The sequence below is a fragment of the Castor canadensis genome, chromosome 14 (assembly GCF_047511655.1).
Source record: "Castor canadensis chromosome 14, mCasCan1.hap1v2, whole genome shotgun sequence".
Classification (NCBI taxonomy): domain Eukaryota; kingdom Metazoa; phylum Chordata; class Mammalia; order Rodentia; family Castoridae; genus Castor; species Castor canadensis.
The window spans coordinates 2,911,150-3,055,328 of record NC_133399.1 but is presented as its reverse complement, the minus strand read 5'-3'; the positions used below and the strand labels follow the sequence as shown (position 1 = coordinate 3,055,328).

Below are 144,179 nucleotides of genomic sequence, written 5' to 3'. Positions count from 1 at the left end.
TGACAAAGGAGCTAAAAATATACGATGGAGAAATAGCCTCTTCAACAAAAACTGCTGGGAAAACTGGTTAGCAGTCTGCAAAAAACTGAAACTAGATCCATGTATATCACCCTATACCAAGATTAACTCAAAATGGATCAAGGATCTTAATATCAGACCCCAAACTCTTAAGTTGATACAAGAAAGAATAGGAAATACTCTGGAGTTAGTAGGTATAGGTAAGAACTTTCTCAATGAAACCCCAGCAGCACAGCAACTAAGTGATAGCATAGATAAATGGGACCTCATAAAACTAAAAAGCTTCTGTTCATCAAAAGAAATGGTCTCTAAACTGAAGAGAACACCCACAGAGTGGGAGAAAATATTTGCCAATTATACATCAGACAAAGGACTGATAACCAGAATATACAGGGAACTTAAAAAACTAAATTCTCCCAAAACTAATGAACCAATAAAGAAATGGGCAAGTGAACTAAACAGAACTTTCTCAAAAGAAGAAATTCAAATGGACAGAAAACACATGAAAAAATGCTCACCATCTCTAGCAATAAAGGAAATGCAAATTAAAACCACGCTAAGATTCCACCTCACCCCTGTTAGAATAGCCATCATCAGCAACACCACCAACAACAGTTGTTGGCGAGGATGCGGGGAAAAAGGAACCCTCTTACACTGTTGGTGGGAATGTAGACTAGTACAACCACTCTGGAAAAAAATTTGGAGGCTACTTAAAAAGCTGGACATCGATCTACCATTTGATCCAGCAATACCACTCTTGGGGATGTACCCAAAAGACTGTTACTCCAGAGGCACCTGCACATCCATGTTTATTGCGGCACTATTCACAATAGCCAAGTTATGGAAACAGCCAAGATGCCCCAACACAGACGAATGGATTAAGAAAATGTGGTATCTATACACAATGGAATTCTATGCAGCCATGAAGAAGAACGAAATGTTATCATTCACTGGTAAATGGATGGAACTGGAGAACATCATTCTGAGTGAGGTTAGCCTGGCCCAAAAGACCAAAAATCGTATGTTCTCCCTCATATGTGGACATTAGATCAAGGGCAAACACAACAAGGGGATTGGACTATGAGCACATGATAAACGCCAGAGCACACAAGGGAGGGGTGAGGATAGGTAAGACACCTAAAAAACTAGCTAGCATTTGTTGCCCTTAATGCAGAGAAACTAAAGCAGATACCTTAAAAGCAACTGAGGCCAATAGGAAAAGGGGAACAGGTACTAGAGAAAAGGTTAGATCAAAAAGAATTAACCTAGAAGGTAACACCCATGCACAGGAAATCAATGTGAGTCAATGCCCTGTATAGCTATCCTTATCTCAACCAGCAAAACCCCTTGTTCCTTCCTATTAATGCTTATACTGTCTCTACAACAAAATTAGAGATAAGGGGAAAATAGTTTCTGCTGGGTATTGAGGAGGGGAGCGGGAGGGGGTGGAATGGGTGGTAAGGGAGGGGGTGGGGGCAGGGGGGAGAAATGAACCAAGCCTTGTATGCACATATGAATTATAAAAGAAAAAAAAAACAATACAACTGAAAAATCTTTCTGCCTTTTCATTCTACTTCTGCATGTCCCCTTCCTCTCCTCCCCAAGTACCAACATCCATTTTTCTTGGAGATAATCTTACTCTTTTGCCATTATCCTTCCCATTGCATCCCATCCATTCATCCATCTATCCACACATCTTCCCATCCATCCATTTATCCATGCATATATTCTTTTCATGCTTTCATTTAACAAAATCTTACTGGGTATATATACATCAAAGTTCACCTAGGATGAAACTACCAAAGGACCCTATTAGACAGTTTATTTAAGAAATTATTGGGAAAATAAGAGGTTAAAATATTCTCCCAAGGGTATTCTAAAAGGTAATCAAATGAATAGTCAATCTTTTATTCAGTAATAGAATTCAACACTATTAATAAAATTCCTTAAATTAAGGAGAAAGGAAAATAATATCTCCAATAGAAATCAAGAAATATTTTCATCATATCTTTATAAACATATTGATCAAGTTAGAAATTTAAGAGTATGTTTTAATTCTAAATAGTATGCCCTCCAAGAGTAAAATGCTTAATATTTTATAGTGAATACATTGGGAATTCCAAGATGGCGGCTAGAGGGAGGAAGCAGAAAGCATGCCTCTTATAGTGAAATCTTGGAGAGATGCTGGAGACACACCTTGCAAGCAAAAACACCAAGAAGAGGCAAAACTTTGACCCCTCTACACCTCCAGCCGGCGCAGAGCATCTCCACTTCACATTAAACGGAGAAACCAGGAGGGCCCCCAGTCGTCTGTGCCCAGATGGCTTGGGAAGACACGGACAAGGTGAGCTAAGCAGTACACAGTACTTCTGCAGACAACCCTGGGCCAGATCAGCTAGCCCCCTGGGCAGACCGACCTCCACCTGGGGAAAAAAGAGAAACTGAGTAATAAGCAGTAAGAACAATAAAGATACATTGCAAAGAGGGTGGGGAGCCCTGAGTGCCAAAGGGGGGTGAGGGGAATCCTTCCCAGAGCTGTAAATAAACAAGCCAGGCCGGGCCAGAGAGGGCGGGAGCAGGGGCACGCACCCAGTAACCAGGAGTGGGAAAGCTTGTGAGAGTGGTGGAGGGAGGAAAACTCCACAGGAGAGGGGGAAGACCCACTTCCCATGTGAGCTGTAAACAAACACACAGGCCTGAGAAAGTGGGTGCAGTGTCACCTCCCCCGGTGCTTGGAGAGGGGAAAGCTTGTAGCAGCGGCTCACGCACAGGAGAAATCTGAGTAAACAAAGCCTGCGGGGCCAGGTGAGTGCTAAGCTCACTCCTGAGAACTGCATAAATAACGCCTCCAGCAACAGCAGGTTGACAGCAGCAGGTTGACAGCAGCAGGCAGGCAAGCCACAGCTGCAGAGAGCTATTCACAGACCTGTCTCCAGACTCTTTTTCTTTCTCCCTACCTTTGATGAGAAAACAACCAAACTACACCTGCATGCTGAAAAACTTATTGAAACTGTATTGCATTTGAACTTAGGACACTTTGTGGGTTTTGTGTGTGTGTGTGTGTGTGCAGTTTTGTTCTACTTTATGTGTCCCCCTTGATGAGACAAATACAGAACAACAACTGAGGCACCATCTCCAGGATTGGAGGCTGAGACAGACACCAAAATTATTAAGACTGAAACTTCATTGCATTTGAACTTGGAGGTTTTTTTTCTATTTTTCATTTTGTTTTATTTTATTTACATATATATTTTTTCTTTCATTTACTTATTTTTTATTTTTATTCTTATCTTTATTCTTTTTATTTTTTATTCTCAATCCTCTCTCTGTCTCTCTAATGCCTTTTCAGCTTATGGTCAATTAGTACACTGTCTCTCCCTGTTTATATCTTTGAAACTTCTTATGTTTGTTTGTTTGTTTTGTTTTGTTTGCTTTCTACTTGATTATTTGTTTTTCCCTTTTCCTTTAACTTCTTTGATTTCCATCCCCTCTCACCCTTCCATTCTAAATATCACTAGTGCTATTATTATAAGACAGAAAATACTTAACTGAACACAGTACAGGGGCAATAACAACACCAGGGGCAATAACAACACCAACAGCAATGACAGGAAGACAGAAAAAACAAAGAAACCAGTTTCCTCACAGCAAAAAAATTAGCACAGGAACCAGAGGGAAATGAAGAAAACAGATACTCAGATATAGTGAATACATTGATATCTTTTGCACTGAAAGCAGAAGTAATAGAAAGAAGCCCATGGTGGGATATGTAATAAAACATTAGCAAAGTAAACAGACAAAGAAAGAAGAGCAATGAACAACAGAAGAGAGAAGAAAGGCTACCATTATGAGATCTTATGCCCTCAAGACATGATGTTAACAAAAGTACAGGAACTAAGAAAGTAGTTTGATATGAGAAGTAAAATTTTCCTTATAAAACAGGGATGGTTTTAAAGTGTAACAGAAAAGAGCTTCATATTATTAAAAATGCAAAAATTATCCAGGGATAAATATAAGAAATGTTATTATAATTTTGCATATAAATTATACAAAGTACATCACAAAAGGGTGATGAAACAATAATAAATGAAAAATATATCTGACCATGATTAAGAAAACTGTTTTGCATCTACCAACTCTCATTGAATTCCATAAATTCAGTACATCACCATTCTCATTTGAAGAGCACTTTTATAGCATATATCAAGTTATTCTATAATTGTAAAGGCTAATGACAGAAAACTTGCAAAAATAGCCTTATAAATATAGCAAAGAGCAAATGTGTTACTAGGGATTCCAAAATAGCCAAAAAAAAACACATATAATAATCACCATATGAATTGCTGAGAATTTTTTCAAGGAAACAAATGTTAATGAAATGCTTGGGAGGAATCAGATAAAAGTGATGTACACACAATATACACAGGAAGCCAAGATGGAGAAGACCTCCACAGCCACCATGAGCATCCTCTTTGTGCTGTGATAGACTGTCAGGAACGTGTTCCAGACACTGCAGAACATCAGCATGCTGACTGTCAGGAACTTGACTTCATTGAATGTGTCAGACAGGTTCCCTTCTAAGAAAACCACAGTAAAACTTGTCAGGGTCAGGGAACCTAGGTATCCCAGAACACAGAAGAAGGCTGTGAGAGAAACTTGCTGCCCAGGATCATGATGTGGCCATGTTCAGAGTGCACATCAGTATCAGTAAATGGAGGAGAGGTTCTCAGCCAGATTCCATGGACAGTCAGTTGAATCAGGGTACATATGGGAACGACTAAGTTTGGTGCTTCTGATAGCATAATCTTGATCATCCTTCTCCCTGAAGAAGTGACTGTGAACTCCAGAACTATAGTAATAGTTCTGGTCAATACAGTGCAAACAGCCATAGTGAAAACAACTTCATATGTAGTCTGCTGGAGGATGCAGGTAGATGTGTTGGGGTGTCAAATGAATAGCAAGGAACAGAGCAAACATCAGGTAAGGGAGATGATTGAGACCTAGCAAGAGCCGTTTTTTGCCTTGACAACTGGAGTGTCTTGGTGCTTCACAAAGCCCCCAAGAACAATGCTGTGAATTCAGAAAAGAATGGGCCACACAGGCCAGAGTCATCCCTAGGGGTTGTCATAAGCAAGAAAGCTCAAAGCTTTTAGGAGGCAGTGGTTTTGCTCTGTTCTGTCATGCTGATGATCTAGTCACCTCACGCACTGGTCGGTATCTGTTGAGGAGTGGAAAATACCATTAGTGCTACTTTCAGTATTCCCATTTCTCTATAGCCCACTACTCCAATGCAGCTTGTTTTGGTAAATAACCAAAATTGTCCTCCCTTATTGCTTTTGACACAAAATAAAGTAATACTACATAGTGAGAAATTTCAAATAAATACAGTACATATTCTTTATGGTGACATAAACTAAGCTATCATGTCTCCTTATTTTTCTGGCCTATCATGATACCATTTTTCCAGTCTCCAAAATTCTAAAGTATATACATAACTCACTAAATTAAACATTTATATGCTATGCTCCTGAGTAGTTAGGATTACAAGCATGAGCTACCTGTACCCAGCTGAAACATATTTTAAATGTACACTCTGTGAAAATGTTGGTAAGTCTGCTCTTGTGATCAGGAATCAGAACATTGTCATTTCCAGAGGGAACCATGTCTGGTAGAAAAAAGGTGGATTCTGACAGATTGATCAGTACGACTGGTATGCTATCCGACACGGTACTCAGTGGTTTAATAGAACACCCACACTCTGAGTCTCCTAAGGGATATACTACTGCATTTATATATTTGACATACCATCAGGTGCACAACCTAGACTCATCTCAGCATACTGAACAGTGTGTCCCACACATCATGCTTAGTAAAGAGGGATTATTGTGGCTGACACATTAAACACACACACACACACACACACACACACACACACACGCACTGAGAGCTTGTAAAGATCATGGACACACACCATGCTGGGTCCAGATACTGTGGAAGTCTTATTGGCAAGAATGTTTGTGGAGATTTACTCATTCACTTCACCCTGATGTGCATGCAAAGTCCCTCCTGAGGAAATACATGCAGGACAACATATTTCTTTCACCAGATCAAGAGAGAAACTTCCATGTATCCTGCATATGGCACTAACTGCTTTGATGGTTTCAGGTAAGCTGAGAGGAATCAAAACAGGTGGCCAGATTTCTAGGTAAACTCCCTACCCAGATTTTCTAGACATGTCAGTAGACTATAAGTGTAGATTATTCTGTCACTCTTAGCCTCCAGTCTTTACACTGAACCTCACCTTGTAGAAGTACTTTCGTATGGTGGAGACAATAGAACATAGTTAAACATCGCATTTCATATCCTGCCATCACTATTCTCCATCTACATTACATGCACGAGACTCTAAAATCCTCATCATAAACATGGGAATCCTAGTATCGGCTATGAATGGAATTGTTGGATTCCAAGGTTCTTATGCTAAAGATCTACCATCAGTACCTCCGAATACAACTATATATGCATATCTTCACTCAAGAGGATTATTAACTTAATCAAGGCTCATAGGGTGTGCTAACTAGTGCTCTATCTGAGCAAATTTGGATACATAAAAGAGACATTAAGAATGCATGAATATGGAAGTTCCATTATGTAAAGAAGCCAAAAGATAAGTGGCTATCTGTAAACCAAGGAGAAAATGCTGAGCAGGACTTTCCCTTGGGTGTATCAGAGAAAATCAGCCAAGTATTGGACTTCCATGCTCCAACATTGTGAGAAAATTAATTTGTGTTGTTTAAGGTAAAACAGGTTAAAAGCAAAAAGCAAACAAAGGATTGAAGCAATGTCTGATTATTCACTTGATACCTGAAATATCTGAATATAACAAGACCCAGAAAGGAGACTCTTCAATCCAAGCTCCTTGGCTGGGAGGAATTTTGTCTATTGTGGTTTATTTTTGTTCTTTTGCCTTTCTTCTCTCTTTTTTATCCATTCATTCTATTTGGGGTTCTAAATGTCTCCTGTACTCATATGTCTGTATTTTTACCAAGATTTGGAAGATTTTCTGTAATAGTATCATTGAAAAAGTTTACAATTATTTTAGCTTGCATATCACTTTGGAGTACACCAAAAATCCTAGGTTTGTTTTCATGTCACAAATGTTGTGAAGGTTGTGATCATTTCTTTTTTTTCCTTTCTTCATATTTGAAGGTAGTAACCCCCCAAAATCTTGTCTATAATCCTATGTATTCTTTCTTTTGTTTGATCCAGTCCACTGTGATGGTTTCCATCAAGTTTTTATTTGATTTATTGAGATTTTAATTCCTAAGACTACCCTTTTGCATAATCTCTCTCTGGTGAATTTCTCACTCAAGCTGCTGAATATATACTCCAAGTCTTGAATTTATTTATTTACTCTAATCATATGTTTATTTGAATCTTTTTGATGTCATTAATCAGTTTAAAATTAGACTAGATTTCTTTATCTAGGATTTTAACAATTTCAATATCTTTTGTGAAGTTACTAAGGAGTTATGAAATGTGAAGGAATCAAGTCCCTCACCTTACATCTTGGGTGTTGTTTGGATGGAAATCACTTATAGTCTAACATGAACTCTTTCTAGTGGACAGCCTTATTTTGAGGGCTCAAGTACCAGTACTGCATAGGGAGGAGGAAAGAAACCATTGTAACAGTTACAACACCAAAACATATCCTATGTAGAAATACAATAAAGATTAGTTAAGAATAACTGTACCACAAATAACCATATAGAAGAAAAGGGGGCAATTATGCATAATAATTAATTAATGTGTAATAATGAATAAATGTAAAAATTACAATAAAATTAAAATACAAAGGAGCAGGAAAATGAAAAGTGAAGAGAAGCTATTTTAGAGACAATTAAGACGGGAAAAGGAAAAATGTGAGGAATATGAGGAGAAAAGAGCAAGCAATAATAAATAAAAGAAAAATATATAAATAAAATTATACAAAATTAAGGCAAGTAATAAAAATAAATATGTAAACTATTTTTTAAAATAAGATGAGAGCAAACTTAGAGCTGGGGGCTTGTGGCCTATGCTTGTAAGCATAGGGAGGCTCCAGGCAAGGAGTTCACAAGACCCTCCCATCAACCAAGAGCAGGACTCAGGGGCACATACATGTCTTTCCACTTTACATGGGAAGCTGAGATTGAGAGGCTCATGATTCCTTGCCAACCCAGGCAAAAAAAAGTTTGTAACCCCACCTCTTCTGAAAAAAAGCTGGGTGTGCTGGCATGTGAATGTCATCTTAGCTACTGAGGGAAACTTAAAATAGATTTGTGGTCTAGTGGCTGACCCTATTTCCAAAATCAACAAAAGAAAAATAGCTGGAGGTGTGGCTCAGGTGATAGATTACCTGCCTCCAAAGCACAAAGCCCTGAGTTTAGACCCCAGTATGTCCTCCTGCATTAAATACAATACTAAAAGAAATAGTAAAAAATTTTAAAACTGTAAAAAAATATAGATGCTTAATTCTTGAAGCTCTAACAATAGAATTCAACAGAATTAGTGAGTAGTATGTCACACCTAGAGTCTGCCATAGTTCTTCTACCTTCATAACATACTGGTGAATGCTGTATGCAGGCAGAAGGCTGTCAGTGACAGCAATGCAGCCACATTACAGGTTTGCCTTCTTTGCAAAGTTGGAGCTACTGCTGTCAGCAATGATCTTTGAATCCTATGGGCTAAAGTCCCAAAGCCTTCAGAAGCCTCATAGACTGTGCACCCAGGCGCCACAAATAGAAATTAATAATTTTAGGCTTTTCACCATCAAGGATTTCAGAGTCCCTAGCACTATTTTTCAAAGTGAGGTACTGTTATTGACCCTTGGTATGAAAAGGACTTTGCCTGTAAATCAGCTACATCACCAAACTTTAATCTAACTGACATTTCTTCCATAGAGAGACTGTTAAAGAAGGAAACAGTGTGTTGAATTACTTTTTCCTTATCTCCATGCAGAGTGTTGGAGCTCTTTTGAGTACTGGCCGATAGTCCATTTTGAGTGCATATTTCATGATGAAAAATCCATTTTTGTAGACTTATCTGAATGATGTGCTTATTGCTTGAATATGAAATGTTCTCCGTAGACTTATGTGTTGAATACTTGTTCCCCAGCTGGTGGCACTGTTTGGGGTGATTCTGGAAAATTCAGGATATGGGAACTAGCTTTTAGAAGTAGGTCATTGTTGCACGGACTGGGAAGGTGACAGATCCCTCCCTTTCTCTTTTTTCTGACCACAATGAGGGGAGGAACCTTTCCTCCACATCACATGATCCTGCTACCATGATGTTCTACCCAATACAGTGGGCCAAGCAACCATAAGAAACCGTCTGAAGCTGTGAGCAAAATAAATCCTTTCTCTCTTTAAGTAATTCTCTTAAGTTGATGCAAAAATAATTAATACAGGAGTGCTGACTTGAGAAGCTACACCCAGGTTCAGATGTAGAAAGTAATAAGATCAATTACTAAAGTCTGACATGGGTTTGGAAGGACAAAGAGGTAGCATGCTATGAAGAATCTGGTGATAGTAATTTTCTATATATCAGAGTCTTAACATAAGTTTCTTTTAGTCTGCTTCTACCTCGCTCCACCTTTTTGCCACCTGTCTGACTCAGATTTGTTTTGAACTGAATTCTTGTTGACTCACTCTGGTTTGGCCTTGAGAGGCTCATCTGTTACTTCTGTAGTAGCAGTGCTGTTCAGGGTAGTCTTCCTCTCTCATCTCTGCTCTTTCCACTGTCTCGGAGCATGGACCCACAATGATATCATGTTCACTTGAGTCATCTGTCTCTACACCATTAATTTTCATCAATTTTGGGTACTCCCCAAAAGGGGTGGAAGGAAGACATATCTTTACCCAGGGAAGCTACCTCCTGGATGTCTCACTACAATTACTGTCTCATTATTATGATTTGCTTGACATTACATAGTTTTGAACTAGAATCTCATGCTTGCTAGGCAAGTGCTCTACCATTTAAGCCAAACTGCTGGTCCATTGTCTCATTATTTAACTCAGTAGAAATATCTTGGCTATTTTACTTTTTTTCAGCATGGGTGTCAATTTATAGTAACGGATTTTTCTCACCAATTTCTTCTACTTAGATCCAAACAAAAGGACTTGGATATCTGCCATATCCAATTACCACATCAATGCTGCCTACATTTCTCATGGTTAATTGAGATATGAATAAACATTTTCCTCCACAAACCTCCAGGGACAATCTGAATGTCAAGGGCGCTAGACTTCCATTGCAACTAATTTTCTCCCAAGGGAAAGGGATACCCTGAGGATTCTGATACAACAGCTCCCCTTGGAGCCTCCAGCTGCAGATTATGATGTTATCTTTGCACATTTAGAAGTGGTATTGGTTAGGCCCATGGTGCTGAATTATAAGGAGGTTTTATTAGGGACTGTTATGGAATGAGTGTAGCTGATATGGTCATGGGGCATCGATAGTGGTCCCTCAATCTTTCTGCACACAGATCCTGGTGAGTGTGAGAGCTTGGGAAACAGTGGGGATTTTGGGGGTCTCTGAATGATTTAGAGACTAAAGGTTGTTTACCACAATCATGTTGGCTTTAGTCTATGTATTTTAATAAAGATGCAGATTGTTGTCTCTGGCTGACATTTAAGAGCCTAAAATCAGATGTTTGGTATTAGATTGATTTTTTGTGTATGCATATTTATCATATCTTCTGTGAACTCAAGAAGACCAGATCTACATACATTAGAAGGTGATCTGCATTGATCTTCCACACCAAAATGTGTTAGAAACAGTAAGGGTTGTGCCTCTGAACTTGGTCATGAATCTGGGAGTGTAAGAACCTGTCATTGGCTGGCTTCATCTTCAGTTGTCCATTAAGTAGTTATTCTTTTGGAGGAATTCTAACCTCAGAACTCTAGGGCAGATAATTTTAACATTAACTCCAAGGAAGAGGCTGTGTCCTGAGTAGAAGGAGCTCAGTTTTTGAAATCAACAGACAGTGGCTCAAATATCATCTCTCTTTATTAGTATCTGTGTGGCTTTAGGTAAGTCACCAATAAAATCTTAGACAATTTACCTGTAATAGTACTTCCAACAAAAATATCATTTCTCTTGGAGAATGTATTCACTCAGTAACTATTGATCAAAATCTGCTATGAATTCTTGAGCTCAGAAAATTGAATATGAGAATTGATAGCTATAATAGACAGGGTTCTGAAAACTGTCTTATCATAATTTAGTTACTAAGGTGACAAAGATTCCGGATCATGCTTGGTTATAGTGGAGAGATGTGACAGTTTTACTTACAACAGGAAGATATAAATGTAGCTACTTTACTCTAGTCATGCAGTCTCCACAAAGACTCAAATTTTGTCATTCCTGAAGGATATGGAAAAAGGGAGAGTTCAAAACAAAACACTAAAACTTAGCAAAGGGACTTCTCTTGAACCTAAGTGTTGACGGATTTAGGATACTTTGTGAAATGTTTCAGCCCAAATGAGGGTAAGTAACAGAATGCTTTTTCCAACTCTGCTTAATTTGATGATGGTGCAGCTGTTGGTAGGGTTAGATTGTGCAAACATTTTTCCCAAGGAGTTATTTGGTGGGGGGCTGGGAAGAATATGTGAAATGCTCAGGACACAAAGACATTACCACTGTATTAGAGAATTTTTTGACTGAATTATCCCAAAATTGAAGGTTCTTTTTGAACAAACATTGGAGACACTGGAACTATCTAGGCACCAGGAAAGATGTGTTTGAGGGGCACAGAGAACTTTCTCTCTATATATATATACCTTTCTGCCTCCTTCTCACCCCACCCTCATGTGTGTGTGTGTGTGTGTGTGTGTGTGTGTGTGTGTGTGTGTGTGTGTAGCAAACCTTGAATATTTGATGTTTGGGCATATGTGTAGAATATTGATGGAAAAAACAGGGACTTTGTATTTATTATCATTAATATATATTGGTTGTATAAGTGAATGGGTCTCACTGTGTGTGACATTTTTATATGTGCAGACATTGTGTCACGATCACCCTCTCATTTACCCTCTTTTGCCTTGTCCTCTTTACCTCCTCACACTGGTCCCTTTCTTATGCTCTAGTTGCCCCTATTTTTATTTTCAGTTCTTTTTTTTTAGTTTCCACATATGAGAAAAAATGTGATATTTATATTTCTGTGTTTTGCTTATTTCACTTAACATGCTTTCCTTCACATCCATTTTTCATGAAAATAACAATATTTCATTCCTCTTTATGGATGAATGATATCCCATTCAGTATAAAAACCATATTTTCTTTATTCATCTGTATATGGGCACCAAGGCCAATTCCATATCTTAGCTATTATGAATAATGCCGTAATTTACAAGGAGTATGCAAGTATACCTTATATACGCTTACTTCATTTACATTGGGTTTATACTGAGGGGTGGGATAGTTCTATTTTTTGGTTTTTGGGGAATATCCACACTGTTTTACACAGTGATGGTAATAATTTTCATTCTCACACACTGAGTATGATAGTTCCTTTTTCTCCACAACTTCACCATCATTTGTTATTTTTTGAAAAGCAGGGACTTTGGAATTAGATTCCTATTTTGTTATTCCTTGATGGGTGACCCGGGTCAAATCACTTTTCAAATATATGTCTTCTCATCCAAAAAAACTATAGATAAATAATAGTACTCACAGGTAGTATTTTAAGCTTCTGAGAAGATGTAAATAACAAATGTTAAAAAGTTTAAGTATACATTTCAAAGATATTAAGGATACCATTCATGTCCAGAACATGAAAAATAAAAACATTAAGCATGTAACACCATCAGATGTTTGTGACAAGGTCAGCAACCAATTATTGTTAACTCTTTTCAGGGTGAGTAGACATGGGTTGACAGAGGGAGATCTGATTTATTTGTGCACTGAAGCATCCCCTGATAGGGAACTGCAATAAAAACTATTTTATTGCCAGCTGACATATTTAGTGACAGGGGGCATGGTTTTGCTTTAATTTGGCAGCAGTTCGAATGATTTCTTCATGGAAGAAATGGAAATAGTGGAAGATGTGGAAACAGTGAAATGTTCCCAGGATACATCTTCAGTTTGAACTTAATATACTTTAAAAAAATCTCCTAGATGAATTGATGATCCAAAGGGGACCAGTAAAACCCATCTCTGCTAAAACTTTGTGACAGAAGTTCCCAATTTGGGGAAATTTTGCACACCAGGATCATAGGCAATGTCTATGATCTTTTCAGTTGTCATGACTTGGAAAGGGGTTGCTGTTGACATCTATTGGACAAAGGAGGTCAGGAATATTGTTAAAATTTCTGCAATACAAAAACCATTATTCCATGACATAGAATTATCCATTCACAAATTGTTTCCAGGTAGAAAAACCCTAAGCCACTGGACCTGGAAGAGGGAATGAATAGATGTTAAAAACTGTCAACAGATCTCAGAGGCCAGAGAAGAGGCAGGTAGGTTTTTACCCCGTAAGAATAAGGGCATCACAGAACATCAGTAATAGAAAGAACTGCACATTGTCAGGCTTGATCTTGCAAGGGGGAGTAATGTGGAATAATAATAATGGTCAACATGGACTGAGAGTGTCTTATGTACCTAATGTTAGGTATCCAGATAGCTATCATATATATGTTGACAGTACTGGGGTTTGTGTCAGGGCCTTGCATTTGCTGTACATTCACTCTGTCACACTCCAGCCCTTATTTTTATATTTGTATTTTATATATTCTATAATATGTTATTAAAATGTTATATATTATATAATTATATTTTACTTTTTATTGAGTATGACATATTTAGGGTACGGTGTGACATTTCAATACATGTATACAGTATTTGAGTAACAGACCAGGGTATTTGGCATATATATCACTTCAGATACACATCATTTCTTTGTGTTGGGATTATTCAAAATCCTCTCTGCTAGCTATTTTGAAATATTTAATTGTTGTTGAGTATAGTCATCCTACTGTGCTAAAAAAACTAACAGCTATTCCTTCTGTCCAACTTCACCCCATACCCATTACATCCTTGCTCCATCACTCTTTTTCCCATGTTCTTTCAATCCCAGGATATAGAAACCACCCTTATACCCTCTTTGAGGTCAACCTTTGGCTTCCATGTATGCCAGCATATGTGGTATTTACATTTTGTGCCCAACTTATTTTACTTAATATATCTTCTGGTTCAATCTATGTCATTGAAACGGATAAGATTTCATTCTTCTTAATGACTATACAATATTCAATTATATATATATATATGTCACATTTTCTTCAACTAGTTATCTATTAATGGATGCCTAGGTTGTTTTCATTTCTTGGCTATTGTGAATAGTACAACAATAAATATGGGGGTGCAAATATAGCTTTATCAAACTGATTTCAATTCCTTTGGATACATATCTAGTAGTGGAATTCATCAGCCAGTGATTTTAATTACTTTATATCTAGAAAATTAAAGATTTACAGTTTATTGTGCACTTAGCACATGGCAGACACTAAGCTCTTAATATCACCTTTTGATTTAACCTTCATGGTAGCAACTATGACTCAGATTATTGCTACCATCTTATGAATGAAGAACTGAATGTTTAGTTACTACTCAAAGTCATTTTGCTAAAAGTGGTTGAGGTGGAATTCAAGTCCATTTTACTTTTACTTATGGATATATTCTCTCTTTCTCTATTTTTGTGGGAGTTAAAGTTAGTGATTTCTGCTTGCAAAGCAGATGCTCTATTGCTAGAGTCACATCTCCAGTCCATTATTACAATCTGGTTATTTTGGAGATGGGTTTTCACAAAGTATTTGCCTGGGATGGTCTCAAACTGCTATCCTACTAATTTCAGCCTCCCTAGTAGTTAGGATGATAGGCATGAGCCATCAATGCCTGGTCTGGATATATTCTCTTAAGCACGAGTCCATAGAGTCCATGTGTTTTATTCATTTTGCCTGAAAAGACTTTCCTCATAAAAATTCCCTGCTTCATCTTCCAAGCTTGCCTATAATGCCTCTTTCTTTGTGTTTTCATTGTTGGGGTTGTGAATTTCTTTCCCAGAAAACATGTTTTCTGGGAGATTGGATATTACTGAAGAACTGTTATATCCTTTATTTAAGTGTGCAACTCCTCCTAGTTCTCAGTCATCTTTCTTGTACATCTCAGTCATCCAGTTAATACTTATTAGAGCTAAAATCTTTTACAGTCGGTGTTTCACAGTAGTCCTAGAAATTGAGTAAGACTTCCCAAAGGTCACCACTCTACCACCCAAATGCACCAAAGCCACCAACACTAGCTAAGCTTATTGATAACTATCACTTCATATCCTATAGCTATGAAACCCCAACCTATTGTCACCCTGTGGTCCTGGTGCATCTATTATTTGCACTCCTTAGATTTATAGCATCAGTTTGACTACAGTGATGGTTTATGATGGAATTATTTATGCTCCATGTTCTCATGTATTTGGACGGAGGCCCTTCTTTCTGTTTTCTTGCTTCGGTACTTATTTTACCTCCTAGTCTTTCTTGAATCTCACCTCTGTTTTGAACTCAGATTTCCTGGGATGAGGGGTATTGGGTCATTCCACAATGGCTATTCCACACTCTTTTTAACTTGAACCTCGAAATTTTGACTACAAAATCAGTAGGTAACGCTTTGCTTGAGTATGTCAATTTCATTAAGAGATGCCAGTTGCTTAATTTCCATCCAGTATCTTTGACAGATATTAACAATGGATCAAAATTCCTCTCCTCCCATCTAATCATTTCAGATGTGTCCTCGTATGTCTTCTCAAGCCAGCATCAGAAGAAGCCACCACCAATTGATGGAAGCTAGCCTGTGGGATAAAAATTACTTGCCCTTCCTACTCAGGCTTCCTGGAGCTATGTTGTTTAAAATATGAAGGATGTGAACCAATCAGCAGCATCAGGCTTTATCCTGGTGAGCCTCTTTAGTCACTCAGGGTCACCCCAGTTCCTCTTCTCCCATGTGGCTGTTATGTTTATCATTGGCCTTCTGGGAAACACCATTCTACTCTTCTTGATTTGCTTGGACTCCCGGCTCCATACACCCATGTACTTTCTGCTCAGTCAGCTCTCCCTTTTTGATATTGGCTTTCCCTTGGTTACCATCCCAAAAATGGCATCAGATTTCATGAAGGATGAAAGTTCCATCTCCTTTGGAGGTTGTGCAGCTCAAATATTCTTCCTGACACTGCTGGGTGTGGCGGAGGGCATCCTTTTGGCTCTCATGTCCTATGACCGTTATGTTGCTGTGTGCCATCCTCTGCAGTATCCTGTGCTCATGAGACACCAGGTGTGCCTGCTAATGATGGGTTTCTCCTGGCTGGCAGGTGTACTCAATGCCTGTATTCAGACCTCCATTACCCTGCACTTTCCCTACTGTGCCTCCCGCATGGTGGACCACTTCTTCTGTGAGGTGCCAGCCCTACTGAAGCTCTCCTGTACAGATACTTATGCCTATGAGTTGGCTCTGTCAGTCTCGGGGACATTGATCCTTGTGCTTCCACTTTCACTCATCATCACCTCCTATGGACATGTATTAGGAGCTGTTCTACATATGCACTCAGAGGATGCCCAGAAAAAGGCCTTCACCACTTGCTCCTCACACCTCACCATAGTGGGGCTCTTTTATGGTGCAGCAGTGTTCATGTACATGGTGCCTGGTGCCTATCACAGTCCATACCAGGATAATGTAGTTGCCCTCTTCTACACCCTTGTCACCCCCACACTCAACCCTCTTATCTACAGTCTGAGGAACCGGGAGGTGAGGATGGCTTTGGTCAAAATGCTCAGCAGATCTGGACTTCAGCCAGAGTGATGGCCACATGAGGAGCTGCTGGTGTGGCTCTAGTTGTCCTTCATCCCATCGTCCTTCCCAGAGTGTATTGTTATGGTACAATGCTAAGCCTCTGACTAGTTTTTCCAGGTCCCATAACTGGTTTAGGCTCATTTTTTCTCTCATAGACTGTGGAAAGCAATGGTAATAGTCTCCATCACTTTTAGCATATGCCATCTCTGACAATGTACAATGTCACAAATTGGTAGCCTTATTATGTAAAGTTGAGATAGTTGTTATTGAATTGATAATTATGCCCCTAATTGATTAATATTCATTGAGCATTAGGTCTACCAAGCCCAGGTTATTTCATGCTTACAACAGATTTAAAATGTAAGGCCTATTGCATTTTGTGTTTAAAAAAATTAAAAAGATTTGAAAGGAGAAAAGTTCACAAATGGTCACACTACAAGAAAGTGGAGAGCTGGGAGTTTAGCTCATAATTGTCTTATGCCAAAGACAGTACTTCCAGCCACTGTGATGTTTGACTGCTAAGTTGAGACCAAATGACTGCGGTAGGTTGTTGTGTGTGCCTGTGAATGTGTATTTGTGTGCGACCCTGCCTGCATGTGTATGTGTGTCTGCGTGTGTGTGTATGTTGGTGGTTGGACAAGGCCACATGTGGAAGACAACCAGATTCTTAGCAGTTCTGAAAGAATTGTTGAATTTAATTTCTTGTGAATAAATATCTAATAGGTTCAACTTTGAAAAACATCTCTTAACAGCTTTATGGACCTACAATAAACTCTATATATTTAAAGTATAAATTTTGATAAGCTTTGATACATCTGTGAATTTCACTATCAAGAGAGTGATTATGTCATTTCCAATAGTTTCCCTATACTGTTATGTCATTACTCCCATTCACCATCTTCACACAGGAACTGAAACCTTTTCTGCCACCATAGATTAGTTTCTATTTTCTAGTGTTTTGTACAAATAGAACCACCACAAGGTGTGTATTATTTTTTTTGACTTCTTTCACTCAGTGAAGTGCTTTGATGTATGTTGCATGTATACATAGTTTATTCTCTCTTATTGTTGAAGTGTGGCTTCCTACTTTGCATATATATGTCATATTTTCTCTTAAATCTATTTTTCTTTTATTTTACCTTTTATCCTTTCTCATTCCCTGTTTGTTATTTCAATGCCTCTATCCATTATGTCCCCAGTGTATCTTGTGGCTATATCTTTCATAGCATATACAGAGAACCATATTTTTTATCTGTATCTATCTTCTGTATTAGCATATATACCTTCTCCAAAGGAGGAGTTGCATATCATCAACACATAGAATAGTGCCTGGAATACTGGTTAAGTGTTTGAAAAAGGTTTGTTGAATGAATAAATTAAAGGATGAGTGAAATATTATAACTGCAATTGATATGTCACCATGATGACTAATTCCAAAAGGAATTATCATCTTTGCGGAACCCCCTTGCTACACTCAGCTATTCCACTTCCCAGGGGGAAATAACTAGAAAAATGTTGTAGTATAGGAAGAAGGGAAGGATAGGTTCCATTCTTTAGTTAAAAAATGAGAATTTAAACAGCAAAATTGACTTACATAAAAGAAAATCAAGTCTTAACCAGGTGTGGTGGCTACTCAGGAGGCAAAGATTGGGAGGATTGCAGTAAACAAATCTTTCATAAGACTCCATCTTAACCAATACAAGCCGGACATGGTGGTATGTGCCTGTCTTCCTAGTTATGATGGAATCAAAAGAAGGAGGATCATACTCTAAGCTTGCTGGGAATAAACACGAGACCCTCTCTCAAAAATAACTAAAACAACAAGGAGTGCCGGCATGACTCAAGTGGTAGAGATCCTACTTAGCAAGTACAAAACCTTGTGTTCAAACCCCAGTACTTCTAAAAAAAAAAAAAAGAAAGGAAAACAAATCTTTGGTATTCTCTCAAAGTGTAATTGCAAACACTTTATTACTATAATCAAACTATAAATTTGTATTTAATATTTTGTATATTAATAGTCATAATACAATATTTATTTGTTCCTATATTTTTGTGATCTTTCTGTAGAAACAGTATTATTTGAAAAACAAAAATTAGTTTTCTTTGCACAAAATACATATAATAATTTGAATTCAAATAAATGCTGAAATATACATAAACTTTAAAAAATTAGTCCAGCTCTTTATGAAATGCATTTTGAATTGGAAATGGTATATATTCCCCATCCTTGTTTATGTATCACAATCACTTACAGAGGTTGTTAAAAAATGCAGTGACTCTGACTTTTTCCATCTCTAAGAAATCGAAATAGCATCATTCCAAACAAACTTTCTACAAACTAAATAGTCATTCCCAATCCCCCATGTCCTACAGACCCTGGCAACCACATTAGTGGCTGCTTTCTGTCTCTATTCATTAACTATTCTGGATGTGTTTATAGAAATGGAATCATGCAATATGACTGTTCATGTCTGAAATTTTCCATTTAGTATAATGTTTTTGAAATTCATCTAAACTGTAACATATATCAGTATTTCATTCATTTTTCTGCAGAATAATATTCTAGTGTGTGGTTATATCACATTTTGTTTTTTCATTCACCATCTGTTGATGGACATTTATGTGCCTCCATATATTGGCTAATATGAGTGTGAATATTGCTGCTGTGAACATTCAGGCATATGCTTTTTGCCTAAATACCCATATTCAGTTGATAAACCATCAAATTATTTTCCAAAATAAATGAACCATTTTAAATTCCCACCAGCAATGCATGGTGGTTTCCAATTTATCCACACCCTAGTCATCACACATACTTCATCTTTTATTATAGCCATTCTAGTGGTATTTCATTGTATATCTGATATGTATTTTTTTAAAGAATGAAGTTAAGCATCTTTTTGTGTGCTTATTATCTGTTTTAGAAAAGTTCTTATTCAAGTCTTTTGTCCATTTTTAGATTTTGTTGCTTTTTTGCTGTTATTCAGTTATGAGATTTCTATATATTCTGAAATTCAGAACCTTATTGGATATATCATTTGTGATTTTGTTACTCACATTTTCACACTTTGATAATGTCATTTTATGCACAAAAGTTTATAATTTTGATGAAATCCATTTTATTTTTTCTCTTATTATTTGTTCATTTAATGTCCTATCTAAGACTTATCAAATCCAAAGTTCAAAAGTTTTACTTCTATGTTTTCTTCTGAGGGTTTTATAGTTTTAGTTCTTACCTCTAGATCATTGAATAATTTTGAGCTAATCAATGTTTTTGGTATAAGGTAGAAATCTAGCTTCACACATTTGCCTAGGGATACCCAGTTATACCAGTACTACTTGTTAAAGAGGCAATTATTTCCACACTGAATGATCTTGGTATTTTGTTAATTATCAAGCAGCATAAATGTATAAATTAATTTCCAGGGACTTTATTCTATTCCATTCAATTATATGTCTAATCCTATCCTACTATTGTAGATTTTTTTTATCAAGGTTCATACTGTGTCACATGGCCAGGCTTTCAACATGAAATCTTCCTTCCTCAGCCTCTTGAATGCTAGATATACAGTATCCATGATGTCCAGCTTCATTTTGATATTATTAATGTTTCTAAGACTTAATAATATTTTTGCAGAATTATTCTTTTTATAAATATCATGAATTGTCTTGATAAACAGATAAGCACTTTATAATATCCAAACTGAAAATAAGGATTTTGGGGGTGCATGACCCAAATAATATGAAAGAGATTTATATGATAAAATTTCAGAATACCTATTTCTCCTACTTTCTCTTCTATTCTTTAAAACTTTCAAAAAGTTCTTCTTACATCTTATAACAATAAGGTAGTATTACTGGGCAAAAATACAGCATAGGATTCCTGTACTGGAGGCCAATTTAGAGAAGACCTCCCTTGCCACCATGAACTTCCCCTTACTGCCATGGAAGACAGGGAGGATGGTGACCTAAACACTACAGAACACCAGCATTCTGAGTATCAATATTTTAGCTTCACTGAATGTGTTAGGCAGGTTCATGACCAAGAAATCCACAGAGAAGTTTGCTAGAATCAGGAAGCCCAGGTATCCCAAGACACAGTAGAAGGCAGTGAGGGAGCCCTTGTGCATACAATGATGATTTGGCCATGTTCAGATCAAGCATCTGTGTCAATAAAGGGAAAAGAAATTCCCAGCCAGATTCCACAGGGTCAGTTGGATCAAGACGCAGATGTGAATTATAGAGTTAGAGGTTCCTGATATTAGGAACCACCAAATTGTTGTTTCTGGTTTCATAACCTCGAAGGCCAGATATCACCCATGCAAAACAAGCCTAACAGAGAAACTCCAGTGGTAGAATGCCTGCCCAGCAAACATGAGTCCCTGAGTTCAAATACCACTATGTCAAAAAATTGATAGGGTTCAACAAATCATATCTAACTGGATCTGAACAATTCTCTAATTCGAACAACACACAGGAAATTATAGAACAAAATCAACTTTACAAAATATAGTAGGTAGAATAAATGCCTTTAAGCATTTAAAAATCACTGGAATAAGAAAGTGATGCCTATTCCTGGGCACCAAGAGAGCACCTCTTAATCCTAGATATTCAGGAGGCATAAATCAGGAGGATTATATTTCAAAGCCTGTTTTGGTAAATACTTTGAGGGACCATATATTGAAAACACCTAACATAGACAAGGGATACTGCAGTGGCTCAAGTGGTACAGTTTCTGCCTAGCTAGCAAAAAGTCTAGAGTTCAAGCCCCAGGGCCAACAGAAAAAGAAAGAAAGAAAGAAAGAAAGAAGGAAGGAAGGGAAGAAGGAAAGAAAGAGAGAGAAAGAGAGGGAGAGGGGGAGAGAAGGGAGGGAGAGAAGAAAAGAAAGACAGAAAAGAGAGAATGAAGAAAAAGAACAAAATTGATCCTTCAACCGGAAGGATTATTGGTTAATGGTTGCACTGGTCTACATAGCAAGAACCTCCCCCAAAGAATGAAAAGAAAGGAAAAGAGAAAGACGAGAATAAACATAAAAAATTGTCTAATATTAACAATCAATGTTTAAACTTTATTATTAAAGATACTATATCATAATAAAGAAATTACCAAATAAATTGGTGGAAGCAAGTAAGTCCTCACTGGATTTTAATGTAAACAGAAAAATTGATTCTTGACAGAACAGTCATCATACAATGGTGGCCAAAAGCACAATCTCTATAACACATGAGGCAAGGACAAATTCAGGTTATACTTGAAAATAAACATTTTATTCTCTATGTCTTGGACAATGATCAAATTGCATTGGGAAATGAGAAAAATAAAATTTGAACAGTTTCACAGGTATCATGTCATATGCCTTCCATCCCAGCATTTGGAAGATGGAGGTTGGAGCATCCTATGTTCAAAGTCAGCCTGGGATACATATCCAGTGAAAGAGCTATGTATGAAGTCCTTGCCTCTAGGTAATACAAAGAGTAGAGCATGTTAAATGTCACAATCAGAAAGACACAAAATGGGATGGCAGAGTGGCTGAAGTAGTAGAGTACCTGGCTAGCAAGCCTGAGGTTATGAGTTCAAATCTCGTCCCACAAAAAAGTAAATGCTTGAGCCACAACTCCTAGTCCTTAAGCAAGCCCATTAATATAGTCTCCCATGCAGCTGTCTTTACAGGCAGGCACCAGAATATGAAGAACAAAGCAGGATAAGTGAGGGAGTCCCTTCATTACTACAAAATGTAGAATTTCTGTGCAGTGTGATGTCTTGCATATTTTTTTTGGTAATGGAAAGACATTCCCATATAGCTTACATATGTAAGGTTGGTCACAGATTGCTTTATTTCATTTTCTTGAAGGTGAATGGAATGAACACAGACAGCTTCATTATGCTTACACTTACAAATTTTCTCTCCAGTGTGAGGACATCCATGTTTGGGATCACCGAAATGAGTGAAGAATTTCTCCTTGCTTTCCTAATACAGTTATTCTGTTGTGAATTTTGAAAGTTTTTGAGGAGCACTGGGATGTGTGAAGACTTTTCCCCATTGTGTACATGCATAGGGTTGTGCATCAATGTGAATACTGTCATGTCAAAGAAGAATACTGGAAAAGGTGAAGGCAATCCCACATTGCTTATATTGATAGGGTTTCTGAGTTCATTCATGTATTTCAAGAAGACTGAGATGTGTGAATGCTTTACTTCTTTTGCCACATCCCTACTGTTTATTTGCACCATGAGTTCTTTCATGTGCTTGAAGGTTACTAAAACTAATGAAGGCATTTCATATTGCTTAGCTCTGTAGGGTTTCTCTCCTGTGTGAGTTTTTTGATGAGTATTAAGGGCACTGTATAGAGTGAAGCTGTTCCCTCATCCCTTACATTCATAAAGTTTTTCTGCAGTGAGACTTCATACATGTCTCTTAAGGTCATTGGAATTTGTTTATATCCATAGGCTTTCTCCCTAGTGTGAGTTCCTTCATGTCTCTTAAGGGTACTGGGGCATGTGAATGAATTGCCACATTGTTTACATCCATACAGCTTCTCTCCTCTGTCAGTCTTTTCATGTGTTTGAAGGTGAATGGCTTGAGTGTAGGCTTTCACACATTGCTTACATCTCTAGGGTTTCTCTCCACTGCGAATTTTTATGTTACTTTTACAGTAATTGCAATTAGCAAAGGCTTTTCCACATTGCTTACTTTCATGGGATTTCTCTCTAGTGTGAATTCTTTCTTGTCTTTGAACATGACTGGCTTGAGTGAAGACTTTTCCACGTTGCTTACATCCATAGTTTTCCCCTTGAGTGTGAGTTCTTCTATGTGTTTGAAGAGTACAGGCTTGAGAGAAGACTTTCCATCTTGCTTATGACTATAGTTTCTCTCCAGTGCTCCAGTGTGAGTTCTTTCATAGTTGTGAAGGCAAATTGCAAGAGTGAAGGCTTTCCCAAATTGCTTACATCCATAATTTTAAAGGAATACATCACAGGTGTCTGTGGCCCAAAGTAATGAAAAGTCTCAGCTCATGGAGTGTCCTTTCTGCACTCAAGATCACAGGTCACATGAGATAAAACTCTGCTATTGCAAAATGGTGTGCTAGACCCATCCTGTATAGAGAATCCATAAGTAAGTCATTACACTCTAAGGAAACCCTAATAAACTCACTCACCAGCCTGTACTTGTTGAAATCCTTCTTTAGGCTGTTGTCAACATCTCAATTCAGAGGCATACATTTCTTTACCCCTCCATAAGAAATTTAAAAACTACTCATAAGAAAAGGTTTGCATTCTGCTGTTTTCATTTAACATTGGTCTGAAAGTATTAAATGGAAAATTCCAGAAACAAACATTCATAATTTTCAAGCTATGATTGTTCCATTCTGAGTAATGTCACAAAACCTAGCAATCCATACCATCATTTTCCTCACTTAACTGTTGCATGATATTATATCAGGTGATGAATAAGGGTAAGTACATAAAATGATATATTGAGATAGAACTAATTCATAAACATTTACAGTCTATTGGTATAATAGTTATTTTCATTGGTAGGTGTTGAGACTAACCTCTTAATATGCACAATTTCTAAACTATTACAGATATGTATAGGAAAAAGCAGTATATATAAGGTTAAATGTGATCCAGTATCTATGGAGTAAAAGAAGCTATGTACAGATGACATTTAATGCTTTCATTAGCAAAAGTTCTATATAGTGAGCACTCTCATGAGTACTGGAGTAGAATTCCTGCATGAGTGGTATGAGTGAAGGCTTTTCTTCACTGCATCAAAACACAGTTTCTGTTGAGTGTGATCTCTTTCATGCATTTGCTGATAATGGAAATGAGTAAAGACATCTCAAAATGGCTTACATATATAAGGTTTGTGACTTTGAATCATTTCATTTGTATGAAGGTGAATAGAATGAGTACAGGCACCTTCACTATTCTAACATCTATAGGCTTTGTTTGCAGTTGTGGACATTCATGGTTAATGGTAGTGGAATGAGTGAAGACTTTACCACCTTGCTTTCCAATATGTAGTTAGTTACTCTCTAATGTGAGTTTGTTCATATTTCTTAAGGTCACTGCCAGTTAAATTCTTTCCCATATTACTCTACATAAGAGTTCTCTCCTAAATGAGTTCTTTCATGTATTTTAAGGTGAAGGGTATATATGAACATTTTTCCACATTTCCCATATCCATAATGTTTGTCTCCAATGTGAGTTCTTTCATAAGTAAAAATGAATAGAGCACCTCCTCTGTGATTGTACCAGAAAAACATTAGGAAGCTACTACCTAGTTACTTACAGACCATCAAAAATTTAAAACTAAATAAGACTAATGAAGGATAAGTCTGATAAATTAGTTTTTGTTTTTGCATAACAAAGAATAATTAACCAAGATGTGTAGCACATGTCCTTAGAAATAGATAAGTTTCCAATGGATACCACTACCTCATGCATGTAATCCTAGCTTGTAGGGAGGCAGAAATCAACAGGATCATGCTTTAAAACCATACCAAGCCCTATCTCCAGAATCACCAATGCAATTATAATGCAATCCCCATACATAGGAAGCAATAGCTTAGCCCTTAATCCTAGCTACTCAGGTGGTAGCAATCAGGAGGATTATATTTGGAAGCCAGCTTCAGCAAATACTTTGAGGGAAATTATCTTGAAAATATCTCTCACAAAAGAAGGCTGCTGGAGTGCCTCATGTGGAATAGTTTCTGCCTAGCTAGCAAAAAGCCCAAGTTCAAGCCCCAGGGCAAGGAAAAAAAAAGAAAAAAGAAAGAAACTGATACCTTTAGGCACACAATGAGGCCCAAATTTGTAATTCCACCAGAAGGATTATGGGTTAAAGGTTAGAGTGGTCTTCATAGGAGGAACCTCAATCTTCTCTCAAAAAGAAAGAAAGGTAGAAAGAAGAAAATGAAAAGTGTCTTATTGTCTAATATTAACAAACAGTATTGAAACTATATTGTTAAACTTGCTATATTATAATAAAGAGATTAACAAATAGATCTCAGTGGAAAGCAAGTAAGTCTTCACTGGGTAACAATGTAAATAGAAAATTTATTCATGACAGAACAGGCATCATGAGGCAAGGACATATCCATGTTTTACGTGAAAACATGCATTAATTCTTCTCTACATCTTGAACAATGTTCCAATTGCATTAGGAAATGAGAAAGATTAAATCTGAACACTTTCAGAGGTACCATGTCATATGCCTTTCACTTCAGTATTTGGAAGATTAAGGATGGAACATGATAAATTCAAAGTCACCTGGGACACATATCCAGTGAAAGAGCTATGTATGAAGTCCCTGTAACAATCAAAATCAAGCAAATATAAAACATAGAGCATGTTGAATGTCACAATCAAAATGACAGAGTGGCAGAGTGGCTGAAGTGGTTAAGTACCTGGGTAGCAAGCCTGAAACCCTGAATTCAAATCCAAGTCCTGTCAAAAAAATGCATAGTTGAGCCACTTCTCCTAGTGCTTAAGCAAGTCTATTGATGCAGGATTCCATGCAGCTGTCTCTACAGGCAGGCACTAGAATAAGAAGCATAAAGCTTATTTTCACAATAAAATTTAGAAATACATATTCCATAGATACTTAAGAATGGACACGCCAGTTGCCAGTGTCTCATGCCTGTAAGCATAGTACTTGAGAGGCTGAGATCAGGAGGATCCTGGTTAGATGCTGGCCTGGGCAATTAGTTCACAGGTCCTGGCTCCAAAATAAGTAGGGCAAAACAGACTGGACTGGACATGAGCTCAAGATGTAGACTGCCTTCTTTATAAGTACAAATCCATGAGTTATGTTTTTTTCTACATATAAACTTTCATCATATTTTTGGAGGAAAGAGGGAACCTTGCATGTTTCCACTAATGAAAGTTATATGCACTGTGCACTCTCATGAGTGAGAGAATGGAGTTCTTTCAAATCACTAAAAGAAAGCAGGATAAGTGAAAGCTTTCCCTCATTACTTCAATATATAGAGTTTCTGTCCAGTGTGATATCTTGCATGTATTTTTTAATAATGAGAAAGACAGAAGACATTCCCATATACCTGAACACATTGTTTTATGTCATTTGTTTGAAGGTGAATGGAATGAACATAGACAGTTTCATTCTGCTTACATCTGTAGATTTTCTTTCCAGTGTGAAGACTTTCATATTTCAGGTCGTGGTAATGAGTGAAGACTTTCTATCTTGCTTTCTTAATACAATTACTCTCCATTCTGAATTTTGCATGTTTTTGAAGAGTACTGCGATGTGTGAAGGCTTTGCCCCATTGTATACATGCATAGGGTTGTGTCCCAATGTGAATTCTGTCATGTCAAAGAAGATTACTGGAAAGGGTGAAGGCATTCCCACATTGCTTACATTGATTTGGTTTCTGAGTTCATTCATGTATTTCAAGAAGACTGAGATATGTGAATGCTTTACCATATTTCCCACATCCCTAATGTTTATTTACACCATAAGTTCTTTCAGGTGCTTGAAGGTTACTAGAACTAATGAAGGCTTTCCCCACTGCTTACATCCATTGGATTTCTCTCCTGTGTGAATACTTTGATGAGTATGAGGGATATTGAAGACTAAAGGTTGTCCCTCATAACTTACACCCATATTTTCTCTGGAGTGTGGGTTCATTCTTGTGTCTTAAGGTCACTTGAAGTTGCTTATATCTGTAGGCTTTCTTTCTAGGTTGAGTTCTGTCATGCCTTCAGAGAGTATTTGTTCATATAAATACTTTCCCACACTGTTTACATCCATAGGGTTTCTCTCCAGTGTGAATTCTTTCATGTTTTTGAAGGTGACTGGAGTGAGTGAAAGCTTTCCTACATTGCTTACATCTACAGGGTTTCACTTGTTTGTAAGTTGTTTTTTGTATTTCGAGTTTACTAGTTTTAGTGAATGCTTTCCCACATTGCTTACATCCATAGGGTTTCTCTCCGGTGTGAGTTCTTTCATGTGCTTGAAGGTGAATGGCTTGAGTGAAGGCTTTCTCACATCACTTAAATCCATAGGACTGGCATAAGTTCAAGGTGGGTCATGGATACACATCCAGTTTAAGTAACACAAAAAGTAGAACATATTGAAATTCACTACCAAAACTGCATACAAAATGTTGTGGAATGTTGATACATTAATATTAATAAGGGCAAAAGACAAACAGTAAGGACAAATGTATGCAATAAAAGCCAAACAAAAGGACTATTGTACAGAATAACTAAAGAAGGAGAACATAACTGAAAAATGAACATAATATTGAATATAAAACAACATGTACAAATCAAGATGTATGTCCCTGATTCATCAATTAGCTAAGTAAATATGTGCCAAACATTCAAATACATAAGTAAGAACTTTTGCAAATGTCACAATGCACCCCAAGGACAACAATAATTTAAAAAAAGAAGAAATCAAGTCTTCAAATCCTTAAGAGAAAAAGAAAAAATATGAAGCCTTCCAAACCATGAAAAAAAAAGATCCAGGTCAGAGATTATGCCAGTAGCTCACACCTGTCGTCCTAGCTAGTAAGCATGTAGGGATCAAGACTGAGAATAAAAGCCAACTTGGGCAGATATTTCACAAGACCCTATCTTGAAAATATCCACCACAAGAAATGGGCTGTTGGAGTGATTCAAGTGGAAGATCACCTGCCTAGCAAGTAGGAATCTCTGAGTTCAAACCCCAGTGAAACAAAAAGAAGAACACATAAAAAAGAATTCAAGCATAGCCAGTACTACATAGTGAAACTATGTTTTAAATATGTATGTACATGAGGTTGAGAATATAGCTCAGTGGTACAGTGCTTGCTTAACATATACATGACCATGGTTTCTATTCCAGTACAAAAAAATGTACACAAAGCCAAGTGTATGATCTAGTAAGGATGAGCAGGGACACAGATGCACAGGCAAGATGCACCTGCAACAAGGGTTCTCAGCTGGAGCACTAGTAATATTTGGATATTTTCTTGTTGTGGGGCTGTCCTGTGTACTTCATGTTTATCAATATCTTTGGCATCCACCCATTGATGCCACTAAATCTTGTTCCTGCTTCATGCCATGACAAGAGAAAATGTCTCCACACACACCAACATGTTCCCTAGAAACCACAGTCACCACTGAAAGAAAATCCCTGAAAGAGCAGTTGTAGTCAGACATAGGCAGAACAAAATATAAGGCATGGAGAATGGGCAAAGGGCCCAGGGAGACATCCAAGAAGGTGAGCTCTCCTTTCATCAGTGATCCACCACAACTCTAAGCTGAATGATACTACAGAATTTATTCCCATTCTGTCACTTCACCTTGTTCCTAATGGTTTCTCTCCATTTTGGCTGCCTTCCAAGAAGTTGCCAGACAAGGCACAATCTATGCTAGTTGATACTGTTCAATGCTTCCTGAAGAAGGTGGAGGGACCAGACCAAGGAGCACCTTAAATGTAAGCTATATGATTTGTCTCTGCTGTGGTCTTCCTCACAGGGCATCCCATGGTACTCTTCACAAGCATGCCTGGAACGGAAATGGTTCTCTCCAGTGTCTGCAGTGGTCACAAGAGACTTAGGGTCATTCAGAAATGCAGCCTCCACTCTCTCATCCACTACATAGCATAGGCTCCCTGCCATTCCCTTTCCTCAGGGAAATGTTAGCCATTTCTGAGTACAGAGATCCAACTTCCAGCAAGACAGAGGTAGATAGAGGTGCCTTTAGTACATGGCATTCAAGGCAAGGGAAGAGGAGGGCAGAATCTGGTAAATAAATCAGAAGGGATCCTAGAATCAGGACAATTTGCTTTGGGAGTGGAAAATGATTTCTCTTGGGCAATGTATTTTCCCTGTCTCTTCTGGGAAAACGCCACAGCCCTGCTTGTCTCCTTCATCAAGTTCTACCTTATCACCCTGTCCTGGTTTCTAAGCCAGATAGTCTGACATGAGTGATGTACTTTTCTATAATCAAATAAAAGTAAAGCCACCAATCTGTGGGTGAAATGTTCCAAAGAGACCCAGTGGAATCCTCAAACAGTGGGTCACATTGATCTGTGTAAATACTCTGTTTTTCCCTATACATATCAGTGATAATATTTTATAATTTATGCATATCAAGAAATTAAAGCCAACAGCTAATGATGAAGTATAACTATTATACCAAAAAACTATAAATGTTTGTGAATGGGTTCTCTGTGTCTCTGCATGTATCGTGCTATATTGGACTCAATCTCCTTCATCTTTGACAATGTAACATCATTCTGCAGCTAGGTGATGAGATGAAGTGAGGTAATTGATGGGGTGTGTTGCCACACTCTGTGACATTACTCAGAATGGAACATTCGTCATTTGAAAGTTCTGAACATTTATTTCAGGAATTTTTCCATTTAATACTCCAGACCAATGTCAAACTTCAAAAGAAGAATGCAACCTTTGATAGTGGGTGTTATATAAATTTCCAGGGAAAAGTAAAAGAAATGTATGCCTCTGAATTGCAGGGGTACCAACAGTCTAAGGAAGGACTCCACGAAGTCCAGGTTGGTGAGTAATTGAGTTTATCAGGAGTTATGTAGAGAGTGGTGAACTACTTACAGATAGCAACCACACCCCAGAGCATAAATGTTACATGCCTCTAAGTTTATAGCAAAATTAATGCAACCCTGACCTTACACTACCATATTGTGGCAAAATAAGTGGTTACTGACTCATAAATCAGGCACAGTTAAAACAAGTATATGCTATGTGCACTCAGTCTTTGCCTTTGTAGTGGATGCTACTGATCTCAGCAAACAGTATCACATTATGGAAAGATTGGATTTAATTAATTATTTATTTGGCAAGAATGTGTTTGAAGTCAGGGCTTCCCACTTGCTTGGCAGGCACTCTTCCTCTTCAACCACATCATCAGACCAAGACGGCTATGTTTTCTTCCATCTGGCACATAGCTTCAATACACAGAATAGCCTAATGTTGGCTTTCTGAAAGATGGAAGTACTCTTGGTAGTATTCAGTGGCTTGGTCTCCCTACCGCAATCATTGTTGATCAAACACTATCCTTCCTGGACACACTGAGGCGAGGTTTTTGCCCAGAAGTCCATGTCATCTTGCCTCAAAAGATTTTCTGGCTGATGTTTGTGCTTCATATGTTTGGCACTTAACTCATATGCTCTAGGCTGTCACATGCCCATGGAAGATTTATCACACATTATGGTGTGTAAGCGGTGGTCACACTCCTATGGACGCCCCCTACTCACTGTCATAGAAAAGACTATCTAAAGTAGCCTCAACCCGACATATCCCCTGATCATTGCCCTAGCAGTGTTTCTCTGTGAGGGCTCAGACTCTATGGTAGGTTTGTGCCTGGGCCAATGGATTCCATGTGATAGATTTTACAGTAGAAGTGGGAGAGTGCCATGCTTTCCCAGATCTTACTTTGTGGACCTAGAGGACTAATATGACGTGGAGCAAATTTAGCCTTCTCGAGTAAGCCTCAACATCCTGTGGGTGTGCTGCCCCACTCTATTACATGCTTGTGACCACATGTTCCTAGGCTTTGGTATCAGATGGGATGTTCTCCTCTGAAATTTCCACTATCTTCATAGTCATTCCTCCAGTCCCTGGTTAGTAGAAATTCAGTTCCTTCTATCTACAACAATATTTTTTGGGGGGATTGCTAGTATTTGTATTCAGGGCCTTAGACTTGAGACAGGCACTCTTTCACTTGACCCACTTTGCCAGACCTGCACCAAAATTTTAAGTCACCTCACCTGGACACATACTTGGTATCGATCCCAAATCATAAACTTTGATTCTTTCCAAGAAGGAATGAGTGTTTTCCAGATATTTACATTCTGCTTCCCTTTTCATTATACCTATTCTTCCCTGTTTGATTGCGTTTACTCTACAAGCTGTTAGGAGAAGCCATGTAGCCCACAAACTCCCTAGTTAATGTATTTTTTTCTGCCAAATATCATAGCTCATTTCTCTGCAGTTTTGCTTAATCAATTCCTAAGGCACAGAAATAATTTCAGTTAAATTATTTGCCACATTTTTTCAAACACTCCAAAATTGTCTTTTAAATGGCAGATCAAATATCCTCAAACAGAAAATTGATTAAACAAAATGCTAGCAGGAATATGGAGTTATGTCCTCAGCAAACAGCATGGGGAGGGTCACAGTTCTACCCAAGATAAAGTGTTGGGTATTTTTGGTAAAAGAATTTATCAAGAAAAGAAAATAGGATAAGCAAGAAGTTTATTAGGACAAAGAAGCAGTGGGTAACTGAACACAGGGAAGTGCCACTGCTGCTCTGATATGAGAGTTGGGCAGGTTTATTTATGTAAAGCAAAACAAAAGAAAATCAAAGATGCACCCCTTAGCAGAAGGGTAAGAAGACTCAAGTAGGAACACTGCACTGAGGGGCCTCAGAATTTAAGCTCTTATTGTGGTTTGTACAGATGGGGATGGTCATTCCTGGAAAACTGGTTTATGTGTCATTAATTCTCCTAGACTGAGCTGGATGCTGGTTGCTCACACCTGTAATCCTATGTGTTAGTGTGAATATAGTGCAGCCACATTAAGACTGGACACTTCTTCATCAAGGTGGCTTACTGGAAACTCTCCACCTGGTCCTAAAGACTACCACTCACTTTTAGACATTTGATAGAAATTTCCCACCTGGCCTCAGAGAATGACCCCATTATCTCAGAGTATCAGAGGGCTGATGGAGTATATTCATACCTAGCCACCATTCTGGGACTTCTCCTTGGGACTCCCTTCTTTCAGGGATTTCTCCCACTAACTTCTTTTATCTCTCCCTTGGGTGTAAGCAGCTCTGGGCTCTATCTCTCTTATTGTGGAAACCCACAGATTTCTTCTCCCCCAAAACGTATGTGCTGATATATCGAGCCATCTCTGTGCCTCTTTCAGTCTAACATCTTTGTCTCCTCATCTATCTCTGCATAAATTTCAGTCAAACATGTCTTTTCAGGATAATGCTTGGTACTAAGGTGGCAGAGTTCAGATGATTGCAGTAGAAAGCCAGTGTGTACAAATAGTCTATGAGACCCTATCATGAAAACACCCAGCAAAAAACAAGGCTGGTGGATTGACTCACTTGAGTAAGCATGGGGCCCTAAATTCAAACCCTAGTACTGCCAAAAAGAAACCTTTCAAAAATTTGCTTCATTTTCATCAACTCATCCTCAGACTCAGGCTATTATTTTTGGTGGGCTCTAGGGGGTTCAGGTCAGCAATACCCTACTCTATGTTACAGGCATTTTGTTAAGATTTGCAGCATAAGATGTAATTCCTTATCAATATCCAAGCCACAGTTCTCAGGTACCAGGTTTCCTAACTTCCTTGTTTGTCCTCATTGGACACTTTCTGCTCCAAGACAGTCCTACCACAGCAGCCATGATATCATCATGTTTGTCATCTGATGAAATACAAGGTGAGACTACTCTCATTTTTGTCTGTAACTGAGTTGCTGCCTTTTTACATGGGTTCTCAAATAAATGAGTATTTGTTTGGGGAGTAAAAGGTTATTGCATATATATAACTCAAGGAGACCTGTGGAAATTAGAAGAAAGGATAACTTGTGCTATTACTTGAAATTACTAACTTCTTAAAAAGGTTTACTATATCATAAATGAGCTTGGTATAAATTTGGTGACATAGGAATGAGTTTCATGTTTCCTTTTATTCAGGAGGAACAGAAGGAATATAATTTCAATGTAAGTTCAATTAACTCACATTATGTCTCCTTCCTTCTCTTCTGATGTGAATAATATAAGAGAGAAGTAAATGTGTACCCTTAAACATGAGTTATCGTTCACAATGACAGTATAATTCCTGTCTAGAAACTGTCACTGTCCCTCAAAAAAAATTCTTGGTCTACTATTCATCCCAACTTGCACTCAGATAAGTGACCTTGAAGTATTGTTGTTTCATAGAGAAAATCACAGTGGACTACCATGCTACCCACAGGGGAATCCCACAATGTAGTACTCTGTACATATTCACAGCATTACTAAAACTGGGGCCAGTACCTCTTGCATCACGTTCTCTAAGCACAGCAGGATGAAAAGACCACAAATGAAGGCATAGTTTTAAAATCCTTCAATAGAGCTGGGAACCCATGGCCACCCCTGTAATCCTAGCAATTCAGCAGGGTCAGGATATTAGGAGGATCAGGGTTCTAGACTAGCTTGGGCTAATTGCTCACAATAGCTGATACTGAAATACCCAACACAAAAAAGGGCTTTTGGAATGAATCATATAGTAAAATGCCTGTTTTGCAAGTGTGAGGTCCTGAGTTGAAACCCCAGAACAACATCTACAAAAATATTCTTGAATAATTTTAAGGAATTTACCACCAACAATTGTGACTCAAAGTAAGGAAAAGTCTCAAGTCATAGAGAGCTGTGTCTTAACTTGAAATCCCTTGTTACTTGCCTTAAAAATCAAGCTCTACAAAATGGTGCACAAGTCCTGTATTTTATAGTGAATCATGATGGATAAGCCCAAAGGCAGGGTGGCATGCAGTGCCCCTCACTGTCCACATCTACACATGAGCAGCTGCTGACACATGACTGAAGAGGCACTGAATATGGACACAGAAATGACCAATGACAACATAATAATCACTTGCACAGTAACTTTCCTTAGAGAAGGTGGACACACACCCCAGCCTGTACTCAGTGTCACCTGCTATCATGGACTTTCTTTACTGCCTTCATTTCTAACTTAGGTACAGGATGTTAACAATTTTTTCAGTACTTCACATTGCCCAAGATCAAGTGCCAGCCTTCCACAACATAGCACTTCCTCACCTCTATAGTCAGAGCACAGTGTGTCAAGATTACCAATTATAATTCTGTATGTTTTTGCAGTCTATATACCTTGTATGTGATTCAATTATTGGAAGGCAAATCTTCAGATATCTGGCTTTAATTTACAAAAGGTTTGAGGTTAATACAAATCCTACATTAGGAGTTGAAACCCATGATCTTGTGATCACTGTAACAGTTCTCCTCTATTCTGAGAACTCATAGCTTTAGCAATCCTCTTCACCATGGTTATTTGGAAGAAAGGAACTTGGATAATCCTGTGACCAATAATGAAACTCATATTTAAACAACTGCCACATCTTCTGTCAGTGGGGCTGAAATAATTTATTTTAGTAAAGTAGTGAAAGCCCCTTCTGAGAAACAAACTAAAGCAAATATGTCTAGATGTGCTACTAAAGTGGTAGATCACCAGACTTCAAATCATGAGGTCGTGAGTTCATTCCTCAATCCTTCCAAAGGAAAAAACCAAAATTACAATATCCCATGCTGTTCTTGCACTGGTGGCTCATAGGTAAAACCCTGGGTATTAGGGAAGCAGAGATCAGGAGGATCACAATTTGAAATCAACCTGGGCAAATAGTTTTTGAAATACTATCTTGAAAATACCAAAGACAAAACAGGGCTGGCAGAGTGACTCCAGTGTTTGAGCATTCAAGTGAGAGGTCTTGAGTTCAAACACCAGTACTACCAAAAAAAAAGTTCCATGTTCCCACTGACAGCATATCTCCTCTCTAGAAAAGGAAAGTGCCTCTCAAAAAATATTCTAAGTTTGCTGTTCATCTAAACTTAGATGAGTGGCTTCAAGCATTGATGTTTCAACTGGGAAGTCACAGTGGATTTGCTCAGCTCTCAATCTAAACTCATAATGGGCTGGCACTCTGTACATGATCTCAGCATTTCTCAAAGTGGAAGCCAGGACATGTTGTAGCATTTACTCCATGCACAGCAGAATGATGGGGCATGTGTGGAGTGTTAGTTAAGAATCCTGGAAGAGAAGTGGATGTTTGTGGCTCACACTTGTTTTCCTAGCTACTCAGAATGCAGAAGTCAGGAGAACCCTGTTTCGAGGCAGCATAGGCAAACAGATCACAAGATCCTACTTGAAAAAACCCAACACAAAAATGGCTGACAATGAGGATGAGTCCCCAAATAATAAGTGTGGGGTCCTGAGTTCAAATCTCCAGAATAACAACAACAGCAAAAGAACTTTCCATAATTTCTAAGGATTACACCACAGATAATTGTGGCCCAGAGTAAGGAAAAGTCTCAGCTCATAGTGTACTGACTGAACTCAAGATCCCAAGTTGAGTTTCAAAAAACTCAACTATTGCAACATGATTCATTAAGCCTATACTCTGTAGAGAATCCATAAGGTGGTCATTATTCTCTAAGGAAACCCTAGTAAACTCAATTACCCATAATGCTGGACTTGTGGGAGTCCTAGTTTAGTCTCTTGTCACCATACAAATTCAGAGGTATACTTTTATTTTATCTCTCCCAGGAAATAAAAACAAAACTCATAAGCAAACATTTGCCTTCTACTGTTTTACTTTAACACTGGTCTGAAAGCATTAAATGGAAAATTCCAGAAATCAACATAATTTTCATATTATAAGTGTTCCATTCAGAGTAATGTCACAAAACCTGGCATCCATTATTTTCCTCGACTCATTTCGTTGCCCAACTCTCGCATGATGTTATATCATGAATGATAAATAAAGGTGAGTACATAGAATATAATATTGGTTGAGAGAGAACCAATTCAAAAACTTTACAGTCTATTGGTATGATAGTTATTTTCATCAATAGTTGTCAAGTCTGATATCTTAACATGCACAATTTGTAAAATATTATATGTATGTATAGTGAAAAGAGTGTTTATAGGGTTAAATGTGATCCAGTATTTGAATAATCCACTCAGGGGGATCTTTGGTACATGTTACCCTCTGATAAGTGGGTTCTGTGGCTTTTTTATTTACTTGACTATTAAAAAGCACACCACTCATGTCAGACTATCTGGCTTACTGACCAAGAAAGAGTGATAGGGTAGAACTTGATAAAGATGACAGGGAAGGGGGAGATTTTCTAGAAGACAATGAGAATGTACATGCCCAAGAAAACCATCTTTCATTCCCAAAGTAATTGTCCTCATTCTGGGATCCTTCTGACTTCTCTCTTAGTTTCTGTCCTCCCTCTTGCTCCACCTTGAATTCCAGTTACTAAAGGAATCTCTATGCAATCCTTTCTACCTGGAAGTGGGAGGGCCTCGCCCTGGATAGTGATTAACTCTCCATAGGGAAAGAAATTAGCAGGGCGCCTATGCTATTTATTGGAAGAGCAAGTGGAGACTGCATTCCTATGCAACCGTAAGTTTCTCAAGAACCCTGCAGACCCTGGGGACAAGCATGTCTGCTCCAGGCTGTGCTTGTGAAGAGACCCATAGGGATGTCCTGTGGTGAAGAGCATAGCAGAAGACAAGTCACAGAGCGTAAGTACACAGTGACCTTAGTCTTGTCCCTTCGCCTTCATTTAGGTAGAATTGGACTGTATGAAATAGCAAAGATTGGGCCTCCTCTCCTGACTTCCTGGAAGACATCCCATGTGGAGAGTGACCATAAGGGGCAAAGTACAAGGACAGGATGGGAGCAATTTATGTATTTTCCCAGCCTAGGGTTGAGGTGGAGAGCTGAAGAGAAGAGTGTTCCAGCTCCCAGGGATGGAGGCTTCTTGGTTCCTATTCCCATTCACTGTGCCTTCATATTTGGTCTGCCTGCATCTGACTGCAGCAGCTCTGTCAGTGATTTCCTCTCAGTAGTGATTCTCATATCTAGAGAACAAGTAGGTGTGATGGAGAGATTTTGTATTGCTATGACATTAAGTAGGCATTAGATTTAGTGGCATCCAGTGGGTGGATGCCAAGGATATTCCTAAACATAGTTCAGTGCTCTGAACATTCCCCACAAAGAAATATCCAGCTTACAATGTTGCTAGTGCTGAAGCTGAGAAACCTTGCTGCAGATGCATCTTGCTTTTGCTGCTGTAACCCAGATCATCACTACTGGACCACACACTATGCTATCATGTATCTTTTTTCTACTGGGATATAATACAGTTTATTTTCTATACTAAGTGAGCACTGTATGACTGAGCTATATTGTCAAAGTTATGCACATATATATTTAAGACAGGGTTTCACTATGTAGTCTGGTCTGTCCTTGAACTCTTCTCCTTTATTATGGGTGGAAGTGGGGTTTGAACTCAGGGCTTGATGTCTGATAGCCCAGGCTCTAACACTTTAACTACTCCAGCAGACCATTCTTGTGTTGGATTATTTTCAAGATAGTGTCTTTCAAACTATTTTCCTGGGATGGCTTTGAACCTCAATCCTGATCTCTGCCTACTGAGTAGATAGGTTGACAGGCATGAGTCACTGTCACCAGCTCTAACCTGGAACTCTTGATCCTCATGGCTGATCCTTGTGAAGTGCTGACTTGAAGGCTTATAACAGTTGCTGTTATTTTTCTCTGCCCTCCATCTCCTGTTTGCTTCTTTACTTCCATGCCTCCTTACTTTCTTCCTTCTTCCTACTTATTCTTTCTTCATTCTGTCTTTCTTTTTTATATCTTTTCTGTTTAGGTTGGCAATTTTATGTAAATTATCTGATATATCATGTAAATATTTCTTTTTGCAAAGAGGTTCCTCTTTTACATGTAACCACTCTTAACTTGAATACATTGTTGTTATATCAGTTTCAGACAGTGCACATCTGTTTTCCCAATATTCCATCTACTTCTTAACTTTACCCCAGAATAGATTTCTTTCATCAGAATCCCTCAATGGTAAGCCAGGCATGGTGGGGCACACCTGTAATCAGGCATTTGTACGCTGAGGCAGGGAGATCAAAATACATGGCCAGCCTGTGATAAATAATGAATTTCATCTAGCAGACTGGCTCAAGTGGTACAGCACCTGCTTAGGCAGCATGAGGACTTGAGTTCAAACCCAACACCACAAAAAGTGGTGAACTCCAGCACAGTCTTCGAAAGAAAATCAACCAACCAAACAAACAAATGCTGTGCACCATTGCCTCATGCCTATAATCCTAGCTACTAAGGAGGCAGACATCAGAAGGATAGCAGTTTGAAGCCAGTCACAGGCAAATTGTTCAGGAGACCCTATCTCAAAATAACCCAGCACAAAAAGAATGACTGGCAGGCTGACTCAAGCAGTAAGAGTGCTTGTATAGGATATTTGATGCCCTGAGTTAAAACTCCAGTGCCACCAAAAATTCCACAAAAAACAAATTTGAATTCCCAGAGTTTGGTTCTAAGTACTTTGTATATTCATACTCCCATACATGTACAGGGGCAGATATATGTATACACAAGTGCATTTAAATATTATATAGGGAAGCAGTAATGTTGGCACATGCCTAAAACCACACCTACCCATGAGACTCACAGAAGTGGGTTGGGGGTTGGACACCAGCCATTGACAGCAGGAGTGTACAACAAATGTCCACATAAAACCCCTTCATTGGAATGCATTACACTATCTACAGAGAAGAAATTATAGAACCTGTTTGACAGCAAGTCACAGATGCAGTTCTCAACGATTTTACTCATGCATGAGTATTGTCTAAAATATGTCTTCTGGACCTGGTTTTGTGGTCCACATGTTAAAGCGGTTACCGAGAAAGCACAGGGTCATGAATTCATCCCCAGCTGGTGAAAAAAAGAGGAACTAAAACATGTTTTCCTTCTAGCACTTGGGCTTTGCTACCACATTCTGCTCATGAATCTTTAGTAAACTGTAGCTTCTCTGTCACTTCCAACTCTCTCTTTTCTGGAGTTGTGAACCTTGGGGTTCTGCTCTTACTCCAGTATCCTCAGAGCAGAGCTGATTGACCTGCCCATGCTAAATGATTGGAAGCAAGGTCCCAAAACCAGGGCAAGGTGCAGTCTGCTATTTGCAGTTGTGAGAGGAGGGGCTGTTGGAACCTGAAACAGCAGTGGTACTGCCTGAGTCCCTGAATTTGCAACCTGATCCCAGTCTTGGTGCCTTTAGGCCATTGGTCCACTTTAGCCTCCACGATGTGTTGGGCAGTCAGCTGAGGAACCTTGTCCTGTCTTGTTCCTGTGAGGGGACTTCATCTAATCCCTCAGTCATCTGGGGCAACTCTGTGCCACCTACCCATGCCCCTTGGATATGTGTAGTGATGGTGGTTTAGTCTTGGAAGTATTCTTGAATTATGTGTGGCATCTTTGAGGGGAAAGGGCTTTGGTGTTTCCTGTCCTTTAATAAATTCATGAGATGAATTCCTGCAATAATACACAAATGTAGTGACAGCAATGCCAACTTCATGAATATGAACAAAAGAACACATGTTCAATAGACTATAGGTACCAGGAAGCTATGAGCCATGCAGGTATACAAGTGAACCTGACAGGGAAGAAAAGATCACAAGGTCCCTGAGATTAAACATTGTAATTGAAACTTCTGAAATCATAGGTGACCATTCCATCACCAGGGTCGTGGGATGTCAATAGATTTTTTTGAGTCACCTGCCTACACTATATGCCTCAATTCCTGGATTTAGACAACAGTTCTCATCTACTTTCTGTGTCCTGGACTGCCCTAGGCACCCCTCATTTCCAGACATAATGAGTTTTCACCATCCAACTGTGCTCTGGAATTCTCTGAGCACAGTTGTCTCATTTCCAAGAGAAATAAGTAAGGTTCCACTGTGTATGATAACAAGCAGGTGCCAGGATTGGAGGACCAGGACAAGTTTTGTGAAGTTCAATTATCTCCCATCCTGGACCAAATCCATCCTATGGGAGGAAGTTGGAGTTGGGAAGGGCTGTTACTGAATTCTGTTACTTATCATTCCACACAGTCAGATAAAGTATCCTTTTTCAGTTATCCAATCCTTAGGTGTCAAGCCTTGTATCTTGAGCCAATCAGAGAGGTTGTTTCAAGTCATCAGTCTTTTCTGTCAAAGAGTTATCTCAGTCTGTAGAACATGAGACTCTTAATTTCAGGTTTGTGGGTTTGAACCCCTTTCCTCCCCTCCCCCTCTCCCTAATATCCACACTATGGAACATGTCTGTCATTGTGTGGATGCTAGCTGATTTCCTCAGTTTTCTATGTGCTCAGTGGCACATCACCTGGCTGTAAAGTTTCTGGCTGTAAGCATCCATAGTCCTAAAACTCAAACCACTAGTCTTATGATAATTGTTGTCTCGGTAAAACTCTGCTTCAAGGTCTCCTTGCCCCATGGGTTAATTATGTACTTGGTGCTGACATTCCAGGCCCAATGGTTTCACTTTCCCCAGAATCCTAGAAATTCGTGCCTTAGGGATCAACTCATTGCCTTTAGGAACACCAATCAATTTAAGTCTCCTGTGTATGCTCTCCAGTTATGTCTGCTCTTCTCCTATACCCTCCCCTAAACCTTGGCCTTAGCCAACTATGAAGACTGTGAACCCCAGCTGTCTCCTTAGAAGAAGGGGCAGCAGTCCAGCATCAGGAATAAAAAGGTGTATGTTGGCTTACAGACAGAGATAAATGCACACCCTTCTGCAGGAGTAAATTTTGCCTTGACCATCAAATTTCACGAGTGTGTGTCTAGTTTGTGATCAGATACTTCTATCAAGAGCACCAGTGATAGCGGTTCCAGGCTGCTTCCTGTTTTTCTGGTACTGTCACCATATTTCCCTGGTGTCCATTGCTGAGAGAGTTCTCAAGCATCTCAGCTTTAGCAACTGTGTGATTTCAACTGACTGCAGAACCTTACGGACAATGCCTGGACACATCAGAAGGAGGAAATGGTAAGTGGCCGGCCAGCCTTCTGTAGTCATGGGAGTTGGGGCTCTTGGAACAGGAATCTTCAGTGGTTATACCAGAGCCCCCAATCACCTCCAGAGTCTGCCACCTGAACCCACTGTTGGCAGTGCTCATCCCCTGGTCCCTTATACCTGAAGCCATAGGAGAACCATAATTTATCATGAGCATTAAGTTCAGTGTGAGGCTTTGCTTTGAAAGCATCCCCTCCAATAAGGCAACCTAGTACTAGAGAAGATAGCTGATTAATTTCTCCATTTATCATGGAGTGCTATGATGAGTAGCCATCTTGAGAGGGTCCTTTTGTTTCAGAATGAGCTACTTTAGAGATCTGAAAATATACAAACACCACAATTCTGCTTTCCTTAGGATACTCAGACCCACAATCTAGGGTCATGAAAATAACAAGAGACGGGAATAGAGAGAAGTGTCTGACAGAGGTCCAAGAGATGTCTGATCAGCAGGGAGCTTGGACTGTGCAGGGAACAGTGGTCAGTTATTTGGCCCTCAATGGACATAAGCAAGACCCATTATATGAGGATATTGTGGGGGTTCTAAACTTAGGGCCTAAGACTGGTGGAATCCCTGGTTTATGACTCTTCCTCTCTTCAGTGTATGGTGTACTGTGGGCTTGATTTTGGACCTGAGTCTTGGTCAGGTGGATCACTGTTTCCACAGCTTCCTCATAGCAATGGATTGGTTTATTGAGAAGTGGTGTCTAAGTTGCTGAGCCAGAGGCAGGCCAATTGTTTTATTCCTGTGGTTCTCCTCTTACAGTGCAGAACTCACTGCTCTTGTAATCTTCCTCTCTTTTCAATGTGCTCTGGCATACCTCATTGACTTGGGAATTTGTCCCACATCAAGGTGCACACTCTAGAGGATCTGGGTTGTAAGAGGGTCTTGCAGGAGGTTGCTAACTGAGATATGGGACTCTGAGGCAATTAGCAGGAAGCAACATTTTATTGTGCCAGCACAGACTCAGCAGACTCATGTCCAAAGGCTGAGCTCCGAGAACAAAGGAGTCTCACCTTATATACCCTTGCAAGCAGGTAACAGAATCAAAAAGCAAGGTCTAATCCATATATGGTTATATTTAATTTTATTGGCTACTTTATCCTAGTACTACTTGACCTTCCTCATGTTCACATTTCTCAGGTTTTATCTCTCTGATATGCCAACCTACCTCCCTGCTACATTCTCAGAAGTCAGGCCTAGTCTGTTTTCTTCTGGTCCTCCTCCATGCTACATTGTTCCCCACTTTGATGCTCAGACCCACCTAGGGTCAAAAAGCATCACCTTGATTTAGGGCTTTGTATTTTTATAGCATCATTACATGTGTGGCCATTTTTTATAATCCCGCAGCATCAGGGGAACGGGGAAGGGCAATATTCAGTATGCTCCTAGGATTAGGCCCATTACCCCTATCAGGATTTTAAAGTCAACTAAAGCACAAAACCATTCTCCAAACAGGTCATTGGGATCCCATCATTTTCATGTCAGAACAGGGATATGGGCAAGAATTCTCATACTGTCTGTTATCTCTTCTATAATTTTCTTATCATTAATATGTTGTTTAGGTTAATTTTTTTCTTGTTTTATTATTCATATGTGCATACAAGGCTTGGTTTATTTCTCCCCCCTGTCCCCACCCCCTCCCTTCCCACCCACTCTGCCCCCTCCCTCCCCCCCCTACACCCTCAATACCCAGCAGAAACTATTTTGCCCTTATTTCTAATTTTGTTGTAGAGAGAGTATAAGCAATAATAGGAAGGAACAAGGGTTTTTGCTGGTTGAGATAAGGATAGCTATACAGGGCATTGACTCACATTGATTTCCTGTGTGTGGGTGTTACCTTCTAGGTTAATTCTTTTTGATCTCACCTTTTCTCTAGTTCCTGGTCCCCTTCTCCTATTGGCCTGAGTTGCTTTTAAGGTATATGCTTTAGTTTCTCTGCGTTAAGGGCAACAATTGCTAGCTAATTTTTTAGGTGTCTTACCTATCCTCACCCCTCCCTTGTGTGCTCTGGCTTTTATCATGTGCTCATAGTCCAATCCCCTTGTTGTGTTTACCCTTGATCTAATGTCCACATATGAGGGAGAACATACGATTTTTGGTCTTTTGGGCCAGGCTAACCTCACTCAGAATGATGTTCTCCAACTCCATCCATTTACCAGCAAATAGTAATATTTCGTTCTTCTTCATGGCTGCATAAAATTCCATTGTGTATAAATACCACATTTTCTTAATCCATTTGTCAGTGATGGGGCATCTTGGCTGTTTCCGTAACTTGGTTATTGTGAATACTGCCGCAATAAACATGGATGTGCAGGTGCCTCTAGAGTAACCTGTGTCACAGTCTTTTGGGTATATCCCCAAGAGTGGTATTGCTGGTAGATCAATGTTTAGCTTTTTAAGTAGCCTCCAAATTTTTTCCAGAGTGGTTGTACTAGTTTACATTCCCACCAACAGTGTAAGAGCATTAATTTTTCCCGGCATCCTTGCCAACACATGTTGTTGGTGGTGTTGCTAATGATGGCTATTCTAACAGGGATGAGATGGAATCTTAGTGTGGTTTAATTTACATTTCCTTTATTGCTAGAGATGGTGAGCATTTTTTCATGTGTTTTTTTGGCCATTTGAATTTCTTCTTTTGAGAAAGTTCTGTTTAGTTCAATTGCCCATTTCTTTATTGTTTTATTAGTTTGGGGAGAATTTAGTTTTTTAAGTTCCCTATATATTCTGTTTATCAGTCCTTTGTCTGATGTGTAGCTGCAAATATTTTCTCCCACTCTGTGGGTGTTCTCTCCAGTTTAGAGACCATTTCTTTAACAGAAGCTTTTTAGTTTTATGCGGTCCCATTTATCTATGCTAACTCTTTGTTGATGTGCTGCTGGGGTTTTGTTGAGAAAGTTTTTACCTATACCTACTAACTCCAGAGTATTTCCTACTATTTCCTGTCTCAACTTTAGAGTTTGTGGTCTGATATTAAGATCCTTGATCCATTTTGAGTTAATCTTGGTATAAGGTGATATACGTGGATCTAGTTTCAGTTTTTTGCAGACTGCTAACCAGTTTTCCCAGCAGTTTTGTTGAAGGGGCTGCTTTTTCTCCATCGTATATTTTTAGGTCCTTTGTCAAAGACAAGTTGGTTATAGTTGTCTGGCTTCATATCTGGGTCCTCTATTCTGTTCCAGTGGTCTTCATGTCTGTTTTTGTGGCAGTACCATGCTGTTTTTATTGCTATTGCTTTGTAATATAGTTTGAAGTCGGGTATCGTGATACCTCCTGCATTGTTCTTTTGACTGAGTATTGCCTTGGCTATTTGTGGCCTCTTGTGTTTCCATATAAATTTCATGGTAGATTATTCAATCTCTTTAATGAATGTCATTGAAATTTTGATGGGAATTGCATTAAACATGTATATTACTTTTGGGAGTATAGACATTTTTTACTATGTTGATTCTACCAATCAATGAGCATGGGAGATATCTCCACTTTCTATAATCCTTCTCAATCTCTTTCTTCAGAAGTGTATAGTTTTCCTTGTAGAGGTCATTCACATCTTTTGTTAGGTTTACACCTAGCTATTTGATTTTTTTTGAGGCTATTGTAAATGGAATTGTTTTCATACATTCTTTTTCAGTTTTCTCATTATTAGTTTATAGAAATGCTAATGATTTTTCTATGTTGATTTTATATCCTGTTACCTTGCTGTAGCTATTGATGATGTCTAGAAGCTTCTGAGCAGAGTCTTTTGGGGTTTTAAGGTATAGGATCTTGTTGTCAGCAAATAGGGATATTTTGACAGTTTCTTTACCTACTTGTATTCCTTTTATTCCTTTTTCTTGCCTAATTGCTCTGGCTAGGAATTCCAGTACTATGTTGAATAGGAGTGGAGATAGTGGGCATCCTTGTCTGGTTCCTGATTTTAGAGGGAATGGTTTCAGTTTTTGTCCATTAAGTATAATGCTGGCTGTAGGTTTGTCATATATAGCTTTTATAATGTTGAGGTACTTTCCTTCTATTCCTAGTTTTCTTAGAGCTTTTATCATGAAATGGTGTTGGATCTTATCAATGGCTTTTTCTGCATCTATTGAGATGATCAAGTGGTTTTTGTCTTTGCTTCTGTTAATGTGGTTTATTACATTTATTGATTTTCGTATGTTGAACTACCCCTGCATTCCTGGGATGAAGCCGATTTGGTGGTGGTGAATAATCTTTTTGATGTGCTGTTCAATTCAGTTTGCCATTATTTTGTTGAGGATTTTTGCATCAATGTTCATTAAGGACATTGGCCTATAGTTCTCCTTTTTGGAGGTGTCTTTGCCTGGTTTGGGGATAAGTGTAATACTGGCTTCATAAAAGGTGTTTGGCAGTTTTCCTTCCCTTTCTATTTCATGGAACAGTTTAAGGATGGTTGGTATCAGTTCTTCTTTAAAGGTCTCATAGAATTCAGGAGAGAATCCATCTGGTCCTGGACTTTTCTTTTTGGGGAGACTCTTGATTGCTGCTTCAATTTCATTTTGTGTTACAGATCTATTCAGGTGATTAATATCCTCTTGGTTCAGTTTCAGATGATCATATGTATCTAGAAATCTGTACATTTCTTTAAGATTTTCAAATGTATTTGAATATATGTTCTCAAAGTAGTCGAGAAATAAAGGAAACCATAGAAGCACTGTATAAACACTAAAGGAAAACAGAGAACATGATGAGTAAACAGATAAATGAACTCAGGACAAAAATAGACAACATTAAAGAGAAAACCACCCAGGATATGGAAAACCTCAGGAAAAAGAATGAAACAGAACTGCAAAACAACACGGAAGGCCAATCCAGCACAATAGAATAAACAGAAGACAGAATCTCAGAACTGAAAGATGAAATGGTAATTAAAGGAAAATCTGAAGAACTATAAATTAAACAACTCAAGACCTGTGAAAAGAAAATGCAAGAACTCACCGACTCCATCAGAAGACCAAACTTGAGAATCATGGGCATCGAGGAAGGAGAAGAGGTGCAAGTGAAGGGAATGCATAATATATTCAACAAAATAATAACGGAAAATTTCCCAAATCTACAGAAAGATATTCCCATACAGATGCAAGAGGCCTCCAGGACACCAAACGGACCAGATCAAAATAGAACTACCCCACGACATATCTTCATTAACACAACAAGTTCAGAAACTAGGGAAAGAATATTGAAGGCTATAAGAGAGAAAAAACAAGTAACATGCAAAGGTAAACCCATCAAAATCACAGCAGACTTCTCAACAGAAACATTAAAAGCAAAAAGAGCATGGGGTGAGAACTTCCGAACACTGAATGAAAATAACTTCAACCCCAGAATACTCTACCCAGCAAAACTATTACTCAAAATAGATGGAGGAATAAAAGTCTTCTATGATAAGCAGAAACTAAAACAATATGTGACCACAAAGCCCACACTACAAAAGATTCTTCAAGGGATTCTGCACACAGAAAGTGAAACTCAACTTAACCATTAATAAAATGTGGTAACTATACACAATGGAATTTTATGCAGCCATGAAGAAGAATGAAATGTTATCATTCGTTGGTAAATGGATGGAATTGGAGAACATCATTCTGAGTGAGGTTAGCCTGGCCCAAAAGACCAAAAATCGTATGTTCTCCCTCATATGTGGACATTAGATCAAGGGCAAACACAACAATGGGATTGGACTTTGAGCACATGATAAAAGCTTTAGCACACAAGGGAGGGGTGAGGATAGGTAAGACACCTAAAAAATTAGCTAGCAATTGTTGCCCTTAACGCAGAGAAACTAAAGCATATACCTTAAAAGCAACTCAGGCCAATAGGAGAAGGGGACCAGGAACTAGAGAAAAGGTGAGATCAAAAAGAATTAACCTAGAAGGTAACACACACACACACAGGAAATTAATGTGAGTCAACTCCCTGTATAGCTACCCTTATCTCAACCAACAAAAACCCTTGTTCCTTCTTATTATTGCTTATACTCTCTCTTCAACAAAATTAGAAATAAGGGCAAAATAGTTTCTGCTGGGTATTGAGGGGGTGTTGGGGAGAGGGAGGGGGCAGAGTGGGTGGGAAGGGAGGGGGTGGGGACAGGGGGGAGAAATGACCCAAGCCTTGTATGCACATATGAATAATAAAATAAAATAAATGTAATGTGAAAAGAAAAAAAAGTTTTGGTGTCCATTGTCAGCCTCCAGTCCTGGAGATGGTGCCTTAGATGTTGTTCTTTAATTGTCTCATCAAAGGGGACACATAAAGTAAAACAAAACTGCACAAAGTGTCCCACCTTCAAATGAAATACAGTTTCAGTATGTTTTTCAGCATGCAGCTGTAATTCCGTTGTTTTGTCATCAAAGGTAGGGAGAGAAAAAAAAGAGTCTGGAGACAGTTCTGTGAATGGCTATCTGCAGCTGTGGCTTGCCTGCCCACTGCTGTCAGCATGCTGTTGCTGGAGGGGTCAGCTTAACACTCATCTGGCCCTGCAGGCTTTGTTTACTCAGAGTTCTCCTGTGCGCAAGCCTCTGCTACAAGCTCTCCTCTTTCCAAGCACACTGGGGGAGGTGACACTGCACCCCCTTTCTCTGGCCTGCGTGTTTATTTACAGCTCATGTGGGAAGTGTGTCTTCCCTCCTCTCCTGTGGAGATTTCCTCCCACCACCACTTTTATAAGCTTTTCCGTTCCTGATTGCAGGGTGGTGCTGCTGCTCTTGCTGGCTGCCCCATGCTTGTTTACAGCTCATGTGGGAGGTGGGTCTTCCCCCCTCTCCTGTGGAGTTTTCCTCCCTCTGCCACTCTCACAAGCTTTCCCACTCCTGGTTGCTGGCCACACGCCCCCGCTCCCACTGGAGCCTCTCTGGCCAGGCCCAGCTTATTTATTTACAGTTCCAGGAAGGATTCCCCTCCCCCGCTCTTCAGAGCTCAAGGCACCCCACCCTCTTTGCAATGTGTTTTTATTGTTCTTATTGCTTATTACTCAGTTTCTCTTTTTTCCCCAGGTGGAGGTCAGTCTGTCCAGGGGGCTATACTGTTCTGGCCCAGGGTTGTCTGTGGGAGTACTACGTACCGCTAAGCTCACCTTGTCTGTGTCTTTCCATGCCGTCTCAGTGCAGGTGACAGGCAGCCCAGGGGCCCTCTTGGTTTCTCCATTTAACATGAAGTGGAGATTTTCTGTGCTGGCTGGAGGTGTGGAGGGATCAAATTTTGCCTCTTCTCGGTGGTTTTGCCTGCAAGGTGTGTCTCCAGCGTCTCTGCAAGATTTCACTATAGGATGCATGCTTTCTGCCTCCTCCCTCTAGCTGCCATCTTGTAATCTGTCAGGTTACATTTTTTTACAAACTTCTTTCTCTGAAGGAAGAAAATAGTCTAAATCCAAGCAGTTATGATAGACGGCATTGCACATCTTAGTGCTTTGTTTTGCCAGCAAATCGAGGGCTCTTGTAATTTTAACAACAGCCTGAAGCCTGATGATACAGTAGAGTATATATATATATAGGGGTGCAATAGCCCCAGGACCATCTTTGTCCAGATGGCAGGACAATAGTGATGGATGATTTACTCAGGAGGCCATTTGTCATCTTTTTCCCAAGCCAAATGGTCTCCCATGTTGTTCCCCCCACAGACATAGCATGAAGTGACATTTAGTGTCTGGGCTATAGACTCAGACAGTGAGAGGAACAAGATTTTAGGTTTGGCAGAAATCAAAAATTCACTCCTTATCTCCTTATAAAAGGAGCGAAAAACTTAGTATGAGTAACTCTCATGGGCAACGGATTTACTAATTTGAGGTGTATCGGACTCAGAGTCAAGACCCTTTTTAATCTATTTTTATATTAATTAGTTTTCCCCTGGTTTAATCAGATGGCTTAAGTACAGTGAAATTTACAGGGTTACAGGTGCCATGGGTGCAATTAGGGACAGATTTCCCCTTGTGAAGTAGGGCTGCATATTTTGCCTTTCTTTATGTAGTCCATGAAACATAACTCCAATGAGAGCAATAATAAGAATTTATATTATCACATGGCCAAGAGTTGTCACTCCTGCACATATACTTTTCATTGGATCCATAGGCTCTTTTTCAGAATAGGCCCCCATAGGGGCCTGTACCTCTATATCCACCTTTGTCTATGACTTGTGAGAGCATGACTCATTGACAGAGCCTGCACAGGAACAGAAAGTATGGAAAAGTAAAGTCTTAGTAACAACAGTTCCTGCCTGAGTAGTACACATACATAGGTCACAGGAGGAGGGCACTGGGACTGTGAAGGGAAACCAGATCAATAACAATAAACAGCAATTATGCATCCTGCCCAAAAGAGATAGAAGAAAGCAAATAAAAACCTTTGACCATGAGTCCAATCAGTGGGGGTGATCTCTGCCAAGCCTATGGTGAAGACTAGAGTGAGAACTACAGCAACAGATACAGACAAGGGATGACAATGCATTACAATGAAATAACTGGTGTGAAAAAACAGCCTGTTTGTCCTGTTTGAGAGTTGACTCCTCAAGCTTTTGCTGTTCATAGGCTAGCTAGCTTCTGGGGGGTGACTACAGCAGGGCTGTTGTCCTGTCATTCTTGGTCCTCTGCTGTTGCCAGAAGAGTGGAGTCCTGCCAAAGGAGGGCACTTAGGTTCCGGAAGGTGATCCTACATGGTGAAGCCAGATCAGGGATGCACTACCACTCAAGAGAAGCTGACTTAACTGTGGTGGATCCAAGGAGCAATCACTGTTACTTTAACTGCAGTGGGAGTATAAGACAAGATAACAACAAAAGGGCCACTCCAATGGGGTTTTAATGGTTGGATAATTTATTTTTTATCCAGACAATGTCATTGCTTTTCTTTTTTAACTGAGTAGAATTACCATGGCAACAATATATTACCAGTATATATGTCTAAGAAAACACATTAAAAAAAAAGTTAAAACCACCATCATTAAGTATCAAAGGACATGTTTAGAGTCATTAAAAATAGTTATTTTGTCTCTAACTAGAAGACTCTGTCTAAAAATATGCATTTGTGTCTGGAAGGGTTTTAATGCCAGATAGCTACACATGTATAAGAATCACTTCCTCAGTACTCTCAGCTTTGGTTATTTTGGAGAGGTCTGGCACCAGTGACTCCATTGGAACATTGATGGCATTTCCCCTTTTTCTCCAAACTGTCTCTGAGAAGTCTCTTCTGAAGATCTGTCTTCCATCCAAGTACTAACCAGACCAGACCCTGCTTAGATTCCGAGACCAGATGAGATTGGGTGTGTTCAGGGTGATGTGGCATTAGAGTGAAGATCTTTCTTAGTTGGTCACTTTTTTTTTCATCGTCAGGATTTGCCCTTTTTCAGATTTTGTTCAATTGGTTAGTTTTGTTCCCACATCAGAGGGCAAATAACAAACAGATCAGGTGGGAGTCAGTGCCAAGTAGACCCTTTTGGCCAAATTTAGATAACAAAGAAGCTTAGAAGGAGTGGCTTTTAGGCAGTGGGCTTCTAGACAGGGATGACACAAAACAAAATCTAACAAAAACAGATGTCTAAAAAGCTAACCCAGTTGATGCATAAGTAGTTATTACAGTCATTTTTTAGTGGACTTGATTGTAAATGCCCCAGAAGGATCAGAACTGTAATAACAAAAACATAAGAGTCACAGTTAAAATTCTGATGGACAATTTAGCAACTAACAGAAGAGTATATCTGTACCACTAACTTTTTGTTACCATGGTTATATAATTTTGTATTTTAGAAGGCTTGATATACTTGAAAAACATAAATATATTTAATATGTAGTAACCAGCAGCAGCATCACAACTCTATAGATGTTATATATACATATTAGTTTACTTGTTGCTCTTGAAGTAAAACCTTTTTTTTACTTTTTAAATTTTTTAATTTTTTTAATTTTTATTTTTTAAGTTTAAATTTTTTAATTTTTAAATTTAAATTTAAATTTTTAAAATTTTTATCAGTTGTAGGGGAAAAAACAGTTTTAGTAAACCCAAATAGCCCTGTCAGACACATAAAGGATACCAACTGTATTAGAATCACCTGAGACAACAGTTGTTTAACCATGAGGTCATCTAGAAAGTTTTATAAAAACTGTTAGAAAATAAGAGGCATGGAAGAGGCAGAGAGATGGCTCAAAACACCAGTACAGGGTTTATTGTTTAGGCAGGAGCTCTGTGGAGGGAGACCCCAGCAAGAGAGCTAGAGCCCATTGCCATACACAGGCTTGGGCTAGAAATAGAGGGATAGTGGAAAATTACTAGGAAAGTCACTAAGGGATATTGTTGCTGGGCAACCAATATAGATAAATTGTAGTTGGGTAACTGCCTGCCCAAATGTCCTTGGCATCTATCCAGTGAGATAAAGGTAACCCTTCTGCAAGGGGAACAAGAGTCTAGTCCTAACATGGCTCTCTTCATTGTTAACTCCTACACAAACAACTCTTACGTGAACATGACTCAGTTACCTTAGTAGTTGAAACCCAGACAAAAATCACCAGAGAACACAGGTAAATATTTCTGGGGACTAAGTGTGGAGTTAGGAAACATAGTGGCCAAGAATCATGGCTCAGATATTGATAAGGAATCACATCCCAGATTGTTGACATTAACACATTGTTTATGACATACAGCAGGATCCCACCAACCTGTAGCCAATGGATCCTCCCTAAAATAACAGTCATAATCTGGACATCCCAGGCCAAAAATTTTCTCTGCCTGTCATGTGGAAGGAGTAGGACTAACATCTCCATTCTGTTGAGTCTAATAAAAACTGGAGGTCTTGACTTTCAGTGTAGTTGGTCCTTTTTGAGGTTTTTTTTAATCCTATCTGGAGGGTGCACTTTGGCTTTACATAAGTAAATCTGTCTCAACCCTTATATCAGTGCAGCAGTACTCTCTGTACTCAGCTGCTGATTGTTTCTCTGTATTTTAATAAACTCTTGCTGTCTTACCAAATTTGTGCAATAACCTGTACCACCAAAAATTTCTGACAGTTATCTTAACAAAACAAAAACTACTTTTAAGACATATTGTTTGGTAAATGCTTCAAGAATAGTGCAATGTTTTAAAGATAGCCTTGTTATTATGATCTTAGAGAATTAAGTTTTAGTTTAACATCAGTACATTAAATTTTGACCTTACAAAACCTTTAATGTAACTCATAGATTTTAGTTAACTGAATCACTTACATAAGCATCAATACCTTTGTGACAATTTAATATGTACCCTCTGGGGGAGCTTGTCATTGTCCTTTCTTTATCCAAAAGCATTTTTAGTACCTTTTATTTTTTAAAAACCATACCCTTAATACCTTTTTTACATTTTTGTTACTTGTTGAAAATAACTCATAAAATCTTTTAACTTAGAGCCTTACATTTGCATGAAATAACAAGAAAGCAACCTTAAAATTATTTTTGTATAAAAGCAATTTATAGAAAGCCCATTTGTTAATAGACCCATGTATTACAAGAGAGAATTAAATTCCACATTGTATTTATGACAGAATGAAACATGTGAAGATCATTTCTTTAACTACCCAAATTCCAAGATTCCTGTTGCAGACTTTGGACCCCCTTTTCTTCTATTTTCTCCTCCGGCCTAAGCCAGAATGTTAACCCCTGAATGTCTGCACCTTAGTGAGGGCTGATTGAAATAAGTTTAATAGCCTGTTTTCTTTAAAGTAGCTATAGAACAGAGTAAAAATTTTTACATTGTATAAAAAGAACCTTTCTCAAGATGTTTACATATTTATGTGTAAAAAGCCTAAGCAGTTTGTAGTAGAGATCTTTAAAACAAATATCCTGTTTTTTTGTTACCTTGAGTATCATATTAACCTTATAGCAACAGTTTAAGAACCATGTTGAAGATGCTTACACCTACACACACGCTTTGAGCACACCATCAGATGGATGCATAATCTGACCAGCCATTAGCAAGGGAAACATAAGAATCTGAACAAGCTTACTGTACCAACCTTTTGGAACAGTTTTTTTTTACTAGCAACAGTTACATTTGCTCCTTTTATTCTCACCCTTTTAGGTAGGTTCTCCCTGTTTATACTCCCTAGAAGTAAAGGTGCCAGCAAGTTTAGTATTTCTGGCATATTTTTAAAATCCTTAATTGTTTTAATTTACTTTTTATTTTCAAGACATAAAAACTCAACAGAAGGAGTACATTAAACTTTCTTCCTTTTCTGTCTCCAAACATTTTATGACATTTCACATTTTCTCTCTCTTCCCTCTTTTTCTGCCTTCTCTTTCGTCACTTGATCTATGAAGACCTCATCCAAATTTTGTTTTCATTCCTCCACTTCCCCCTCTCTACATTCACAGCCCTTTTGCAATATTCCTGTTCTTTCAAGTCAGACCATATCTTATGTATCAGTGCAAGTCCATCTTTTATGTGTTACTTTTTGTAAGAGCTCAGTTAGTACTGAACCTCAGTCATCCTTCAGGATGTCCATTTTGGGTGAAGATGTGCAAACTGGGGAACCAAAGCTACCCATCAAGACCGAAAGACTCTGCTTTCTCCTCAGTATGCCCAATAAATTGGTACCTGAATTTAAATAAACAACAAGTCTGGTTTTTGAAGAACAGTTTTAGCCTCTTGTTTTTTTCCATTCTCCTGGGTCTTAGGGGATTTTTACAATTATTTTGTAAACTTCATTAATCACTGTTTAATATAATGACCCTTCTGGGGGCCCTCCTACACCAAAAGCAGGCCAATCTACTTCACAAAGGACCTTAAGCTTGTTAGGAGTAAGTTTAACTCCATAGTCTCCATGAAATCCCTTTTTAAAGTTATTAGTCATGTACTCTAAGGGAGTGTTCTTACTCTGATTTCCACCCACCTCCTCCCATTACCGGATTATCAAACACACAGAGTGGGAGGGAACTTCTCACTCACTTCAAAGCTGGGATGCATCTCAGCTTGCATTTTTACACACTCTCACACAGCACAGTACTTCCACCCTGCTCCCTGAACCTGAGACACTGCTTTATCCCAAAAAGGTGGTTACAAGTAGTCTCTGGGAGGTGATCAGTCTCCCCTTCTGCCTCCTGGGGCAGGCCTGAATTTGCATCCAGGTTCTTACCAGTCTGATGAGCAGTGTTAACCTCCCCTTGCTGGTTCCTGCACCTCACTGTGTTCCACTGTGCATCTGAGGCCCTCGCCCTGACGCACCAGGAGGATGAATCCCCCTTTGGATTAAGATGTCTGTTGGTGCCTGGTGGATCTCCTCATAGTAGTCTGGGGAATGCACCCTGGAGACAAAGAAGGTGATAACTCACCATTGCCACAATCCCGGACAAGTCCCAAGAAATGTTGCCAGAGGTTGCTAGCTGAGATATGGGACTCTAAGGCAATTAGTAGGAAGCAAAGTATTATTGTGCCAGAATAGACCCAATGGACTCATATTCAAAGGCTGAGCCCCAAGAACAAAGGAGTCTCACCTTATATACCCTTGCAAGCAGGTTACAGAAGCAAAAAGCAAGGTCTAATCCATATATGGTTATATTTAATTTTATTGACTACTTTATCCTCATGCTACATGACTTCCCCCTACTTAGTACTACTTGACCTTCCTCATGTTCAAATTTCTCAGGTTTTATCTCTCTGCTATGCCATCGCTACTTCCCTGCTACATTCTCAGGACTCAGGCCTCGTCTGTTTTCTTCTGATCCTCCTCCCTTCTACAAGGGAACCTTCCTGTCATGAGGAAGCTGCACTTGTTTTGTCCAGCATTGAATTCTGATATGCAAACAAGGGAGCAAATATAAAGTGAATGCAGCCTTTTGATTGCACTGGCCCTCAAACCACATACAACACCAATCAGTAGACTGATAACAGAGTGAAACTACAAGAGACCCCCCATTAATGATGCACTATGTCATCAAATGTGACTCTATTCAATTGCAAATAAGCTCAATTTGATCCTCCTTAGAATTAGCCACCACCCCAGTGGGAATGACCAAATTTCTCATTATTTGCCATTGCCTATCAGAACTGCCAAAATTTTTACCCTCCCACAGGGTACCAAGATTTTAAAAATCTTTGCTAGGAATCAGTGTCTTACACATGTAATGCTGGCTACTCTGGAGGCAGAGATAAGGAGGATTGCATTCAAATAGTGTATAAACCCTATCTCCAAAATACCCAACAAAAAGAGGGCTTGTGGGAAGGCTTAAATGGTAGGACATCTACCTAGCAAGCAGTAGACTCTGAGTCTTGAAACAGAAAGCCCAATCCTCTCTCTGTCCTGCTTGCTGCTCCTCAGAGATCACAGGACCCTTATGACTCCCTCCCTCACTTTCAATAATGTTCCTTGAAATATGCATGTGATCTGCCTGGATTCTTCCACATGGGACATGAACACTGTGGGTGTCTTTTGATAAGGGACCATGTGAGATGACAACACCAGACCTTTCATCCTGTTCCAGTGACTACTCACCTGGCTTGGCCCAGGAACCACTCCTTTTCTGAAATCATAGGCTGTCCCCTAGGGGAAATGAGGGTGGAATTCTCTTAGCCTATTACTGCCCCCATTTGCTGGTGGAAGAAGCAGGGTCCATTCTGAAGAGTAGGTTCTGCTTAACTACATTGAATCTTCAGACTTCCCTGGATAGAGATCAGGGAGAAGTCCCGGCCTACTGAGAGCTGTGGCTAGAATCTAGTATTTTGTCCTGGCCCTGTGCCAGGTAACAGATAACTTCTTCTCTTACTCACATCTCAGAGGATAGGTTCCAATCACAAGCCAATGAGAATTGCTGGAGGGTGGGAACTGTTAGAACTGATAAATCAGAGACTGGTATAGGAGGAGCTTCTCCTTAACACAGGAAATGCCTTTCTGGCTTGGCCATTTTCTTGATCACTCTGTGCTCATGACAGAAACTCTGCCTGAGTCAGTGTCTCTCCTCTTGTGACCTGCACATGGCACCAGGGTAGTGGGTAGAACTCAAGTCACCACAGAAGCCTGAAATGGTGAGCTTGTGAGAGCCATTCCCAAGCTTGGAAGGAGGAGGCCACAACCATCCTGAAATGGCTGCTACAGTTCCAGGCTTCCTCAGCACAGCTCTACCTCAATCGCTGCTAGTGCCACTTTACATTCATTCTTCTCTGCCCTGGGATGTGTGGGATCCTGGCAGATGGGCAAACCCTGGTGTCCTGTCCTCTACATTGGGGTGATATGGTCCAAGCCCACAGCCCTCTCAGGGCAAATCTGCACCTATGCTTTCAACTTCCACCTTTCAGTGGGCAAAAGGTCATGGATTCCTGCCTAGGAGAAGCTGTTGGCCTTGGGTTCCCTCTTCCTCCAGTATCCTCAGGACAGAGCTGATTGCCCTGCACATGGTAAATTATTGGGAGCTGGGTCCCAAATCCAGGTCCAAGACCAAGCCCAGTGTTCTTAGCCCTGTAATAATACCCTAGATTTATAGCCATCTCTGCATTGACCATGAAAGGCAGTGCACATGAGTCTGGGTTGGTGGGGAAGGGGAGATACTGGGAAGGTGTTAAGGGTTTGAAGTTTTTGTCCTGTCTGACCTAAATGGTGGTGTCCTTGGTCTGTATCTAGATAGTATGTTCAAAAATTAAACACAGGTGTAGGAAAGACATAACCTTATTGACAGAGGGGTTTCAGGAGCAACTGAGAAGTCTGCATGTGTCTCATGGGTGAAGTAGTCCAAAGCTGTGCTTTCTAGGGTGGAGCAAATAGTAGTAGAAAGAAGAGGAGATAGGAGGGTAAGATAGGGGCCAAAATCACCTCCTGGACCAGAGATTTTTTCCCTTTTTTATTGTCACTTTCAGATGACAATAAAAAATGTGTTGATGTGATGACTTCATGCCTGGAAAAAGGAGAGAGTTTCTTTAGGAAACGTTGCAAGTGTTCTGTTTTAGATGAATAAGTAAGCTAATGAATTTGAGGCATTCTGTGGAAGATACAAAGTGCCTCCTTTGTTGTGGGTTTAAATAAAGGAAATCAAAATGTAATGGGAACAGAAATGATGGTGGCTTATGGTTCTTTAATCATTAGTGTTATTAGGATTACATTGCTTGGGTAAGATTCCAGCTGTTTATATTTACATTCAGGAATTGGTCAAGTCAGAATGTAGTTTTGAACAATTGAGAAAGCCTATGATGGGGAGTGTAAAAATTTGATGGCTCTGGGATCTGCCTGCTCAATGAAAGAGTTTACAAAATTGAGAGTTTATTTTAATAGGTGATGTATGTTAAAAAAAAACAACTGTACTTGCTCTTTTTTTCAGGGTCTGGCACAGAAGTAAAACCCCTAGAATAAATATCCTGACCAATTGGAGGTGGGTTGTTTATGCTTGGCTCCCTTTATGTAGTATCTGAATATATGCTAGTGAGGTGATGCTTGGTACTACCTCAGATAACTTCCAGATGAGGAATGGTAGCCATACAAAGCAAACACATGCTTCGGACAGTCTTCTGCACTATAATCAATGTAAGCGTTCTCACTTGTTAACTTAGGGTGTCTCAGAAATAAGTTCTGGCACAGATGAGAACTTTGAGATGACTGGGTAAACGTTTGAAAATGGGCACAATTAAAATGTGGAGAAAGGATCTGCTCCCTGGTGGAAGGTGGGGAGAGTAGTGTGTGTTCACATCCCAGAGTGAAATTTCCTCCTTGTTCCAGTTTCTCTCCCTTCCTGGGAATGAGCTGCCATGGGCTGCAGCTGCACAGAGACAAATTTCTCCAAGCATTGGAGTATGCTTGTCATTTTCTCCCTGAACTGTGGAGGAAAGCAGGTGCTTTCTTAAGTGGCTTCTCTTTTTTTTCTTGATGGAATCATTTTGCCTATAATGATTAGCAGTTAAATTTTTTCTCATTATTTGAGGGGAAGATGGTAATTTTTTTGGTTAGAACTCGAGTGGATAGCATAATGAGATCTTAGCTTGCAAAAGCATTCCTTTTACTTTTTATTTTTATTTACTTATTTTTTGGTGTTACTAGGGTTTGAACTCAGGGAGTCACACTTGCTAGGCAGGCATTCTTCTGCCTGAACCACTGTGACAGGACCTTCCTCTTCTTTTTGGTGGGATTTGGGCTTATACTCCAGGCTCTGCTTCTTGATCCACACCTACAGTCCATTTTACTCTGATTATTTGGAAAAAGAGTCTCCAAAAGTATTTTCCATGTCAGGAAAAACCATTTGCCACAGTTCCAAATCTCAGCCTCCCAAGTGGTTAGGACTAGAGAAGTGAGTCACTGGTGCACAGCACAAGGGAAATTCTTAAATATTTATTTAATGCTAAGTTTAAGCATATTAATTTCATTTCAATCTCCATGCAGCTCAATAGAAGACATGATCACACCTCGTATACCTCTCTATGTTCTGTGCAATGATTTGAACAATAAATTTTTGTACATTTTTCACAATATTTGTCATCTATTAATCACAAACAAGAATTATACTTACTTTTGTTTCCTGTGAGATTGAAAGTCCTAATACTGCCATCCGTTTTTTATAAGCATTTCTCTCTTTTTTTTTTAAGATAGAGTCTCACAAACTGTTTACCTGGGCTTGTTTTAAACTGCAAACTGCCTGATCTCTGCTTCTTGAGTAGCTAGGATTACAGGCATGAGCCACCAATGCCCTAAGCATTTCTCTTAAAATAGCTATTTGACTGTCTTTATTAAGAAAAATTGTGGTGTTTGCCTACCAACTAGAAGGTGTTGCCATTTACCAATGGGACATGAGTAACCGGAGCCATAAAAGAATGGGGGAGACTACTGAGTCCTGCTCAATAGCCACTTTAATGAAGCACACTACTGCTTTTATAAACTCCTTTTACACAGAGAGCATTTGGGCAGAAAAAGCACGCCAAGTATTGCATGTCAAGGTTACATTAGCACAGGGAGGTACAGTTAAAATTAACTCTTTGTTATGTCTCTTTTAAAATGGCAACAGAGAAGCAGAAGAAGCACACAGTCAACACAACCTTCTTATTTACATCTGAAGGACAGGAAGCCATCTGGGAACCTTGAATACTGTTTTTCTGGATGTCTGGCTTTCTCACAAGGCCAGATACCAACTCACACAGACAAGGTCCCACTGCTGGCTCCAACAATTCCCCCTTTTTTAATTTTTTAAATGTACCAATCCCAGCATGACCATGGCTTCAGAAGTTTTATAAGATTCTAATTGTTTTTGGAGGCAAAGGTATCCTATACAAAAATTATGCAGACCAACTCTAGCAAGAATAACCCATTTGATAAATCTTTTTGATCATGTCAATAATTTAGACACTACTTTAGTCATTAAACCTTCTAAGGGAGAGTGCTGCCATTATCTTGTTAAGTTTACAGGCAACCAAACATTTTTTTTGTCCTTAATATAAACAATGTTTGAGAGGACCAATTAATAGACAAAGAATTGTTATTAATTCAGGTGTTTACACCTATTAACACAGGTGTATAATCTATCAAAGCAGTCAACGCGTTTTAAAATAAAATTAAAACTAAAAGTCCCAAGAGTTATGAGAACATTTCTTCTTAAAAGTAAGAGCATGCATCTTATATTATGTAGCCTGTTCCATTTGTTCATCTTTAGGAGTCTCCCTCTGAGGGGCAGTCATCATTTTTTTGTACATGTTCATTGGTTTTCCTGGGCCTGATGCTCCGAAGAGGAACCCATGTTTCAGGGGTTCATGGACATCTGTAGAAACACAAGCATAACCCTTGCCTTTTTTAAGTAAGAGCCCAGGCAACCAAGAGTTAAAAGATTTATACCAAATCAAGATTTGTATGTCTGGCAAAGAGCGAGGCTCACCAAAATGTTTATCTGCTGCAGTCAAAATATCACCCTGAGGTACATTTAAAAAGTGAAAAGTGTTAATGCTAAGGTATCTCAGGGAGGTCCCCCTTTTTTATTTTTTAACAGTTGTGTTTTTAAAGTTTTATGTGCCCTTTTAACAATAGTTTGTTCTTGTGGATTATAAGGGAGGCCAGTGACATGAACAATGTTCTATTCTTTACAAAATTGTTTAAATCGATGACCTGTATTTGCAGGTCCATTGTCTGTTTTAAGCTTAGAGGACACTCCATAACTGCAAAACATTGTGAAAGAGAGGCAATAACAGCATGAACATTTTCATTGTGTTGAGGAAGAGCCCAAAAGAATTTAGAGTAGGTATCAATAACAACATGTAAATATGGCTGCTGTGGAAAAAAATGTTATGTGAGTCACATCCATTTGCCATAATTCATTAGTACGTAGACCTCGAGGATTAGCATCAGATGGGTGAGATCTGCAATGTAAAGGAGCACATACAGGACAAGATTTGATGACATCATGAGCAGTATGAAGAGGAATTTTATAATGCACATGTAATCTCTTGGCATTAGTATGTAAATGCTGATGTTCTTTTTCAGGGGATGAAAATATTGCACATGTAAGTTTATCTGCAACATCATCTCCTTGCACTAGAGGGCCAGGCAGATTAGAATGAGACCTAATGTGAGTAACATATAAGGGATAAGTGCGGGTTTGTATTAGATGTTGTAATGTGGATAATAATGTTTTTATAACTTCATCAGTAGTAGAAATAAGGGAAGTTTCAATAGCAGGAAACAGTCCTATTACATAAGCTGAATCTGAGACAATATCTAATGTTTTATCTGTAATTTTTTGCAATAAATAAATCAGAATTGCTAATTCTACCTGTTGTACAGAAGAACAATTAGTTTGAAAATTTCATGTAAATCAGGTCCATGTATGCCTCCTTTACCAGATAATGATCCATCTATATAATAAACTGAAGCATGAGATAAAGGATTTAATTTTACTATAGTGTTAACAATAAATGGAATTCATTTTTTAAAAATCCCACAACTTACCTGCTGGGTAATGATTACCTAAATATCCATAATAATTGCATATACTATTACTTAAATTATAATTAAGGTGTAATAGATTTTCAAACTGTTTGTTAGTAAGGGGTAAAATAATGAGTTGTGGATCAAATCCCAGCATATGTAGGCATCTTTTTCTTCCCTGTATAATTAAAGAGGATATTAGCTCAATATATGAAGTTAACACTTTGGTTTATTTTTGTTTTAAATATAACCACTCTAAAGGAGAGTTCTCTTGAGCTAAAATTCCTGTAGGAGAATGTGGAGAAGGAAATATTAACAGGGAAATAGTTTTTAAAGGATCAACTCTTGTTAGAAACGTAGTCTGTAACCATGACTCAAAAAATTGTAATTCATTTTCTGAGGGCTGTCCAGGGTGGTATCATAAATTAGAAAGTTTATAATTTGGTATACCTAAAGAAGGATGAAGCCAATTAATGTCTCCTAGTAACTTCAGAAAATCTTTTAAGGTTTTTAATGAGTCTCTTTGTATGGCAGATTTTTGAGGATGAACGGTGAGTTGCTCGACTGCATGACCTAAATATTGAAAAGGAGTAGTAGTTTGTATTTTTTCAGAAGCTATTACTAATCCTCTTATCTGTAAAGCTTTTTGTGTGGTTTCAAAAATTTTATGTAATTGTTTAGAACATGCATGAGAAGTTAAAATATCATCCATATAGTGGATGATATATGCATCAGGAAAAGTTACTCTGATAAGTTGTAGTATTTTTCCTACAAAATACTGACACATAGTGGGGAATTAGTCATACCCTGTGGCAGCACTGTCCATTGATATCTTTGTAAAGGTTTTTGTTGATTTAAGCTGGGAACGGAAAATGTAAACTTTCCCTGTCTTTGGGATGTACAGATATAATATAAAAGCAATCTTGTAACTCTAAAACAATCAAAGGCCATTCTTTAGGAATACATGCAGGAGTAAGTAATCCAGGTTGTAAAGCTTCCATAGTTACCATAGATGAATTTACATTTCTTAAATCTATAAGAGGTCTACATTTTCCTGACTTTTTCTTAATAACAAACACTGGGGAATTCCAAGGAGAAAAGGGAGGTTCTATATGTTTGTGCTCTAATTGTTTTTCAACTAATTGTTTTAAAGCCTGTAATTTTTCATTATTCAATAGCCACAATATGAAAATCATAGAGAATCTACCCAGCGTCATTGCTCCATCCAGCCAAATATTCTTTACAAAAAGGAGAAGCAGGACTATAAGTTGCACAAGCCTTTTTAAAGTCTTTCATAAGATTCATATCTAATCCATTATAAGTGTTATTGCCATTCGTACTAAACATAACAGGAAAGGGCCATCATATTTCATGAGCCCATGGGGGGATGGGAATGCAAGCTGCTAATGGAGGGTCATTCTTTCTTTCCAAGCCCTTGTTGGGGTGAATATGTAAATAATGCATTTCCTCTTCAATGTTTCCCTTTTCAAGATGTTCATCCCAATCCTCATTCTCTGGAGGAGGAAGATAAAAATCATCAGTTTCTCTCAGAGGAGCCATTGCAATTGCCAGTGCTGCAAGAAGCAGCAGTGTACTTTTAGTTTCCTCTGGCATAGTAAAGCCATAACTAAAGCACTTTTTACTTTCCTTAGTCATCTTTTCCATATCTCCTTCATTTAATTCATACTCACGAAGGGATGCAACAGTCTCTTTTTCTAAATTTTCTTCCCTTCTCTCTCCCCCAAGTATAAGAATTACAGATTTAACCAGAGCCCATGTTATCCAAAAATGAACAGGTGTCTTTTCTCCCTGTCTGTATGCCTTGTCAACATTTTTACGTGCTCACTCCCAAACTTCTTCATCTAAAGTACCTTCCTCAGGAAACCAAGGATTATACTCACAAATTACTTCTAAGCAGTCCTTTAACTGCTGTTTGAAAACTCGAGCTTCTCCTTGTAATAAAAAGTGATGCACGAGTGAAAAAAAAGACTGGACTCTGCAATGATATTGCTCCATCTTGTCTCACCTCCTTCTGTGAGGGTCTCCACGTCACTTTCAAAATTCCCCATCAGGTCCCTGTTTCAGGCACCAACTGTATGCTGTTCACCAGCAGGACATGGGTAACCAGAGCTGTAAAAGAATGGGGGAACTACTGAGTCTTGCTCAATAGCCACTTTAATGAAGCATACTACTGCTTTTATAAACTCCTTTTACACAGAGAGCATTTGGGCAGAAAAAGAATGTCAAGTATTATGTGTCAAGGTTACATTAGCACAGGGAAGCACAGTTAAAATTAACTCTTTGTTATGTCTCTTTTAAAATGGGAACAGAGAAGCAGGAGAAGCACAGTCAGCACAACTTTCTTATTTACATCTGAAGGACACGAAGCCATCTGGGAACCTCAAATACTGTTTTTCTGGATGTCTGGCTTTCTCATCTGGCCAGATACAAGATCACACAGCCACTGTCTGGTCCTGAGACTCTTGCCTCAGTTCCTTGGAGCTTTCTCACAAGGCCAGATACCAACTCAGACAGGCAAGGTCTGGTCTGAGACTTGCCTCAGTTCCTTGAAGCTTTCTTACAAAGCCAGATACCAACTGACACAGGCAAGTTCCCACTGCTGGCTCTGACAAGAAGGTGTGGTTTGTGTGGAAAACTGACTCTGTTTATTCGGAGTTGTCATGGTTCTCATAACATAGAGGCATAAGCAAAACTCACCATCTGCTTATACTAGATTCCAGCACCTTCCTATATTTGGTCTGGGGTGGGTAAATCCTGTGTGGACACGCAATGACATACAGTGCAAGCCATGGCATCCTCCAATCTCTGGCTGCCTATCTAAGGACAGGGCATGAGATCATGGGCTCCAGTGCAGAATGGGCTGTGGCCAAAGGGGTCCCTGCTCTGACCAATCTCTAGGCAGATCTGATTGAATTAATCATCTAAATTTTGAAAGCAGGTCTTAAATTCAGAGCCAGTCCCTAGCCCAAGTACTTTCATAATAAATCCCTAAATTTACACACATCCCTGCATTGCCCAAGTGAGTGCAAGGTGGATGCACATGAATTTGGTGTAGAAGTGGAGCGTTTGAAGTTGTTGCCTTCAGTGGCATAATTGGTATTGTCCTTGCCCTGTGTCTACACAATATGTTTCAAAAATGAACTGCAGATTGAGGGAGGACATGAAAGGAGGGTCTTAGTGGTGGGACATCCACAACTGGAAGGTATGCAGGCTCTCAGAGCAGAACAGCTTTTCCCTGAAAGTCCAGAAAGTCAGATTTTGTCCCCTAGAGGGCAAGTAACACATCAAACAGATCAGAAGTCAGTGCCAATGTGAACTTTCTAGCCAGTTAAGCAACAATTAGATTTATTTAAAAAATGTCTCATAGGTGGGGCTTAATTAATCTAGTTGCCTATCCCATAGGGGATGTCCCAACACCTTTAAATTGCTATAAAGTGTCAGCAGACAGTTATAAAGCTTTATAGGAAAATACAAAATGTCCACAATACTTAACAATGTCTCCCCTGGTTGAGTGACAAACACTTGTCAGAGTTATTTTCCCTGAGCTTGTCTGTAAATGTCCCAATAAGATTAGAACTGTAACAACTAAACTTAGTGACTGTGGTTAATAGGTTAGCAATTAATATGATAGTACAGTACTACTAATCCTCTCTTATTACAATTGGGAATATACACACAATCTTGTAAAGGTGTTAAGAGGCCAGCTTGGTACAGTGTCTTTTTGTAACTATTTTAAAAGTCTTATATACTTGAAGAAGACAAAGATACATAACATATAAAGGAGCCAGAAGGAGCATCACAGCTTACACCTTGAACTTTGGTTTGGTAAGGTAACAAGCTAATGGTTGTCAGTACTGTCAATATAGTTCTGACAATTAAAAACCCTAAATTATCCAATGGTTAAGGGAAGGCAGTGTCAGCAATTTCAAATAGTTCCTGTTTTGATACTCAGTTGAAATACATATGTATGTATTGATTTATATGTATTGATGTTAATCTAGTCAATGTCAGTTAAAACAATGCTTATCTGATGCACAGATGTTAGATAAGCCAATGTTTATCTGACAGACAGATGTCAGGTATAAATGGTAGAACTTTTAGCTTTGTCATAAAGAGCAGAAATGTCAAAGACATTCTTAGATAGAATGTACCTTAGATAAAAGAACTATACCTATTTACATGTATACATTTTTAATTTTGTAAATGATTTATAACATTTAGATACACATAGAAGACACTAGCAGTAATAGAACTATTTAAAGGATTTTTGCTTAGGCTAAACTTCATTTATTTTAGTGTTATCAGAAAAATACCTTAGGGTTTGGCAGGATGTAAAAAATAGTATATAATATCAAAGAGGCAATGAAGGGAACTAGTCAACTTATTTTTGGTTAATAGGATCAAAGCATCTCCCAGTACTTAAGGATACAATCAATTGAATATGTTGGCTTTCCCTATACTGGCTGGTGGGCAGAGGGAGAGGGGAGAGAAGGTGGAGAATCCATTCATCCCTCCACCCCATCACAAGGGCTCTGGAATGGACTTCCCTCTGCTGGCTGGTGGAGAGTGAGAGAGAGAGGAAAAGGGAAGGAGGAAAGTTGTCCTTTGGTAGAGACTGCAACCAATTCCAAGATCATTGGGGCATCCCCCTTATCTCCCAGAAGTCTCAGTGGCAGGTCCTCTAGACCTTGCCTACCTAAAAGTTTCCTGCAGATGTCAATGCATGAACAAGCTGCGGGGTCCCCTGACTTCTTACCATTCTCTGAAGGGTCAGTCTCTTGCAACCCTACATGAGGGTTTCTAAATGGAATGCTGACCTTGAATGCCAACCCAATTATTCAAACATCAGAGCTAGTATATGTTGGGTGAAGAAGCTGATACCAAAAACAACACGTAAAATGAAAGAAGTACATTTTCTAAAAAGATTATAATAAAACAACAAGATTAGCTGTCTGGGCTTGGGAATTAGAAAGGGAGCAGAAAGAAGGGAAACGGGGGAGGGGAAGTAAGGGTGCAGATGCATGGCAGCCTGAGGAAGGCTACCAAGGATGATAACTTAAGGGAGGCCTCATGGGCAGTCTTGACCAATTGGGAAGGGACACAGGGCCAGAGGTCAGAGAGAAATTGTTTACAAGAAAAAAAAATCCTAGTACTTCCTCCCATAAGAAGCATATCAGAAGTCCAGAAGTGAAACAATGTCACAAATCCATGAGGAAAAAGGTCCATATCTACTGATATCTTAGAACTGCTGTTGGGATGAGCTTATACAATTTAACTGTAGAAAGGGGAGGGTGTTCTAAAGCAATTTGTACAATTTTCTATTGAAAGTGAAGAATTTACTTCTGTGACATATGTGATTATTTACACATTTCTGCAGTGTTCATCAGAGGGGGCCTATAGGATTAAAACCCCAAATACATTCCTGGTGTTAAATAAAATGTTGATATGACAAAGTATGTTTAATGCTTCTTTTCAAAATTTTGTTTCATAGGGAATTGAGCACCTCTTCTGTGATTACACCAAGTTATAGCATTTGGAACCCCCTACCTGGTTTCTTACTGACCAATGCAAGAAGAACACTAAATAAGACTCATTAAGGATAACTCAGCTAAAACTAGATTTCACTTTAGCATGTGAATGCTTAATGAACCAAGAAGTGCAGCACATGTCTGTAGATATGTATTGGATTAAACAAGTCACAAAATCTGATTGGATATATACAATTCTCCAAATCTCACAACACATCTCACTAGTGAAAAAAACTAGCTACAAAGTGTAGCATGGAGAATCAATGCCTAATAGCATGTAAAATCATTGGACGGAAATAGTGATCCCAATAGGTGGACGCTGGTAGCTCAAGCCTGTTATCTTAGCTACTCAGGAGGCAGAGAACAGTAGGACCAGCCTGGGCAAATACTTTGGGACAATCTACCTAGAAAATACACAACACAGAAAAGAACTGGCTACCAACCAAAAGGCCCTGACTTAAATCCCCATTAAATGAGGACAGCCCAGACTGTAGAGATTCTATAAGTTTAGAACTAAGACCTATGACATTGGCTACACTGAAGATGCCAGATAAGGCATGTATTTGCTTTGTATGGTCATCTTTCCCCATCTTTTTTGTTTTTCCATACTGGGGATTGAATTCATGGAAGTCATGGGAAAGGCAGAGTAAGTACCTAGCCAATCTTCAGCCATCTTTATGGTGCAGACATGAGTTATAGGTTTAAGTAGACAAAGAACTGGGGGACAAAGATATGCATAAACAGTCCCAGTCACAGGTGTGTTCTGGTTAGTCATTATGTCTGTCCTTGCCCTGGGAGATGTTCCAGAGATTTTATCTGGATTTATTGACAACAGGCTGTGGTCCACCCTGAGGAAGGTCTAGTATTGGGGACAGTTTATGTCCCTTGTTATGAAGATGTTACAAGTTATTTCTGTCCTTCTTCCAAGGTGGTAGAAAAGTGACTGAAGAGGGAAAGGATTAGAGAAAAGACAGATACAAAAATGGAGTGCATGCTTTTCTCTTGCTTTTAGTTAATTCTTCAAGGAATTGATGCTTTTCAGCAGTTTGATCACCTATTATATGAGGACTAGAGTGATTCTTGAAAGGCAGTCCTAAAGTACCTCAATACCTAGTGATGATAACAGCAACATAAGGATTTGACTCTTTGAATCCATCAAGCCCTTTTAGACCCCTATCCTACTGAAAAAAAAAAAACTCTACCCTTGAACAGGAAAAAATTGATCAGAGAAAAGTCTCTCTTCAGACACATTAAGGGGGTGATGTTAAGTAATGGTAAATGCATAAATCTACTTAAATGTTGCTTTGCAAAAGACTGACATTGGGCTGGTGGTGTGGCTCAAGTGGTTGAACACTTGCCTAACAAGCATGAAGCCTGGAGTTCCAACCCCAGTACTGCCACAAAAAAAAAAAAAAATCACCCATTATCCGGACAACTGAGTCTCATGCCTACAATCCTGGCTACTCAGGAGGCAGAGATCAGGAGCATCAGGTGAGAAGCCAGAATAGGAAAATAGTTCACAAGACCCTATCTTGAAGAAAAACCTTTCACAAAATGGAACTGATGAATGGCTAATGGTCTAGGTCCTGAGTTCAAACCTCTGTATTGCAAAAAAAAAAAAAGACTGACATTCATTGATTTTCTCCATATATAGATAGTTTGATGTTCCTCCAGCATATCTATCCATGTCAAACCCAAACACTGTGGAAAAAACAATCCCATGACAACGAGAGTTACAACCTCAGAAAGGACAGAACAAACTCATGCACATATGATTCATCTGTTTCTTTCTTTTTCACTTGTTTTTCTTTTGCAGTACTGGGGTTTGAACTCAGGGCCACTCATCAGTTTATTTTTGTAATGGGTTTTTATCAAGATAGGGACTGGCAAAGTATTTCCTGAGCTGGTTTTGAACCATGATCCTCTTGACCTCTGCCTCCTGAGTAACTAGGATTACAGGCATGAGCCACTGGCAATGGCCAAACTGTTTTTAACTACTTTGCAGCATCACAGGGTCAACACTCCTCAGCTAATCCCAGCTGTTGCTTTCTATAAATTTACATTAATTAAGGTGCATGCTATAACTCCAAACGTGGTATACCTTTGTGAATAAACCATCTGCTCATGAAAATATTGTTACTCTACAATTTTGGACTGCTAAATTCTATGACAATAATTGAATCCAGCTGAGACTTTTGAGTTAAATTTTATCATTACTGATTTTCTGCTTCGATCTGTCACTTACTGGTGTACCAAAGTGTTCAAATGAAATTTTTTCTTGGTGATATTGGGGTTTGAACTTACAGTTTTGTGCTTGCAGCCCAGGTTCTTTACCACTTGAGCCACACCTCCAGTTCATTTTAATCTGGTTATTTTGAAGATAGGGACTAGAGAACTACTTGGCCACACTGGCCTTGAACCAAGACCCTCCTGATCTCAGCCTGCAAGAGAGTAGCATTACAGGCTAGTCTCTTGAAGCAGCAATATCTGGTACCAATTTAGCTTAGATTATGGTTGTATGTACATATTTATACTTTGAATATACTGGTACATTTTTGTTCATGTTATACTTTAAGTGTTTGTGTAGTACAAAAAGTTATATTTATTATATGCATAGTATTTTGAAATATGCACAATTGTTGAATGGCCAAATGGAGATAATATAATGTGCATTACCTCACATTCTCATATATGACAGTGATAATACTTAATATCTAGTCCCTTAATCATTTTAAGGAGTACAATAAATTGTTAACTATACACATGATGTCACCCCATGTATCTCTTGAAATTATTCCGCCTATGAAAATCAAAATTTTAAAACTTTGACCAACAACTTCACAACCTCCACACTAATGTCTTTCTATTTAAAAGCTTTCTTGAACACAAAAGAAATTGGGTTTTTTGTGTGTGGTACTGGGGCTTGAACTCAAGGCCTCACGCTTGCTAGGCAGATGCTCTACCATGTCACCAGCTCTGTTCTTGGTTTTTAATTTACTGTGTCTTTCATTTGTTTTTAGATAATTCAAATTTAAAGGGATAATTGACATAGATGAGTTCTAGTAGGATATATGTAAACACTTCTATTTGTTCTAAATATTTTTTTCCAAGTAAATTCCCAAATTCCTTGGGGTGGAAGCAATGATCACACCCACCACTCATGCTTGGAAGAGGACTTGGACCCAACAGACCCACCTGCTGCTTTCTTTCTACTTTGGCAAAGAAACAAAACCCTGCGAGTTTCAAAAACTTAAGTTCAGCAAATGGAAAAATCAGAACAGCAGCCTGTGCCAAATCCTCTTGGGCACACCCCTGCAGCCTCATCATAAACTGCAGCTGGCTCCCCACTGTACAGGTGGTCCTTGGAGCCCTGTACTGGCTGAGGCAAAGATGACTGTCCCAAGCTCCATTTGCCAGCTGCTCTTCTTCCATGATGAGGCAGGAGGGTGGCAGCCAAGCTCCAGTTATTTACAGACATGAGACACAGTGACATCACACTGAGGAGAGGCACCAGGAAAGACCTAGGAAAGAAGGAGCCTCTGCTGAGGAGCCTTGGTACTAGTTGAGTAAGAAGCTCAGTCCAAGTAGCTCAAGGCACCCCCGGGGCTGGTCAAAATATGAGGGTGGAGGACACTCAAGATGGGCACACCTGAACTTGGAATTGGTCCATGGTTATTATTCCAGTAGGCTGGGTGAGAGAGCCAAGGGTAGGAAGACCGAGAAGGCACATCTGGTAGGCAGTGGTGGCCAAGACTGGTGGTACTGGAACTATGAAGGAGGAGGGGTCATTGTCTGTAAAGGGCTCAGGACAGTGATAGTGGCACTGTACATCCTCTGACACACACACAGGTCCACAGGCACCTCCTCAGGGTTGTGGGTCATGTGGTGGGAACTTCTGTCTCCCGAGGGGAAGAGAAAGATGCTGCCTGGCAAAGGGCAGCCTTGCTGTCACTGACCCATGGCAAGTAGCAGGTCTGCAGTCACTGGAGAAGGCCCCACAGTACTGGGCTGAAGTCCACATGCATCACTGGCCAGACCCTATCAACTGCATTCAGGCAGAGAATAGAGGGGGACTATAAGTCTCCCAGCTGTGGCCCAGAGTTACACATACAAGTTTGTGCAAACTCAACAACAGGACAAAGATCCACCTACATCTAAAGGAAACAGGATCAATTCTGAGGCACCTGGCTGGGCAGCTGGGAGGGGCTGAGGCCAGGCTTCTGTGCAGCTCTGCAGAGTCAGTGGAAGGTGAGCTCAGTGGAGGGGCACAGGAGCCTCCAGCACATCACAGGTCAGAGAAGGGACCATCCATGGAGGGCACAGCTAATTCCTCAGGGCAGCAAACCTCCTGGGCAGCTGGTCCTCCTGGCTGTGCAGAGCTCTCACCCACAGCAAAGTCACCCTCAGGCAGCTGGCTGAATTGGTCCAAGTTCTCCAGGTCATTCTCCTTGGTGATCTGCACTATGAAGTTGCACACCTGCTCCTGAGGTGTAGTCAGCGTGGTGGCCAAGCCTCAGAGTCCTCCATCATCAATGTGTGTACATCCAGGTTCTAAACCTGCTGCTCAAACCTATACATCACCGCAGACACTTTCTGTAGATCCATAACACTCAGGGCCTTGTCCAGAGCTTTGGTAATCAGTGCCATGTTCTTGGTAACCCCCATCATGGTCATGGCAGTCTGAACCTTGGAGGCCACTAGATCCACATGGGATGCCATGTGAAGCCAATTCATGCCTTCATTCCTTTTGCTGATGGCATTTTCAGCACACACTAGGGCATACTCCACATTTTTCTGAATGGACTTCTTTGGCCTGTTAGTCTTTCTCTGCTTTTTTGGTGAGCTTCTTTTTCTTTTCATTATTCATTTATTCACATGTGCATACATTTCTTGGGTTATTTCTTCCTCCAGCCCTCCCACCCCTACCCTCTCTCCACCAGCCCCATTGCTTCCATGCAGAGACTGTTCTGCCCTTATCTGTAATTTTGTTGAAGACTTAAGCATAATAAGGACAAAGGCTTTTTGGTAGTTAAGGAGAGCTATACAGAGAGATTCCTAGCATTGCTTCCACGTACAAATGTGTTACAACTCAAGTTGATTCATCTCTAACTGATGTTTACACTGGTTTCTGATCCCCTTCTCATGTTGACCTCTGTCACTTCAAGGATTCTGTATTAGTTCCTGTGGAGTGGGGACATCAAACGCTTTCATGTTTTGGGTTTTCTACCTATCCCCATACCTCCCAAATGTGCTCTCCCCTTGTCATGTGAGCCAAGTCCAACAACATTGCTGTATTTGCCCTAGATCTAAAGTCTGCATATGAGGGAGAACATATGATTTTTTATCTGAGCCTGGCTAACCTCGCTCACAATGATGTTCGCCAGTTCCATCCATTTACCTGCGAATGATAACATTTTGTTCTTCTTCGTGGTTGCATAAAATTCCATTGTGTATAAATACCACAATTTCTTGATCCATTCGTCAATAGTGGGGCATCGTGATTGTTTCCATAACTTGTCTATTGTGAACACCACTGCAATAAACATAGGTGTGCAAGTGCCTTTAGAGTAACATGCATTGCATTGCTTTGGGTATATCCCCAGGAGTGGGATTGGTAGATTATATGGCAGATCTATGTTTAGATTTTTGAAAAGCCTCAAATTATTTTTCCAGAGGCTACATTCTTTTTCACCTGGGACATGTTATTGTCCATAGCCATTCCGGCAGTGCACCCCTCCAGACAGTGCAGTGGACGTGACCGCAGCAACCAGCTCTATATATTTTTGTTGTTTAAAAACTTTTCAAATATCTTTCTCATTTTATAGTACTTCCTCTGTATTGTTTTGTCTAAACTGCCAAATATACTTTGTCCTTTTCAAACACTTTGCAATGTACATTTTCAGCTTGTGCTAATACACTTTCCTGTTTAGTTTCCTGTGTGTTTGTATGTGTATACTACTGATGATTGAGCCCAAGGCCCTGTAGCTGCTAGACAAGCTTTCTATTAGTGAGATACATTCCCAAAACCTTTTAATTTTTTTGATGTAGGATCACACTCAGTGACACAGGCAGGCATCCAACTCATCTTTAGTGTCACAGTGAACAGAGATTACAAAAACTAATATATGTTGATTTGACAGGATTACCTTTTACCAAAGTTCTAACCATTCTTGAAATCATATCTGTTATTTATTTTAGCAGTAATGGGATTTGAATCCAGGGCATCTACTTCTTACATAGACCCTCTACCATTCAAGCCAGGACCTAAAGGCTTTTTGTGCTGTTTTAGTGAGTTTTCAGATAGGGTCTCCCAGTTTTCCCATGGCTGCCTCAGACTATGATCCTCCCACACATGCCCCCCATGTAGCTACAATTATAGGAATATGCAACCAGGCAAAGTTATTGACTGACATGCTAGTGTCATTAGTTTTTTTGCCCAGGCTGGTCTCAAACCATGGTGCTCCCCATCTTCTCCTTCTGATCTGAGATTACAGATATGATCTTTGTGCCACAGCTTCGCAGTACCTGTAATTTCAAGTGTGTTCCACAACATTCTTCATCCACTTTTTTGTGGTCCTAGCATTTGAACTCATGTCTATTACTTGCTAGATTCACATTCTATACTTGAGCCACATATGCAGCAAGAAGGAAAGTTCAGTGGTCATGGTGGCTTTGGTGGTAGCTACAGTGTTGGTTTATATGGTGGCAATGCAGATGGCTATAATGGATTTGGCAAAGACAGAAGCAATTTTGGTGGTGGTGGAAGCTATGACAAGTTTGGCAGTTACAATATTGAATTTTGGATCCAGAAGGGAGGAAAGTATTGAGACAGAATTGTGATACCTGGCCAATATTTTGGCAAATCATGATACTATGGTTGCTATAGTGGTTTTAGAAACAGCAGGTACTATGTCTGGTGCTGAACATTCTAATTATGGCCAGGAAAAGTTTAGCAGGAGAGGGGAGCCAGAGAAGTGAAAGAGAGGCTAGAGTTTGTTTCCAATTTGGGAAGTCAGCCTACAAACTAGTATCAGAGCCCAATTGCTGGAAGAAAGAAAATGTTTCAGGTTCCACATTCTTTTTCTCCATTGAGGGGTGAATTCAGGAATATATGCTTATTTAGCAAGCATGCTACCATATAAGAAAAATCTTGTGGACATACTTTGTTTTTTGCAGTACTGTGGTTTGAACTCAGTGGCTTATTCTTGCTGGGCAGGTGATCATGCTTCTTGAGTGACATTGCAAGCCCAGAAGACATATTTTAGACAATATTAATGTGCATGGGTAAAACACTTCAAGGACTACATTTATAGAGGTTATTTCATTTCTGCCCTGTCTACAGTGAAAGCAGTAAAATGAAAGGATGCAATGTGGACTTTATGGGGGCACCCATGCTACTGATGGTTGGCCTGAATCTCCCAAACCTCTTTTGTCAGTCTCCCAGCTAGCTGGAATTTTCAACATGTACTGCCATCTCTTCTTCCCTGTGCCACATTTCCATGCACTGAGTATTTATCCCTGCTTCTACCGCATTTTCAGGCATGTGAGTATGCACACATAAAGTGCATGGAATAAAAACCATCAGGGATTGCATTAAGTTTTCATTTATTTTGAGACACTGACCTGGAATGAACTATCTCATGTTGGCATTGAATTTTTGAAACTCCTCCATGACAATATCAATGCCTAATTAAGGGATTGCCTCATTTTGCCTAGCTTAACATTTAGGGTTTCTGCTTAAAGAAATATATTCTGAATAAGTAAAGAGGTAGATGTAATACTGGAAAAACACATAAGCATTGGGCAAAATTGATATGACAGTAAAACCTAGAAATCAAGAAGCCAATTATCAGTTGCATTGGGTGCCTCATGCCTGTAGTCCTAGCTACTCAGGAGGCAGACAACAGGAGGATCATCCACCAGCATCAACCCTGGAAAAGAGAAGACCAAGTGACAAGCAACACCAGCAATGATTTGGGTGGCAGTGTTCAAAGCTGTGAGGATGAGACCCATTTCCATCACAGCCACTAATGCTGGTGTAAACCCATTCCAACCTGGTCTGAGGATGCACACCAAAAACTCACCATTTTCTGCTTCTGTGGTGACCGGTTTCTCCCAAATCAACAATGACACAACCATAGTACAGTGAGAAACTGAGTCACAGAGATGAATCTCAGAACCACAGGGTGATCCAGAAAAACTGGCACCGGGAAATGCATTTTCTGTGTTAAACAGTTGGGTGTCTTACTGATGGCCTATGATTGGTCTGTCGCTACAATTTGCTCTTTACAACACTTGTATTGGCTTGTGATCCAGGACCACTAAGGGGAAAGAAGGATTCCTCTTCTTGGCAGAGGGCCAGGAACACATACCCGATTCCAGTTATAGCCCTTACCCAGCTAGGCCTCCTCTCTGGTTCCTACCCAATCAAGCCTGTGGATCTGGTGACAAACATAATGAAGGTCAGGGAACCAATGAACCAGTAGGGATAAGAAGAATTAACATTTGATTGTCTTATCTAAGAATATGTTAAGATGAAAATAAAATTGGTATGTAAGCTATTCCATGTTTGATGTCCCAGACCTAAGGCCCATGGGATAGGGAAAGAGTGGCAAACACAGTGCGACCATGAAACACATTAGCTGCTGATGGCAAATGGATCAGTTTATCTTCAACTAGGAAATAAAATCCTTATAAAAACCACTATGTAATGAGTCTCATGAGCTTTGCCTTTCTGAAACCACTCCCAAGAATACAGATTTACTACTCTTTCCTCTCTCCTTAAATAAAACACTGCTCTTTTCCATACCCTGTTGCCTGTGACCATCATTCTGTGATTACATTAGACTAAGTTTCAGGCAACTACTATAGCACACCTGAGACCAAACAACTGCAGCAGTTGTGACTTTTGTCTGCATTAAATGATCAGCTTGGGCTGGATGCTGGTGGTTCATATAAGTAATGCTTCCTATTTTGGAGGCTGCAATCAGAATAATTACAACTTGAAGTCAAGATAAGCAAATAAGTTACTGAGACCCCAGAGGAAAATAGACTGGGACTGTGGCTAAAGAAGTAGAGCTTCATTCATGCTTTGGAATCATGAATACCTAACCTCACACACCACCAAAAAAAGTCATCAGTGTTGGTGTGATGACCACATATAATGTGCAATAGACAGTACAGAGCTGAGGTGAATGACTGTAAACTGAAGTCAGTCTTGGACCTGCAAAGAGAGAACAATGAATTTCCCCTTGGTGGTTTCTGCAAACTTGCCATCCTAGAGCTGCTGAGAACAGTTACAGAAGTAGTGACAGTGGGAAGCTGTTAAGCACTTGAAAGAAGGAAACCCACAAAGGTGTTCCTGTAATTTCTGAGCTTTTATCTCTTAGTACCTTGGGACTGATTTTGTTAAGTGTTCATTTTGGCAACCATAGAGTCCAGGAATCAGACAACATATCAATAGGATTACAGATCTCAAAAGGTCAGGCATACACAAAGAAAAATTTAGACAATTTCATATAAAAAGAATTTAGGGGAACCCCAGCAACACAGCAACTAAGAGATAGCATAGATAAATAGGACTTCATAAAATTAAAAAGCTTCTGCTCAACAAAAGAAATGGTCTCTAAACTGAAGAGAACACCCAGAGTGGGAGAAAATATTTGCCAGCTACACATCAAAGGACTGATAACCAGAATATATAGGGAACTTAAAAAACTAAATTCTCCCAAAACTAATGAACCAATAAAGAAATGGGCAAGTGAACTAAACAACTTTCTCAAAAGAAATTCAAATGGCCAAAAAAACACATGAAAAAATGCTCACCATCTCTAGCAATAAAGGAAATGCAAAATAAAACCACACTAAGATTCCACCTCACACCAGTTAGAATAGCCGTCATAAGCAACACCACCAACAACAGGTGTTGGCAAGGATGCGGGGAAAAAGGAACCCTCTTACACTGTTTGTGGGAATGTAAACTAGTAAAACCACTCTGGAAAAAAATTTGGAGGCGACTTAAAAAGCTAAGCATTGATCTACCATATGATCCAGCAATACCACTCTTGGGGATATACCCAAAAGAATGTGACACAGGTTACTCCAGAGGCACCTGCACACCCAAGTTTATTGCTGCACTATTCACAATAGCCAAGTTATGGAAACAGGCAAGATGCCCCAATACTGATGAATGTATCAAGAAAATGTGGTATCTATACACAATGGAATTTTATGCAGCCATGAAGAATGAAATGGTATCATTCACTGGTAAATGGATAGAATTGGAGAATATCATTCTGAGTGAGGTTAGCCTGGCCCAAAAGACCAAAAATCGTATGTTCTCCCTCATATGCGGACACTAGATCAAGGGCAAACACAACAAGGTGACTGAACTTTGACCACAAGATACAAGCAAGAGCACACAAAGGAGACATGAGGGTAGGTAAGACACCTAAAAATTTAGTTAGTATTTGTTGCCCTCAACGCAGAGAAACCAAAGCAGATACCTTAAAAGCAACTGAGGCCAATAGGAGAAGGGGACCAGGAACTAGAGAAAACGTTAGATCAAGAAGAATTAACCTAGAAGGTAACACACATGCACAGGAAATTAATGTGGGTCACCACTCTGTATAGCTATCCTTATCTCAACTAGCAAAAACCCTTGCTCTTTCCTATTATTGCTTATACTCTCTCTTCAACAAAATTAGAGATAAGGGCAAAAGAGTTTCTGCCAGGTATCAAGGGGGTGGGGAGAGAGGTAGGGTGTGGGGTGGGTGATAAGGGAGGGGATGGGGACAGGTGAGAGAAATGACACAAGAATTGTATGCACATATGAATAATAAAAAAGTAAAAATAAAAAGAACTTAGGAACCTCGTAGTTTCTTCTGTTCAAATCTCAAGTATAACATGAAACTATTAAATGTAGAATAGGAAGGAAAAACACAGAAAATTTCTATGCAATTATAGTTAAGGTTTTGTTTGCTAAAATTATAAGATAACCATAAGATTTTATAATAACTTGTAGTAACTGCAAAAAAAAAAAAACTTTAATACAGGCACAATGATAAAGAAAAAAATCCAAAGCATACAAATAGGGAAAAGGAACAAGACTATAATATTGAAAGGAAGGAGGAACTACATAACAGTCATTAATAAATGCAAAAGTGGTAGACTAGTGGCACCAGCCTTTCCACAGTATCTATGAAGCATAGAGGCAGAATGTGCTCAGCAGGAATGCTTCATGGTGGATGAGGGTGGGAAGGTATTGAAGATTCACTTGTCAACAGAATCATCTACAAATTAGAAAATTTGATCAGCAGAGATGGGAAGAAAGCTTAATCATGGGACACGTACAGTGATAGAAGACAGAGAAAAGAAAGGAAGAACCTCAGAAAACATACACTGCCATTTCATACAAAATAGACAAGAAAATAAAAAATACCTGCATATGTGATAATGTGCACAGTAAAGACAGCTTTATTGTGTGGCATCAGATAGATACCAAGAGGAAAGAAACAAGAGCCTCAGTAAAGTAGTGGGAGAATATTTTAGAAGAGAACGTTTGCTGCATTTTCCTGCCTTAGGAAACTCCAGCAATATCAGATGCTAACTTAGTGAGTGCAGGTCTGGAGTAATGGTCAAGGATGAAGGACTTCAGTAAGATTAAATGAAGAGCTCCATATGGTGGGAAACTGGTCAAATGGCCAGGGATATAGGAAATCTCTTCCCACTTGGGCCATCAGTAGGGAAGAACTCTGAGATCTGGGAAGGGGGAATGAACAGTTGCAAGTGATAATTTGTGGAAGTAAAATTGAATGAAGTCATAGCCTTGAGCATTAAGGATGTCATGGCTTCCAATGTTTGTCACTGCAGCTCCTCAAAGGGCTTCCCAATCCCAAAATCAAACTTTCTAGGTGCTGGAAGCTAGTACAAGCAGATGTAGAGCTTTATGTCTTAACTGTTCTGAGATCAGGACAACTCAGAGTAAACAATCAGTTATGTACACAAACGTTGCCTTCTGGTTGACAGCCAAGCACCACAAACGGGAAAGAAAGAGTAGACAAATTACTTTTTAAAAAAGGAATATGGAAGGGAGGGGAGATTCCAAGATGGCGACTAGAGGGAGGAAGCACAAAGCATACTTCCAAAGGTAAAATCTTGGAAAGACAATGGAGATACACCTTACAGGAAAAACCACCGAGAAGAGACAAACTCTGACTCCTCCACACCCCCAGCCTGCACAGAGCATCCCCACTCAATGGTAAACAGAGAAACCAGGAGGGGTCCCGCACCACCCGAGGCCAGCTCCTACCGGCTCAAGAGACGCAGACCACCAGGTGAGCTAAGTTGCACATGGTACTCCAACAAACAACCCTGGGCCAGATCAGCACAGGCCCCTGGACAGATTGACCCTCATCCAGGGAAAAAAGAAAAAAAACCAAACTGAATTAAAAAACAACAAAAAAGACACGTAGCAAAGACGGCAGGGCACCCTGAGTGCCAAAGAGGTGGGGAGGGGGAATCCCTCATGGAACTGCAAATAAACAAGCCGGCCAGAGAACACAGGAGTGGCGGCACCTGCCCAGCAACCTTGCAGCAGGAAGCCTTGTAAAAGAGCAACCTTGCAGTAGGAAACCTTGTAAAAGTCGCTATGGAAAGAAACCTCCACTGAAGAGTGGGGATGGGACACTTCCCACGTGAACTGTAAATAAACAAGCCAGACAGAGAAGGTGATGTAGCATGACCTCCCCCAGTATGCTTGGAGAGGTGAAAATTTGTAACAGTGGTGGTAGCAACCAGGGGAACTCTAAACAAAGAAGCCTGCGGGATTAGGTGAGTGTTAAGCTCATTCCTGAGATCTGCAATCAATAAAGCCTAATCAGCTGGCTGATAATAGCAGGCAAGTGAGCTGTAGCCTCAGATAGACATTCACAGAACTGTCTCCAGACTCTATTTTTTTGTTTTTTCCTTTTCTCTCCCTTTGAAGAGACAACGACTGAACTACAACCTCATGCTGAAAGACTTACTGAAACTGTACTGCATTTAAACTTGGGATATTTTGTAGAATTTGGGGGGTTTTTTTGTTTGTTTTGCTATGTTGGGTATTTTGCCCTTTGATGAGACAACAACAGAACTACTTCTGGGACACCATCTCCAGGATTGGAGGCAGAGGGGTTAACACCAAAATTATTAAGATGGAAAATTTATTGCACTTGAACTTTGGGATTTTTTTATCCTCTACCTGTCTCTCTAATATCTGTTTAGCTTAATGTTGATTAGTTCACTATCTCTTTGACATTGGTTTTTTTCACTGCTGTTTGTTTGCTTTGTTTTTCTTACTTGCTGGTATTTTTGTTTTTCCCTTTCTCTTTACCTTCTTTGCTTTCCCTTTCCTCTCACCCTTCCATTCTAAATAACACCATTGTAATTATTACAAGCTAGAAAATAATTAATTGCACACAGAACAGGGACAGTAAAATAGCAAGGGCAATGATGGAAAGATGGAAAAAATAGCGAAACCAGTTTCCACGGGCAAAAATTAGTACAGGAACCAGAGGAAAATAAAAGAGATACTCAGATCAAGACTCCAAAAACATGATGATAAACTATGCCAAAGAACCCAATGAAGCCCACAAGAACAACGTGAAAGAAGAAATAATGCAAGTAATCAATGAGAATTTTACAGAGATGATACTGGATATAGTCAACCAAAATATACAGGAGACACTCAAGAAATTCCAAAACAACAAGAATAGAGAATTTGAGAAAGCATAAGAAAAATAAAAGAAGCCTTACAAGCACCGTATAAACACCAAAGTGAAACAAAGAACAGAATAAATAAAGAGATAAATGAATTTAAGATGAAAATAGACAATATTAAAGAGAAAAAAGCTCAGTATATCAAAAACCCCAGAAAAAAAGAACAAACCAGAAATGCAAAACAAAATGGAAGGCCAATACAGGTGCAAGAGGCCTCCAGAACACCACACAGACTTGACAAAAATAGAACTACCCCAAGACATTATCATTAAAACAAGTACAGAGACTCGAGAAAGAAAATTGAAGGCTGTAAGAGAGAAAAAACAAATAATATACGAAGGTAAACCCATCAAAATAACAGCAGACTTCTCAACAAAAAACATTAAAAGAGAGAAGAGTGTGGGGTGAGATCTTCAGGGCACTGAATGAAAGTAACTTCAACCCCAGGATACTCTACCCAGCAAAACTATTATTCAAACTAGATGGAGCAATAAAAGTCTTCCATGATAAGCAGAAACTGAAACAATAAGTGACCACAAAGCTACCACTACAAAAGGTTCTTCAAGGGATTCTGCACACAGAAAGTGAAACCCAACATAACCATGAAAGGGCAGGGAGCACCAAACCACAGGAAAAGAAAAAGCAAGAAAGTAGAGAGTAACCTCAACTTAGGTACACACTATCAAATTTTCAAACAACTAAGACAAACTAAATGACAGGAATCAGCACATACCGATCAGTACTAACACTTAATGTTAACGGACTTAATTCACGCATCAAAAGGCACCGTTTGATGAACAGAATTAAAAAGAAAGATCCAACAATTTATTGCTTACAGGAGACCCATCTCACTGACGGAAATAAGTACAGGCTTAGGATGAAAGGCTGGAAGAAGATTTACCAAGCAAATGGCCCCCGAAAACAGGCAGGACTAGCAATACTTATCTCTGACAAAGTAGACTCCAAACCTACATTGATCAATAGATAGGTCATCCAAACAAAAAAATCAATAAAGAAACCCTAGATTTAAAATATACTATAGATCAAAAGGATCTAGTTGATGTCTACAGAACATTTCATCCAACTTCTACACAATATACATTCTTCTCTGCAGCCCATGGAACCTTCTGCAAAATAGATCATATTCTAGCAAGTCTCAGTAAATATAAGAAAATAGAAATTATACCATGCATTCTATCTGATCACAATGCAATAAAACTAGAAGTCAACAACAAAAATAAAGACAAAAAACATGCAAACAGCTGGAAACTGAATAACTCATTGCTTAAAGAACAATGGGTTACTGATGAAATAAAAGAGGAAATTAAAAATTCCTGGAAGTCAATGAAAATGAAAACACAACCTACCAGAACCATGGGACACAGCAAAGGCAGTCCTAAAAGGAAAGTTTATAGCCAGGGGTGCATATATTAAAAAGACTGAAAGATCTCAAATCAATGACCTAATGACACATCTCAAACTCCTAGAAAAACAAGCAAATCCCAAAACAAACAGGAGACAAATAATAAAAATAAGAGCTGAAGTCAATTAAATAGAAACCAGAAAAACCACACAAAGAGTTAATGAAACAAAAAACTGGTTCTTTAAAAAAATGAACAAGATCAACACACCTCTATCAAACCTGACTAAAATGTGAGAAAAAACCCAAATTAGTAATCAGGAATGCAAAAGGAGAGATAACAACAAACATCATGGAATCCAGGAAATCATCAGAGATTACTTTGACAACCTATATTCAAATAAATTCGAAAATCTTAAAGAAATGGATGGATTTCTTGATATATATGATCATCCAAAACTGAAACAAGAGGACATTAATCACCTGAATAGATCTATAACACAAAATGAAATTGAAGCAGCAATTAAGAGTCTCCCTAAAAAGAAAAGTCCAGGACCTGATGGATTCTCTGCTGAATTCTATCAGACCTTTAAAGAAGAACTGATACCAACCCTCCTTAAACTGTTCCACAAAATAGAAAGGGGAAAAAAACTGCCAAACACCTTTTATGAAGCCAGTATTACACTTATCCCAAAACCAGGCAAAGACACCTCCAAAGAGGAGAACTATAGGCCAATCTCCTTAATAAATAATGATGCAAAAATCCTCAATGAAATAATGACAAACAAAATGCAACAACACATCAAAAAGATCATGCACCACAACCAAGTAGACTTCATCCCAGGAATGCAGGGGTGGTTCAACATACAAAAATCAATAAATGTATAAACCACATTAACAGAAGCAAAGACAAAAACCACTTGATCATCTCAATAGATGCAGAAAAAGCCTTTGATAAGATCCAACATCATTTCATGATAAAACCTCTAAGAAAACTAGGAATAGAAGGAAAGTACCTCAACATTATAAAAGCTATATATGACAAACCTACAGCCAGCATTATACTAAACGGAGAAAAACTGAAACCATTCCCTCTAAAATCAGGAACCAGACAAGGATACCCACTATCTCCACTCCTATTCAACATAGTACTGGAATTCCTAGCCAGAGCAATTAGGCAAGAAGAAGGAATAAAAGGAATACAAATAAGTAAAGACACTATCTAAATATCCCTACTTGCAGATGATATGATTCTATACTTTAAAGACTGAAAAAACTCTACTTAAAAGCTCCTAGATACTATCAGTAGCTATAGCAAGATAGCATATAAAAATCAATATAGAAAAATCATTAGCATTTCTATACACTAATAATGAACAAACTGAGAAAGAATATATGAAAGGAATTCCATTTACAATAGCCTCAAAAAAAAAATTAAATACCTAGGCGTAAACTTAACAAAGGATGTGATTGACCTCTACAAGGAAAATCATAAACTTCTGAAGAGATTGAGGAAGACTATAGAAAGTGGAGAGATCTCCCATGCTCGTGGATTAGTAGAATCAACATTGTAAAAATGTCCATACTCCCAAAAGCAATCTACATGTTTAATGCAACTCCCATCAAAATCCCAATGACATTCATCAAAGAGATTGAAACACCTATCGTTAAATTTATATGGAAACACGAGAGGCCATAAATAGCCAAGGCAATACTCAGTGAAAAGAACAATGCTGGAGGTATCATGATACCTGACTTCAAACTATATTACAAACGAATAGCAATAAAAACAGCATAGTACTGGCACAAAAACAGACATGAACGAACACCAGTGGAACAGAGGACATGGATATGAAGCGATAACCAACTTATGTTTAACAAAGGCACTAAAAATATACAATGGAGAAAAGACAGCCTCTTCAACAAAAACTGCTGGGAAAACAGGTTAGCAGTCTGCAAAAAACTGAAACTATATCCATGTTTATCACCCTATACCAATATTAACTCAAAGTGGGTCAAGAATCTTAATATCAGACCTCAAATTCTAAAGCTGATACAGGAAAGAGTAGGAAATACCTTGGAATTAACAGGTATAGGCAAGAACTTTCCCAATGGAACCCCAGCAGCTCAGCAACTAAGAGATAGCATAGATAAATGGGACTTCATAAAACTAAAAAGCTTCTGCTTAACAAAAAAAAATGCTCTCTAAACTGAAGAGACCACCCACAGAGTGGGAGAAAGTATTTGCAAGCTACACATCAGACAAAGTACTGATAACCAGAATATATAGGGAACACAAAAATCTAAATTCTCCCAAAATTAATGAAACAATAAAGAAATGGGCAAGTGAACTAAACAGAACTTTCTCAAAACAAGTAACTGAAAGGCCAAAAAACACATGAAAAAATGCTCACCATCCCTAGCAATAAAGGAAATGCAAATTAAAACCACACTAAAATTCCACCCCACACCCATTAGAATAGCCATCATTAGCAGTACCACTAACAACAGGTGTTGGCGAGGATTTCGGGAAAAAGGAACCCTCTTATACTGCTGGTGGGAATGTAAACTAGTACAACCACTCTGGAAAAAAAATCTGGAGGCTTCTTAAGAATGTAAGCATTGATCTACCATTTGATCCAGCAATACCACTCTTGGGGATATACTCAAAAGAATGTGACACAGGTTACTCCAGAGGCACCTGTACACCCATGTTTATTGCGGCACAATTCACAATAGCCAAGTTATGGAAACAGCCATGATGCCCCACTACTGACGAATGGATTAAGAAAATGTGGTATTTATACACAATGGAATTTTATGCAGCCATGAGGAAGAATAAAATGTTACCATTAGCAGGTAAATGGATGGAACTGGAGAACATTCTGAGTGAGGTAAGCCTCGCTCAAAAAACCAAAAATTGTATATTTTCCTCATATGCAGACATTACATCAAGGGCAAACACAACAAGGGAATTGGACTATGATAACATGATAAAGCGAGAGCACACAATGGAGGTATGAGGATAGGTAAGACACCTAAAAAATTAGATAGCATTTGTTGCCCTCAATGCAGAGAAACTATACTTTAAAGCAAGTGAGGCCTGGTAGCAAGGGGTTCGGGGGTAAGGAAGGGATGGAGGGGGAAGGGATGGAGGGGGAAGGGAGGAGGGCGGGGGAAGGGGGGAGAATTGACCCAAACATTGTATGCACATATGAATACAACAAAAGGAATATGAAAGAATATTTCAGCAGACAGCACATACAGTTACATTTCTTTTAAAGAGCAGGTAAGGACAGAGTTGGGGATGTTTGGTGGTACTTCTTGGTAAAAGAATTCACCAAGAAAAAAAATATATAATAAGGAAGAGGTTTATTTGAACAGAGACGTAGGCAACTGAATACAGGGAAGTGCTGCTGCTGCTCTAATAAGATGGTTGAGCAGGTTTATTTACGCAAAGCAAAGCAAAAGAAAATCAAAGGTGCACCCCTTAGCAGAATGGTGGTAAAACTCAAGTAGTAATATTGTACTGGGTTTCTCAGAACTCAAGCACTTATTGTGGTCATTACGAATGGGGATGGTCATTCCTGGAAATGTGGTTTATGTGTTTTCTACTATTACAGAATGAACAGCATGCTGGTGGCAGAAACCTATAATCCTAGTTGTAAGAGTGAATATTGGGCAGCCACATTAGGACTTCCTCATCACCGGTGACTTAGTGGAAACTCTCCACCCAGCCCTAAAGAATAAAAAACATTCACCTTTAGCCATTCCCTAGAAATTTCCCACCCAGTCTCATAGAATGACCCTATAATCTCGGGAGTGTCAGAAGCCAGATGTAGGATATTTCTGCAAAGCCACAATCCATGGATTCTCCTTGGAACTCCCTCCTCCCTGGGATTTCAACCACTAACTTCCTATATCTACCATTAACTCTGCAAGCTCATGTGGGCACCATATCTCTTCCTCCTGATGAAGCATGTGCTGATGTATTGAGCCATCTCTGTGCCTCATTAAGTGTAACATCTGTCTCTTCATCCATCTCTACATGTATTTCAGTCCAACATGCCTTTTTTCTGGTTAACACTAAATACTTAGGCGGCAGAGATCAATGACTGCAGTTTGAAACCAGCTCCAAAAATTAGTTCAGGAGATCCAACAGAAAACAGGAGTGTGGATTGACTCACCTGGCAGAGCACCTTCCTAAGCATGAGGCCCTGTATTCAAATCCCAGTATGCCAAAGAAAACCTCTCATAAATTTATCTCATGTCATAAACTTGTCCTACATGCTCAGTTGGGGGGAGTTTTTGGCTTTGGATGGTCAGACTGAGGCTGTTAATTTTTGGTGGGCTCCAAGTTTTTAGGTCAGCAATACTCTACTGTATGTCACAGGTATTTTGCTAGTATTAGCAGTCTAGCATGTGATTGCTTCTCAACAGACAAGCCATGATATTTAGGCATGTTTCCTAATTCCCTGATTAGTCCTCATAAGAGACTTCCTCCTTCTTAGCCGAGTCTCACCACAGCAGCCATTATTCCATCCTCTTTGCTACCTGATGAAATACAAGGTGAGACTACAGTATGTTAGAAGTAGTTTATAATGCCTAAGTAAATGTCCTTTTGTTAGGATTTAGGAAGACTGAGCTTTATTAATCCACTCCTTGGAGCTAGTGTCTTCCTGAAGTTAGTCACTGGAACAGTGAGGGAGGGTTCTTTGCTGGTATCTCCACATCTAGAAGGTGGATGTTAATTATAGCCAAAAGTCTATATGTGCATTTTCGGTAAAGTATTTTATTGGTGAAGTGTGTTAAGTTAATCAGCATTTCCTTAGAAACGATGTCTATAAACCACCTGTGGACAACTGACAGTTAAGTCAGGAAGGACAAACAGTGTTCCCTCCACTCAGAAGCCACCAACATCCAGATGTGTATCCACACTTCCAATGACCTGACAAGGCTGGATTTGTGGAAATTCAGGGATTTATGAATGATGCTGAGAAAATTCCTGAGGGGATAGATCAAATATTTTAACTATATTTTCCTTGAACATCAAGGATCTCAAGGGAAACTAGCATGACAGGACCCCAACCCAACACAAACTGAAAAATAGGAGTCTCACATGGCCACCCCACTGTCAACTCAAGCTGAGATACATGGATTGGGGGAAGAACCTCCAGCAAGGGGTGCAGGATGGAATGAAGTCACCTCACAGGGCCTAGAGCCACAGCTAGGTTCTTGGCTCATAGCCCAGCCCCATCCTGAAGGCAGCAGGTGATCAAAGTCCCCAGTACTGAAATCAGGCCATGTGTTTCATTTCCTAACTTTAACAAGCTCAGAACCATTTTCTTCAGGCCTCCAGACATTGACATTCAGTCAATTCTGTCATACAGGTATGTTGTGTTCAGTTGATAGTAAAACATTCAAGAATTATTTCAGATAGATGAGGTGTATCTTCCCTAAAACACACCTTGTTTCATTCCCTGAATATATTTCTCAGACATATTAGGTGAGCAGCAGACACTGGCACTATTTTTCTAGAAAAAACACATATATGTGTCAAGGAAATTTATTATAAGCAAAGAGCCATGTGATCTCTGCCACAAGGTAGAGGAGCAGTGAGGAGGACTTTCAGTTTCAAGACTTTCTTTTGCGGGGCAATTTTGGAGTTTGAAATAAGGAGTTCACTCTTTCAGGACAGATGCTTTACAATTTGAGCCATCCAGCCAACAATTTTTTTCTGTAGGATATTTTCAACTTAGGGTCCACAAACTGCAATCCTCCTGATCTCTGCCTCATGAGTTGCTAGATTAATTACCTGTGTAAGCCACTGTAGGCTAGGAAATGCTTTTAAATCTCTGGTAACCTGTGGGAGGGGCAAGGTTTAGGCAGTTCTGAAGGCCAATAGCAAATGGGGAGAGATTAGCATTTCCCTCTACTTTGTTTGCTAGTTCAGTCCAAGTTGTGAACAATCAGCACATTTGCAGTTCAAGAGAGACTTTGAGGCTATTAAAATTTTTTGCAGCTAGGCATTGGTGGCTCAGGAAGGAGAGAACTCAACTAATGCACATTTGGTTCATCTGTTTTCAATGACTCTGTGACTTCACGTTGTCAACACTCTTCAGGGAACCCCAGATCCTGATATCTACAGATGTTCATGCTATTGCATAGAAAGCTGCAAATCTTTGTGAATATTCCTCTCAATCACAAAAAACTGATAGTCTGCAGTTTTCAACTGATAAATTCTATGACAATAATTGAATCCTGTTGGTAGGTGAGGTTTGGAAGTTAACCTTTCCCTTCCCTGATTTTTGCTTTCTTCATGGTTCACTTCCTGGTGTGTTTAAGTGTTTAAATGAATTTTTTATTTGATGGGACTGGGATTTGAACTCAAGTCTTCATGGTAGCAAAGCAGTCACTCTTCTGCTTGAGCCACACCTGCAGTGTATTTTGCTCTGGGTATTTTGGAGATGTAGAACTATTTGCCCAATATGGTCTTGAAGTTCAATCTTCCTAATCCCAGCCTAACAAGATGCTAGAATTACAAATGACAGACAGAGGCACACAGCTCAAATGAAACTGTTGATTGATGATTTTCCTGTATTCTGAAAAACTTTTGCAATCTTGTAATTTATTACATATTATCATCATACAGCTCTCTGCGAATTATTTCTCCTATGCAAATGAAACTTTTAATCCTTACACCAACTACTTCACACAGTCCACACTAAGTCTTTTTAAAATTTATTTAAGGGGTTACTAGGGTTTGAACTTGGGGCCTCATGCTTGCTATGCAGGTGCTCTTGAGCCCCTCTGCTAGGCCTTTTTTGTGTTCGGTATTTTGAGACAAGGTCTTGTGAACTATTTGCCTTCGGTTGGTTTAAATCAAGTTCTTCTTGATCTCTGTGTCCTTAGTAGCTATTATTAGAGGTATGAGTCACCAGTGCACAGCCACACTAAGTTTTTTATATTTAAGGTGTCTTTCTTAAACACAAGATAGGGTCTTAGTTTTTAATCTACCATGTCTTTTACTTTGTGTATTTAGACAATTCAAACTTAAAGGGATAATGGATATAAATGGAATTCTAGTATGATATTTGTAAATATTTCCAATTGTATGTTTTTGTGGTTTCAAACTTTGACTATATATTTATCTTCTCTAATTTTCTCTGGTAATGTGGTTTGAACTCAGAGCCTCAAACTTGAGACAAGCATGCTTCCACTTGAGCCATTCCATGACCCTTTTTTGTATTGGGCAATTTTTGATGTAGCCCTGTTATGAGTATAGTTTCAACCTGTGATTCTCCCTAGTCACTAGGATTATAGAAGTGGACCACAAGTACCCGGCTCTGCCTTCTCATTTCACTTGTACTTTCTCTATATTCCATTTTGTTTTCATGGCTAGGATATCAAATATATTCTTCCTATTTTTTATATTTTATTTTCCTACACTTTGCAATGTAGATTTGCAGCTTATGTCACTACACTTTCTCTATTTTGATTCATATGTTAATGTTTGTATATGTGTATTATTATAAATTGACCCCAATGCCTCATAATGGCTAGGTGAGTTATATAGTGGTGTGCTACGTTGCTTAGGCTTTATATTTTCAGATGAGATCTCACTAAGTGGCCCCAGTTGGAATTCAACTGGTCATCTTTTGGCCAGAGCCTCCACAGTAGCTGGGAGTCACTTCATCCACTTTTTTGTTATGCTGCCATTTGAATTCAGGCCTTGCACTTGGTAGGCAGGCAGTCTACCCCTTGAGCCACACTCCCGGTCTTTTGCTCACTGTGAAATAACACTATCCAGGTGCAGGAGCAGTGCAAGTATCTTGGAATGCTCCTGAACCCTCCCTGCCATCGTCCATGCAGTTGCTGTCATGATGAATGCAGTTGTTAATGGACTGGTAGAGTTTGGAAAATCATGAAGCTAAGGTTGCTATTGTGGTTCTAAAAATAGCAATCCCTATGGAAGGGGCTGAAGGATGCAGAAAATATGACCCCTATGATGCTTGAGCCCAATATTTTGGAAAATCATGAAACTAAGGTTGATATGGTAGATCTAGAAACAGCAGACTCTATAGCAGGGGCTCAAAGTTCTACTTAATGTCAAGAATCAAATTATAATAGGAAGTTAGAGCCATAAAAGCAACACGGATGCTAGTTTATCAGAAAATCGTGAGCTCAGCCTGTAAAGTAATCTCAACTGCTAGAAGAACCACATGTTGCAGTTTCCTATTTTTCACCATTTCAGGATGAATTTAGGACTCTATGCATACTTGGTAAGTGCTTTAGCACTTGGATCATGAAACCTATCCAGAAGACATATTTTGGGCAATTCTCACGTATGTGAATACAAATTTTGAGGGCTGCATATGTGGCTTACTCTATAACTTTACTTCCTTCCCTATGGAAATTTAAAGTGATCCAAAGAACTGGTTATATTTGGACTTTTGTCGTGTGGCCATTTTCTGTGAGTCTCATGACAAGCGATGATTTCAGACATATGCCCACATTACTGCCTCCCAATAGAACATTGAAATCCACATGTATGTTTGTATATTTGCCCCTCTCACATTTATGTATGTATGCATATGCAAAGGGATTGGAAGAAAACTAAGGGAATTCAAATTTTTAAGGGGGTGTGGGTGGCACTAGGGTTTGGCCTTACAGAATCACACTTCCTATGGAGGTACTCTTACTGCTTGAGCCAGCCCACCAGAAATTTTTGGTGTTTAATATTGTGTTTCATGAACAATTTGGCTGGAGGTGGCTTTGAACTGCAATCTTCCTTATGTGTGCCTCTTAATTATCTAGGGATACAAGTATGAGGCACTGGCACTGGGATCATTTTGTTGCTGTTGTTACAAGCCTGGCCTGCACCACACTATTTCTTTTTTTTGTGATACTGAGGTTTGAACTTACCAGTGTGCTGTCTTTCATGTATATTCTGATAGTGGAATGAAGACATCTCAACATGGCTTACATATGTAAGGTTTGTGACTGTGAGTTATTGTAAAGGTGAGTGGCACTTTCACTATGATTAAAGCTATAGGTTTTGTCTGCAATGTGGACTTTCATGGTTTAATGGTACAAGAATAAGTGAAGACTTTCCCATCTTGCTTTCCTATATTTACTATATAATGTATGTATGTTCATGTTTCTTAAGATTACTGGAATAAAAAAAAATTTCCCACATTACTTATATCCATGGAAGTTCTCTCCTGTATGAGTCCCATAAAGGCAGCAGGAGTATGTGAATGCTTTTCCACATTCCCATATCCATAAGGATTTTCATGAGAAAAAAGGAACTGAGCACCTCTCCTGTGACTGTACCAATTAGGAAGCTTCTACCTGGTCACTTACAAACCATCAAAAATTTACAACTGAATAAGTCTAATGAAAGACAATTCATACAAAGGATCATGGTTGGAGGTCATCCTTGGCAAATTGTTCCCAGGCCCTTATTCCAAAATAACTAAGAGAAAATGGACTGGATGTGTTATGTGGCTTGAAGGTGGAGTCCCTTCCCTGCACACACAAAACCTTAAGGCAAGTTTTCTCTTAATATCATCTTTCATCATATCTTTGGAGGAAAGCAGCTAACATGGCACACTGTTGCTAACAAAAGTTATATAAACTGGGCAGTCTCATGAGTGGAAGAGTGGAGTTCCTTCATGTTGCTAAAAGGAAGCAGGATAAGTGAAGGCTTCCCTTATTACTACAATACATAGAGTTATGCTCCAATATGATATCTTGCATGTATTTCTTGGTAGTGGAAATGAAAAAAGACATTCCAATATATGTTATACTCATAAAGTTTGTCATAGATTGTATTATTTCATTTGTTTGATAGGGAACTGAATACAGACAGCTCCATTATGCTTACACCTATAAGATTTTCTCTCCAGTATGATGACTTTCATGTTTGAGATCATGGAAATGAGTGAAGACATTCCATATTGCTTGAAGGGACACTTTCTTCAAGCCACACATCCCATCCAGTCCTATTCTCTGTTATTAATTTTCTATGTTTTGGAGCAGCACTGGAATTTGTCAAGGCTAGTCTTAGCCAGATTATGCACATGTACAGCATTGAAATCTAATGTGAATGTGTCATTTCAAAGGAGATTATTGTAAAAGGTGAAAGGATTCCCACATTGTTTACATTGATAATAGTTTCTGGTGTCATTCATGTCTTTCAAAAAAACTGACATATGTGAATGCCTTAGCACATTTGGCATGTCCCTTGTGTTTATTTACATCATCAGTTCTTTCAGGTTCAAGAAAGGTACTAGAACTAAGAAAGGCTTTCCACATTATTAACTTCCACTGGGTTTGTCCTGGGTGAGTTTTTTGATGAGTATGAAGGATACTCGATGCAGTGTAGGTTGTCTCTCATTCCTTACACTCATAGTTACTCTGCAGAGTGAGTTCACATTTGTTAATGTCACTGGAAATTGCTCATATCCATAGCTTTACTCTCTAGTGTAAGTTCCTTCATATCTTTTAAAGGTAGTGGGGCATGTGAACACTCCCCACATTGGTTACACCCATAAGATTTCTCTCCAGTGTGAGTTCTTTCAGGGCTTCAAAGGTGACTGGAATGAGTGAAGGCTTTCCCACATTGCTGACATCCATAGGGTTTCTCTCCAGTGTGAGTTCTGTCATGTACCTGAAGGTTACCAGAATGAGTAAACACTTATCCACATTGCTTACATCCATAGGGTTTCCCTCCACTGTGAGTTCATTCATGTATTTGAAGGTGACTGGAATGAGTAAAGGCTTTCCCTCATTCCTTACATCCATACAGATTCTCTCCAGTGTGAATTCTTCTATGTTTCTGAAGGGGACTGGAACGAATAAAGGCTTTCCCACATTGCTCACATCTGTAGGGTTTCTCTCCAGTATGAGTTCGTTCATGAACACGAAGGGTAGTGGAACAAGTGTAGGCTTTCCCACATTGCTTACATCCATAGGGTTTCTCCCCAGTGTGAGTTCTTTCATGTATTTTAAGACGACTAGAATGAGCAAAGGCTTTCCCACATTGCTTACATCCATAGGGTTTCTCTCCATTGTGAGTTCTACCATGTATTTTCAGGTGACTGGAATGAGTAAAGGCTTTCCCACACTGCTTACATGCATAGGGTTTCTCTCCAGTGTGAATTCTTCTATGTCTCTGAAGATGACCAGAATTAGCAAAGGCTTTCCCACATTGCTTACATGCATAGGGTTTCTCTCCAGTGTGAGTTTTTTCATGAGTATGAAGTGCAACGGAAGAAGTGTATGCTTTCCCACATTGCTTACATGCATAGGGTTTCTCTCCAGTGTGAGTTCTTTCATGTATTTTAAGGTTAGCAGAATGAGTAAAGGCTTTCTCACATTGCTTACATGCATAGGGTTTCTCTCCAGTGTGGGTTCTTTCATGAGTACGAAGAGTACTGGAACAAGTAAAGGCTTTCCCACATTGCTTACATGCATAAGGTCTCTCTCCAGTGTGAGTTCTTTCATGAGTACGAAGGTAACTGGAAGAAGTGTAGGCTTTCCCACACTGCTTACATCCATAGGGTCTCTCTCCAGTGTGAGTTCTTCTATGTTTCTGAAGGTAACTGGAATGACTAAAGGCTTTCCCACATTGCTTACATCCATAGGGTTTCTCTGTAATGTGAGTTGTTTGATGAATACGAAGGGTAGCATATTGTTTGAAGACTTTTCCACATTGCTTACATCCATGAGACTTCACTACATTGTGCATCTTCTCATGGACTACAAGAGCCTTGCAATTAGTGAAGGTATTCTCATAAGAATTATATATATAGTTTTTACATGGTGTTTTTCTACTTAGAGTTTCCTTGGTTACAATGTTCTCTGGAGTCTGTTGAAAGGATTCTCCACATTGAATAGGTTGCATATATTCATGCAGTCTCTCTAACACTTCAGGTCTATAAAAAAGAGAAAGATTACCCTTGTTAGATTACCCTTGTTATCCTATTAATGATTTATTAAGACAAGTGATGGTGTTCATTACTGTAAGGACTTATGAACACACTTGAGGACAACTATTATCAAAACAGTGGTGTTCATATGTGTTTCCATAATAGTATTGCCATGTTAGGTGTTTAACAACACTCAATGAGTTTTACTACAGTGAAATACACTGAAAATGCTTATTTAGATGCCTGGTATCAAAAGCATATTCAATTATTAAATACAAGAATGAACATGAGGAGATAGGGTGAAAAACATGCCAGTCTAGGCGAAGGAACATGATATTCCCACTCTGATAGAATTTGACATAACATAGTTAAATAAGTTTGTGCAAAGAGGGGGGTTATTTTTATACATTGAACAATTGCACTATTGTGACATCTTAGGACAAAACATGTTATGAATAATGGCACATATAAGCTTTTAAACTTTCTGATTCTTGATGCTTAACTTATTTTTACAATCTTAGAGAAAATTTTCACTGATTTCAGCCATTTACAACTGGAATTTGGGGTCTCATTTCCTTGGTTTTCAAACTTCTTGTCATGCCACATCTGATGTTCACTGTTTTCATTATAAGTACAAATTACCTCATATTTCTTCTGGGATTCCTGAAGTCCTCTTCAATATTTACATTTTCTTCTTTTGTTTGTGAGATATAGACACAGAGAAATCATTAGTATTTAATCAAAATAAAAAAACAATTTGAGACCTCAGCTATTTTCATAGTAAATATGATCTGGCATGTATATGAACCATTACTGTCCCTTTTTAAGCACCCAATGAGGCAACACCACCTATCAGCCAGTACCATAGTGCATACTTTGAATAAGGTAATGATGCCACATTTACCTATGCAGTACAGGTTGCTGTAGGTTTCCAGCATCACTTCCCTGTAGAGCTTCTTTTGGGAAGCATCCAAAAAGCCCCATTCTTCCAGGGTGAAGATCACAGCAACATCCTTAAATGTCAGGGGCTCCTAAAATATCCCACACACATTTGTGAGAAAAATTGTGAGTGGATACAGACAATCTCTGTGTAAAAAATTCACATGGTGATGTGGTCTCGACATATTCAATGCATTTCATTTTTATCACACTCTCATTCTCCATGTACACTCACAGAAACTTCATACTAATTCTGACATATGACTGGACCTATCTGTTGAATTCAAAGCAGAGCATGGTCACAAAAATTACATGTTACACACTGGGATTGTAGCAATCTACTAACAAATTCCTTCTACTTAGTCCCCATTAGAGTATTATCAGGTGAAAAGAGACTGCCTGAATAATATTATAAATGCATGAGTAAAAGTTTCTTGTCACTGTTATTGTAGAACTGCTAATGGAATGAACCTCACCAAACTAAATAGAAACTGTAGAAAGGGAAGAGTGTCCTGAAGCAATTTATTTCAACAGTGTCCTATTCTGTATACACTATTTATGATTATTTGCACATTTTGGCAATGTTCACCATAGGCAGTCTGTAGTAAGACAACCTGCAATGCACTCTTTGTGAATAATAGTTGGTATGACAAATAATATTTAATATCTCTAGCCATAATTCTTTTTTGAAATTGAGCTCCCCCATGGTGAGGTTTCAAGAGAGGACATTTGGAAGTTTCTACCTGGTTTCTTACAGACTAACCGAAATCTAATGCTAAATAAGACCCATGAAGGATCAAATAAAATTAGTTTTTGCTTTATCATGTAAAAGCATAATGTGGCAAGGAGAAATATGGCATGTGCCCCTAGAAATAGATGGATTTCAAGAAGTCATTACTTCAAACTAGATGTATACAATTTTGGAATTTCTAAAATACACCTTAAAACTCATGAAAAAAAAACTACTTTCCAAAGTGTAATAGGTGTCATAAATTGAAACAGCAATTTAAAATAACTGGAATAAGAAAATGATCTCTTGAACAACTTCTGATGGCCTAATCTTGTAATTCTACCAGAAGGACCACAGGTTAAACACTAGAGTAATCTATACGTCAAAAATGAGTAATAATGAAGACGGATAGGAGAGAGGAAGGGAAAGAACATGAAGTGACCTACTGTCTAATATTAATAAACAATGTTCAAACTACATTATCTAGGACATTGTACTACAAGAAAGAGATTAGCAAATAGGTCTCACAGGAAAGAGAACCAATATTTCATTGGCTTTAAAGTAAGAGAAAATTGATTCATGACAGAAGACACATCATACAACGGTGGCTAAAATCACAAAATCTGGAACCTACTTTCTCCTTGAAAACACACATTGTATTTACCAATGTCTTGGACAATAATCCAATTGCATGGGAAATACGAAAGACAAAATCTGAATATTTTTGAAGTCATGGTGTCACATGTCTATCATCCAAGCATTTGCAAAACTAAGGTAGGAATAGCATATGTTCAATGTGATCCCAGGATACATTTTCAGTTCAAGAGCTACGTATGAAGTCTCTGTCTGAAAGTAACCCAGAAAGAAGAGCATTTTTAAATTCTCTACCCAAGGAACATACAAAATGAATGTGGAATGTTAATACTTTAGACTGGCAAAAGAAAAACAATAAGGCTAAATATTTGCAATATGAGCCAAACAAAAGGATTAGTGTACTGCATATACTAATGAATGAGAATGTGATTGGGAAATCCACATGTCTATTCCACATAAAACACCACATACAAATACAGATCTATGTCAATGATTTAGCAATTAGCTGAGTAAAATAAATACTCAAATTCCAAATGCATAAGAAAAGTGTAATGTTTGAGTGGAGTGGCAATTGATACAATCTCCACTGACATTTCTCTAATTTTAATTGCAAAATAAAGTTTTGAAATTGTTTCTAATACCTACTGGATGTACTATGAATGTAATCAGAACTTTTTCCACACCCTGGAGAAGACATCTAGAAAAGACCCCAAAACCCTGACCACTGAAACAAAAGTGAAAATAGTTTATAGTTCAATACCACATATGATTGTGAAATACACTCAAAGACAGCACCTAGAAGGCCTTTGTGTGCAATAGCTGTTATACTTCTTCAAACTCCAAAGAGGCAAAAATGGAAGAACTCGATTTAATTGATAAGATGGAAAAAGTAGGGAAAGGATTAAGGTGGTAGCCATCAACTGTAGTAATGTGTGTACAGATCCTTTTTATTCACATCTACCAGGGCATCTATATACCGACTGTGCACATATGTGCATATCTTTCCATGTGTTTCAGAATTATCCTGAGATTATTTCACTGAATAATTTCCTATATGTTTTGTCAGTTGTTGTACATCACCTTTAATGTCAAAAATTTATGTTTCTTCATATAATCAATTTACAAAGATCTCAAAAGTTGTGATTGTATGAACACCAGAAAGTGACACAATAATTAAATTTTTAAATTCTGACTAAATACCCACTAATGCACAAAAGCATTCCAGTAGCAGCAGGAACCCAAAGTTGTCTTTGCCTTAGATTCTATGAATTAAAATGAAAACTTACAAAAGTCTCCAATCTCTCCCCTACTATTTGAAACCCAAGTGCAAATGAACCACCACTGCAGTGAGTTGTACAATGTGAGCTCTCTATAAATTTAGGGATTTACTAAAACCCTACACAGCACATGTCTTGGATCTGTTTGTGGATTGAAGACACTGAGTCTAACTTTTTATGTAATTCACAGCAATCAGTTTTACCCTGATGAGTTTGGAAGGAGCGGGGACACCAAGGACCACAGCTTCTTCTGGTAGGAAGCTACCACTTCCCATCATCACCTCACTTGGGAAGAGCACCCAGGACTCCAGGATGGATCAGGTTACTGAAAGTTAGATGACAGGATGACAGGGTTCTGCTCATCTACTCAGTTCTATACCCTACAGACAAGATCCAGTGAACAAGGCATGACAGGCAGCTAAGACCCAGACTCCAGTGCTGTGGTGGGGAGGCCAAGGTCCCTCACCACTGCTTCAGGCAGGTTCCAACTTCTTCATCCTCCTGAGACTGGGGACACTGGTCACAAACACTACTTTGACCTTCTAAGGTAACTGCGGTTGTGCCCACCACCCTAGCTAAGTGCGCAGATAACAGGGCAGTAAGATTGAGTCTCACAGAGTTTATATCAGAAGAAGTCTCAGTAATTCAGAAAATATGGGAACCAGAAAGTCAAGGATTAGATTGTGGTCCCTTCTCCCACCAGATTGTGATTGGTCAGTCTATACAATTCTTTCCTCCAGCACTCTTCACTGGCTACTGAACCTGGGCCCTGTCACCTTACATCTGTATGACAGAAGAAGTAATACTCCACCTGGTAGAGTGCCAGGACCAATAAGTGATTCCAGGAATAGCCCTTAGCATACCAGGCCTCCTCCCTTGACCCTATGTTCCCCAGCATGGGAATGCATTGTATTTACGCAGAACCTACACCTGCCTTTTCCAAAAGAACTCTATGTCTCTCACTTGGAAATGGGCCCTAGAGTCTGATCAGAATATTCCACACTCAGCATCTAAGGATATACCTCCTGATTTCACAGAAGGACCAATTTCTAGGACAGGGCAAGTGAGACTTCAATAGAATAGGACAAAAGGCCTGATGTTGTCACAGTATGTTTGTATCACTCACTTGTCTTTATGGACAAGAATTTCTCACACCTGGTCCCTCAATCTACCAATTATGACCCAAGAAAGTAAGAACAAGCTGGGCCCCAGTGGATCACTCCTATAATCTTAGCCACTCAGGAGGCAGAGATCAGGAGGATCATGGTTTGAAGCCAGCCCAAGCAAATGGTTTGTGAGACTGAATCTTAAAAAAACCCTTCACCAAAAAGGACTGGTGGTTTGATGCAAGAATGCCCAAACAAAAAATGTAAGAACATACCAATGAGAAGCACAATTATTAATTACAAGAGAAGCTGTAGCTATCATGCCAACTCCACACCCAAATAGACCCTCAAGTTGATAAAAACCTGTGTTCTAGCAGACCGACCAAATGTGTCTTGTTTTCCCACTGTACTTCACAATCACTTGTCTTGATGGACAAGAATTTCTCACACCTGGTCCCTCAATCTACCCATTATCACCCAAGAAAGTAAGAACAAGCTGGGCTCCAGTGGCTCATGACTGTAATCTTAGCCCCTCAGGAGGCAGAGATCAGGAGGATCATGGTTTGAAGTCAGCCCAGGCAAATAGTTTGTGAGGCCAAATCCTTAAAAAAACCCTTCACAAAAAAGGGCTGGTTGTTTCAATCAAGGAGTATGCCCTGAGTTCAAGCTCCAACTCTGCAAAACAAACAAAAAATGTAAGAAAATACCAACAGGAAACACAGTTATTAACTACAAGAGAAGCTGTAGCTATCATTCCAGCTCCACACCCAAATAAACCCACAAGTTAATAAAAACTGTGTTCTAGCAGACAGAGCCAAATGTGTCTTGTTTTTCTACTGTACTTCACAGGCTTTCTCAATTGTCACATGGTACATTCTGACAAGACCAACTGCTTTAATGAAAATGCAAACAACTTCCTGGTGCAGAGGCTCAAGTGGTACATGGCCTACCTAGCAAGTGTGCGACATTGAGTTCAACCACAGTACCACAAAAAAAGAAAATACAAACAGCTGAAATCTTATCAAAGCAAAGTATTCCTAGAAAACATTGCTGATTGAAGAACACAGTATTTCATGTTCCCAATACACTTAGATGTCTTTTGTCAGTAAACCTAAAACAAGGTAAAGTTCACACTTTTGTTATTGCCAATTTCTACCTCAAAAACATAACCTTAATTGGCCAGAAGAAACAGAACACTTAATAAGCAAACTTTTCTGAACTTTATCTCCTTCTTACACTCCTGAAGTCTATGACTCACCCTCAACTTGAGGCAACACAAAAATCCCTTCTTTATGGTCACCTGAAAGACAGTCTCAGCTCAGGGGAAAGGATCTCTGGTCCAGGAGTTGATGATGCCCCCTCTGTTGTCCTTCCTCACTGATAGTTGTCCTCTACAGTATGCTCCTCTCTAATAATCACAGCCCTCCTCTACCTCACCCTTGAAACCCTGCAGTCTTCAGAGTTGGTGCTGTCCTGCTACTGCAACTTCAATAATGTCAGGTCCTGCATCCATCTGAAATTAATTTTTAGCATATTATTCAGACAACTCCAACTATGTCACAAAGGGAAAAATCCTCAAACCTTCAACACCTTTCCAACACCTCCCCTTCACCATGAGCCCCACATGCACACTCACAGCCTTTCCAGTGAGTTTGGCAATGTGAAGACAGCTTCAGTTTAAGAAGTGGACTGCGGATGTGGCCCTGGACTGAGACTGGATTCTAACTACTTAGCTTATTCAGGCAATCAGCAATGCCCCAGCATAATGGATGACACCTCCCACACACTGAAGGCTGGGGAGACCTGGAGCTCAGGTCCTGAGGAGTCCGAACAGGGGCCTGGGCCTGGGCCATGTCACTGCACACAGAGCACAGGATACCAGAGTTCACACATCTGACAGACTCACCCCAGAGCAGAGAAGATTAAGTACAAAGCTGTATTTGCAGCAACTCAGGAGATAAACTGCAGCACTGTACTAGGGAGATCCAGGTCTGTACAAACATTTTCAGGGCACTTCTAACCTCCTCAACCTCCTACAGTCTGGGATGCCAGTTACAAACTCAGCATTTTAGGCTTCTGTGGTGACTGAAGTTCTACTCACTACAGGGGCACCATGTGCAAGTCACAGGAGACAGAATGTCATTTAAAAAGATAATTATTAATAAGTTTCTTAAGTCAACATGAGGTATTTGGCTAAATTTCCTTCCTACTGTATGTATACATGAAGGATGCATCAGAGACTGCTGGTTCTTCATTCAAACATGTGATTGTCGCTTTTGTCCATATTGAATTATCAGTGCTGGTTTGATGTGCATGAGTAACCTACAGTGGAGACTAGAGGGATGAGAACAATGAGTCTACATGGACAGCAGACTTGAGCCTGCCGAAAGAGGGCAAGGAAAATCCACTGGGTGGTCTCTGTAGTTTCTCTTCTTTCTAGCCTGCCTCCTGCTGCTGAAAACATCTTAGGAAGAGTAAACAATGAGTTACAGAGCACACACGGGAAGTGGGTAGAAAGACAGACATGGACACCCTTGGAGGGGGCTCTATCTTCTCTGAGGTTGAAACTCACAGTACTTTAGGGCTATTTTCTGTACAGTACTTGTTTTTTCCATGCATAGAGCTGGTGGAATCACAATATCACATTTCTATAATGAAATTCTCTGAAAAAGAGGCTTAACACAAAGACAGATTTAGGCAGTGTCCTGAAAAAAGGTATCATGACTTTGGAAGTTTGTTTAGGTCAGAAACTTAAACTGACTCAGGGTAAGAGTTTCCTGCTGGCAAATACAACAGGGCTGAAGGAGAGATCATTTCAGTCATTGAAGGAGAGGGACCAGAGTATGGCAAACTACCAAAGGTACATCCTTACCTGCTCTTAACTCAACACAGAGAATTATGGTCTGTAGGGTTTATCCATGTAAGCTGTGCAAAGATATGGAATATGTATAACCTTAGAATGGGCATTTTATTGTGGTCTTGGATAAAGCAGTCGGCTTTCCTGAGGAAGATAAAGGTTTGGCTTTAGTCCATCTTGATTCTTGTGTAGAATATTGCTAGCATATAACTACTTCTCATGTATGTAATAATAATACCCTGTATTGGCACATTTTAACTTATTCAGATGAAAATGAGTAGATTTTGTAATGAGGATTCAGAAAGTCTAGGCCAAATTTCTCATTCCACCTCCCTGAAGTATGACATCAGGACCTATTTCATTTGCTAGTACAGGCCTTGCATACAAAAGATGAAGAAGTTCATCATTCTTAGATCAGCCTTAACTAAAATGGTAACAGTTTTTAGAATTAAACAAAGTGACCTTAAAACAGCACACAAACAGTAGTAATCCAACTGAGTAAAGGTAAATTTTAGTCATATTTAGAATAATCAAAAGCTGTAAGGCAGAGTGTGAAAGTTTTTTAACTTCAGGGCTGGCAGAGTGGCTCAAGTGATAAGGTGCCTACAAAGTATATATAAGGCCCTGAGTTCAAACACCAGGACCACCAAGTTTTTTTCAACTTCAGGAAGTGAGATGCAAACATGAAAAACAAATAGACAAATACTGTTTCTTAATGGATACAAAATATAGAGAGATGTAAAGTATGACAAGAATAATACTGAAGGTGGAGTGGGAAGGAAATAAAAGAAAACTGTCTTGATGTCCAACTATAGCTAAGTTTTGTTTGCTAAATTTTGAATAGCCAGAAAACAGTTTATGTAACACTTGTGGTAATTATGAAGAAAACATTTCTTTTTTTCTTTTTCAGCAGTGTGAGATTTGAACTCAGGACTCTTCCACTGGGCTGGGCAGGTGCTCTACCACTTGAGCCATTCCACCAGCAAAGAAAACATCTCTAATAGAGATACAACACAAAGGAAAACAAATGCAACCACATCACATCAATAATACATAAAACAGAGCATGCAAATATGATTGAAGGGAGGGATCAGTATATGCACAAGTCATTAATAAATGTGAAGATGTTGGACTGGACTAGTGCACCAATGAATTATTAGTACCTCTGAGGCATAGAGCCAGAAAGATGGTGAAGCATTGTATTTCAAATTGGGCAATGATGGGAAAGGCACTGAAGGTTCACAAGTGGACAGCATCCTATAGAAAGTAGAAAATTGCAGCTCAGAAGAGAGGGAGGGGGAAAAAACAGCATAAGCCTGTAGAATACACAGAACCGGGGACAGACTTGAGTAATAGAAAGCAAGAGCCTCACAAAACATGCTGGCAATAGGAAAGTTCTCTGTTCTTCTTGGCATTCAGTCACGGTGCAGTGGTGGCAGGCCATTATGATAAGCTCCTGGGTCTGGAACTTCAGCATTGAATGGTTCCTCCATTTTCCTATCTCTGGGAACACCCAGCAAGGGTCAGTTGCTGACCCAGTGATTGCTGGCCTGAAGTACTGGTCTAGCTACAAGGGAAAGGCCTCAAGTGAGATCATGGCTGAGCTCCAAGTGCTAGGAAGCTGATCAGATATGTAGGTGACAGAGGAAATCTCTTTCCATTTGGTCATTGGTAGTGAAACATATTAAGGACAGATTCTCAAATGTAGCATAAAATTAAAACCTAGTGGAAAATTTTGTAAAATATATTTGAATTCACTCATAAATCCAACACAGATATAATTCAAATAGAAATACCTTATCAGCTGATCTGATTATAACAGTCAGTATTATGTTCAATTCAACAGCATATATACTGAAACTGGAATGATACAGAGAAGATTAACATGGCCATGCACGAGGATGACATGCAAATACCTGAAGTGTTACGTATTTTCACAAAAAACGACAAAATCCATGGAACTCAAACATAACTTACAGAATTATGTCACATTAATCCACATGCTTTTTTTAATCAAGCTGTTATCTTTTGAAGTATGGAGCTGCCAATGTTCAACTGTATTTTAGCAGTTCCCCTGACTCAGGTTCTATTGCAGCCAGGTTTAAAAGTAGGAACCAGAATGATAAACGTAAAGCTGATGTTCAGGAGTAAAAATTGGGTACAAATAGTATTTAAGAATGATAAAAGTTATAGCTTGGTTGTGTTGCATGGAACATTCTGCACAAATTTATAATTTGCTCATGTTACATATACAGAATTCAACTACATGAACAATTTCACTGGAATTTTACTTGTTTTTAGAAATATTTTGTGTTAGTCATTGAAACAGGGCATCCCTACATAGTCCAGGCTGCCTTGGACATGCTGTATTGCTTGGTGGGCCTCATACCTGTCTTCTATCTGTACGGAATATGTTTGTCAAACCACACCAAGTAAAATGACAGGTTTTAATCCATTGCCCATTGCCATTTGTGGGAAAGATGAACCCTATTGCACATCTCTTTTAGTCAAATTTTCTCTTGATAAAATCATCTATCATATCTGTGAAAGAAAGAAAACCAAGTACAAGTAGCAATACATGCTCAAAGGTCAGTAGCTCCTACCACATCCCACACCATCTATAAGAACTGTGAAAGTCACAGCAGTTGAGGTAGAGACTGTCTTTGCAAGAAAGTCACATGATAATGGGTCATCCAAATACTTACTTCAGTTCAGGGTCATCACATTCTCATTCATCATCTACAATTCACAAATCACATAGTACTTCTGACACTTCACTGGAACTATTTTAAATTGAGAGTAGAATATAAACAACTATTGGGTAGCTGGTCCCAACAATTCCATTTTGTACACTGGTTTTCTAGCACTTCCCATTACAAATTCCTACTACTTGTTCCCATAAAAGTAGTACCAGGTATCCTAAAACTGAATAATGTTATAGATACATGAGAAAATTTCCATATCTCATGGTATCTGGAAACCACTATTGGGATGAATGTGAACAATTTAACTGTAAAAAGTGAAGAGTGTTCTGAAGCAATTACACCAACAATATCCTACTGTAAGTAATGAATTCACCTGGCAGAGTGGCTCAACTGGTATAGTGCTTGCCTGAGCAATCACAAGACCCTGAATGATAAATAAGCAAAGAAATAGGTAAATAAAGGATTTCAGGAAACTTGTACTATATCAGCTAAATATAAAGCACATCACTTTGCAGAATTTATACCAACCATCTGAACTTCAAGAAGAACATCATGGAGTGATTCCAAGATGGTGGCTACAGGGAGGAAGCAGAAAACATGCCTCCTATAGTGAAATCTTGGAGAGATGCTGGAGACACACCTTGCAGGCAAAACCACCAAGAAGAGGCAAAACTTTGACCCCTCCACACCTCCAGTCTGTGCAGAGAATCTCCACTTCACATTAAACGGCAAAACCAGGAGGGCCCCCAGGCCACCAGACACCCATGCCCAGACAGCTTGGGAAGACACGGACAAGGTAAGCTGAGCAGTATGCAGTACTTCCACAGACAACCCTGGGCCAAATCAGCATAGCCCCCTGGACAGACCAACCCCCACCCGGGGGAAAAAAGAGAAACTGAGTAATAAGCAATAAGAACAAAAAAGACAAGTAGCAAAGAGGGTGGAGTGCCCTGAGTGCCAAAGAGGGGGGAGGAGAATCCCTACCGGAACTGTAAATAAGCCGGGCCTGGCTGGAGAGGGCGGGAGCAAGGGCATGCACCCGGCAACCAGGAGTGGGAAGGCTGTGAGAGTGGCAAAGGGAGGAAAACTCTACAGGAGAGAGGGGAAGACCCACCTCCCATGTGAGCTGTAAACAAACACACTGGCTGGCAGGAGCAGCAGCACACACCCAGCAATCAGCAGTGGGAAAGCTTGGAAAAGCAGCAGGGGAGGAAAACTCCACAAGAGAGGGGGGAGGACCCACTTCCCACGTGAACTGTAAATAAACATGAAGGCCTGAGAAAGCGGGTGCAGTGTCACCAACCCCAGTGTGCTTGGAAAGGGGAAAGCTTGTAGCAGTGGCTCGCACAGAGGAGAACTCTTGAATAAACAAAGCCTAGGGGACAGGTGAATGTTAAGCTCACCCCAGCGATCTGCATAAATAACGCCACCAGCAACAGCAAGCTGACAGCAGCAGGCACGCAAGCCACAGCCGCAGATAGCCATCCACAGACCTGTCTCCAAAGTCTTTTTTTCTCTCTCTCCCTACCTTTGATGAGAAAACAACCGAACTACACCAGCATGCTGAAAAACTTACTGAAATTGTATTTTATTTGAACTTGGGACATTTTATAGGTTTTTTTTGTGTGTGTGTGCAGTTTTGTTCTACTTTATGTCTCCCCTTTGATGAGACAACTACAGAACAACATTGGAGGCACCATCTCCAGGATTGGAGGCTGAAGGATGGACACCAAAATTAAGACTGATAACCAGAATATATAGGGAACTTAAAAAACTAAATTCTCCCAAAACTAATGAATCAATAAAGAAATGGGCAAGTGAACTAAACAGAACTTTCTCAAAAGAAGAAATTCAAATGCCCAAAAAACACAGGAAAAAATGCTCACCATCTCTAGCAATAAAGGAAATGCAAATCAAAACCACACTAAGATTCCACTTCACCCCTGTTAGAACAGCCATCATTAGCAACAACACGACCAACAGGTGTTGGCGAGGATGTGAGGAACAAGGAACCCTCTTACACTGTTGGTGGGAATGTAAACTAGTACAACCACTCTGGAAAAAAATTTGGAAGCTACTTAAAAAGCTGGACATTGATCTACCATTTGATCCAGCAATACCACTCTTGGGGATATACCCAAAAGACTGTGACACAGGTTACTCCAGAGGCACCTGCACACCCATGTTTATTGCAGTACTATTCACAATAGCCAAGTTATGGAAACAGCCAAGACGCCCCACCACTGACGAATGGATTAAGAAAATGTGGTATCTATACACAGTGGAATTTTATGCAGCCATGAAGAAGAATATATTATTATCATTCGCTGGTAAATGGATGGAGAACATCATTCTGAGTGAGGTTAGCCTGGCCCAAAAGACCAAAAATCGTATGTTCTCCCTCATATGTGGACATTAGATCAAGGGCAAACACAACAATGGGACTGGACTTTGAGCACATGAGAAAAGCTTTAGCACACAAGGGAGGGGTGAGGATAGGTAAGACACCTAAAAAATTAGCTAGCATTTGTTGCCCTTAATGCAGAGAAACTAAAGCAGATACCTTAAAAGCAACTGAGGCCAATAGGAAAAGGGGACCAGGAACTAGAGAAAAGGTGAGATCAAAAAGAATTAACCTAGAAGGTAACACACACACACAGGAAATTAATGTGAGTCAACTCCCTGTGTAGCTATCCTTATCTCAACCAGCAAAAACCCTTGTTCCTTCCTATTATTGCTTATACTGTCTCTTCAACAAAATTAGAGATAAGGGCAAAATAGTTTCTGCTGGGTATTGAGGGGGTGGGAGGGAGAGGGAGGGGGCAGAGTGGTTGTTAAGGGATGGGGTGGGGGCAGGGGGGAGAAATGACCCAAGCACTGTATGTACATATGAATAATAAAACAATAAAAAATAAGAAAAAAAACCTTTAGGACAACAATTTTAAAATAAGATACACAAGTACTTATATTATGCAGAAATCTCTCACATCCTGTTAGTAATACATTATGACAGCAACATTTTCTTTTATATACCCACTTGCCAAATAAATGTAAAACTTAATACACACATGAAAAATCATATAGTCATCTTTAAGCTCAACTTAACCCAAGTGTATAGCACTATTAACAGGTCTACAAGTATTACAAGTTCACACAGTGTCAAAAGGGTTTAGAGACATTAAGGAAATAATTCGCATTGTTAAACCACATATAATGGTTCTTTCTAAGTGTAAAATAAGGCAGGTTGATGGTCCCAAAAAATATCAAGGTAGCAATCTAACTTAGCATTAGTCTCAAATTTTACTAAAGAAATAAAACAAACATGGCTTTTAGTGGAACTTGGACGTTTCAAGGTAATTTGAAGTGTCATTTAGCTCTGAAAATCATGTCCATTCTGAAGGTGCATCCCTTGCTCCTTTCCTTTTTGTATAGCAAATACAAAACCACAATTTTTATTTCCCAAGATTTACAAGCCTTCAGATCCACTTTCTTAAGGCCACCTGACTTTGACATTCATTCCTATAAAACTATGAGAAACAATCTGAGAACAGTAACAGGTATGTGTGCAAGGGAGGAGGTAAATCTCATTCTGCTCAAAGAGCAACCATGTATGCATGTGGATGTCTATTTCCAATGGTCTGGCAGTGTGGGAGACCCTTGGAAATTCAGGGATTTAGTGGCAGCACTAAGAAGATGGGCCTCAGAGGACAGAACGTGGATTTAGTTCCTCATTACTCTTATCTCATAGGAAACCCAGAATTCACCTTAGAGAATGGGGAGAAAGGGTGCACAGCACTGAAATTCTCCTTTCCCACACAAACATCATAAATAAGCCTAGAAGATCCAATGAATACCCTGCATCACCACACAGATGGGGAGTTTCAGGTTTGGGTGTGGATATTTCCAGAGAGGACTGTGGGACAGGATGAAGTAACCTCTCACAGGGACAAGACAGGATAGGACAGTGTTCCTGACTCCCTGCCTTGCCCCCTCCCCTGCAGGATTCAGGGGACCAAAGAGTGAGTGGCATCAAAAGTGGGATTAATTCACACATTGACAAGATGACTGTGGCCCTTTTTGCCCAACTGCAGAGCCTGTCCGTGCTGTCACCATTTCTTACAGGTAATGCAGCCAGTTGTCCTCTAAGGTTCTACACTCCATGTAAATCACTCAACTGCCAAACTTATGTGTCTTAGAAGACTCTCATTAATGGAAAGTAGGCAACATGGCAGATAGCTTGCTGCCCCATTGTGCATCATGGAACATTTACACTGGCCCTCACTATTGGCACACACAGGTTAGAATCAGCCTCTTTGACTGGCTAATCATTCAGGGCAAGAACACTAAGGCATTTGTGACAGGAAAAGGATGCTTTTCCTGGCCATGAGGATCTATAGGACAGTACTCAGCAACAGCCAATACTCAGGCTTCCTTATTTCTCAAAACTTGTTCTGGCCCCCCAGAGAAGTATGAATCCAGGATAACTATCGATGTCAAAATCACACACCATGGTATAAAAATCAGGCCTATTATAACCAGAGTTAATCCTTCAGAAAGGAGAGAACACCCACCATCATTTACCTGTGACTCTCTTGATTTCAAGTACCATGTTCCTTTCACACTGGAAACTCCCCTACTAAGGGAATACAAGACGTTGAGGTGTATAGATTGATATTATTTAAAGTGCATGTTACAGCTTAGAATGTGATAAATATTCCTTTGAGAATATTAATTGCATCATAAAAATGTTTCTTTTCCAGTGTTGACTAAAAATTTTGTAACAACTGCATCCAGTTGGCTGATGAGCATGTTGAGTTAATTATTACTATTTTTAGAATTTTTCTCTTTGTTCTTTTTAGTGGGACTAGTCTTTGAATTCAGGGCTTCATGTTTGCAAAGCAGGTTCTTACCACTTGAACCACACTTCCATCCCATTTTGCTTTGGTTACTGTTGGAGATGGGGTCTTGTGAATTATGTGCACTTCACTAAAAACACTGAAATATGAAAAGAGGTGAAATCTTGAGAAAAGAAATGTACAGCTTGGTGGTAGGTCAATTGCCTAGCATTAATTTGCATCACCAGCACTGGAAAAAAACTAAACAAAATGATACAAACAAAAGAAATGAACTAATTGAATTCAACTTTTATTTAACCCTATCAGAATATAATTACATTTATTATTTTTATTGGTTTCCACCTAGTATTATCTTCCCTACTTCAAACTAGCAAATCAATAACTGAGATGTCTTCCAACAATGGTTATTTCACTGTCCAATTTAAAAATGATTACAATGCAAAATACAGAAGGAAGATTTTACTGGGTACTGGTGTCTCACCTGTCATACTTGCTACTTGGGAGGCTGAGTCAGGAGGATCATGGTTTGAGCTTACCATGTGCAAAGAGTTCTGGAGAATCAATCTCTAAATAACTAGAGAAAAATAGACTTGAGATGTGTTTCAAGTGGTAGAGCACCTTCTTTGCAAGGGAAGCCCTGAGTTCAAAATCCATACCCCTGCCCCCAAAAAAAGAACAAAGGTCTTTGTCTTTCATATGAATTTACCCTTTATTTTGCACTCTAAATCTATTAGGACTATTATGTCACTAATGCACACCCTATTACACAACAATCCATCCACATAGGTACAGACATTTCATTTTGAGTTGCAGTAGTGATTACTGAGTTTTGATATTAAACTGGAAGCTCATGTCATACCCTAAGGTACCTGACCCCACTAATTACCATGGTAGTTACAGAAAGAATACTGTTTTGTCTCACCAATGGAATTATCCATTCAATGAACAGGTATTATCCTTGAGGCCAGCAGTCATGGACCTGGTTATTGGATCAACATTAAATTTCACATCAATCAATCCTACAACTCTACTGATTGTTCTAATCCTACAGAGTTTCTTGGAAATGCTGTAGCATGAAAAACCTATAGGTTTTAGTCCATACACTTAATAATTCTCTGTTGATATGATGACACTCAGCAACCCATGAAACCCATATTTATCATATAGTATTCTGAAGGCTCTGACCATAAGAAGCCCTGTATGCCTTACTATTGACAACTGATCTAGTAATATTATTCCTCTCTAACACCGTAACTCTCCTATCTTTAGATTTAATAACCAATTTCTTAAAATTATACCAGTGAATGCAAGATATAGTATCAAGACCACTATATACCCACAGCAAAAAAAAGGATTATGATAGGGCACAGTTTTATTTATCATGTGATTTTTTTTTTCCTTTTGAGGGTTATTTTAGTCTTCTACCCCACAAATAGACTAGCACAGTGTAGTCCTCACTCATAGACAAGGAGGATATTGACCACCCACAGACATTGACCCTGTTAATGCATACACCTTCCATTACTTAACCCTTTAGTGTAATATCTCTGGAGTTTCAATTCCTTGAGTTCACTGAAGTTTAACTGAAGGAAATCATAAATGGATAAACCAAGCCCTTACTACAATCTTTCTAGGAGCCTCCTTGATACTTCTCTGTAATTCAGAATACATGGAAATATCTTTCACTACTTTTGACAATATTTTTGGCTTGCCATTATTTCTAGCAATAGGATTCATTGACTGCTTCTCATTATTGATTCAACTTTCTTGATAGTTTTTTTATACAATGGGAAATTTCATTATATGTGTACTCATCACTTTGTGAAGCCACTGCTTGACTGGGGCATTTTCATCATGTAGTCAGCCTCTTCTTACACATGTGTAATCATTGCTGAGGATTCTAGTCTCTTAGTATTCATCAGGACATTTGACATGAAATCAAATCTCTTTAGTAAAATCCAAAAGAGATAATAAGCCTAATGTTAACTTTCTCCAGAAACATTCTGCATTTATTACTTCATATTTTGACTGTCACAATTGAACATTTACACAGAAGATACAAGTCCACATCAAAGGCATTTGACGCTACTAAAGCAACATAACCAAAATTCTTTACAAAATTCTTACATGCTATAGCATTTGAATTGTTTGTTCTAAAAATTGTACTCTGAATGTAGCTAACATGAGTTTCACAAACAATTCCTTTTTTTTTTTCAGTTTTGGGGCAGGGTCTTGTATATATCCTGGGCTGTTTTCAAATACATTCTATTGCCTGGATCAGCCTTAAATTCATGAGTCTCCTTTTTCAATCACCCTAGACCTGAATTAGGAGGCATGTGACACCAGGCCCAGATATTTTCTTTCTCCTTGATTCATCTTAATGTTTTCCTGGTTAACTGTGATAATGTTTATTTCTTTCCTAATTTTTATTTGTTCATGCATTCCTTTAGTAAAGTTTGTTCTTTTCACACTTCTTGTGGTTGTGATAATGCAGAACATTTTATCCAACTACAGAGTGCACATCCTTCAGGATGACATGCCATATTCCCCAAATCAGATCTAAGACTCTTCTCACACCCAAAATACACTAATCTAAAGGAATTGAAATCACATAAGGGATGATTTCAAGTCACACTGCAACAGAACTTGAAATCAATAGCAGAAACATAGTTGGAAATCCTCCAAGGAGTTAATTAAGTGATAAAATTTTAAATGACAGATTATCAAAGGGAAGTGAGAAGACATTTAAGTTTTTCAAAATGCATGGAAATGAATGAGCACATTTCTGATGATGTGGGTGTGGTTCTTGTGTTTTGTATATTTATTTTTAAATATTTTTTATCAATAGAACATGAAGGATGTTACAGTGGGTGTGGTCTTTGTGTGTCTGTTTGTTTTTGTTTTGGTATAGGGTTCTGTCATATGATATATCCTAAACACAAACTTCCATTCCTCCTGCCTCAACCTCCCTCTTGCTATCAACATACATGTCAACATCATTTCTGAGATGTATACAAACAAGTTCTTAAGGAGAAATGTAAAGCAATTAATGCATACAATAGTAAGAAAGAAATCAACACAAAGTTCTAGCTTTTGACTTTAGAAAGCCACACAGACAAGAGCAAGCTGATGTTCAGTGAAGCACAGGTTAATAACCATTATAAGAAATATCAATAAAATTACAAACAAGAAATATAGACATGAAATCAACCAAACAAAAAGCTCTTTATTTGATAAGATAATTGGTACTGTATATAAAATTCTGTAAGTCAAGCTAACAGAGAAAACAAAAAAATTATTAATATAACAATAGAGTTGTCACTCCATTAATCACATGGATATTAAAAGCACAATACAGAAATACTACAATTACACACATATAAAGTTAAGAACCTATCCTGAAGGAAAAATCTATTAAAACTTATACAAAGAAAAACAATACAAATGAATCAGCCTATGTGTAAGAGAAATTGAAATTGAAGTAACTACAAATGCAGGAGGACTAGACCCACATGGTGTCACTGGCTTATTCTCACTGCATTTAGTGCAAATATGATATCTCTAATCTACAATTCTCTTCCAGAAAATAAAAGCAGAGATAACATGAACAGATGTAATGAGGCCCAAACTACCATAATACCATGCTACACAGAGATGTTACAGAAAACAAAACCTTCATGGAAACATATTATAAGTAAAGATGAAAAGTTTTCTGACCGCTGCCAAGGCTGGAGGATCTCAAATTCAAGACCATCATAGGGAGGTACATAGGGAGATCATTTCTCAAAACTCAAGGAAATAAGTAAACAAAACCAAGAAAGAGAAATGAAAACATTACCAATAGGGAAGAGGTTGTAAGTCAAGTGGCAGAGTGGATGTGTCACTGGGTTCCATCCTCAGGACAAAAGAAAAACAATCCTGAACAACTGGTAACAAAGTACATATATCAATGTATATATACATTGACTCAGGACAGGCAAGTAGGAATCCTAGGTACAAAGGACTAATAGAACATTAAAAAAAATTACTTTGATCCATCAGCTCAAGAAGCAACTGAAGAAACCTCCTAAGATCATATCAACAAATGCAAAGAAAACAAATGAGAATAAGTGAAAGGAACTGATATTGAGAAGCAACAAATAAAACTGTCTTTGGTCACTGATGACATCACTGCCTATATAGAAAAAGCCATAAAAACACCTAGAATTACCTATAGATGGTAGCAAGGTTGGAAAACACAAGCTTAAAATATTAGTATCCATCATCTTTTTAGAAATAATAATAAACTAGAATACAACTAAAAACAACACTACTTCTACAGCAGAAAAAGTAATGAAACAATTACTGTAGCATTTAAAACATAAAACAATAAACCAATGAAACCAAGATATTATTCAATGAAATGAATTAGGTCATTCCAAGTTTTGAGAAGCAACAAAATGCATAAACACTATCTATGAAAAGATGTGATGATAAATTAAACACTATCAAAATTTCCTGCTAAATTTCAATTTATTTAAGTATCCACACAGCAAGAAACTTTACCCAATTTTGCAAAAAAAAGTTATGAAACATTGCCAATTGAGGACAAATTCAACAATAACAGACAACAGCATTAAAGAGTAAACTGTAACCCACATTTCATAAGCAGAGAAGTGAGTGAGCCAACAGGATGGACTGCAGCCTTCCATGCCATCATGTGCTCAACAGAATGAGAAAAGAAACCACAACTTTACACATAACATTAATGGTACATAAATGGCAATATTAATGCTTTCAAAACTCCTAAGACTGAAATCCAAATAAAACATTACTTTGAAATTAACAGTGTAACCTTAGGGAGAATGCATAAAAATACATTGGTGAATTCAAAGGATGCTTATACACTTAGTTAAACTGAGTATGAAACACATATTTAATGATTCCCTTGGTGCCGGGCACCTTTGATTTATTTCTCTATTCCAACTTACTTGGGAGGCTGAGATAGGGAGCACTTCAGTACAAGTTCAGCCATAGCAATCAGTTTGTGAGACTCCTTTTACAATTAGCCAGAGTAAAATGGATGAGAGATAACATGCAAGCAGTAGAGCTTGGAGTTCAAACTTCAGTCCCACCAAAAAGAAGAAAAGAATGCTTATAGCAAGATATCATGCTACCCATTGAGGTTCCAACTGAGAAAATTAATAGCTTAAGTAAACTACTGTTTTATAGAAAATAATTCTATGATAGGAAAAGAAAAAGAAAATCAGTGGGGGAAGCAGTCAGTTTCACTCATAGTTTGGGAGGACAAGGTTAAACACATTCCTATGCTTAGAGAACTCTTGTCTCTGCAGATGCACTCTACAGCAGCTCGCTCCCAGCAAGGGAGTGAGAGAAACCTATAACAACCAGGAACTTTTACTCTGGGACCTCCACACTCATTTCTCTACCCATCTATCTAGGATTCAGTTGTGACCATTTTCAAATAGTTATTCAGAGTCATTTAAAAATTCTAACATGTCTCAACTTTTTTTCTAATACCACTTTGATGTATATGTGTAGTGTTTTCGAAAACCAACAAATTCTACCATCACTGCATATCTCAAATTTCAATCTGTCAGAGTCTGTATCTAGTGGAAACACCAGAAGTTCAGAAGTAAAGTCCACAACTCTGGCTCCACTGTACATGCCAATACAAAGCAAGCATTTTCTTTATATAGCCATGATTCCTTGTCTTGAAGTTATCTGGGCTGGTATGATGCATCACACCACTAGCATATATTCAGATATGACATAAAGAGAGCCAAGGATAAATAACCAAAGTTACTCCTATTTGTCAAGATGGTCTACAAATTTTAGTAACTCTGTGCCAGAACCTGGAACAAAGAGGAAGGGCAATGTTTTAAAATATACCACACACTAAAATAAAGTCTTATATTTATAAACCCTTTCTCTGACAGGCAGATCCTGAAGGTATCATATTTTTCTTCTACCCATGCCAGGCTTTCTCAGTTGCCACATTTTACATTCTGACTAGACGAACTGCATGAGTGCAAAGGCAAACAGGTGAAATCTTACCCAAGCAAAGTAACCCTGGTAACACTGGTGATTTTTTAATCACCTCATACCACCATTCTTTCTGTTCCCTTTATATTTAGATGTCCTTTTCACCAAAATGTACAACTAGGAAGCACTTTCTATTTTTCCACATTCAGCATCAAATTCATTAGCTTTCTCAAAGAGCTGAAACAGAACACTTACTAAGCAAAATTTCCTAAAGAAATAATTTCCTTTCTCCAGGCATGAACTGATCACACCAACCCATCCTTTATTGTCACGTGAAAGAATCTCAACTTAGGAGAATGAATCTATGGACCACAAAGAATCTCTTTTTACCACTCTTCTCCCATTTTGATTCTAACACTGATTGCTCCACTCTAGAAAGCACAGAACTACTCTTCTTCACACTTGACACACTCGTAGACCTTCAAGTTGCCTCTTAAATCCCTCTTTCAATGAGGTCAGGTCTTGCCTGCATCTGTATTTAATTTTTGAACATGCTGTCTAGACACAGACTGGGAGCACCAGCATTTATGTCAGACAGGGCAAAAACCTCAAACCCTCAACACCTTCCACAATCTCCCTTTCCCCATGAACCTCAAAGACATGTGCATGGCCTTTCCAATGAGTGGGACAGTGTGAAGAGAGCTGTAAATTCAGGCTTTGTTTCAGGTCTAAGAAACAATGGGCTTGGGCCATGAACCTGGATTTGACACCCTGCTTCCAATCATTTAGTACATTTGGGGCAATCACCTCTGCCCTGAGGATACTGGAGAAAACGGGGACCAACAAGGACTACATCTCCTCCAGGGTAGGAACCCATGGCCTCCCACCCACTGCCTGCTGAAAAGTTGCAGGTCTCAGGTGCAGATTTGCCCTGAGAGGGCTCTCAGCCATTGCCACTTCATGCCAAAATAAAGGACAAGATGCCAGGGTTGGGCCATCTGCCAAGTCCCCACCACACCAAGGCAGAGAAGAAGGAATGTAAAGTGGCACCAACAGGAACTTAAGTCACAGAACCCAAGGCTGAGGAGTGGAGACGCAGGTGTGTACGAGCCTCCACATCCTCCCAGGAGTGGGAATGCTTGTCACAAACTCACCATTAGAGGCTTCTGTGATGACCTGAGTTCTACCCACTGTCCTTGTGCTATGCACAGATCAGTACAGGAGACAAAGTCACAAAGACTTGTTGTCAAGTGATCCACAAAACAGCAGAGCCAAAAAGGCATTTCCTTTGTTAAGCAGTGTTTCCTCCCTGTACCAGTCTCTGATTTTTCATTTCTCACAATTTCCACCCTCCAGCACTTCTCATTGGCTACTGATCTGGGAGTCATCAACTGGGATCTGAATAACAGAGATGATGCTGTGCATGCAGTACCAGGTAAACATAACAGGCTCTGGCCACAGCGCTCAGCTGATAAGGCCTCCTGCCTTGTCCCTTCACTTTCCAACCTGGAGGTTCACTATAGTTAAGCAAAACCCACTTTTCAGAGCACACCCTGCTTTTTCCACTAGGAAATGAGGCCAGGAATATACTGAGAGAATTCCACATTCATTTTCCCAAGGGCACAACCTATGATCTCAAAGAAGGAGTAGTTCCTAGGCCAGGTCAGTTGAGGATTTACTAGACAAGGAGGAAAGACCTGGTGTTGTCCCATGAGGTCCCTGGTCAAAACACACCCAGATTTTTCATGTCCTGTGGAGACCAATCCAGGAAGATCACATGGATGCATCAAGAAACTTTACTATAAGTGAAGGAAGGTATCACAAGGGGCCCTGTAATCTTGCTACAAGGTAGAGGAGCAGGGAACAGGGCAGAGAGAAGCATGCTTTAGGTTTCAAGACATTTTTTCAGGGGCCAGTATTGGGATTTGAACTCAGGGTGTTGTGCATGTTAGCCAGATGCTCTACCATTTGAGCCATTCTGTGAGCCCTTTTTACTTTTTGCTATTTTTGAGTAGGGTCTACATGCTATTTATTTGACTGCACTTTTCCTGATCTCTGCCTTCTGAGTAGCTAGGGTTACATGTGCAAGCCACTGGGACCTGGCAAAGACTTTTGAACCCATGGCAACCTGTTGGAATGGAAAGATTTGAGCAGTATGTGATGACCAATAGCAAATGAGGAGTGATTAGAATGGTCCCCGGCATTAGGGTTATGGCTCAATCTAAAATGTGAAGATTCTCAGCATATTTTCAATGAAAAAGCTTTGGCAGCTATTAAAAATTGTTGGTAGCTGGCATCAGCGATTCAAGTCTCTAATCTTAGATACTCAGGAGACAGAGTCAGAACAATTGAAGCTCAAAGCCATCCTACAGCAAATAGTTTGGGTGACACTTGCTGAAAAAAATCCTTCAAAAAAAAAAAAAAAAGGGTTGGCAGAGTGGTTCAAGTGGAAGATCACAGGCCTAGCAGGGGCAGACCCTGAGTTCAAACCTCAGTGCTGATTGAAAAAAAAAGGCAAAAAACTAAAACACACACCAAAAAACTGCTATTAAGGAAAACTAATACAGTAGTCATATATATTGTGCAAAAATGTACAACAGAGCTGTGCACCAGTGGCACACACATAATCCTAGGTACTCAGGAGGCAGAGAGATCAGAGGACTGCAGTTCACAGATAGCCTGGGGAAACAGCTCAGAAAACCATATCTCAAAAATCCATCACAAGAAATGGATAGTATAGTGGCTCAAGGTGCAGGCCCTGGATCTAAACACCAGTACCAGAAAAAAAAAAGGTACAAGAGACAGTGAAATTAAAAGTAAGCAGAAAAATAAGAAATAAGAACAAGGAAATAATAAAGTAAATCAGGATGTCTTAGATGAAAAAGAATAAAGCTGCTTCGCCCCTCGGAGCTGGAAATGCAACTCTTGGGGTCTTCGGAGGCTACACAGCTGGAGGCGGAGGCGGCTGGGGAGGTCCGAGAGATGTGACCAGGCCGCCATCGCTCATTTCTTTCTCTCTCCTCCCGCCTCCTGTCTTGAAAATAACTTTTTCTTACTCTAAAGAAAGGGGGGGAAAAAAGTAGCCAGTCCGCTCCTCATACCCTCTTTTCCTCACAGCCTTCTGGTCTGTGAGGGAGACCGGCGTGGCCGCTCCGCCGTCGGGGCCGCCCCTGTCTGCCGCCCCCATGCATCCCTTCTACACCCAGGCTGCCACCATGATAGGCGAGATCGGCGCCACCGTGTCCTTCATCTCCAAGTTCCTCCGCACCAAGGGGCTCTCGAGAGAGCGACAGCTGCAGACCTTCAGCCAGAACCTGCAGGAGCTGCTGGCAGAACATTATAAACATCACTGGTTCCCAGAAAAGCCGTGCAAGGGATCAGGTTACCGTTGTATTAGCATCAACCATAAAATGGATCCTCTGGACAGGCAGCCCAATGGATTGGACTGAGCAGTCAGGAGCTGTTCAGACTTCTCCCAAGTGAACTCACTCTCTGGGTTGACCCCTATGAAGTGTCCTACAGAATCGGAGAGGATGGCTCCATCTGTGTGCTGTATGAAGCCTCTCCAGCAGGAGGTAGCCCTCAAAACAGCAGCCACGTGCAAATGGTAGACAGCAGAATCAGCTGTAAGGAGGAACTTCTCTTGGGCAGAACAAGCCCTTCCAAAAACTACAATATGATGACTGTATCGGGTTAAGATATGGTCTATGGATGGATTGTCTTATAGTGTATGGATAAAATTTTGATTTTTGCTTTGGGTGGGCTCTTCTTGGGGATGGATTATGGAATTTAAGCCATGTCACAGCTGTGAAGATCTGGCACAAGATAGAATGGTAAAAAAAAAATTTTATTTTAAGTAACAGTGCCATAGTTTGGACAGTACCGTTCAATGATTGAATAGCCTGTGAGTCCAAGTAAATGATAACTTTATTTGCTAGGGAGTGAAGTCCTAGGGCGGTTTCAGTTTCTCCCAGACATGCTATCTAAATTTTTACATCAGTCCCTTTAAGGAAAATCTGTATTTCAAAGAACTTTCTCTGCAGTAGATCTCACAGAGGAATTTGCACTACTACACTTGAAATTGTTACCAACTTTTGGCAGCTCAGTAGAAAAGCTCAACGTTTTAAACATGGTAGTACTGGAAATTTTACCACAAGACTTTTACCTAGCACTTAAATATGTATAAATGTACGTAAAGACAAACTAGTAAGCATGACCTGGGGAAATGGTCAGACCTTGTATTGTGTTTTTGGCTTTGAAAGTAGCAAGTGACCAGAATCTGCCTTGGTAACAGGCTTTTAAAAAGACCCTTTTAAAGACATTGTCTCAACTGTGGTGTTAGCACCAGCCAGCTCTCTGTACATTTGCTAGCTTGTAGTTTTCTAAGACTGAGTAAACTTCTTATTTTTAGAAAGCAGAGGTCTGGTTTGTAACTTTCCTTGTACTTAATTGGGTAAACGTCTTTTCCACAAACCACCATCTATTTTGTGAACTTTGTTAGTCATCTTTTATTTGGTAAATTATGAACTGGTGTAAAATTGTACAGTTCATATATATTGATTGTGGCAAAGTTGTACAGATTTCTATATTTTGGATGAGAAATGTTTCTTCTCTCTATAATAAACTGTTTCTTATCTTGGCATTTAAAAAAAAAGAAAAAGAATAAAATTGAAGACAGCATAAAATAATGATGTGTAAAGACAAAAAAAGCAAAAGATTACAAATATGCAGTCAGGCTGACAGTCGCTCAACTGGTAGAACACTTGCCTCCTCCTAAGAAAGAAGCACTGAGTTCAAATTGCATAATCACAAAATAATGCAGCCAGAAAAAAAGAGTAAATTAAACTAGAAGACAAATAAAAGTAAAAATAACAAAAGATCTCAAAAACTATGTGCCTCATTTTTTTTATTTGGAAATATTGTAAGAATTGAGAGTGAACTCCCTTTAAGATCAAAAGTATTTTCTTTTCTCAGCTTCAAAGAGTTCAATTTGGGAAGATATTTTGTATACACATATGACAGAATGGTCACAGATCCAGCATCAAGAGATGATTATGTCTACAGTGACATCTAAAGTGCACGTCATTGTGATGTAAGTGAGGCAGACAGGTGGATGAAGGGATGCTTCAAGTGACAGAAAGTGTGAAGTGTCAGGTTGACACAGAGATGCTATGTTTAGTGAATGATCAGTGAGCCCTTGACAGCTGAAAGAAACTAGTGAGGATTTCTGGGACATGAAAGCAGACAGGTGGGAGGCAAAAACTTTCCATACCTTGAAGTCCACTTATAGACTTTGTTCTGAGGGCAGTGGGAAACTCTAAATAGTTTTGCACAAAGAGGCTATATAATATTCCACTGTTGAACATATTAAGATATTAAATAATTGATATTGATGGCAGGCCTAATTTAGAATATTTTCAAACATTATACATACTTGTATATGTGTTTATGAACATCTCTGGGACTATTCTCATTTTAGAGTTGATACAAAGGAATGCTGCTTATGTTCTCTTCTTTCCCCCACCTCTTCTGATGCTACTTTAAAAAAATAGAGATTTTCAAGATTTATGTCAATCAGGGCTACCTAAAATACAGGCATCATTCTATGGACAATAACCTGAATTTGTTCCGTTTTGTCTTAAGTGTCATTTACATTCAATTCTATTACCAAATGTGTCTTTAAAAGATACTTATTGAATAGAAAAATGGTTTAAGGTTGCCTTTCTTTATGGCTCTATATATTAAAAATATAAAGCTAATAAAATATTGGGAAAACAATTTTATTTAAATATAAAATTATTTTTAAAGTTATTTTAGAATACAAGTTACAAAGAAAAAGTCAGCAAGTAGAAAGAATATAGAAATGTATTGGGTATGTTAAAAAGTTAAAGGGAAAAAGAAAGTGGTATTACATGAGAAAGGATTTTATTAAGACAGATTTCTCCTGAAGGAAGAGGGATAAGGACAAACCATCAAAGTTCAGAACATCAATTAAGGTCCTGAGCAGGTCTTAAAAATATGTAATAAGTGAAACTCATAAAAGCTTAAAAGTATGTCATTAAGTTGACTCTAATCTAAGAGTTGCCTGAGAGATTTTCTAGGGTCATGTTAAACTAAAACCTGATTCTCTGTGTCCATAAAATAACAAGACTATCTTAATATTGTTGTTCTGAGTAAGATCTATAACAAAAAAAAAAATGGTTGTAAAGAAAGATTTTATCAAAATAATTACTTGCCTTTTCTGTTGATTTGTCAAACTTTAAATACTTAAAAAACTAAGCCTTACCTAAATCAGAGTTCATTTAAGTATCTGTTCTTGTAAAAGTCTCTTAAATGACCACCTTATATCTGTGTGATAAAACAACTATCACTTTAAGTGATTCTAAAACAATAAGCTACAGATTTATTACTAAAAATATGTAGAGCTATATGTCTAGATTTTATCTAATATTTGTACAAACATTTGCAGGGTTAAAAGCGTCAGTTTAATATATGCACAAATGACCAGCTAAAGCTCTCTCTAATCAAAAAGCATTAAATTTACTTGTACATTAGGAAATAAGACTATTTGGGATTACAGGCACTGCCCCCCTAATTTGTAAGACATCTAAAGTTTTGACTTTTGTCAGTGTTGTACACCTATTATGTAACCTAGTGAAAATTTTTAAATTTTACTCCAAAAGAAAAACAAACCTAAATTAACATGTATATCTAGCATCTATGTAGCATGATGCTAATTATTTCCAACTCCTTCAAAATGTATTTATACTCAAATATATAAGCCTTCTAAAATGCAAAGCTTTAAAAACAAAACTTTACCAAGCAGGTGTGTTATGTGTTCCTAATTGTAACAAGGAGCACTTACTGTTGCAGCCATAATGCTCTAAGTCATAATTATTTTCCTAAAATGCTGTCTTCAATGAAAATAACTATATATTTTGATATCTCCTAAACTATTTTTAAGTATTTTAACCATGGTTATTCCAAGTTTTGGCACTCACAGTCTGGATCCTTCTCTGGAATATTTGCAATCAAACCCCAAAATGACTCTAGTCAGCCTTGTAGGTATTTGCTTTTGTTGGCTTTTTGTATTCTCCTTGTAAAACTTTTAACCCCTGGCTGTTGACATTCTGCAGGATTTTTAAGATGTCAGGACATCATCTATAGGAAAAACATGTAAAGATGTATACCACATAAGCCCACTTCTTATAGACCTCTCAGTTGCTTATAATTTGGGCAATGTCGCCAGGAATACAGACTGTCAGGAAGTGTAGCAGGGATTGCATCATCATCTGTGTCTCTTTAGAGCTCCTAGCCTTTGGTAGCCTTCTCCATGTTGTGTATGAAGGATAGGAGCACTGAAATAATGCATGCTTATCATCAAAAAGTAGAATCACATACTTCTACTTCAGAATTCTGAATGGAAATACATACACTGAGACATCCCTGTATATATAAGAAAAAAGATAAGCTTAAATAACTCTTTCAGACTTGGAGAATTAAGATGAAAAGACAATGCATTTTGTCTCAATTAAGGCAAAAGAGGCACCCCAGAGAAACTTTACTTTCACCAGAAATCCACAGAACAAAGGTGAGAAAAACTAAAGTGTCCCTGAAAGAGATTGAAGGCACCAAGGAATCACACATGAAAGCCAAAACTCCAGGGGACTGGCTTTAGCAGAAACTACAAATCTGTTAGTTTCATCTACATAAACCCTATTAGGATCTCTCAGTGACATTCACAGAATTCTGCTTCCTTTTCATACTGGGGATTTGAAAATAAAATATCAATTTTCAAATTTTAAATTATTGCATAAGTTCTACCATAGGAAACAGTGTATTTCCCACATTCATACCAGAAATTTCTACAACCCAGAGTTCATGATGAGAAGACAAACATACTATAACTACTTCAACAACAGATTAACAGAATCACATGTTGTAATATCTGTCCTTCTAGTATTGACATGTCCATGCTATACAAAAATAATAAAAAAAAAAAGATTTACAAACAGGCAGCAAAATGTGCATCATCAATAGAAAAGAAAGAATGCAGATTTCTGAAAAATCTAAGGCAGTGCTCTCATTTCACAAAGACCTTCTGGAAAGTGCCTAAAGTAGAATCAAAGGGTTGTGGGCAACCATGCAACAGGAAAATGGAAATACTATGTGTGAAGAAAATAGCATCATGTCCACTCTCTACAAACGATGAACAAATTATAAGAAATATGGTGAGACAATGGAAAATAATTGTAAGAGTTAGTCAAACTGCTTTTGCTGAAAATCATGGACACCCTACTTGGCACACAAATTAATTCAAAGTAGCAAAAAACATAGCATCTCTCCATTTTGAATTGAGCCTTGCAACCAACTTGGAGTCTAGGGAGGACAGGATAGATAATATCTTCATGACAGAGAACCAATACAACCCCCAAGAGTGGTCCCTTCTATGGATGGGTCACACTCCACATAACTCCAGAATCTCTCCTCACACTACAACTGAAAAAATAACCAACTATGAATGGAAGTGTTTAGTGATGTACAACTCTGGTCCCTGTCCTCAGTTCCTTGTCTAGTTAAACCTACCTCCACAGATGGCTGAAGATGGGCTGAGTGCTACTCTACCACTTCCCAAGGTATTTTCCTAGCCATGTACTAAGCGTCCCTTCTCTGCCTTCACCAAGCTTCTTTACTTGGCATTTAGGGTCAGTACTGGACCTGGCATGTGGAATCCCAGGAGTTTGGGCCTGGGGTCCAAAATTCCATTTTCAGCATGAGAGTACTGATTCCCGAAAAATCCCAGGCAGTGAACTCATTTCACAAAGACCCTAGAAACTGTCTAATGTACAATTAAAGTGTTGTGGACAACTATGGTGAAGAGACAGGAAAATGGAAAAACTGCATGAAGAAGAAAATATCAATAGAGATGTAGAAATCTTTGTAAGGATTATATTGAAAATATGAACTTGTATATAAAACAAGTTCAATGGAACCATCACTGTAAGTGCTCAGTGGTGGACAGGAAGGACAACAAAGAATTTGATGAGAAAATGATTAAAATGATGCAGTTGGAAGAAAAAGAAGACTATAAAATTCACGGAATGTGTCACAACTATCTGAATTTTGTAAATTGTTGAAAGGAGTACTCCAGAGAGAAGCAAAAGTATATAAGAACTTAGCTCACATAAACAAAACATGTTATGAAATTAATAAATGTACAAAAAATGCTTCATTTATTTCTACCCACTTGTATTCACAGAAAATGTATGCCCAAAGTCAATGCAAGTCAACTATGGACTAGGCTGGATTTGAAACATGATCCTCCTGACTTCTGCCTCCTGAGTAGCTAGGATTTACAGGTGTGAGCCATCTGCACCCAGCTATAGAGTGAAGTGTTAGCAAAATGAATTAGGTCACCCCAACTTTCAACAAACAACAAAACACATTAACACATATCCATGAATGATCTGAAAACAAATTCATATACTAACAGAATTTCCTACTGCATTTGAATTTATTCATGTTTATGCTACAATAATATTTCTGCATAAAAGTTTATGAAACATTAATAATTGGGACAAAAACAATAACAGTCAACAACATCAAAGGGTGAGTTTTGAGGCCACCTTTCATAGTCAGAGGTGTGAGTGAGTAAACAGACTGAAATGTAGCCATGCCCATGCATGCCCTCAAGAGTACAAACCCTCAGAAAAGAAGTCATAACACCTTTTCCATACACCATTAATAATACATGAATGGCAATATTAACACTTTCAAACTCTTGGAAACCAAAACAAGTAAACCTCTGCTTTGAGATTAATAGAGGATAACGTTTTGAAGAACGTACAAAAAAGCTAATGGTCAAATAAATTCAAGATGAGAAATGGTGGCCATATGGAACAAACATATGCTTTGGACTGGCATCTGCAATGGAGTCAGTGTGGTGAGACTCAATTGTGAACTTAAGGTGTCCCAATGGGACAGCCTATGATTTCTGATAAGGAGTGGTTCCTAGGGCAGGCCAGGAACTTACTGGACCAGCAGGGAAAGCATGGTGTTGTCATCTTGCGTGGTCCCTGATCAAAAGACATGCACATTCTCCATGTCTTGCCTGGAAGAACTGAGGCAGAACACATGGACATGTCAAGGAACTTCATTATCAGTGAGGGAGGGAATCACAAGCATCCTGTGACCTCTGCCAAAAGGTAGATGAGCAGTAAGCAGGGCAGAGAGAGAGTTGGGCTTTCAGTATCAAGACTATTTTTGCTGGGGTGGCATTGGGGTTTGAATTCAGGTCCTCATGTTTGCTAGGCAGATATTCTACTATTTGAGCCATTCCACCAGTACCTTTCTTGGATAGGGCCCATGAATTATCTGGCTATAATGTTTCTGATCTGTCTCCTGAGTAGCTACATGTGTAATTACATGTGGATTACATGTGTAATCCACAGGCACCCGGAAAGGAGTTTTAAACCCTTGGTAACCCATGGGAGGGGAAAGACTTGGGACAGGCTGGGGTGGAGGTGACAGGCTGAGCCTTTGGCTCAGTCAAAGGCTTGAATAATCTCAGCATATTTGCAACTGAAAGGAGCCTTGATATCCATTAAAACTTTTTTTTTTTTTTGCACCTGGGCATTGGTGTCTCATACTTGTAATCTGAGCTATTCAGTACATAAAAACATAAACACTGATGTTTGAAGCCAGCCTTGGGCAATAGTTTAGGAGACCCTATCCCTAATAAACTCATCCCATCAAGAGGGCTGGCAGAGTGGCTCAAGTGGAAGAGCACCTGCAAACCCTGGGTTCAAACCCAGTAATGCCCCCCACCAAAAAAAAATCCAAAACACTCTTATTTCAGGCTAACTAATACCAATACATATACAAAAATGTAGAATAGATTATGAAATTAAAATAACCAAAAAAAGTAAATATAATGAAATTATAAAGAACAGGGGGATGTTAAAGGAGAAAAAGAAGGTTAAAAATTTAAAAATGGATAAAAATGTGAGAAAGAAAAAATAGCAAAAGATTTACAATATGCTGTCAGGTTGACAGTAACTCAATTGGTAGAGTGACTGCCTGCAACACTAACTACTCAGAAGGCAGAGATCAGGAGGATCATGGTTCAACACCAGCGAGGGCAAATACTTCAACAGACCATATTTTGAAAAAACCTTCACAGAAAAGGGCTGGTGGAGTGTCTCAGGGTGTAGTCCCTGGTTTCGAATTCCAGTACCACAAAAAAAAAAAAAAGGAACAATTGTATAAAAAGAAATATTTACCTGATAGAATAATTTCCAAAAGAACTGCCCAGCCAAATGATTCGACATCATAATGAAAGGAGAAATGTAGAAAGGATAATTAGGAAGAAGGAAGAAAGGAAGGAAACAAGAAAGGAAGCATGGAAGCAAAGAAGAGATGAAGGGCAGAAACAAATGTCACCAAATGAAGCAAGGCATGCTGGTACAAGACTTCAATTCATCACTTGGAAAGAACAAGCCATGAGGATCAAGAGTTACATGCCAGAACTGGTGCCAGTGGCTCATATTTGTCATCCTAGCTACTCAGTAGGCAGAGATCAGGAGGATTGAGATTCAGACCCTGTCCAGGAAAAAAAAAAAATAATACAGGTATATGATAACATTCTGTATGGTCCAGTAATGCTGAGCAGGGTTACAACAGCAAAGGCAAGAAGCACCTGTGACAGGGTTCCTCAGCCTCAACACTAGCAACACTAGGGGCTGGATATTTAATTATGGGGGATGTCCTCAGCACTACACAATGTTTAGCAATATTCTTGACATTCACCCACTGGATGGTACTAAATCTAGAGCCTACTTCATGTCATGACAACAGAAAATCTCTGCACCCAGATGCACCTGTGCCCTAGGGATGAGAACCATGGAGCAGAAGGGCTCATATTGTAGAGTTCCTGATTAGCAATTGTGAGGCCCTGAGTTCAAACTCAAGACAACAACAACAAAAAAGTCTTCAATAAATTTAAAGGAATATATCACAGGCAACTGTGGCCCTAAGTAAGGAAAAGTCTCTGCTCATAGAGTGTCCTGTATGAACTCAAGATTACTCAAAATCACATGCCATAAAACTCAGCTATTTGCAAAATGATGTGCTAGGCCTATTCTGTATAGAGAATCCATGAGTTGACTAACAGTATCTAAGTAACCACTAGTAAACTCAATGACACATCAGCCTGTACATGTTGACATCCTTCTTTAGGCTGTTGTCAGCATCCCAATTCAGAGGCACAAATTTCTTTTACCTCTCCCTAAGAAATACAAAAAACCCCATAAACGAAGCTTTGCATTATGCTGTTTTACCTTAACATGGACTTAAATGTATTAAATAGAAAATTTAATGTATTAAATGTATTATAACTGTTCCATTCTGAGATTCTGAGTAATGTCACAAAATCTGGAATCCCATACCATCATTTTCCTCACTTCATTTCATCACCTAACTGCTGCATGATGTTACATCATGAATGATGAATAAGGGTGAGTATATATAATTTGATATACTGAGAAAAAACCAAATCAAAACCACTTACAGTCTGTTGGTATGATAGTTATTTTCATCATTAGGTGTTGAATCTAATCTCTTAAAGTGCATAGTTTCTAACATATTATAGATATGTATAGGGAAAAGCAATATAAACAGGGGTAAATGTAATCCAACACCTGTGGAGAAAAACAAGACTTATACAAGTGATGTTGCATGCTTTGAGTAATAAAAGTCCTATAAATTGTGCACTCTCATGAGTACCAGAACGGAGCTCCTTAATGCTGCTAAAGGGAAATGCTGCTTCCAAACATAGTTTATGTCCAGTCTGATATCTTACATGTATTTGCCAATGATGGAGTGAGTGAATAGATTTCAACATGGCTAATATATGTAAGGTTGTGATTGTGAACCATTTCATTTATGTAAAGGTGAATGGAATGAATACAGGCACCTTCACTATGCTAACATCTATAGGTTTTATCTGCAGTGTGGACTTTCATGGTTTGATGGTTGTGGAATGAGTGAAGGCATTCCCACCTAGCTTTCCTACACATACATACTCTCTAATGTGAGTTTGTTCATGTTTCTTAAGGTCACTGATAATTAAAAAGTCTTTCCCACATTAATTTTATCTATAGGAGTTCTCTCCTATATCAGTTCTTTCATTTATTTTAAGGCAACAGGGATATGTGAATGCTTTTCCACATTTCCCACATCCAGAATGTTTCATGAGTGAAAATGAATAGAGCACCTCCAATGTGAATGTACAAAGAGAAGACATTAGTAAGCTTCTACCTGGTTACTTTCAGAGCATCACAAATTTGAAACTAAATAAAACCAATGAAATACAGGGCAGATAATATTACAGTTTTTGTTTTAGCATAACAGCCCATACTTAACCAAGAGGTGTGCCATATGTCATTAGAAATAGATGCATTTCAGTGAGTGCCACTCCCTAATGCCTGTAATTCTAGCTAGTTAGGAGGAAGATATCAGTCAGATCATGGTTTAAAGCAATACCAGGCCCTATCTCAAAAATCACCACAGCCAAACAGTCCTATAAGAGTAGCTCAAGTGGTAGAGTGCCTGCCTGGCAACCATGAGGCCCAGAGTTCAAATGACAATAAGTCCAAAAAGAAATCCAAATAGATTGGTTGAACAAATATTAATATCTAATTGGATGTGTGCAATTCTCTAATTCCAACAACACACATGAAATATGGAACAAAATCCACTTTACAAAGTATAGTAGGTAGAATAAATATCTTAAAGTATTTGAAGTCATTGGAATAAAGAAAGTGATCCCCAGACCTGGACACCAGTATCTCACCCTTTAACCCTAGTTACTCAGGAGGCAGTGATCAGGAGGATTACATTTCAAATGTGGCTTGGGGAAATAGTTTGAGGGAACCTACCTTGAAAATCCCTAAGACAAAAAAGCCCTGCTGGAGTGGCTCACATGACACAGGTTGTTCTTAGACACCAAAAGTCCCATGTTCAAGCCCCAGGTCCAGAAAAAAAAAGAAAGTAAACTGGTCCCTTAGTCACATAAAAAGGCCCAAGTTTGTAATTCCCCCAGGATTATGGGTTAATGGTTAGAGGGGTCTATATAGCAAGAACCTCAAACCTCTCTGAAAAAGGAAAGAATGAAAAGGAAGGAAGGGAGAAGAAAGAAGAGACTAAAAAGCAACCTATGGTCTAAAATTAATAAACAATGTTGAAACTATATTATTAAACATGCAGTATTATAATAAAGAAATTAACAAATAGATCTCAAAAGAAAGCAAATAAGGGGTAGAAGGGTGGGGGAGGGGGTCAGGGTGGAGAAATGACCCAAATAATTTATGGACATTTGAATAAATACAAACAAACAAACAAAAAGAAAGCAAATAAGTATTTACTGGGTTTAATGTAAAAACAAAGTAAATTCTTGACAGAACAGGCATCATATACAGGTGGCCAAAAGTACAAAATCTCTTTAACCCATGAGAGAATGACAAATTCAAGCTCTACCTGAAAACATGCATTCTATGCTCCACTATGTGTTGGATAATATTCAAATTGCATTGGGAAACAAGAAAGAAAAAAACTGAAGACTTTCATAGGTATCATGTCACATGCCTTTCATCACAGCATTTGGGAGACTGAGGTTGGAACATTCTATGTTCAAAGTCAACCTGGGATACATATCCAGTGAAAGAGCTATGCTGTCTCAAAGAAATATAAAATGTAGAACATGTTGAAAGTCACAATCAAAAAGTGACACAAAGGGCTGGCAGAGTAGCTAAACTGGTAGAGTACCTGGGTAACAAACACAAGGCCCTGAGTTCAAAGCCCAGTCTGACAAAAGAAAAAATCATGAATACACACTTAAGAGACTCCTCCCAGCCCTTAAGCAAGCCAGTTGATGCAGCATCCCATTTAGCTGTCTTTACAGGCATCCAGCAGAATAAGAAGCTTATTTTCAGAGTAAAATTTAGAAATACATGTCCTATAGATCTGTAAGAAAGAACAAGCCAGGTGCCAGTGGCTCATGCCTGTAATCCTAGTACTTGAGAGGGTGAGATCAGGAGGATCATGTGTAGAGGCCAGCTTTGGCAAACTGTTCACAGGCTCTGGATCTGAAATAACTAGTGCAAAAGAGACTGGACTGGATGTGTTGCTAAGAGGTAGAGTGCCTTCTGTATAAGCACAAATCTGTAAGTCAAGTTTTCTCTCCACACCATCTGTGGAGGAAACCAAGCTATATACAGGTGACATGGCATGTTTCCACTATTAAAAGTTCAATGCACTGTGCACTCTCATCAGGTTGAGAATGGAGTTCTTTCATATTACTAAAAGGAAGCAGGATACGTGAAGGCTTTCCCTCATTACTTCAAGACATTGAGTTTCTGTCCAGTGTGGCATCTTGCATGTACTTTGTACTAATGGGAATGAGAGAAGACATTCCCATAGATCTTACATCTGTAAGTTTATCACAGATTGTATCACTTCATTTTTTTGAAGATGAACGGAATGAATACAGACAGATTCATTATGCTTACACATACAGAACCAGCATCTGAATTGTGGAAATTGTTGAAAGGAGTTCTCTAGACAGAAACATAAGCTAAGAACTTAGAACACATGAAGAAAACACTGTTAGGAAATAAAATGGATGAACAAAAAAATCTTCACTTTCTTCCTCACTACTGGTATTCAAGGAAAATGTTTGCTTGAAGTCATTGAAAGTGAACTATGGACTAGGCGATCATGCCTTATAATAAGAACAATTTGTAAATACAGTTATATACAGGTTGAGGAACAATAATGGGGAACATGCCAATATGCCTGTCCTCCCCAGGACGCAGCACATCTTTATTTGAAATGCATTTAGCTACTTGGAAAAGAAGTTTACATGGATAGGAAATTACTAATAATACATTTTTTAAATGTTTGGTATCATAAAGGATAGAAAATGTGATAATATAACTAATTAATAAAGGACCACACCTATCAGACTGGCTCAAATGGTATTGTGCTTTTTGAGCAATCACAAGACCCTGAATAATATACAAGGAAATAGGTAAATAAATGTAAGTAAATAAAGGATTTCTGCAAGACTGTACTATACCAGTTAAATGCACAACACACCATTTTGCTGAATTTATTATAACCATCCGAACTTCCAATTAAAAGGAGAACACCAATTAAATGAAATAAACAAACAGCAAAAGAAGAATGACAGGGAGGGAGGGAGGGGTGAGATGGGGGCAAGAGTAACATGAAGGAACAACTAGAAAAATGCTCAACATTACAGATCATCGGTATAGGGCAACCAACAGCATACAAAGAAGTTGTTTAACTCTAAATGGAAACGTGTAATAAATTAGAACATTCCATGTATTTGGCAAATCACAGAATAAGCAAGCATCCAACAAGTTCAGATGAATGCATACGTTATCAAAACTTCCTGATTATCCATGATCTACACAGCACCAATCCCCCAACATCTGCCCTGAAAGAATATTCTTTTGACAGTGAAAAACACTAGGGCAAATTTACATACTTAAAATGAGCAAAATCTTTTGGGTATCCTCACAACTAGGAATATGGTTTATGGGTTTGAGCCTTTGTTAAAGATTAATTGCACCAGAAACTGTTGTCATACACCCAACTTGAGGTGAGTGGAATACACACAATCATCTTGTCATATCCTGTGACCTTACCGATCTTTGTCAATGTTTGTTGAGATGTTTTAATTACAATGCTTATCTTCACAAACCTTCTGATCTCTTCTACCACTTTAGGTTTGCTTAGTATATCCACATGGTTTATGACTAACTATTACCCATGAAGTCTATTCAATGTGTACTCTTTCCTTCATGAACCATGCTTTACTTTTGCTCAACTCCAGTGTCTTGCCTGAATTCATCTCACACAAGGCATAAGTACCAAGAATGGACACTCTGGTAACATTACCAAACATTCCCCAGAGATCCCAAAAGTTATGACCTGTGCTGTATTTCTTTGCCATCACTTCTGATAACAAATATGTTGTGTTGTCAACATCAACCAACTTTCAAATACCAACTGAGTGTCCTACCACTCAACTCTGACACCATCCAGACTTGGCACAGTCCCTGCAACTTCTGGGCATCAGTGTGAAGCAGACAACAACCCATAGCACATTTGCTATGCCTTCCCTTCCTATGGTTATAGAGAGGTACCACCCTGAAACAAGTCATTAGAATAAATTCAAATGTTGCCTGAATGGGGCTCAGGAAAACCAAATGCACTTCTTTTGACTCAGAAATTCCAAGGATTTCTGAATCTCTGTGCTAGAAACAGATACAATGAAGAAAAATTTTAATTTATACTACGCACCCACATCACCTCTCAAATACACAAACTTTTTGCCCTATCAGAAAGAATATAAAAGTGTCTTTCTCTTAGCCTGGGCCTCCCAGACTTGTCTTCATTGGCACAAATTCCACTCTCTCTACCCAACTACTTGAGGCCAAAGGAAAGTGGTGGATGATTTATTCTGAATGTTGTAATCCTCATAAATAGCTGTGATTAACCCTCACTTCCAATCGAAATGATTGTGCTAGGAAAGGAGCAACACTCTTCCCATTATCCCCTTAGTTAACTCAGACATTCCCCAACACACTTTCCAAATGCCCTTTTTCTGCATCAAAAATGATTACGTGAAGCAATCAGTGCAAATATCTTTTAAATGATGTGTAAAGGGTTGTAATGTGAATTTTGACAAACCTCAGCCTGAGTCAGTGCACAAACCACACTCTATTATCACTATAAGATCACGAAGAACCAGGATCACCATGGTTCTAATCCTAGCTCTTCAGGAGGTAGGGATGCTCAGGAAGATTGAAATTCAAATCTGGGCTACCAAATACTTCTTGAGACCCTATCTTGAAAAAAACCCATCACATAAAAGAACTGCAGCATCACTCAAGTTGTAAGAGCAAACGTGAGGTCCTGAATTCAAATACCAGTGCAGCCATAAAAACAAAAAAAGACCAGTTATTCTAGCACTGATAGCTCTTTCCAGTAAACCTAGGTATAACTTAGGTCAGTTCAGAAAAATAGTTTACAAGACCCCATCTCCAAAATAACCAGAGCAAGATAGTCTGGATCAAGCAGCTGAACACCTGCTCTGTAAATGCAAAGTTCTGAGTTCAAACCTCAATCCCCAAAAATAAAACATGAAAACAAGGAAACAAACGAGACAAAGATGATCACAGGAGAAAACTGACTTTCCAATATACATGTCTGTTTGCCACAAAAATCTTTCTTCCCCTGTTTTCTCCTCTCTTTGAGACCAACTCGCCTTTCTGTCTTGAGATGCCTCCAGATCTTACTTTTGGGGATTTTCCCAAAATTTAAGGGAATTTAAGAGTAATTCCCTTAAAGTCATGGCCTAATTTAATCACCATTTCATTATAAAACAATATTTTAGAAACCTATGGACAATTAACATGTAAGTTAGGAAGAGCAAAAAGTGTTCTCTCCAAACAGAAACCAAGCACACGCACATGAGGAGCTGCATTTCCAGTGATTCAGGCAATGTGTGGGATTCATGGAAATTTAGGGACTTAGTGGCAGTGCTGAGAAGCACTGGATTGAGGGGACATGGCATACAGTTTAGCCCATGCTGCCCTTGAACCTGAAGGACACAAAGGGAAGCCAGGTCCCAGTAAGGAGTAATGGGGACACTGCAAAGGAACACCTGAACAAACTCCATTAAAAACTCATGAGAATCCCCAGCCACCTCAGTTTGCTGGCTAGGGATTTGCAGGCAGAAACTCCCAGCAGAGCTGTGTGATGGCATGAAGTCCCCTCACAGGGGCGAAGGACGGAGTTCAAAGCTTTAGGCCCACCAGCACCCTCCAGGCGGCCACAGACCTAAGGCCCCTGCCACGTGATCAGGGCGCAGACTCCAGAAGGTACAAGGCCCAAAACCACGGCAGCTTCTGGATCCAAAATTCCCTCCACCCAGCTCTGCAGATGCCCAGTCCCCTCTCACCATTTCCCGCTTCTGACGCGTCCAGGTGGCCTCCCTGTGATCCTGCAGTCAGAAGATTTCACACAGCTGCTAGAGCTGGGGAGCCTGAGCAATGACCCACCAGCAGGCACAGGGCAAATATGGCGATAATGAGGAAGGCATCATGAATTTCCTACCACCGTCGCTCCTCATTGGACTGGAGGTGCAGACGATTGAACGGCCGCTCTGATTGGCTAATGGAAACAGGGCCCAACCCCCAAGCCCTTGAGTGATGGCAAGGTGGAGTGGGGAGGAGGTGCTAAACTGGTGAGTTGAAAATGAAGGAATCCAACACAGGCCTTGCCAATCAGGCTTCCTTTGTTGGATATGTTTTAGTTTGTGGGATAATTACATTCAATAAAACTTTCCCTGGCCCTCTGGGCCCAGCAAATGCCTCTTATCATACTCACTGTGACCTTCTTGTGTACTACTTTTGAAAATGGGAAAACAGGTTTACTCAGAGATTCTAGACTCAATATTCCATAGAGAAAATTCATCCTGTCAGACAAGGAGGGGAGACTCAGGTAGACTAGGACACAGGATGTCCATGTAGGGCTGATGGTCAAACTCTGAAAACTGGAATGAAGCAGATGGCCAGGGATTTCTTGCACCTCATATTTCAATCTAATTATTTACACCCAGAGAATAAAAACACATTGCCAAAAAAGTAATTTACGTATTTAATGTATGGACCCCACCTCCAAAAGAACCAGATCAAATAGACTGGATATTTGGTTCAAGCAGTTGAGCACCTGCTGTGTTAATGCAAAGCTAGGAGTTCAAACGTCAGGCCCCAAAAATAAAACAAGCAAATAAGGAAACAAACAAGACCCAGATGATCACAGGAGAAAACCGATTTTGCCAATCTCCATGTCTGTCTGTACCCAAATTCTTTCTTCTCCTGCTTTTATCCTCTATTTGAGAGTAAAACGCCTTTCTGCCTTGAGACGTCTACATATCTTTTGGGGCATTCCCTCTAGAGTAATACTCTTAAAGTAATGGTCTAAGTTAATCACCATTTCATTATAAAATGATGAAACAATATTCTAGAAACAACCCCCGGACAATTAACAGTTAAGTCAGGGCAAAGAAGAAAACAACCACGTGCACATGTGGATTCGCATTTCCAATGAATCTGGCAATGTGCAGGATTCGTGGAAATGTGGGAACGATTAGCAGCACTGAGAAGCACTGGATTTAGCCATGCTTCCCTTGAACCTGAAGGACTTAAAGGGAAGCCAGGTCACAATTAAGGGTTGGCGGGACACTGCACAGGACCTCCCTGACCCAGCACAAACTGCATAAGTACACGGTGGTACCCCCAGCCACCTCGTTGGCCAGATAGGGATTTACAGGCAGAAATTCCCAGCAGGGCTGTGGGCTGGGTTGAAGTCACCTCACCAGGACATGGGACTGGGTTCAAGGCCCCCAGTCCACCACCACCAACCAGATGGCAAACCTAAGACCCCAACAGTGTGATCAGGATGCAGACTCCAGAATGGACAGGGCCCAGTGAAAACCACTGCAGCTCTGGATCCAATATTTCCTCCACCCAGCACTGCAGATGCCCAGTCTCCCTCTCACCATTTCCCGCTTCTGACGTGTCCAGGTGATGTCCCTATGGTCCTGCAGTCAGAAGAATTCACACAGCTGCTGGAGCTGTGTAACCTGAGAAGACACCCAGGAGCAGAAACATGGCAAATATGGGGAAAATGCTGTAGGCAACATTGACCTCCTACCACTGTCTCCAGAATAACTAAGATTGCAGACTGGAAACACCAGTCCCAGGCTTAAATTCTCATTTAATTGTGCTTTCCCTGTATTCCATTTTGTTTTCACTATTAGGACAGCAAATATATATTTTTTTACTATTTTTTTTATTTGTTATGTTCTTTCACTTTGCAATGTGTATTTGCAGTTGCTGTTAATGCAGTTTGTTTCTTTTGTTTCGTGTGTGTGTGTGTGTGTGTGTGTGTGTGTATTACTATGGGTTTGGCCCAAGACCTTGTAATTGTTAGGCAAGCTTTCTAGTGGTGAGCTACATCCCTATGTATTTTTATTTTGAGACCAAATCTCACTAAGTAACACTAACTGATATCCAATTGATTATCTTAGTGCAACATCCTCCCCGGTGGCTGGGATTTTAATTGTGTAGCAACACAACTGAGACTTTCATTCACATTTTTGTGATTCTGACTTGGCCTACCACTTCCTCAGCAGGTACATCAAAGGCCTGGAGTACACTTTCAAATAACATTACAGAGGTTCAGCATCATGGAATGCTCCAGTGTCTTCCCTTCCATATTTAGATGCTCTCATTCATCATTTGTACTCAGCAACTGAGAGTACCCAGTACTTACATTTATATATTACAACAAATGTGAATAAATGATTTTGGGGACTGGAGGCATGGCTCAAGTGTTAGATCATGTACTTAGCAAATTTGAATCCCTAACTTTAAACCCCAGTATGCCGAAAGGAGAGAAAGGATTTAGTGTATCTTTATTTAATTCTTTTTAGCACTCTTTCTTTGTGGGATCTTTATTTCTAACCACCTTTCCCTTCTCTCCAAAAACTCATTGCCATTTTTGCAATCCTGATGTACATGTGATATATCCTGTAAATATTATTCAATTTTCATATTCTTGTTCAGAATGAATAATTTCAATTGCCTTAGGAAGAGGTGTAGAACCACCTCTGAAGAGAAGATTCTCAAAATCCAAGTCATCTTTTAAATGTGAGGAGGAGTTGTGGCTTGAGAAGTAGAGCACATGCTTTACAAGGGCAAAGCCCTGAGTTCAAAACCCAATTGCACAAAAAATGTGAAATACATCTTTGTTGGTAGCATTAAAGAAGATACTGAAAATTATCAATTATAAGATGATTTTGTAAAGGATGGCAAAAATGAAGTGCCTGAAATCACAGTTCCAAATGCATTCCAAAAAATGGGGAGTTCGTTTATGTAAACTTTGATGATCGAGACACCAAGGATAAAATTGTAATTCAGAAATATCCTAGTGTGTGCTGGTTTATAGTGCCTGATGCCTGTCAACTCATCTACTCAGGAAACAAAAACTGGTAGTCTCATGGTTTCAGACCAACCTGGGCAAAAAGTTAATGCAAAGTTATTTCAGACAATAACCTACATGGTGGTATTTGCAAATAATTCCACCTATATGGGAGGTATCTGTGGAAGGATTATAGTTTGAGGCAGCCATGGTCAAAATGGGAGATCCTACCTGAAAAATAACTAAAATAGCACTAAATAATTTGGGAGCCTGGCTTGAGTTCCAAATGCCGATGTCCATGGTCAAAAATGTGTGGTAGAGCCTGTCAGGACAGAGCAAATCAGAGAAGAATGTTGTCCTTGGGACCTTGTCACAGACTTCAGCTAGTAGTGGGCAGCTGCATGGGTGAAGTGGAATGAAGATGTGGTGAGTAGTAGAGGTTTGCCTGCCCTGTATGACACAGTGCCCCAGGGTAGTCAGTGAACAAGGGTTGCAATCAGCTATGTTTCTGAGCAGTCTGTTAACAAAGTCCCCACCTTGCCTAAAGAAAAAACAAAGAAACATGGGTTCTATTCTCCTCTGTCATCAACAATGATCAAATTGCATTGCGAAATAGGAAAGACAACAAAAACAAGAACAAAACAACACCATACCTTAAAATGTTCAACATCAGGGCTAATGAACACAAACAATATATAATAAAAAATAAATCCAGTTAAATAGTAGACAAAATCAAATGATGTTTGTCACTGCAACATTTGACAAACAACCCAATAAATAAGCACATATCCAGGAAAGATCAAGTGATAAATTCATATACCATTAAATTTTCCTAACTAAATTTTATTTCATCCAAGTATCCATAAAAGAATTTTTCCCAGTTCTTTACAAAATTTATGAAACTTGCATGCTAAGGCATCATTTTATCATTAAAATTTTACAGGAAAATCAGCACAAAAAATTCCTCATTGCTTGAGTAAACAGCAATTTCACAGAAAAAAAGATTCTAAGAAAGGAAAAAATGAGAAGCCATTCAAGGATGCAGCCTGTTGAACCAACACTAACTACATGAGGAGAATGCTACACACATTTTTAAATGTAGTGAACACTGTCTCTGTGCAGATGCAGTCCATTGTGGCTCACTTGGAGGAAAAGAGTGAGAGGAACCTACAAAACCAGGAAATTTCACTCCAGGACCTCCACACACACAATTTTCCCCACTTCCATTATGAAATGGCTCACTATGACACAGGATCATTGGGAAAGGTGTCAAACTCTCATCCAGAGCCAATTCATTATTCAGAGCTGTGCTGTCTTTTCTTGGCATTGCTAAACTTAAATGAATTCTCCAACACTAATGGCATCCAATATTTTAATTCTGAGGACAGTCTGTAATGCAGAACTGTATATATCCTAGAAGTTTGGCACTGAGTCCCCCCACACTGGTACCACTGTAGGTTCTAATCCCACAGGTGTTTGCTATGTATGGTCACCATTCACCATCTTTTTTTTTTGTGGTACTGGGGTTTGAATCCAGGGCCTCACACTTGCTAGGTAGGTGCTCTACCACATGAGCCATTCCAACAGCCCTTCTTTGTGTTCAGTATTTTTGAGATAGATTCTTGCAAACGATTTGCTCAGAGCTGGCTAATGTTCCCAGGGCTGCTTTCAAACCATAATCCTCCTGCTTTCTACTTTTTAGAAGATAGGATTGCAGATGTGAGTCACTGGTGCAGAGCCCCATTTCCTATCTTGAAGTTATCTGGTGATGACACTGTGCACCATCTCACTACTGCCACAAAGACACTACCTAAAAACACCAAGAACAAACAACCAAAATTTCTCCATTCTGAGCAACATTCTGAGTTTTACTTACTCCATAGCAGAACCTGGGAACAAGAGCAACACAAATAAACTCTGAAATTAATAAAACATTTTTTTCCAGCAGGCACATCCCAAACGTATCTTGTTTTTCCATGGTCTATGACAGGCATTCTCAGTTGTCACAAATAACATTGTGACTAGATCAGTGACCTGACTACAAATGCAAACTGCTGAAAATTCAGCCAGGATTACCCAAGTAATCCTGCTGAACACTGATGATTAAAGACCACCCCACCATCCTTCCCCTTCTCATTACACTTAGATGTCCTTCCTTTTTAAATTTACACCAAGGCAAGCAAAAACTTTCCATTTCCCTCCTTTATGCCTCAAAATCAGTTGCTTAATTGATCACAAGAAACAAAATATTCATTAAGCAAACTGCCCTGAATATTCTCTGCTTACCAGGTCTGTGATCTCTGACCATGTCCAATAAGAAGAAGCAAATGACACCTCCTTTACTGACACTCTAAGGACTGGCTGTCCTTACGGAAAGATCTGCTATAGGACCCAGATACTGTTCTTTCATCATCCTTAGTCTCCAACCTTCTTTCTCCTCCTGTTTGCTCCTCCCTGTAAAACACAGAACTGTCCTAATTCATCCTTAAGACCCTGCAGGTCTTGAAGTTTGTTCTATCCCAAACTGTGACTTCCTTTCACTATGTTCATGTCCTTCCTCAATCTGAATTTCATTTGTGAAAATACTGTCTAGAAATAGGTCAAGGTCAATATCAATATGTCAGAGAGGGCAACAATCACAAACCCTAAACACCTCCCCAAATCTATTCTTTACTTTGAACACCAACTGCATATACAATCTATTTTCAGTGAGTTGGGAAATAACTGTAAAGTTAGGGATTTATTTCAGCTATAAAAGTACTTGATTGGGGGACTGACTCTGGATTTAAGACTTCAAACATTTATGTTACTCAAGTTTTCAAATGTTTATATCACTCTGGTCAATCAGATGTGCATAGAGTTTGCAAGAGCAGGAAACACAAGGACCACAGAGCCTTGGGAACTGCACAGTAACCTATGACCTTTGGCCATGTCCACAGTCTGGAGAGGCATGAGCTCTAATGCAGAGCTCCCTGAGAGTGTTCTGGGTCTGGGACACATGACAATGATAAGGTTCGACCCATCCACCCAGCCCCAACCCTAGAAAAGAGAAGACCAAGTGAGAAGCAGCACCAGGAGTGACTTGGTCTGCAGGCTACAAGGCTGTGATGGAGAGGATCAATTCCATCACAGCCGCTAAGATCAGTGTCAACCCTATGAGCCTGCCCAGTCTGGGAATGCAGTTCAGAAACACCATTTCCTACTTCTGTGGTGAATTGTTCTCACACATCACCATTCACACAAGCAATGCACAGTGGGAAATTGACTCACAAAGATGGATCTCAGGAGCACAGAGTGATCTAGAAAATGAGGCACCAGGAAATGCAATTTCTGCTAAGTAGTGGGGCCTCTTCCTGATGGACTCTGTTTGGTCTATCCTTACACTTTGCTCCTTGCAGCACTCCTCCTTGGTTTCTGATCCAGGACCACTAAGGGGAGAAGGGATCCTTTTACTGGCAGAGTGCCAGGACCAAATATCTGTTTCCAGTTTTAGCCCTTAGCAGCTTAGACCTCCTTTCTAGTCCCTACAAAGCCAAGCCTGTGGATTCATTATAGTTAAGCAGAACTTCCTCCTGAATTTTAAGGGTGGAAGCTGCTTGTTCCACTTGGAAATTGGGACAGAAGTCTGTGGAAGGAATTCCGCAATGAGTGTGAGAGATTATACCAGCTGATCTGGCAGAAGTAGCACTATGTACACCAGAGCAAACACTTTTCCTATTACAGTTACATGATCCATCCACACTTTACAACTTCTGACATGCTCCCACATCTTCCCAAAGGCTCATGATTTTGCCTCAACAATGGTTACCTGAATTACTCAGTGCAAACAAAGCAACTCTAAAGCAAGCAGATTTTTTGAGAGGGTGGTACTGGTGCTAGAGGTCAAGGCGTCACACTTGCTAGGCTGGCACTCTACCACTTCAGCAATTCTAGACGCCCTCCAAATTTCTTTTAACTCTTGTTTTCTCCTCCCTTTAAAAAAAACTCTTCTGTGTAACAATTGGGGTGCCTGCATACCTTACTTTGGGGAAAACCTGAGTGTAATACATGAATGAAAATCATTTCCTGTATTAATAATGATGTCATTGTAAAATGAGAAACAGTCTGAGGACAGTAACAGGCATGTGAGGGAGGGGACCGAGTCCCCTTCCACTGCAAGAGCAACCATGTATGTATGTAGTTGCTCATTTACAATGGTTCTGGCAATGTAGGGGATACATAGACATTCAGGGATTAGTTGTAGCACTAAAAATCCTGGCCTCATAGAACAGGCTCTGGATTTAAGTCCTGTTTACTCTGAACCTGGAAGTCCCATAGGAAACCCAGAAATTCACCTTAGAGAAAGAGCAGAAAGTATACACTGCATTGCAATACTCCTCCCCTACACCTACTTCATAAACAAGCCCAGAGGGTCCAATGAATACCCTGTCATCAGCACACAGACTGGGAGCCTCATGCTTAGTGTGGTTGTTTAGCAAGGACTGTGGACTAGGATGAATCACCTCACATAAATAGTCTAGAGTGTTCAGAGAATTCATGACTCCCTTTCTGGCCCAACCCTGAAGGAGTCTGATGCCCAAAGACTGAGTGGCATCAAAAGTGGGATCAATCCACCCATTGAGAACATGACTGTGGCCCTCTTTTCCCAAGTACAGAGCCTGGCCATGCTGTCACCATTTACTGCTGCCGTTGCGGTCAGGTGTCCTCTAAGGTTTTGCACTCAGTATAAATCACTCAGCTGCCAAACTGATGGTTCTGAGAAGACTGTCATCAGTGGACACTGGGCAACATGGCACATAGCTTCATGCTCCATTGTGCATTATGGATCATTAACATTGGTGCTCACTATTGGTACACATTGGATAGAAACAGCCTCTCTGACCGGCTAATGATTTAGGACACTAGTGGCAGGATCAGTATGCTATTCCTGCCTGTGCTGATCTATAGGATAGTAACTTCCAACAGCCAATGCTTGGGCTTCCTCATTTCTACAAAGTTTCATGGCCCCCCATAATAGGCACCATCTTTGTATTATACATTTGTGCGCTTCGTGCTTATTTCTTCTGTACAAGTGTACATGGGGACTTCCATGTACAGAATCCCAAGGAGAATCATGACATCAGAGAGGGAGGGGTAAGAATGTCAGGCAAGGATACTGCAAGTGGATTGAGGGCTCATGTGCATAATCAGGAATTTGGATGAAGGCACAGGGACAATGTTTTCTCAAAAAAGTTTTGTGTCTGTTTTCAGCCATGAAAATGCTCCAGCAATAGATCTACATTATTTAGTATATACAGAAGGTAAAGTTATGTAGAAACAAATTATACAAATAAATCAACAACAATGAAAAGCAACCTTTGAACTACCTCAGAGAAGGAGGTTTCATTGTACAAGGTCACAAGGGAAACCTATATTCCCATGCTTCAACACAGCTCCAAGGATAAAGAGTACACTAAGCACTGAAAAGGAGCCCTGGAAGACTTAAGTTCCTATTGCTGATCAGAGAAACCTGAGGTTATAACACTGGAAGCCCATCTCCTAGTAACAAACTCTAGGCTTGAACACCTTATATTCCCCACATAGACTATCTCAATTCATTTATTTTCAGGTTCTTATCAAAAGAAACTGCAAAACACAAAAGTCCTTTCTCTAGAAGACTAGCAAAATGAGGCTTTCTTTGAGTCTGAACTTCACAGATTTTCTTCATGTATTCATGGACAAGTGTGAATCTAGAATTACTGTGTGTGTTAAAATCAAACCACTGTATGGAAAATGGTTTCACATAACCACAGTTCTACCTTCAGAAAGAAGAAAACACCCTGAGCATTTATTTATGGGTCAACCAATTTCAAGTATATGCAGCTTCATTGTGTATGAAAAATGATCTTTTCTATCAAAGTATTTGTTTACCTCTTAGAAAAATTCCTTGGGTCGCCATCCTAGGTGAATTGCATGTTTAAAGGGTCCTTGTTTCTTCTTCCAGATTCCTGTATAACTCCTTTGTCCATCAAGCTGTAACCCATCCCCCAGGCCTTTTACCCAGTCTAGGGAGATTGTGAAACTTTGACCTGGACAAATCCTGGGTTAGGGGCAGCTACAACTGCATCAGAGATATAAGGAGGAGCCATGGTAGGCCATTTTGTGCTTGCATGTTTGCTTAGCTGGAGTGAGCATGTTTGCACACTTTGATCAGAGTAAATTGCCTTGTCAAGATTTTCTGTCTCTTGTGTGTCTGTTTCTGGCACTGGAGAGTTATTAATTCCATCAATTTGGGGTTTTGTCTGGGATATTACATTCAGTCCTGGAAAGGGGCCTTCCCCAGGGAGATGCGCCCTGCTGCCTTGTTGTGGCAGCCCCAAGGTTCGGTCAACAGCAACAACTTTTTGGATCTGTGAATGAACTTGGACTCCAGAGTGCTTGAAGACAGCAACTGAGGAGACCATATAAGTTTTGTGCATAAACCAAGAAAAGAAATGTCACGGGGGTGACCGAGTAATGTCTTGGTGGTCAGGATATTGGGGCTGTGTGATGTGAGACATGTCGGGTGACACATGGCAAAAGTGGAGTCCTGATCCATAATTCTGAGGTGAACTCATACTATTTAAGGCGGATTATATTTTTAAATCTAATCCAGGTTAGGAGTTTATACTGACCCATAGGCTACCAAAAGTTGCCTCAAACTCCCACAAAGGATGTGGGAAGAAATGGACAAAGCAAAAAAGAATCAGAGTGCAGGAAACCACCAAGGCAAAAAGGGGAGTTGAGCTCCTTATAGACAGAGCAAAGTCAACCAGAAGGGAGAAATGGGAAATAAAGGCAACAAAGAGGGGGGCCAGAAAACAAAGGCCCAGGATAAAATCTGGGAGCCACCTAGGGAAGATGTTACTATCGGGAAAAAGAAACAAAGAATGGCTAAATACTGTTGTGTTATCTGGACCCAAGAACTAATCTTAAAGCCTTTGGATTTTTGGCCAAAATTGAGTCTGACAAGGACTGGGTCTGCCAACT

The 144,179-nt window shown here is 39.2% G+C and overlaps 2 protein-coding genes, 1 non-coding gene and 2 pseudogenes across 3 annotated transcripts; 3 read left to right on the top strand and 2 right to left on the bottom strand.

Moving 5' to 3' along the window:
* The first annotated feature begins 15,963 nt into the window (after positions 1 to 15,963).
* Or2z1 (olfactory receptor family 2 subfamily Z member 1) lies at positions 15,964 to 16,968 on the top strand. Its single transcript, XM_074053398.1, has one exon. It carries the CDS (start codon positions 15,964 to 15,966, stop codon positions 16,903 to 16,905), a length of 942 nt encoding a protein of 313 aa, XP_073909499.1. The 3' UTR covers positions 16,906 to 16,968.
* Positions 16,969 to 71,314: 54,346 nt separating this feature from the next.
* On the bottom strand, positions 71,315 to 71,886 carry LOC109674124 (charged multivesicular body protein 1a pseudogene; annotated as a pseudogene).
* A 13,514-nt stretch (positions 71,887 to 85,400) lies between these two features.
* LOC141416617 (uncharacterized) lies at positions 85,401 to 134,269 on the bottom strand. Its single transcript, XM_074053680.1, has 4 exons — positions 134,146 to 134,269; positions 94,950 to 95,076; positions 94,688 to 94,739; positions 85,401 to 94,051 (listed from the first exon to the last, which is right to left on the bottom strand). Exons 1-4 carry the CDS (start codon positions 134,146 to 134,148, stop codon positions 92,902 to 92,904), a joined length of 1,332 nt encoding a protein of 443 aa, XP_073909781.1. The 5' UTR covers positions 134,149 to 134,269; the 3' UTR covers positions 85,401 to 92,901.
* LOC141417023 (U6 spliceosomal RNA) lies at positions 103,379 to 103,484 on the top strand. The gene has a single exon (XR_012441657.1). It is a non-coding gene; the product is annotated as a U6 spliceosomal RNA (small nuclear RNA).
* LOC109674125 (protein BTG1 pseudogene) lies at positions 118,280 to 119,712 on the top strand (annotated as a pseudogene).
* Positions 134,270 to 144,179: the final 9,910 nt, after the last annotated feature.

Coding starts and splice junctions, on each gene's coding strand:
- Or2z1 (XM_074053398.1), top strand. CDS start 15,964: ATGAAGGATGTGAACCAATCAGCAGCATCAGGCTTTATCCTGGTGAGC.
- LOC141416617 (XM_074053680.1), bottom strand. Junction 94,740..94,949: donor CAGCAACCTGTACTGCATAG/GTAAATGTGGCA, acceptor CACAAACAAAAG/AAGAAAATGTAAATATTGAA. Junction 94,052..94,687: donor AATCCCAGAAGAAATATGAG/GTAATTTGTACT, acceptor TCTTTTTTATAG/ACCTGAAGTGTTAGAGAGAC.